The sequence below is a fragment of the Physella acuta genome, unplaced genomic scaffold, assembly GCF_028476545.2.
Source record: "Physella acuta isolate Inbredline_101_S28 unplaced genomic scaffold, ASM2847654v3 ptg000793l, whole genome shotgun sequence".
Classification (NCBI taxonomy): domain Eukaryota; kingdom Metazoa; phylum Mollusca; class Gastropoda; family Physidae; genus Physella; species Physella acuta.
This window is the reverse complement of record NW_026732311.1, coordinates 130,987-255,808: the sequence shown is the minus strand read 5'-3', so window position 1 is coordinate 255,808 and position 124,822 is coordinate 130,987. Positions and strand designations below refer to the sequence as shown.

The 124,822-nt window shown below is 34.3% G+C and overlaps 15 protein-coding genes and 1 pseudogene across 15 annotated transcripts; 7 read left to right on the top strand and 9 right to left on the bottom strand.

Moving 5' to 3' along the window:
- Positions 1–5,765: 5,765 nt before the first annotated feature.
- On the bottom strand, positions 5,766–8,768 carry LOC131950987 (ficolin-1-like). Its single transcript, XM_059313217.1, has 2 exons — positions 8,711–8,768; positions 5,766–6,518 (listed from the first exon to the last, which is right to left on the bottom strand). Exons 1-2 carry the CDS (start codon positions 8,766–8,768, stop codon positions 5,854–5,856), a joined length of 723 nt encoding a protein of 240 aa, XP_059169200.1. The 3' UTR covers positions 5,766–5,853.
- A 6,832-nt stretch (positions 8,769–15,600) lies between these two features.
- Positions 15,601–16,727, bottom strand: LOC131951003 (ficolin-2-like). Its single transcript, XM_059313239.1, has 2 exons — positions 16,635–16,727; positions 15,601–16,289 (listed from the first exon to the last, which is right to left on the bottom strand). The coding sequence occupies exons 1-2, from the start codon at positions 16,699–16,701 to the stop codon at positions 15,625–15,627; spliced, it is 732 nt and encodes a 243-aa protein (XP_059169222.1). The 5' UTR covers positions 16,702–16,727; the 3' UTR covers positions 15,601–15,624.
- A 9,248-nt stretch (positions 16,728–25,975) lies between these two features.
- Positions 25,976–27,186, bottom strand: LOC131950985 (ficolin-2-like). Its single transcript, XM_059313216.1, has 2 exons — positions 27,081–27,186; positions 25,976–26,640 (listed from the first exon to the last, which is right to left on the bottom strand). Exons 1-2 carry the CDS (start codon positions 27,184–27,186, stop codon positions 25,976–25,978), a joined length of 771 nt encoding a protein of 256 aa, XP_059169199.1.
- Positions 27,187–35,166: 7,980 nt separating this feature from the next.
- On the bottom strand, positions 35,167–37,543 carry LOC131950984 (ficolin-2-like). The gene is made up of 4 exons (XM_059313215.1): positions 37,507–37,543; positions 36,809–36,991; positions 36,227–36,346; positions 35,167–35,840 (listed from the first exon to the last, which is right to left on the bottom strand). The coding sequence occupies exons 1-4, from the start codon at positions 37,541–37,543 to the stop codon at positions 35,167–35,169; spliced, it is 1,014 nt and encodes a 337-aa protein (XP_059169198.1).
- Positions 37,544–45,414: 7,871 nt separating this feature from the next.
- LOC131950983 (ficolin-2-like) lies at positions 45,415–47,691 on the bottom strand. The gene is made up of 4 exons (XM_059313214.1): positions 47,634–47,691; positions 47,320–47,505; positions 47,049–47,135; positions 45,415–46,079 (listed from the first exon to the last, which is right to left on the bottom strand). The coding sequence occupies exons 1-4, from the start codon at positions 47,689–47,691 to the stop codon at positions 45,415–45,417; spliced, it is 996 nt and encodes a 331-aa protein (XP_059169197.1).
- Positions 47,692–51,564: 3,873 nt separating this feature from the next.
- Positions 51,565–53,525, bottom strand: LOC131950982 (ficolin-2-like). The gene is made up of 4 exons (XM_059313213.1): positions 53,483–53,525; positions 53,266–53,385; positions 52,695–52,781; positions 51,565–52,229 (listed from the first exon to the last, which is right to left on the bottom strand). The coding sequence occupies exons 1-4, from the start codon at positions 53,523–53,525 to the stop codon at positions 51,565–51,567; spliced, it is 915 nt and encodes a 304-aa protein (XP_059169196.1).
- Positions 53,526–56,383: 2,858 nt separating this feature from the next.
- On the bottom strand, positions 56,384–59,554 carry LOC131950981 (ficolin-2-like). Its single transcript, XM_059313212.1, has 4 exons — positions 59,509–59,554; positions 59,203–59,385; positions 58,632–58,751; positions 56,384–57,048 (listed from the first exon to the last, which is right to left on the bottom strand). The coding sequence occupies exons 1-4, from the start codon at positions 59,552–59,554 to the stop codon at positions 56,384–56,386; spliced, it is 1,014 nt and encodes a 337-aa protein (XP_059169195.1).
- Positions 59,555–65,761: 6,207 nt separating this feature from the next.
- Positions 65,762–68,186, top strand: LOC131950980 (ficolin-2-like). Its single transcript, XM_059313211.1, has 4 exons — positions 65,762–65,804; positions 65,901–66,089; positions 66,446–66,532; positions 67,522–68,186. The coding sequence occupies exons 1-4, from the start codon at positions 65,762–65,764 to the stop codon at positions 68,184–68,186; spliced, it is 984 nt and encodes a 327-aa protein (XP_059169194.1).
- A 3,552-nt stretch (positions 68,187–71,738) lies between these two features.
- On the top strand, positions 71,739–73,917 carry LOC131950979 (ficolin-2-like). Its single transcript, XM_059313210.1, has 4 exons — positions 71,739–71,796; positions 71,910–72,029; positions 72,562–72,696; positions 73,253–73,917. Exons 1-4 carry the CDS (start codon positions 71,739–71,741, stop codon positions 73,915–73,917), a joined length of 978 nt encoding a protein of 325 aa, XP_059169193.1.
- Positions 73,918–76,732: 2,815 nt separating this feature from the next.
- LOC131950977 (ficolin-2-like) lies at positions 76,733–78,868 on the top strand (annotated as a pseudogene).
- Positions 78,869–82,352: 3,484 nt separating this feature from the next.
- On the top strand, positions 82,353–84,985 carry LOC131950976 (ficolin-1-like). Its single transcript, XM_059313209.1, has 4 exons — positions 82,353–82,401; positions 82,616–82,804; positions 83,819–83,956; positions 84,318–84,985. The coding sequence occupies exons 1-4, from the start codon at positions 82,353–82,355 to the stop codon at positions 84,983–84,985; spliced, it is 1,044 nt and encodes a 347-aa protein (XP_059169192.1).
- Positions 84,986–85,791: 806 nt separating this feature from the next.
- Positions 85,792–93,134, top strand: LOC131950975 (ficolin-2). Its single transcript, XM_059313208.1, has 3 exons — positions 85,792–85,942; positions 91,037–91,171; positions 92,467–93,134. The coding sequence occupies exons 1-3, from the start codon at positions 85,792–85,794 to the stop codon at positions 93,132–93,134; spliced, it is 954 nt and encodes a 317-aa protein (XP_059169191.1).
- A 3,091-nt stretch (positions 93,135–96,225) lies between these two features.
- Positions 96,226–97,676, top strand: LOC131950973 (ficolin-2-like). Its single transcript, XM_059313207.1, has 2 exons — positions 96,226–96,331; positions 97,003–97,676. The coding sequence occupies exons 1-2, from the start codon at positions 96,226–96,228 to the stop codon at positions 97,674–97,676; spliced, it is 780 nt and encodes a 259-aa protein (XP_059169190.1).
- A 2,839-nt stretch (positions 97,677–100,515) lies between these two features.
- Positions 100,516–106,526, top strand: LOC131950972 (ficolin-2-like). Its single transcript, XM_059313206.1, has 3 exons — positions 100,516–100,570; positions 101,204–101,235; positions 105,909–106,526. Exons 1-3 carry the CDS (start codon positions 100,516–100,518, stop codon positions 106,524–106,526), a joined length of 705 nt encoding a protein of 234 aa, XP_059169189.1.
- A 1,117-nt stretch (positions 106,527–107,643) lies between these two features.
- Positions 107,644–109,106, bottom strand: LOC131950971 (uncharacterized). Its single transcript, XM_059313205.1, has 3 exons — positions 108,514–109,106; positions 108,109–108,399; positions 107,644–107,651 (listed from the first exon to the last, which is right to left on the bottom strand). Exons 1-3 carry the CDS (start codon positions 108,608–108,610, stop codon positions 107,644–107,646), a joined length of 396 nt encoding a protein of 131 aa, XP_059169188.1. The 5' UTR covers positions 108,611–109,106.
- A 3,015-nt stretch (positions 109,107–112,121) lies between these two features.
- On the bottom strand, positions 112,122–123,060 carry LOC131950970 (polypeptide N-acetylgalactosaminyltransferase 13-like). Its single transcript, XM_059313204.1, has 11 exons — positions 122,709–123,060; positions 121,594–121,747; positions 120,489–120,652; positions 119,046–119,210; positions 117,868–118,069; positions 116,588–116,702; positions 115,509–115,688; positions 114,944–115,078; positions 114,408–114,500; positions 113,055–113,225; positions 112,122–112,470 (listed from the first exon to the last, which is right to left on the bottom strand). The coding sequence occupies exons 1-11, from the start codon at positions 123,058–123,060 to the stop codon at positions 112,273–112,275; spliced, it is 1,929 nt and encodes a 642-aa protein (XP_059169187.1). The 3' UTR covers positions 112,122–112,272.
- Between the last annotated feature and the right edge of the window lie 1,762 nt (positions 123,061–124,822).

Genomic DNA, 124,822 nt, shown 5'->3' with positions numbered 1-124,822 from the left:
TAGGCATGCTGCCCAGCTTCGCTTAGGCTTTCGAAAACATTGAGAATTTGCATGCTTAATTAATTCGCCCGAGGGTCGGTCTACGACCTCAAGAGTTATGAAGAGGTTTAATCCGTGGACATTTTTTTTCGATTTATAGCTCATATAAGGTACCGGTCAGTCGAGGTCAGTTTTGACCCCCTCATCGTAGACTTTTCGGCCAACCGGCCCCCGTGTTCTGTCGCCCCAAGGCAAGATCCTGCCAAATTTGAAGCGCCTGCGGCGCCGGGAAGTGCCCTATCGGACACCCGACAATCTAGATCTAGATCTAGATTCCTAAAAGAATTTTTTTTTAAGTTTAGCCCGAGCATAATAAAAATAAATACATTAACCAAGTTGACTTGCTGTGTCTCGAACCCGCACCACCTGCGTGGTTTAATGTACACTAACATCTTCGCTATTTAGGCAGATGACGTCAATAGTTAATGTATAAGCAATAGTGACGTCACAGTTTTATGCGTTCTTTTTCACATATATTAATGCTTTTCCGGTTGCATAAATAATACTGTTTCTCTACATTCGAATACGCCTTAAATTTTTATTTTTCTTCTTTAAATAAAATTGTGGTTATACATTTAAAACATCTAACATATTATTTTCAACAAAAGTCCGTAAAAAATTCTCGATATATCGCTGCCGATTCTGACGTGATGTCCGGCGAAAATTTTTTGCGGACAGAGAAAGAGAGAGAGAGAGAGAGAGATGTGCGCACATTGGGCTTTTATAAATTAGGATTGGGCTGAAGGGTTTAAATAAAAGGTAAGTGATCTATGTTCCTGAGAAATGACAGGCAAACCCGCTATCAAGCTCAGTGGACCCTCGTGTATAAAAATGAATTTGTGAAATGTAGTCTATCTTCACCAGATTTCCTTACTTACACCTTTACCATTCGTTTATAGAGCATACCTTGCAGGGGGGGGGGGGGTAGACTGCGCACCTTTGGGGCATTGCCTCCTCCCGGAAAAAAAATATTCATGTAAGAAACTGCTTAATAAGAAGTTCGATTGAATGATATCGTGTCTACGCCGACTCATCCATGTCTTCAATAAATGGTTCAAGTTTAAGGTTCGATCGATGTTAAATTACGTATTGATGCGGTAGAATTGTCCGTTATACTCTTAAGGTACCAGAGCTGTAAAAATAACATTTGGTTCGTGTACACATGCCATTATGTGATGCTTGTAGCACACCCAAATCCTAGTCATGACACTGGGAGGGGTGGGGGCTCAGTAATGGAGAAATGGATGGAATGTCTAAAAATGTCAGCAAGTATGGAAGCATACTGTGGAAAAGGGGGGGGGGGGGGAAGGGGAGGAAAACCAGCAGAGGTACGTACGGAAAGAATGTGACGTAACTAACTTTTTGAATTTCTTAAAACTACTAAATGATACGATGAAAATTAATAATTTTCGTTTGATACCTTTTTGTTTAAAGCGAGGTGGAGAAGAAGAGATAGCCTGAAAGAAATTGTAAACGCTAGTCCTGACCCTATCCATACACCAAAGCCCTATCATAAGCTTAGCAATGATAGTGGATGAACAGAAACAAATCCGAAACAATATTGTATTGTTCTAAAAGAGTTGTAAAAAAAATCTAATACTGTATCTTTATGCCTTTACATTAGCGCTGGTGTTCAAATGATTTGAGATACATCAATAAAACAAAAACTTTCAAAACAGTTATCGATTGTCTAAAACATGCCGTCTCATAATCAGAGTTTCTTCCAGGCATCTCTTCGAATTTTTTACCGCCCCCCACCCCCCGAACGAAATGAAATTTATATAATTTATATAGAAAATAAATACTTTTAACAGTGTCCCCCCCCCCCAAGAAAGTTTACCGCCCCCCGAAGATTTCAAGTGCCCCCCCCCCCGGAGAAAAAAATCTGGAAGAAACACTGCTCATAATGGTGGCACAAAGACCACTGGTGTCAATAGAATAGGTGCTCTTTGTTAAAATATAAAGTGCCCCCTATCACAAACTGTTTTTTGAATATTCAACACTACCAAGCAAAAACCGTTTTGTTTTTGTACACAAATAATAAAACGTGATGTAGATCTATAGTTTTCTTTACTTTTTACGAAAATCGAATGGAGATTATATGTACACGATCTCACTACAAGGAGCACCACATATAACTTTTTATGTGAATGATCTTGCAGAACTGTTGTTGATCTTAAATACTTTAAGCAAGATCAAAGATAATCTTTATTTTGTTCATACATGTTATTTAAATATTTTAAAACGTTCTAAAATTATTTAAACCAAACACAGATATTTAAGTATTCTTATTTTAAAAGTGCTAAAACTTCTATAAGACGATGCTTCAAAACAAAATAAACATTGGTTGCCGTTATTGAAAATTAAGAAAAAATATGTTTAATTAGAACAAATCAATCGGTTTCCCTTCGATACTCTATTGTATCCTCACAACAGAAGAACGCATTGAGCGAATGTGTCCTAATGTTGTATCATGCACTTTAAATACGGTACTACCGAATGAGAAAAAAACAACAACGACAATAGCGAATACTGGAATTCATTAGATTTATTGGTACATGAGTGTGTACTAAATAAAAATACAAGGAAATCGATGTCTGAAACTATCACGTATAATGATTCGTCTATCAATAACTCTTATAGGGGAACAACCAAAGAAACACCGAACACAAAACAAGGCTCCCACAAAAATGCGCAATCGGAAAACTGCGCATCAGAAAAATGCGCACATACAAAATTAATTTTTTTCATATTTCGTGGAAATATATTTTATTATGCTACAATGTACACGTAGTCAATCTTTGATTTTAAATGCTGGTTAAAAATAAAATAAAATGCCATTGTGCACTTTTTTTTTCTGCGCGGTGTTCCGCTGCTCAGTTCTCCTTCGCGCATCTTTTCGGTCCATAGTATACCAGACATAAAGTCGTGAGAAAATTGGCACGCATCTATGTTTAACAGGCTGAGGTGTAAGGGTCGAGAAGGATTGTTACAGTTGTTAACATTTATATAAACATTTTTGCACACTTTTTTGCCGGTATAGTTTGGTTATTTCAGTTATCGTCAGAATCAGCCCCCCCCCCCCCTCCCCCTTTTTTCTTTTCCTTCTTCCCTATTTTCTCCCTTTACCTAGGTGTCTAATTTACGGGAACTGTATTCTATAAACAAGGCAGTTGATAAATTTAACCAAGCACATAAGAGTGTGTTGGAGACAGAGGCGTATCCAGGTTTTCGTTGTAGGGGGAGCGAAAAGAGCAAAAAAGGCGTCGAATTTTTAACACGTTCTATATAAGTGTATTTTATATATATATATATATATATATAATTACTAGCTGTATGTCATTACTTCGCTATGATGTAAAATAAATTGAAAGTAGCACTCTGAAGAATTAAGAAAAAACACACAGTGTAGGCCGACAAAACAAAAATTGTATCAATCTAAACAAAAACAAAATGTACACACACTACAACCAAAAACAATGAACGTAACATAATCTGTTTTGTAATTCTTGTAAAAAAAAATTCTACACATTTAATTATAAATGTCAAAACAGATAAATAATTACTTTAGAATATAATGAAATTGTTTAACACTGTTCGTGTTTACATAATGTTTTTGTCTGTAATCAGAATTAAATATATCGTCATCATAAATGCTTAAGTACAGTGGCGTAGCGACCCTTCCCGGCGCCCGGAAACAAACTTTTCGATTTGCACCCCCCTCGAGATTTCGATTTGCAGCCCCCCCTCAAACTTTTGATTTGCACCCCCTCGAGATTTTGATTTGCACCCCCCTCAAACTTTCGATTTGCACCCCCCCTCGAGATTTTGATTAGCACCCCCCCCTCAAACTTTCAATTTGCACCCCCCTCAACCTTTCAATTTATTTTTCCAACCCATTTTGGCGCCCCCTAAGCTCGGCGCCCGGAGACATATGCCCCCCCGCCCCCCCCTCGCTACGCTACTGCTTAAGTATTACAGCATAATGAAAGTTTTTGAAATCAGAGTTGGTATAAAACCACGCTTTTCTATTTAATAGAAAGCAGTCGGAATAACAGCCTACATTTAACTAAATATCTGTCTTTTAGTTCAGATCATATGTTTTTAATTAACTACTGCTTCTTTGTGTTCTTTAAAGATCATTTTTTAACATAGTGATAGGTAAGGGTTAGATCACTGTATTGATCACACACCCTTTTACTGGTAATTGCAAAAACAATAGTCACATATTTTTACGTTTAAAAAGCTAATTTTCTGGCGGCATGGTACTTTGGTACATCATTACGCGTTTTCCCAAAAGTACTTTACAGATCAGTTCGGGGTGGGTTGGGGGTGGGGGGGGGGGGTAACTTCATTCACTACTGTGCGGTCACTTTAGGTCAATTATCCAAACCAGTGTATACCTAGGTGTGACATTAATGTCGCTCTACACAATTGTGGTGGTGAGGTGGGGGGGGGGGGGGGGGGGGGGGGAGATAACCAACTCAGAGTGAACATAGCGTCAGTTTTTTAGATGACTGTTCTAAACATACATATAAATTACACATGTATACTGATTCAGAAATAGATTTAAATAAGTAGCAGTGGTATTATGACAATATTTTTTTACAGAGGGGTCCATGGGGGAGGGGGGTTGTAACAGATTCATATAATTTGTAATCGTAATCACTATCGCCCAAACTGTCATAATACTACTACTTCATCGTGATGACGTTTTTGACCTGTCAAAATTTCCCCACCGCTACGCAGTTCGCCCATAAGTAAATTTAAATAGAGGTGCCACATCAGTTGTATTTGTTTCTGTATTGTAATTTAAAAAAATTAATAACACGGTTTAAACTGTATATATAAAGTAATTATGTGTGAAGTTTTATGTATAACATTTTCTAATTCAATTATTCGTAAGCAAATACATTATACAGTTGCCTTAAACTTAACACCCCTCTTGCCAAGTGGTACTACCCGTAGACGTTTTAAACATTGCAATGCATCGTAATGGTTATTTTTAGAATGGAAAACTGATGCAGCTGTTAATACGTGTTGTAAACGTTGACACTACTAGACTTGTACAATAATGCTTATTGCCTCATGAAAAGAAATCTTGTGATTTACATGTGCCGACCAAAACTATTTTTTAACAAATATCATTGTTAAAACTTTGAGTTTAAAAAGTTTCCAAAAAGGCGCCACTTTGCTGAAAATGGCCAGAGGGGGAGCGGCCGCTCCCCCTGCTCCCCCCCTGCGTACGCTACTGGTTGGAGAGTTTGAAAAAAGTACCTTTTTAAAAATTTCGACCGAAGAGGTCTATGTTTCATGAGAAAAAAAATGAAATTCTAGTTAAGGGTTCATCCATAAATGACGTCACACTTTTTTGGCCGATTTTTACCTTCCCCATCCCCTCCGTCACATATCTTCACAAAAAGCCAGACCCCCCCCCTAAAATGACGTCACACACCTCAGCCTACAACCCCCCCCCCCTCAAAATAGCAGTTTAATTTTTCTGAACTATGTCAACATAGAGTATTTTAATCAATTCGTATTAAAAGTTATAATTTTTTTTTCTAAAACGCGAAATAACGGCTAGAATTCGTTTTCTAATATTGCTTTTTTTAATAATGCAAAAGTGTGACGTCACACCATCTGCCCCCCCCCCTCCTTCTCATCACACACCGTCACAAAATTTCGGACCCCCTCCCCCAACGAGTGTAACGTCATTTATGGTCGACTTCTTAGATCTATAACAACAACACTATTGAAGAATGTACAAAGATACCAGCTACCCAAAACGGTTGAGGTCGAAAGTAAACCGCGACGTCAGACGGCTCTCATCTTCATCTCGGAGAAGATCACGTTCTCGTAGTAGCCCGTGAGAGTGAGCCAGTTGAGGCCCTCCCCGTAGGTGACGTCACGCCACTTGCCGTTCAGATTGGACTGGTGGCAGGCCTTGTACCACCAGGCGCCCAGGTACGTCTCAGCGCAGTTAACGGTACCCTGGGCGTCGTTGTCTCGGTCGTAGGTCGTAAACATTTGGGCGTTATGTTCCGTCAGTGAGTCTCCGGCGTTTCCGGAATAACCCGAGACATTTAATCTGTAGCCTTGGAACTCGTTGAGCAGTTGGAAATTGGAGTACTTGACGTAGTAGGTGGCGTTGTAGACTAGATCAACACGAAGTTCGTGGGCGGATTTAGAAGTCAGACAGAAAATATTTTCATTGCCCAGGTAAAATTCCCCAATGCCGTAATCCCCAAACCCGTGTTTGTACTCCTCCCAGCCGCGGTAGAAATCTACGGTCCCAGACACACGTCTTTGGAAGATGGTCCATCCTCCACCGTCTGTCACTGTGTCACACATGACGACTAGCCCGGATGTAAGGGTCACGACCTTTCTTGGTTCATTGCTGATGACATCACGACATGATTTGTAAACATTTAGTTTGAGAAGTTCAAAGGTCGGGTTATTTCCAATATTCACGTGATTTTCTGATGAAGAACGATAGAGTACGTTTTTAAATGAAAATATTGTTGTTTTAGTCGTAGATTACTTAGTGTCTTTAGTTATATCTATGCAGTTTAGGATTTTAAATGTTTCTATTTTTAATTATAAAGTTATTTTTGTGATAAAGATTTCTAGGTTAAATAGGCAATCTGTCTATTGTATGAACTGTTTTCTCATAATAAAAATCAACAGTGAAGTCAATACACAATGTATGTCTCCACCCCCCCCCCCCCCACCAACCTATCGCAGCCTATCGCCCCACCACCCAACTAAACGAGACTCAACCACCCCACCAGCCTAGATGCTGCCATCTTTGACTTAATCCACCCCTCCCTCCCTATAAAACTCTACATCTGACCAATATGTTAGCCATTAGATAGTATTCTACTCAAAAAACTTTTAAATGTGTTCAATACAACAAACATACACAGAAAAATAAGAAAACAGCTTTTTGTTTATCTGCATCTAAACTTGGATCAACCTGAAGAGTTTTCCCATCTTATCAGTGTTCACATTACATTTCATGCATGTGCGTCTGACAATTTCTTTTTAAAACATAAAAACCGTTTTTTTTATAACTAGCAGCGGATACACACTATCTAAGTTGTTTTGATGCAAAATATTCTATTTACAGTCACAATTCCTAATTCTCCTTCTTTTTGTATGATATTAGTTGTAATAATGAAAGGGATATCCCATCAAAACAATTATTAATTTATTACGGGTCAACATGCGCCTCATAAACCGTTGACTCAGACTTCAGCCTGCTTTTCTTTCTGGATTCGCTTTCACAACGTTTGTCTGTCCAAGAACAAACCCTAATCATTCAATAAATCGACCCACACGATTTCATTGAAGATAAAATTGAAATAACACGTCGCTTCTTTTAAACGCTGTAGAAAACTTCACGGTAACCTTTCTGATCTGACGATGTATAGAACATAGGTAAAAACTATGAGCACATACAAATAAAGTTTGCCATCAAATTTAGGCGGTACACGGAAGGTCGATTTCGTCTATATATATTTGATTATGGTCTATACATAGCCAATGGAGTATTGATTCCTTTACAGTCAAATAGAGTCACTGATATAATTCAGTTTGATTTTGTTTTTCCCTTCAGCTCGACATACTGTAGATTTAATGCGTTATTATGAACGAGCGGTTCTCATGTTTTTACTCAGTGATAGGGTTATATTAATACTTTTCATAGATTTAAATTTACTTGAGCATCTACGTGATCTTAACCTAAAGTAAAATTTGTGGCGCATTACAGTTTGTATGGCTTATAAGAAGATAAGGTAAATGAAAACGCGGACAGTATTTTGATTTTGTAAATGTCTGTGGATCTTGTTTTCTTGAAGACATCTCTTTTGGGTGAGGGAGGGCACTATTCCCTCCCTCAAGCACATCTACCCCCTAACCCCCGAAAGAAATATAATTTATATAAAAACTTATACTGTTAGCAGTGTTCTCTCTCCCCCTGCCGGAAAATTTATTCCCCCCCCCCCTCTGAAAAAATAAAAAATTTAAAGAGCTTTATTTTTTGAATTTATTCCGCAGTACATTGGGAGGTAAAAACAACCCCAAACATTTAGACTATACGTGTATTCTACTTTAAACAAGTACAGTCGGTGGTGAATTAACAGAAACAGTACATAGGTTCCATGTATTTCAGGGACTCCGTCTAAAACTATTAAAATATTAGCATTAAAATATATAATTTCTTGTTATATAATTATGTAAATGAAAGGTTGTTTGATATTGAAAATGAAACGCACAATACGATAATTTGGACCAATCAGGGATCAAACGCTGCAAACTCTTATAATAACGGTTTAAAATTTTATGAATTAAACTAATCCAGTGCTTTTCTGGTTTTACTTCGTTGAAGAAGAAACATCTAAAATATAAAAGGCTTTTGCTGTCAGTAGCGTAGCGAGGGGGCGGGGGGATGGGGGGACATATGTCCCCGGGCGCCGACCTTAGGGGGCGCCAAAATGGGTTGGAAAAATAAATTGAAAGGTTGAGGGGGGTGCAAATCGAAAGTTTCAGGGGGGGGGGGGTGCAAATGGAAATCTCGAGGGGGGGGGGGTGCAAATCGAAAAGTTTGTCCCCGGGCGCCGGGAAGGGTCGCTACGCCTCTGTTTGCTGTTGGGGTGACCTAAAGGCCTACCTGGACAACTGGAGTCTAGACAGGTGGTTCGGCTGGCACTAGTGGTGCTGTTGCACATCTTTCCTGTTGAGTAGAGTTTTGTGCTGTCTGACGTCACCGTGTTGTTGTAGGGTACAAGCCAGGATCCTTTGTAATTGGTACAGGCAATTAGCTAATGAGAGTGCTAATTATTTGATTATAATACTTGCACGGTTACATTATATCTAGGAATACGAGATCATGGGAGTGGGTTGTGAGGAATCGACGAAGGTTTGTTTGTGGTGTGTGTGTGTGTGTGTGTGTGTGTTTCTGGGGGGGGGGGGGTCGAGGTGGGGGAAGGGGGGATGAGATATTTTTGACTGCGCTATACGCAGGAGGTAAGAGGGAGGTCATGAAATTTGGCCTAAGCAATAGATCTAATAGTGATGTAAATCATCGCAATTTTTACAAGCTTTTACTTAACTCACTTCCTCGACAGTCTGTCTGTCTGTCTAGACGGAAACGCAGGAGTGAAAATTCGGACAGTTCTACTTGACCGATACGATTCAAAGTTAGCACGTGGGTCAAGACATGAAGACAATGCAATCTGAAACTAAATTTGACTTAATTGGATGCCTAATTGATTTTTAATGAATTAATTAAAATTTGGACCGAATTAGTAGGCATGTCTAGCCAACCACACCACACGCGTCATCACCTTCAATAGCTGCGCCATCACGTAATGGCTGCGTTCAAAAACCATTGCGCGCCTACTGAACGTGATGTTCAGTAGGCGCGCAATGGTTTTTAGTCATGTAACTCTATTGTAAATAAAACATGTAAAGTACTGAAAAAAAATTCATAAAAAACGTTTTAATAACAAGCTTTTATGTAATGATGCACTAAAAAGTAGAAAATAAATTATAGACTACTATTTAAATAACTATAAAGAAAAGCGTGGGTGTCTTCCTTAACATTCGTAAAGGTATTCAATAGATACTAAAGTGACCCACGCTTTTCTTTATAGTTATTTAAATAGTAGTCTATAATTTATTTTCTACTTTTTAGTGCATCATTACATAAAAGCTTGTTATTAAAACGTTTTTTTATGAATTTTTTTTGTCAGAATAACGTTTAGAGTGTAGTGAAGCAAATTTAGGCAAAATGAGAAATGTGGAATAAAAAAGAACAGTTGTAGGTTAGATAGCCACTTGTTGAGGTAGGATTTTTATACAATAGAATAGCCAGACCAATTAGAGGGTGAGATGGAAAGTCACGTGTCATGGTTAGTCAAGCGTAGGAAGCAGTTGGACAAAAAAAGCTTTCGGAGGGAGTCGAGCGTGGAGAAGCCAATAGATCAAGAGATCGTGGAGATGTTAGGAGGTTACAGTCGAGGAGTTCAAGTTGAAGTATTTAGTGAAGATATAGTAGAATAGAGTTTATAAGTAATGTGTTTGATTAGATGATGGTAGAGTTAGAATTATGATTACATTTATTTATTCATATTTATTCATATAGGACGTCAATTTAAGGAGTAGGAATTTTGCTTTTTTTTTTATTGAGAGCTGCTAAACTTTTTACGACGAGTGCAGGCAACGGGGATGGTGTAGTAAAAATTTAAAAATAATAAAATTCAACGTGAAATAAAATAATTTTTTTTTTACAAATTTAGATATAATGATATTAGTTAAAGTTACAATTATCTAAATCAATACACACATAGAAATAAAAATAAATGTGTTACCTAGAGAGCATGTTCTGGTCAAGGTATTGTACATGAAACTGTAGCACGTGGAATTTGCGCCCAAACATCGTATGGCACACGTCGTCCTTTTGACGTTAGAGAACTCCTGACCCAGTGGCAACATAAACACCTGACTTTGGTTGTAACTTGTAAAACTACTGGTTGTAGTGACTGTCGACGCTACAAGTACTGAAAGTTTTCGATGTTGGAAATGTAAAAAAAAAAAAAACAAAAAAAAAAAAAAAAAAACAACAAAAAACAAACCCATAATTTTATAAATAAAAAGGATAGATAGCTACAAATCTACGATTTACAAATGTTGGTTTTTCATATTTATTTGAAAAAATTCTAATCCAAATTAAATAATAATTATTACAAAATGATAAGAGAAATTTTATTCAAAATATATATTTAAAAGTTACCTTGCAGATAAAGAGTAAATACGTTTAGAAGGCAAAATAAAATCTTCATGATGACAATTTAAAAAGTCTTTAATTTCTTCACGAAGACTTGGCACTAATAAGTCATGGACCCCATCTGCAGACCACGGCATAGATTCTTTTTACACGTCTTGTGGATTAATAAATCAATTAACTGATTCATTGAGCTGTATGCATTTATAATCGAACGTTGAATGGAAAAGTGGAGTAATTGCACGAGCAGTTAAAGATCATTTCGATCTGGCTTGCCTGACATATAGCCTACATCGGTCTTAATTCTGAAGTAATAAATAAGTGGTAAGTTAAGTGCCACAAAAAAGTGGTAAATAGTGGCGTCAAAAGGGGACCCAGAAAGAGCCGTCAATGTAAAAAAATAATCTTATTTCGTAAAAGGTTTAAATGGGCATTCTACAGAATACTAAATAGAGGTCTCGGAATAGTGTATAATAAACTAGTATATTCCCCCTGCAATAAAAGATCCACAATGTCAAACGCTCTAACCAGGCAAGGGGAACAATTTAAGTGTACCATCCCTTTAAATATATCCCCCACCTACCCCCCTTTTAAAACAAAAGATGTGTTTTAATTTAAATAATTTGCAAGTACTATATGCCACTGGGGGGGGGGGGGGCAAAAAGGGGTGGAAACTTTTTTTAGAGCTGATTTTATGCTGCACTTTAAAATTATAAACAGTCTAAGTTAAGAAAGGTAATGGCTACACGCCTTTACATACTGGTTTAACTGTTTCTACCTTGATTATTAACAGTGACCGGCAAAACAGCTTTCCAGCTTTTCCTAGATTGGGAGGGGGGGGGGGGGGGGGAGGGGGCGCTTTTTCGAGACTAAAATCGGAAGAATTTACATTAGATTGGTGAGTCCATAAACGTTACCACTTATAAAAATAACCAATTGTATTAAAACGTATTTTACGATTGTTTAACAGTAAAATTACATTACATCTTGCCTGGATTACTGTATTAAAGAGAACTAAATATCACGGATTCTTGAATCGCTATCCGATCAGTAAAATAGCGGGTTGGAGCGGGTGGGCGGAAGACGATGCTCTTGCCAACATTTAAAGAACGAAAACCATAAGTATATTGTACTGAATAGGTCTTTTTTTTTTAAATAGCTTGTTTCATAGCAAGTCCTAAAGTCCTAATACTGCAATTTTCATATAGTTAAGGCCACAAGACCTACTAAACGATGTAAAAAATGGTACAACACGACAACAGCTGATGCTTTGTCACTTTGTTCAACGTAACTGATAATTTAAAGCTATAATACACAAGTATCGAAATTGTTCTAAAGACACAACCAAAAGTAGACCAGATAAGCTTGCACCTTATACAAACTACATTCTAAAGCAGTGGTTCTTAATATTTTTGGAGGTACCGAACACTACCAGTTTCATATGCGCCTTCACCGAATCCTTCTTAATAGTTTTAGCGTCAACATTGACAAAATCTGATCGCGAATCACATATCGGATGTGTGTCTTGACCTCCACCGAAGCTCTGATACTTACATAGGGCCTACAGAACACTTGGGTTCGATCGAACCCAAGTTAAGAACTACTGCTCGCAGCTCTTAGGATTTTCTTCTTTTTTGTTTGTTTCAGTTTTCTAAGGAGCATAGGCGTAGACAATACTCACTTGATTTTTATGAAGATAGAACCCTAATAATCCAAACTCCCCCTTTTCTAGTTCAAACTATTTTCTTCAGGAATTTGTTTGTCTCCTTCTCTTCCTCTTTCCCCGTGGACTTTACACCAGCACCTGCTTAGTGATGTTATTTACTGATATTGTACCACCACTTTTTCCATGCCCTTATTTCATTCTCTACTGTCTGTAATCTAGCTCTGATCCATACAGTAAAAGAGACTTCACATTTAGTTATAGATCCTGAATGAATTTTTTTGACAATGCACTAGAATTCCACATTGTTTTAAAGTGTTAAAACGCGTTTTATTGCTACTGATACTAAACAGAACGTCATGAGCGGTGCCACTATCATTAAACTGGTTATTACAGCTTCTTCAATCAGTACAATTAGTTCTGCATTTGTTGTTGACTGTGTGCGAGAAGGCAGCGCAAATTTCTGTTGTTTTGGTTGGTTCCATTGTGTACCCTCTAGCTTGTTACGTTATACGAACAACCAATACAAACAATATATGTTTCTGATAAGTTGTTCTTGTATGTCACTTATATGACCTTATTCTATCAAACTTATAATCCAACTATGTACCATATCACAACAGAAATAGTTCAAAAAAATAGAACATAAAAGGCTGGTCTTAATAAATTAGCGCTTGCTACAAAGTAGGCCTACCCTCGAACAAAGAACAGGCATATTTTTTTCTGACATTGCTAATCTTTTGTAAAAGGAAAACGCATCCAAATGGGAATTTATTTGGCGTAGAGTAAAGTTTTAAGGAACGAAAATCATACATTGTAATTATTAAACCTTTTCCGGACTGTCGAACACACGCGTACACACACTCACGCTTATACGCACCCACGCTTACACATACACGATTATACACATACACACACACAAAGAGATTTTGAATTTTAAAAATGGAATGTCGAGCAAGCGTTCATACTATACATGATCACAAAGTAGTGAAGAGGTGTGATCAAAACAATGTACCTGCCAGCAAAGAAAAAGAAACGTTTTTTTTTGTTTTGATAATGCAATAAAAACAATAGTTGTATGCTACGAACCTGAAGACCCATTCACATTTTTGAAAAATATTTCGCGTGTTTTGAGCATTAATGTTGTTTAGCTACCGTTACTTTGTTTGTTTTATACATTATCATTTATTAGTAAGTTTGTTTTAAATTATACAGTCAATAAAAAAAAGTTTAAATCAACTAAAATCATCGTATATACTATTAAAATTTGCTGTGAGATATTTTGTCTGAGATATTTTGTCTGAGATTATTTGTCCAAGGTATCATTTGTCCTGAGATCATTTGTCCTGAGATCATTTGTCCTGAGATATTGTATCTGAGATATTTTGTCATTCATGTAGAATAGTAACAAATATCAGAAATATCCGTTCATGAATTAATAATAGTTTGTACTCAATCAAATGCACACGAAACGGTTTAACCATGGCAGCCCTTTGAAATCGATAAATATAAATAAGAAAGCTTACACTGTCATGGAGATCCTTCGAGTCAGAGATATAAGAGGCTAGATCGACATGGCACTAGGTAACACTATAACCACAAATCGAGTTCTTACCAATGACCCTAGAGACCAATGATGTTTTTATTACACATTACACATCTTTACGACTTACACACGTTTACAAATCGAGAGAGTGAGAGACTAACGGTGACAGAGATAGAAACGAGACAAAGAAAGGGTTATTATTAAAATTATTTTATAACAAAAATGTGTGTTCGTAACTCAGGAGTCGGCAACCTTTTGAAGCAGAAGCGCCAAAAGTTACAATTTTCAAAATTTCCCTGGTTTTAAAGAGCCACTAACATTTTTTTTATTTCAAATATTTTTTTTTATCAAGATTATTAGTTTTTGTGCAAGGAGCTGGAGAGCCGCATCTTGATATCAAAAGAGCCGCATGCGGCTCGCGAGCCGCAGGTTGCCGACCCCTGTCGTAACTTATGTGCAGCTTGTTTTTTAAAAAAAAAGTTGAAATTGCAGCAGATGTTGGTGTATTATTTAAGTATCGAAACAGAATTGGTACTCAAAGAAATAAGACGGAAGCATGAACACGTAAGAACAACAAGTTTTAGCTTTTATTAAATTAGAAATATCAAATGTGCGATCAATAATCAATCAACAAATTTGTGTTTGTATGTTTATTATTGCAACATTGAATAGCTACAAGAAAACCTTGTTTTAAACACACGTTTATTTCAAATCAGTAGGAATTATATTTCCATACTAGAAGTATTAAAACAGTAATGCTTTAATATATATATATATATATATATATATATATAAAAAAAAAAAAATATATATATATATATATATATATATATATATATATATATATATATATATATATATATATATATATATATATGTATGGATATATATATATATGTATGGATATATATATATATATATTTATATATATATATATATATATATATATATATATATATATATATATATATATATATATATATATATATATATATATGTTTCTATGGATAATATAGCTTTATTAAACAATCGTATCTTTTTCTTCTTTGTTCATAATTGTAGGATTTCCCCCAACACAATTAAGTATTACGTGTTAACATGTTATTCATGGTATGAATCGTTGAATCTGATTTAAGCCTTCTTTTCTTTCTGGGTTTGTTTCCACAAACTTTGTCCAGACAAAAACAAGCTATAAGGCGGCTGTTGTTTTATTTTGGTGCTTTCTCTTCTGGATAGGTAGCTGTTCCCATATAACCTCATCTACCCGGGGTTCGATCCTACTAACATTTGTAAGCTTAGCTAAATTAACATTTCATTCATTAGTTATTCTAGAGCTGAGCATCGTGAGTAGGTTAGAAGAAGCTAAAAATTTATTGTATTTACAAGAAAAACTACTAAAAAAGTAAACACTTTTAACTAAAGTTATATTTTAAAACGTATGGGGATTTAATTTTCTTAAATTGAACAAAAAAATAAAATAAATCAACAACAAACAAAATAAAAGAACAAATATCTCTGTAGGATACTAAAAATAAGAATTCAAAATTAATATTACTGAAATTTTTACGGTGCAATTGCTATAGGCCTACATTAAACTATTGACCTCATCTTCATTTCTGAAACCAACACATTATCGTAGTACGTAGTTAGGGTCCTCCAATTTAAGCCCTTACCATAGTTCATGTTTCCCCATTGTCCATTTAAGTTGGAGCTATGACAAGAACTGTACCACCAGGCTCCAATGAATTCAACTGCGCAGTTATTAACATATGTATCGTTATCTCTATCTAATGTCGTAAACAAGCAGTTGTTATGTACAGACAAAGAGTCTTCAGCGTTGCCAGTGTAATTCAAAATAGAAAGCTTGTAGCCTACAGACTCGTTGGACAGTTTAAAGCTGGAGTATTTGGCGTAGTAGGTCCCGTTGTAGACTAGATCAACCCGGAGTTCGTGGGCAACTTTAGAAGTCAGACAGAAAATATTTTCATTGCCCAGGTAAAATTCCCCAATGCCGTAATCCCCAAACCCGTGTTTGTACTCCTCCCAGCCGCGGTAGAAATCTACGGTCCCAGACACACGTCTTTGGAAGATGGTCCATCCTCCACCGTCTGTCACTGTGTCACACATGACGACAAGCCCGGATGTAAGGGTCACGACCTTTCTTGTTTCATTGCTGATGACATCACGGCATGATTTGTAGACATTTGAGTTGAACGGGTCAAAGGTTGGGTTGTTCCCTGAAGTCACGTGATTTTCTGGAAAAATATTTAAATCAATGGAATATATTCGTCAAGTAAACAAAATTATTCATTACAATGCTCGTGTTTCTTGAGTTTAATTATTTGTGTAAATAAAATAAATATTTTAGTTTATGAACTAACTTTACGACTGATCAGTTTTTGTATATCGTTTAATTTTGTAATTTATTATTATTTAGAAATGGGGTAATGATTCGACAAGTTTTCATCTATTCGTCTTGATTGTCGAGATACATAGACGTTCTAATTTTACTACCGTTTTTATTCGAAACTTTAAAATTATTTTCAAATACACACGAATCCGATACTTGTAATAACCGCTAGATGTGTAAAATATTTTACCTGGGCAACTAGAACCTTGGCAGGTGCTAGTCATCTTTAGATTTACACCTGTGGAACTGTTGCACATTTGTCCAACGGAGTAGATCTTAGTGTTGCCTGATCTCAGTGTTGTATGGTATAAGCCAGGATCCTAGGGGAATAGAAGATGCTTGTATTATATATTACACGGAATTCGTGAACGAGTATATGTGTGAATATATATAATATTAAAAATTAAAACCTCTCACATCTGGAGGTACATTGGGCATGATTTAGAGTTCACCTGTTGCCGCGACCACGGCTTATGGAGGGATAGTGTGGTCAGCACTATGCCCAGCTTCCATTATTTTACCCAGGAACGATGGTTTTCTATTTTAACGGGGGTGGCATAGTCGGGTCGTTAATCCGAGAAGTCCAGAGCTGGAAACCCGGGCAGGTATTATGGGGACAGCAATTTATCTACGAGAGAAAACTCCAAATCAAACCACTGCTGTTCTTGGATGGACAAACGCTATTGAAGCAAAAAAGAAAAGCAGGCTAAAATGTAAGTGATCGATATGTATATATATATATATATATATATATATATATATATATATATATATATATATATATATATATATATATATATATATATATATATATGGAATATATATATATATATATATATATATATATATATATATATATATATATATATATATATATATATAGCGCATAACAAGTTGACACGTAATACATAACAATGTTGTTGTAAGTTGCGTCCAAACTTACAATTGAGAACGAAATAGAAGTAAAAGAAATGTGTTTTAATTTTTTTTTGGAAGCATTTCTTACCCAATGAGCAGGTTCTGGTACCCTTGTTGTAGGCGAAACTAAAACATGTTGTGTTTGTAGCCAAACATTGACTGGCACAATATGCCAGGTTTCTGTTTGTGAACTGTTTACCAAGAGGCAACATGAGAACTTCACTTTGGTTGTAGACATGGTACACGCTGGTCGAGATGTCTAGTGACCAAACTACAGTTTGATAAAAATTAAAAATGCATGTTATATAATACACTTTTATGGCAGGTTAGACATTGATACTTTCTTTTTGTTTACAAAAATAAGAGAGTTCTGTAATTAAAAACAATTAGCTTTTAAATATTTTGATCCGAATGGGGGAGGGAGATGGTTGACAATGGTTGAGGTCTATAGTTTATATCTAGAGTTAATATGTAGAAATGGGGGGGGGGGGGTGGGGGTGGGGGCTGCCTTCTTAGAAAGATGCACGTGAGAACCACTGTTAAGAAACAATCGACCAGCACGTCGTACATGACATTATTTTGGAAGTCCCGAGTTCAAATCCCTGGGGCCCGATGAGGTTCTATATCTGAAGACAGCAACCCATCTCGGAGAGAGCACTCCAAAATCAAACAACCTCTACCTTGTTGTTTGATCATGAGTGGACAATCGCTATGAAAGCAAATCCAGAAAGAAAAACAGGCTGAAATTGGAGTGAACAGCCCATATGGCTCATAACATGTTGACACGTAATACTTATATGTTTTAGGAAATCACGTACAACATTAGCATTAAGAATAAAGAAGATTATTTCGGAAATAACTTTATATTTCCTTTGTTAAACGACTATATGTAAATACAAATTTAAAGCTAGTATTAAAAGCTATAGCGCTTTAAATACAAAAATATGAATTTATCGTCTAGAAATAAGAAATGTAATGTTTTACCTTGAAAAATGAAAAGAAGTGACACCACAGCACAAATCATGGCAAGCAAAACTTGCAGCTTGACGACGCGTTTTGCTTTCACTGAGCAGCATAGGAATGCACGATTGTATACACTAGACCAGTGGTTCCCAATATATTGTCTAACAGGTAACCTTTGATCTGTTCCAGCTTTATTGATTTAATTTACAAGCTTTTGCAATAGGCAATTAAAAGAGAAAAGTAATTTAAAATCAAAACAATATCAACACTAGACATTTTGCATAGCGTATTAAAAACACGCTTATCAGTGTACTCATTTAAATAAGATTCAATAAAAAATACATTGGGAACTATATTCTATACGAGGGTAAATGTTTTATCTTTAAAAAAAATCAGCCAGTGTTTTATTGAGTTGTTCGTCTACAGACCTAAAATCAACAATCACAAATCTATAAATCGAATTGTCTGGTTGAACGGAGATCAATTTTTTTTTCAAAACTAGACAGTGCAAATACTTTAAAATAGATGACGTAATTTACTGAATAAAAAACAATTCCATATTAAACTATTTAAAGTTGGTATTTTAAGTTTATATATGTGGATTAAAGAAAAAAGTTCAAATCCTAGAGACATTTGAGCTCAAAACAGCACTGGATTTAATAGCTGCTGGTGTGAACGTAAAAAAACAAACACACTGTTTCTTTTCATTTTAAATCACACTAGACCTTCTACCTGGGCGCCTACGACAACTGCACACATTTTATTGTTGGAAAAAATGGTTCAAATTAAATATAAACGGTTCTTAATGGGCCTAACCTAAACCTGCTAAGTAGGTGAAGGCCAACGTAGTATGTTAAATTATGCAAATATATGTAGTCTTTTCATTATTTTGTATTTTTTATTGTCTCCGAAATAAAGCGGGAGTAATCTCTTCTGAACTTTCTCGTATAGACTCATAGAAGAGTAAGGGAAGTTATCGTGTTTACAGATTTGCAAAAATATCGATTTAGATTTTTTATCGATTACAGTACACCATTTATATTCCGTATACAATAAAGTAGGGAGGAGTAAAACAGTGAAAACTATAAAAAGAATTAATTACATTTTTTTTGTGCACGATTACAATACTTCCTCTATAATCTGAATACAAGAAAGCAAAAACAAAATCTTGCGCTTAATTTTGCTACCCGTTCAAAATAATAAAAATTTAATACATTTTCGCTATTTTAGTATCTAAAAATACTAAACAACTGATAAATTATATTACTTTTCGTATCACTCGCTGACATAGCTCATCGACATAAAATTTGGAAACTCAATATCCCATCGCTTCTGTATTTATTGTCCTTTATTGACGACTCGAATTTAGGAATGTTTAAAATTTTGCGTGGCCAATCCATTTAAATATGAATCTAGGTTACTTCCCATGCATGCAATTCAATTACTCAAGGGAATTAACTCATTACTATAGTAAAACATATATATTAAAAGTTCAGAGGTAATTTAAAAAAAATGCAGTTCACTGGATATTATTTTACAAAACATAAAAATAAAAAGTAGTACATAAAAATTTGTCGATCTTTTAAAATTTATTTTTTAATGTATTATCATTTGACTTAAGTTGTGGTACTAACCTAGAAGTAAAATGAAATAATAGTTTATTTAATACTGAAAGTTGCTGATAAGTATTGTTCGAATGAGACAACCGTTTTCATGCGTCCATAATTTCAGAAATCCCAAAAAAAAAAAAAAAAAAAAAAAAAAAAAAAAAAAAAAAACTTGGCCGAAGCCAGACAGACATGACTTTCCGAATACCTTAGCTCAGGGGTCGGCAACCGGCGGCTCGCGAGCCGCATGCGGCTCTTTTGATGACCAGATGCGGCTCTTCAGCTCCATGCACATATTAATAATTAATTTTCGAAACTCTTAAAATATTGTTCTGCAACATTCTGTGATGAATGATATAATAATAAATATAAATAATAATCACTCGCTATTCTATTAGAACAGGGGTCTCCAAACTTTTCAGTCCGAGGGCCGCATTAACTATCAAATTTCAGTTCGGGGGCCAGTTTCTTCCTGGCATGTCTTTGATTTTTCTGCGCAAAGTTCCTCATCATCACCAACAAACGATTTTTTCTTGGACAAAAAGGTCTCCGCGGGCCGGATGAGAGGACTTCGCGGGCCGTATCCGGCCCGCGGGCCGTAGTTTGGAGACCCCTGTATTAGAATATTAACTACTCTCTATTTCAATGTACTTTCCATTTGATTGTCCATCCCGAATCGAAACATTCAACTTCATGGTGGATATCACAAAGAAACTTAAAGAGCTAAATGTAAAACTGCAAGGAAAGGAAAACCCAACCTATGCCTTGATTGAAAAAGTTGATTGTTTCGAAAAAAAACCTTCTTTTTTGTTGAAGACACAAAGAGCTATAAATTACTTAATTACGATAAATTAAAAAAAAAATATCATAATGAAACAAATGCAACTTTTAACATGAATTACTTTAGCATTGCAATAAACAAAATGAAGGATGGATTCCTGAGTGATATGAGCAATTCAAAACAAATGCAAGTACACTTTGACGTCTATAGTAGATCCTCTTAATACAAAAACAAATGAGATAAAAATTGAGCTATTTGGAATTGATGCTGGTTCGCTTATAATGAAATGGCTGGATTTGAAAACCAAACATTTGTGGAGTGGTAAGTTCACGGAGCTCAAGAGAAAGGAGATTTTGAGGCCCAGAAAAACCTGCATGTTTCGCTGTACAACTGGACAGCTCTAAAATAAGTGTATCAAATTGAGGCACTATTATGTGACGCATGGAATATTCTCCCAGGATACTAAAATGAGATAAAGAAGTTAGCATTTGGAGGGCTGACGATCTTTGGGTCACTATATTCATGCGAGCAAGGTTTTTCTTGCATGACTAAAATAAAAAGTAAAGAAGCCAACCATTGTTTCTTCCGGGCATTTCTTGGGAGAGGGAGTCTACCCCCCCCCCCACCCCTCGGACGAAATGGAATTTATATAGAAAATATATTCTTTTTACAGTGTTCGCCCCCTCGGAAATTTTAGTCATAGCCCCGCGAAAATTTGAAGTGCCCCCCACCCCCCCATTTCGTAGAAAAACGTCTGGAAGAAACACTGAATCCAACTAACAAATAAAAAAATCTATACGGGTGCTTGAAACTGAAAACAAGTTGTGAGCCAGGTTTAAATAAAATTTCAAAAGGCTTGCAAGGTCAAACTATTGTAAATATTATTCAATAATTATTGTTAAAGAATTTGATTACTGATTTTATTATTCTAGCAAAGCTGGTTAAAATACCAAAACATGTTCTGTGCTAATCATGTGTATATTTTTATATGGATAAATATTATTTCATTTTAAAAGCTATTTATTTTAAATTATATATAGGCATATATATATATATATAATTAAATAAATAAATAAATATATATATATATATATATATATATATAATTATATATAAAATATCGTAATATTGAAATAAAAATATGTGTGGTTCTTTAAAAACTGGGAAATTTTGTAAATTGCAACTTTTGGCTCTTTCGGCTCAAAAGGTTGCCGACCCCTGCCTTAGCTGGCCTTCGCTCAGTCTTGAGGATAATACGAACACTTGGCAAGCCACAAGCTGGCCTGGGTCAATACACGTAACGGATAAAAACTCAGACGAGTATGTAAACTCTTTGAAATAATCACCATTGCGAGAACTGCACTTGTGTGGCACCCCAAAAACAAGTTACGGTCATGATTAAAGGGAAAAAAGTACGTCGTTTTGATGAGTTTATTTGAGAAGATCTCTTTATTTAGAATTATTACAAAACTTCCTCTAAGCTCTGTATACGAGATAGTAAAAATATGTTACAACAATACTAAACACCACAGCACTTTCCTCCACGCAAGCACGCACGCACGCACGCACACATGCACGCACGCACGCACGCACACATACACATACACATACACATACACATACACTTACACATACACATACACATACACATACACATACACATACACATACACATACACATACACATACACATACACATACACATACACATACACATACACATACACATACACATACACATACACATACACATACACATACACATACACATACACATACACATACACATACACATACACATACACATACACATACACATACACATACACATACACATACACATACACATACACATACACATACACATACACATTCACATACACATACACATACACATACACATACACATACACATACACGTACACATACACGTACACGTACACGTACACGTACACGTACACGTACACGTACACGTACACGTACACGTTCACGTACACGTACACGTACACGTACACGTACACGTACACGTACACGTACACGTACACGTACACGTACACGTACACGTACACGTACACGTACACGTACACGTACACGTACACGTACACGTACACGTACACGTACACGTACACGTACACGTACACGTACACGTACACGTACACGTACACGTACACGTACACGTACACGTACACGTACACGTACACGTACACGTACACGTACACGTACACGTACACATACACATACACATACACATACACATACACATACACATACACATACACATACACATACACATACACATACACATGCACATGCACATACATATACACATACACATACACATACACATACACATACACATACATACACACAAACACTCACTCAAATACTCACTGACACAGACACACACTCACTCACACACAAAATTGAAACGATAGTAAAATTTTCTTTTATTTATCAGTTGTGTAAAATGCTTACTAAGTGAAAATTTACTAAGTTTAAATTTTTTTCGGAACAACCTGTACATGATCGCACTTTAAATTATTAATGTATCTCATAAATTACTATTTTTTTGTCATCAGCTATGCAAGTTCCGACAATTTCTGCTATAAACAAACCCCGCCCCACGATCAAAACACGATCTTACCCATGACCCTCTTTTCGCTTGTTTTCATATTTTCACTGGCATTTTATTATCATTAGTTTATTTATTTATAATGATTGCACATCTTGTTAAAACAAACATCACATTGATATATAATGCACAAATATAAAATCTTTTGGTTCCCTATTTTTCAATATATATTAAACTAATAAGATTTTATTTTAAAAAAATATTCTATTTTGGTTATTAATTGTGTTGATATTAGAATTTCTTCAAGTTGAGAATACCAAGGATTTGAACTTTATAGGAGAGAACGGTCAGAAGATTGTGCTTACCAAATTAATCATTACCTTACATATTTGGACTCAGTAGCGTAGCGAGGGGGGGGGTACATATGTCCCCGGGCGCCAACCTATTGGGCGCCAAAATAGGTTGGAAAAATAAATTGAAAGGTTGAGGGGGGTGCAAATTGTAGGTTTTAGAGGGGGGGGGGGGGTGCAAATCGAAATCTTAAGGGGGGGGGGGGTGCAAATCGAAAAGTTTGTCCCCGGGCGCCGGGAAGGGTCGCTACGCCTCTGTTTGGACTCGGGCTTGAAGTTATCGTTAACGTTAGTATTTGTAAATTAGGCAATGTATAACATGCATATTATAAAATACGACTGAACTTTGTCTAAGTAGTCTCATTTCAGTCTTCTCACTATGCAGGTAACACAGGTATTCGCGAAAGGGTGTAATTTGGCAGTTGCTCTTAATTAATTAAAAGAGATTGATATACTCTGTACAACAACATCAAGACTGAGAATGGAATATTAATTTGTTTAAATTTATATGCTTATTCCTTTTGGTTCCCTGAGTAACTAGGCGACACGTTCTTAGCAATCTCGATTCCAGACAAGAAAATCTGCAGCCCCCCCCCCCCTCTTCCACATCTCAGAAGTTAAAAAAAAACGAGAAACAAGAGCACTTAGAATACTTTTTAAATTGTGTAATTGAAACTATAGAATAATGCACCAGCTTTATAACTATAGTTTAAATATAGCAAAACGATAATAATAGAGTAATTTTTTTTTTACACAGCAAATCGTAATAGAGTTAAGAGCGGTAACTGTAAAATCTCTTCCTGATTTAGTAAAGCAAGAGTAATAAAATTCAGCCCCTGATGCTTTGTTTTAGTTTGCTAAATCTTCTTCTTCTTCGTTCTTAATTTTTAGTGTTGGGAGGGATCGAGCCTTTCTGCCAGAGGGTTTGAACTCGAGACTATTTCGAACTTATCAACCCTGAGCTTTTGCCGACTCGACCACGCCTCCATTACAATTAAGGATACGTGTCAACTGGTTATGCGCCGTTGAGGCCATTGACTCCGATTTCAGCCTGCTTTTCTTTTTGGATTTGCTTCCATAGCCTTTGTCCAACCAAGAACAAACTACAAGGCAGCAGTTGTATTATTATGGAGTTGTCTCTCCTAGAAGAGTGGCTGTCCCCAGGTAACGAGCCTCTTCTGCCCGAGGGTTCGAACTCGAAACTTTTCGGTTTAGCAACCATGAGCTTTACCGACTCGACCACGCTGAATAAATGTACCTGAATTCAAGAGTCGTAACTTCTTTTTTCAGAACTTTCTTTTGCTTTTGTTTACACAAAACCTACTGCGATTAACTTTGGCGTAAGTAAATTGTAATCGAGCTAAATAATTAACATATATTTTGTCAGTTTTCGCCTTTTTACACCTCTGTTATGTCACACACGGAATATAAAGGATGCATTGTTATTATGCGAAATGTCTTAATCGAGATTTTGACAAATGTGCCTATTAAGTTCCGATGAAAGAATTTCATATATAAGTATTATCAGTGGCGTAGCGAGGTCGTGTGTAACCCGGTGCGGCACTTAATGGTTTCATCTCCCCCAGAGGCGTAGCGACAAACTTTTGAATTTTCGATTTGCACCTTCTCAGACTTTCGATTTTCCCCCCTCTCAAACTTTTGATTTGCACCCCCCCTTCAAATTTTCGATTTGCACCCCCCCCCCTCAAACTTTTGATTTGCACCCCCTCCTCAATATTTTCTCTATATATTTTGCTATTTTTTGCCTTGGTGTCACCCCCCTAAAAGGTGTCACCCAATGCGGTCCGCACCCCCGACTCCCCCCTCGCTACGCCTCTGAGTATTATATCAAATTTGCAGTTTTCTATCAAGTTTTGAGCGATTTCTAGTAAACGTTGGCTGTACTTAATTTACTTCCGGTTTCTCAAAAGACTAACTTGAATACAATTTATGCTAGTGGGACAAAGTTTCACAAGTAAGTATTACATTGTATGCGCAGGTTACTATTGACATTTGAACGATTTCTTGTAACTAAAAGTAATACTTTATTTCCACTAGATTCTACACTATTTCAAACGTAAGTATTACAAACAATTAAAACATTTCTATTGCACGATTGGTCTGGAAGTACCACCCCACTTACTGTTTAAAGTTTAGGGGAAATCACTCTCGCTTGATTTCGTTGTGTAATCTATGCAGATGCTATAAAAAGTTAAAAAGAAAAGAAAAAAACTAGGTCTAGAAAAAGTTTTAAATATAATCACAGAGTATGTTGATTTTAAGTTTGGAAAAACGGTAGGAATAGGAGATTGATAAAGTTATTACCAATAAAAAAACTCTCTAAATTATTTGTCTAAATTTCATTTCCGAGACCAACACGTTATCGTAGTAGCCAGTTATAGTCTGCCAACTCAGGCCTTTTCCATAGTTGATGTTTCCCCATTGGCCATTCAGGTTAGAGGTGTGACAAGCCGAGTACCACCACGCCCCTATGTACTTCACCGCGCAGTTGATAGTCACCCCGTCGTTATCCCTGTCGAAAGTTGTAAACATATGATTGTTGTGTTCTACTAGAGAGTCTCCAGCGTTGCCAGTGTAATTCAAAATAGAAAGCTTGTAACCCACAGACTCGTTGGACAGTTTAAAGCTGGAGTATTTGGCGTAGTAGGTCCCGTTGTAGACTAGATCAACCCGAAGTTCATGTGCAGCTTTAGAAGTCAGACAGAAAATGTTTTCATTGCCGAGGTAAAATTCCCCCATGCCGTAATCCCCAAACCCGTGTTTATACTCCTCCCAGCCGCGGTAGAAATCTACGGTCCCAGACACAAGTCTTTGGAAGATGGTCCATCCTCCACCGTCTGTCACTGTGTCACACATGACGATTAGCCCGGATGTAAGGGTCACGACCTTTCTTGTTTCCCCGCTGATGACATCACGGCACGATTTGTAGACATTAGGGCTGAAAGGGTCAAAGGTCGGGTTGTTTCCCACATTCACGTGATTATCTATTGGAAATAGAATTGTAATGGAGCATTTAGCATGAAAATATTAGCTACGTTAAGTATGGAAATAATAATTATGAAAAGTACGGAAATAATAACTATGAAAATTATGGAAATAATAACGTTGTACAATATGCCTGCTGTAAAGAAATGCATCTACTTTTATTTATTTTATAAAGGTTAGTTGAAGTTATTAGATATTTACTTTAAATCAGTTTTGAACTAAAGGTAAAAGAAGCTCAAGGGAAATATTGTCTTTCAACTTTAATATGTTACGGTAAAATGGATACTAGACTATGTTGCGATAGGTGACGTTATGTTTATTTTTAAGATTACGTTCTGGTATTGCTTGTATTTTAACATTTACGAATTTCACACCGATGATAACTTATCGTAGTAGCATAAAGTATTAAATGAAATGAACATGTGAGCGGGTGTTGTACCTGGGCATTTGGAACCTGGACAGGTGCTTGTCATCGTTAGATTCACACCTGTTGAACTGTTGCACATCAGCCCGATGGAGTGTATCTTTGTGGGGTCTGACGTCATTGTGTTGTTGTAAGGTACAAGCCATGAACCTGGGATGGGTTAAATGTTATATGTAGGTGTGACGGCATAAGAAAATATGAAACAGCACATAATACTTATCATCATATATTACTATTCGTGCCCAAGACACATGGGACAGATACAGTCGATTTTACGTGTTACAATGACCTAGATTTACATCGGAACAGCGTGGTCATTACTGTGCCCTTTATCTTTATCCCTAAACTTTGTCAGGTACCCGTCAGAGCTGAGCGGACTCCAGGACACCCAACCTACTCGAGTCCAGGATTTGAACTCGAGACTTTTTGATTAGCAATCCTGAGCTGTATTATTTAGCCACATCATCCCCTTACATAGTTTAGTTATCGGCCTTGCAAAAAGGAAATATAAATGATTTTTAAGATGTAAAAGGCCTGCAATAATTTTTTACATAAGTTGCTAAGTTTCTTGAATGCCTACAACACATCCTAAAGAGAAGAAAGCCAGAAAAATCACCAACAACCACCAGTGGCAAATCACGAAACAACAGTTTTCCTTTGCGTAGTTTTCCCTTAGCGAATTTTTTCTGGGCAATGTTTCTAAAATTAAAGGGAATACTAAACGTAAGGTAGTGACAGACGTATGCCAAGACTGGTGTAAATTGGCTGCTGCTTATAACAAAAACATTTCACATAATACTGTTGGGATTGCACACATCCTGTCATACAACATTTACAGTCTCATGTTTTAAACTAAGAGGGAGAAGTATAAAGGCGTATAGATATAACTCACGATTTAGAAATTAGATGTAGGGCTACATCTAGACAAGACATTTCAGAGAAGAAAAATCCCACAACGATTTTTTAGTAATTATCAAGAATAAATTATTTCTTACCTAATGAGCAAGTTTTTGTAACCTTGTTGTAGGCGAAACTAAAACATGTTGTGTTTGTGGCCAAACATTGACTGGCACAGTATGCCAGGTTTCTGTTTGTGAACTGTTTACCAAGAGGCAACATGAGAACTTCACTTTGGTTGTAGACATGATAAACGCTGGTCGTGATTTTTAGAGAAGCCACTAAACAATATATTTATCGTATTACAAGTTAATATTTTTTAATTTTTAAAATCTAAATTTAATTTAGATTTCACGTATATAGAATATCTAGAATAGTAATCTGTAGCAATTAAATAATTTTTAGCACGAAAACAAGATACAAATATGTTTTTAGTCTTTTTTTTAATTCTGACCATTTCAAGTTTAAGTTGATAATGTATTATCAGAAATGTAGGATTCGTTTTCTCTTTTGATTTTACGCACATGAAACTATTGTTTGTGAAGATTTTATGTCTTTTACAAAGACAATTTCCTTTTAATTTATTTTTAAAACAAAGTTTTTTTAAGAGCAAACAATGAAAAAAACATTTAAAAATATTTACCTTGAAAAGTGCAAAAAAGTAATATTATTGTCCTCATAGTATAAAGAACTATTCGACCACCGAGAATTTTTAAAACTAAAATGTCCCGGCACAACGGGGTATGTAAAGTTATACGTGAAATCAACGGTTCCCAACATTTGTTGTTTACGCACCCGTCGATAAATCTTGTAGTTTTTACTTTCCTTCCTCCCATCCTCCAACCCGGATGGAAAACATTTATGACAACCGATATTGGTTGTAAACATTCATTGTTTTAGAAGCGTACACAATAAACAAATGAATGACAGTTTCAAGCATAAAAATCTCTTCGGTAAACTACACAGGCCTGAAGGAACATACACCAGCAGTACAAAAAATACACCAAAATTACTTGAAAATATTTAACAACAAAAACAAATTTGTTAATCTAACTTGCATTACTACACACTATTGTCCATGTTTCAGAAGGTATGAAACAAAATAACAGTTTTTTGTTGAATAGACAAAGGCTGTAGAGCTTATCCTAAAAGATTTGCTCGGGACAGCGATGCATCTAGGAGAGAAACTCCAAAACAACGGTTGTTCTTGCATGGACAAAGGCGATGGAAGCAAATAAAAAATAATAGCATGCTGGGATAGACGTCGAAAGTCAATATGGCGCATAACAAGTTGACACGTAAAACTCAATAGTGTTGGAAGAAATCCATCACAACATTAAAATGAAAAAAAGAAGAAGAAGAAACAAAATAGCTTACAATTAAACGTTGAAAAAACCCAACTTCATTCAAGGCCAGCGCGAACTATTTTCATGTTAAATTTCCGTAACAATTTTATCTCCAGTGCTCCAGAGGGGTAAAGTAACACAGTCTGGGGACCGTCCCTCTTGAAATGAGAACGAGAGTCCTATAGTTTAAACAAAGCCCAAGTGATATCGAGTAAGTTCGTCTTCTGATGTAAAATCTACCGTTAAGAATCAATCAATCGAATATTGAATTTAACGGCCAGTAAATGTTTTTATTACTTTGAAACTACTCCGATATTACAGAATTGTTGATATCGATATCAAGTTATTGAATGATTGAAGTTATTGAATGTTTATGTTTTATGGTAAACCGTAAACTTAACAGATGGCATTTTGTTTTCGTTTATTGTTTTAACTCGTGAGATCTTTTTGTGTTTTTTTCAAAAGTTTAATTTTTAGTTTTTTGGTTTTTAATTTAGGTTTGTCGCTGAGTCTAGTTTAATAGATACATTTGAAAAAGACAAATAATATAAAAATAACAATACATAAATTAAATATAATTCATAAATCAATAATTAGAGTAAAACACAAAATATTAGAAGACAAAAATATCCGGCATAATTATAAAAAGCACACCAGATATCATCGATGAGGAAAAGTAAAAAAAAAAAAAATTAATAAAAAAACTGCAAAGAAAAACCATAAAACCACTGATAGTAAAATATAACCAACTCAGACTGTGACTTACATTTAGATTATTTTTAACACTTTACCTAAGACTAGAGTGCCAATAACAGCCGATCAATGAAATTTGGAAGTTTGGTCCATCTTGGTCTGTATGTATAACTGTTTTAAGCTTTTAAAACGAAACATAAGATCAGGCAAGAGTAACATACCGAGTGTATAAGGGCTGGGTGTCTACAAAGAATTTGCGAGATCTATATTTCAATTGACCTTCTAGGTAGATCCTCATTTATCAAAATCAGATTGAACTTTTATGTTAATCCTAATTTATCAACATCATAATCTCTTGTTTAACACTAAAGAAGTTGAAATGATTACAAGTTATTTTGTTTATTCTGTATTCGCATTTAATATTTGAGTTGGTGATGTAGGAATTATTTATTTCGTACACACAATTTTTCTTATATTCTTTACAATACAAACTTCCCGTAAATAGAAAAATACGTCGATATACTTCAATAGGGAAAGCTTTAGTTAGCAACCAATAAGAACAATATAATCAATATTGACCCTAGCAGGATTTATTTGCGCTTACTTCACCCTACATCAAGAGGTATCTGATCTATAGTTTAAGTGGTAGGACAAATGATTTCAATACAAATGATTTCAAGACAAATGATCTCAAGACATATTTTCTTGAGAGAAATTATCTCGAGACAAATTATCTCAAGACAAATGATCACAAGACAACTGATCTCAAGACACATGATCTTGAGAAAAATTATCTCAAGACAAATGATCAGCTACCCCCCTCCTCCACGAAGTACATCTACTGTCCCCCCCCCCCCCCCCGCCCCCCCCCCGATAGAAAATAATTATTTTAATCGTGCCCGCCCCAACTGAAAATTTAGTCCGCTCCCCCCCCCCCCCCAAAAAAAAACAAAAAACAAAAAAGTCTGAAAGAAACACTGTAAGTGATCCTGGACAAATGATCCCAGAAAAAGTATCCCAGATAACATATCTCAAAAGATCTGAGAGACTAAAAATACCTCACGATAAAATATAGTAGGACAAAAGATCCCATAGAATATCTAACTTTAATTTAAAAAAAAAGATCTAAAATATATAAATTGATGAGAGTTAATTTTACCACATTAGTTACCAAAAAACGTGAATTTTAAAAAAAGTAATTGGGTTATCTGCATCACTGTTATAGGTGGGTAAAAGTAAACTTCTCCGGGATTTGAATTCGAGACTTTCGGGTTAGTAGTCGTGCGCTCTAACATTCGACCTAACGGTAGTTGGGTACTCACCATTGACTGCTTTTCTCGCATGCACACACAGAATCACTACTTTGCTAGAGCCGCCGAAATTTCAAACAACACTTTGCCACCTGATCGCTTGGGTGTGATCAAGATATCATCATAGTTGTTTGATATTGTACTGTTACGGGTAGTGATTGTTTTCTCCCTTACGGCCTATACCCGCCATTACAAGGTGTTATTAAATACTTGTTATTGTAGCGAAAAACACTAAAATCTAACTAAATACTGTACATATTTTGTCTTGAGATATTTTGTTTATGGAATCTTTTGTGCAGTTATATTTTTTTTTAAAAATATATTATCTCTGAAAAGTTTTCTGCTAGAAATAATTTGTTCTCAGATAGTTTGTTATGTAATTACAGCCTTCACAAGTTTGTCATACACATATGATATGGAACCGTTATACCTTTTTTCCTCTAACGACTTTTAAAGATTAATCAAACAAAAGAAAAAAAAAACAGAAATTGCTACCGTTTATTCGTAACACAACATAATCTTTACAATAATTCAATAAAATTCATCAATATATAAAATCCTCGATTTTATTGTACAATATTTACTTGGGCTAAAACTAAACGATTCCACAACATAGGTCGATTTTGAATGAATTTTTATGAAACGTAATTACTCTATCGTATTTTTGTAAATTTATGTGGTAATACATCTAGGAAGAAAACTACATTTCAGTCAGCATTGTGTGGTATGAACGACAACCGTGGAAATTAAGTATCCCCATTGGGAAAACAAGAGTTATTACACATAGTACTATGAATAATTTTATTCATAAAATCTTTCGTTCTACTAACTTTTTATGCCAATATTAAAATGAAGAAACTATTACATGAAATCAGTTGGTCAAAGCCCCGCTGTGGTCAAACCACCTATGATCAAACCCCCTATGGTCAAAGCACCTGTGGTCAAAGGTCCGCGCACCCCTTTAGGTAACAGGGGAGTATGATAAATGAGTTTAGTCAAATGACTTAGACTTGTGTTTAACTAAACTACCTTAATATTGTTGTTTCGTTCAGTTGTTTAAACTCTATTACTTACTTGTAATGTTCGAAAACATTTGATACGATTTTTTACAAAGCACATATCATTACTTCCCAGGTCGAGTAGATGTCATACTACCAAGTTTGAAGTTGTATATTAAATACATGGTATTGATTCGTTATCAATGTTCTGTGTTTTTATGATTACTTTTATACTACTAAAACTTAAAAACACTTAAAAATACTTCGAGTCGTGATACTTAACAAGGGCATGATTGTTGTAAATATATAATACTGACCACAACTAATCAATTAGCTTCGAGTTATTGATTTCAATATTTTGAAGCAAGTAATGTTTTCATTTCTTTGACTAAGTCTATGCATTCTGTCTCTTTTAGTAATGCTCGAATAGTTTTAGATTGAGCGATTGGCTCACAATTCAGTCATGCGAAACGCAATCGATTTTGCTATTTGATCAGCCAAGCTGATTAATAATTGACGCGTTTAATCTTTTAACTATTCGGAAGAATTAGTTCATGAAAAAATGTCAAAATATCGCCGATTACAGTTCAGTTTTATTAACACGTTTTGGGAGTTAAAAGTTTAGGTTTAAGTCAATTGCGTCACTAGGTTGGTATCACCAAGTCCTGGGATTAGGGTGTCATCAAATTCCCTTTTAACAATTTCGCATTTTAAGTTTCAAGTCACCCAATCCTTTACTATTTAATTCCTTAAACTGATGAACACATTGATGTGACAGTAAATTCTACAAATTTTAGATTTGGTTTCATTCACGCTAATGACGTCAACCAGTGCAGACCGCAACCCCATCAACAGTCCTGTGACTCTACTGGTACAATTACATAATACGGTATTACTAATATAACACAGACAGTTCAATATTAATTTGCAATTAAATGTTGCAATTTTTTAAACTGAAAAATGACTGTAATGCAATATTAAAAATATCTTCGGTTTTTCTAGATTTGAAGTGTACCAGTTGGTTATTTTTGGGGAAATATTTATGTCATATGCGGTGTAGAAGGATACTAGAAAGGAGAGGGGGGGGGGTGTTGTATGAACTTCAGTTGAGGTTAGTGTAAATATGGTTTAAATTTTAAAAATTGTCTTCGGGTATTGCATGCATCTGGATCACAAAGTAACGCCTTAAATTAGAATCACATTTGAAAAGGTGCTATAAAACCTTTCATAAAGACCCGTGTAAACAAACAGTGTAGCTAGGATGTAATAACAATAGGATGTTAAAAATAGTTTTGACACCCTTAGCCAATCTTTATACATCTTCACGCATATAAATAATGCCAACAGGCGTGAAAAGAAACCCACTTATGAAAACACTTCACACGTACAAATCAACCAATCAGAATTACGAGACATTCCATTGTTAGGCTCACATCAATAACAGATCGTTTGGTACTAGTAGCGACACTGTGTGCTACAAAACAAATAGAACCTACATTATTAACCCGGTGAGGGTGGTTTAAAAAAATCATATTAAAAAGGTAAACAAACAAAGAAACACCGTACCTAGTTTGCGATCATTTATATTTTTATTCTTCAATGATTTTGATCATTCCATTTCACACCGATTTAAAAACTGAACCTTTTATTCTACCAGAAATATCTCCCCATTACCTCATTCAAAGTGGGAGGTCAGGTCAGAAATGTTTCTACTTCCTCAATCCAGGTCGGCCCTATCAGATGTGCCAAGGCGCCCTTAGGTAGGTTACACCACATTCATGCTAGTAGGTCATTTGCACCAAATTAAGGCTGTTGGGTCAAGGTTTCCTGAGTGTACCTCCTCCTTGGATATTTCGCTTTATAAGACATCCTGACAACTCAATAATAAATATAACATTCAGAAATGATGTTTTTTAGTTGAAAATTAATAATTAATTAATTAATTTATACCTGTTTGCGTGTATTTTTTGTTTAGCAATGGCTTGTTTTTTTCGGATAGTACAGGCTTCAACAAATGTATGCAAACAATTTTATTAATCAAGAACAAAGCAAAATTAATCTTTTGAAATGTTTACTCACTATGAAACGGAATTCTGTAAAACATGCATGACTAATTATTTAAAAATGAATTTAAATAAAAAAAGAGTTTTAATTTAAAATACGTTATAATTTGACAATATCCAACAATATAACTACTATTAAGAAGAACCGCTTTCAAAAATATTTAATTTAGTTTATTTTATTGCTTAGAAAAAAAACTTAGATTTTAAAAAGAAAAACAAACTAAGCATCATGGAGCATGCAATAGAAAAGCACATTAAAATAAAAGAATAATCAATTGGATAATCTTCTTTATGGCCCACTACTTTTAAGTTCTCTTTACTATTCAGTCTGTTGATGTTTTTTTGTGTACGTTTAGCAAAAAGTTAGTTTAAATTTGGCTTTAAAGTAGTGAGCTTTCGGGGTTGAATCGTCATAAAATTTTCTGCATCATTAACTTTCTGTTTATGCTTTGTTTTAGTCGAGATTTATAAATTGTAAGAAAATAATTCTCTGTGTGAATGTTTCAAAGTTTACTAGACGACCCGCATTAACCATTGGAAAGCACGAGAATAACTTAAAAGTCGTTAAATAGTATTTGCCTGTGTTAAATCGAATAGATACTAACTAAACTTAAAAAAAAAAGCTGCAAGAGAAATACATTTTAAAACAGGATTTTTAAATGTTCAAAAATAGATGAAATTCCGAAAGGTTTTACCTTTATATAAATCTGAACTAACAATGTATTGTCCTTTAAAAAAAAATTGTTCGAATTTTTTAAAAAAATCTAACATATATGGAGAGAAAACATAAATTACTATGGTGCTAAAACAATTGGTCTCATCTTCATTTCAGTGAACTGTACGCTATTATAAAGTCCAGTTAACAAGTACCAATTTAAACCTATGGCATAGCTGCTGCTTCCAAACTGAGCATTCAGGTTAGATTCGTGACAAGCCACGTACCACCATGCGCCTAAAAATACTTCAGCGCAGTTACCGGGCCCATCATCATTATCTCTGTCATATGTGGTAAACATATGGTTGTTATGTAACCCCAGAGAATCCCCAGCTGTGCCAGTGTAATTAAAAATAGAAAGCTTGTAGCCTTCAGACTCGTTTGACAATTTAAACCTGGAGTATTTGGCGTAGTAGTTTCCGTTGTAGACTAGATCAACCCGAAGTTCGTGGGCAACTTTAGAGGTCAGGCGAAAAAGATTTTCATTTCCCAGGTAAAATTCCCCAATGCCGTAATCCCCAAACCCGTGTTTGTACTCCTCCCAGCCGCGGTAGAAATCTACGGTCCCAGACACACGTCTTTGGAAGATGGTCCATCCTCCACCGTCTGTCACTGTGTCACACATGCCGACTAGCCCGGATGTAAGGGTCACGACCTTCCGTGGTTCGTTGCTGATGACATCACGACATGATTTGTAGACATTCAGGTTGAAAGGGTCAAAGGTCGGGTTGTTTCCTATATTCACGTGATTATCTATAAGAAAAAAATAATTTTTAACGAGATTGGTTAAAAAAATGTGTAGGAGTAATCGATATCTACAATTTATGTAGATAAGGATAAGTATCATTCAATTATTTTAAAGCTGCAGTTTACAGAAATATTTAAATACTAATAGATATTAGATTATTGCTTTGTGTTTTATCATTGGACATATTGAAATAAACTTTGAGTAAAACTTTGTTTTTAACTTAAAGTTTAAAGGGTGAGGTAAAAAATTACTTATTTTTAATTGTATAGCAAGTTTATTGCAAAGGATCAGACGGTGTTTTAATATCACTTATTACATTTTCACACCAGTAATACACAGCAACAGTAGAATCAAGGGTTTCATGTCATGTTTGGAAGGACTGGTGATTTACCTGGACAGGGGCTTGTCATCGTTAGATTCACACCTGACGAACTGTTGCACAGTATCCCGTTAGAGTATATCTTTGTGGTGTCTGAGGTCATTGTGTTGTTGTATGGTACAAGCCATGAACCTGGGATGAGTTAAATGTTATATGTAACAGGTAAAGTTGTACAAGCAACGTAAAAATATTTTCTAATGCATATCTTTGCTTTCGTGTGGTATAAGCTACAATTCGTATTTACATTCATATTGTTTAGGACATTCAAGTTGTAAAATGATTTCTTTTCAAGTTTAGCCGAACTTGTATCTAAGACTTATGTGAGTTCTAAATATAAAATCGTTGAAGTTCCTACAGAAATCGACATAGCATTACCAGTTTCTCAAAAACAATAACTGTTTTAGTTATATTGTGAATATCTCGGTATATAAACTATTAGAGGTAAAAATGTTTTAGGTTTGGAAATTCAAAAGATAAAAACTTTCCAAGCAAAACAATTATTGGTAATGTGTTGTCTATATTAAAGTGCAAAATGTTTCAGAAAACAAAACCTACACAGCTTTTTGTCATTGTTCAAAATAAATATGTTCTTACCCAATGAGCAGGTTCTGTTAATTTTGTTGTAGGCGAAACTAAAACATGTTGTGTTTGTGGCCAAACATTGACTGGCACAATTTGCCAGGTTTTTGCATGTGAACTTTTTACCAAGAGGCAACATGAGAAATTCACTCTGGTTGTAGGAATGGTATACACTGGTCATGATGTTCAGGGAAGCCACTATAATTTGAAAAAAAAAATTTAAAAAAATTATTGTAATATAAATTTAAAGTTTATTAGAGAGTATATGTTATTTTTAATTAGGATCCACTTATAATTGAATAAAGATTCCTTGGAAGAGCGCCGAAAAGTCGTGAGTTACAACCTCGGGCATACAAATTTTAGCAGAGGACAGGATCTCTTCTAGGAGAGAAAACTCAAAAATTAAAATGGAGTGGAACTCCGTAGGCGATATGATTACCAACTGTGATTCACTGCTGATACCAAGTTATATTGGTGCTGCTGGAGGGATGGGGTCTAATGCATTTACAACATCTGGCTCTTCTCTACTTGTTGCGGTCCAGGCTTTACGCCAAGATTTCCAAGATAGTTGTCATTTATTCATTCATGTAAACGCTAGTACTGTTTGTTAAGCATTCACATTTTTCTTAAAAACAGTTGAAATATAATTTTAAAAAAGTTATTACATTTCATACTTGATTTAAAAAAAAATGAAAATATATTAAAATATTTACCTTGGAAAGTGAAAAAGAGTATTATTGCTGTTCTCATTGTATACAAAAACTGTTCAACCACTGAGAGAATTAACTTTAAAAATCCCAACAACTACGGAGGGTATGAATTTATACTGGACATCAACGGTTCTCAACTTTGAATTTTACGTACCGTCGATAAATCTAGTCATTTGTAGTTTCTGTTTTCATTCCTTTTATTCCCCCGCTCCCTTACTTGTAAATAAAAGGCTTATGGCTACCGTTGTTGGTTGTAAATATTTTTATTTCTTTTTTAGTCATGTGCATAATCAGAATTTATTAATTTAACTTAATGACATTAAGGGACATTTATACATTTGTAACACACCAACAACTCAATAAATGCTTAACATTTATTAGGAGGTATTTAACAGTAGCGTACGCAGGGGTGGAGCAGGGGGAGCGGCCGCTCCCCCTCTGGCCATTTTTAGCAAAGTGGCGCCTTTTTGGAAACTTTTTTAACTCAAAGTTTTAAACATTGATATTTGTTAAAAACTTATCTTTGGTCGGCACATCTATGCAAATCACAAGATTTATTTCATGCAGCAATTAATTATAACAGTAATAGACTAGTAGAGTCAACGTTTACAACACGTATTAGCAGCTGTATCTGTTTGGCATTCTAAAAATAACCATTACGATGCATTGCACTGTTTAAAAAACCTCTACAGGCAGTACCACTTGGCAAGAGGGGTGTTAAGTTTAAGGCAACTAATGTATTTGCTTACGAATAATTGAATTAGAATATGTTACATGTAAAACTTCAATCATAATTACTTTATATATACAGTTTAAATCGTGTAATTTATTTTTTAAAATTACAATACAGACACAAATACAACTGATGCGGCACCTCTATTTAAATTTACTTATGGTCGAACTGCGTAGCGGTGGGGAAATTTTGACAAGTTCATCGACATCATCACGATGAAGTGGTAGTATTATGACAGTTTGATTATGATTACAAATTAAATGAAACAGTATAAACTTTCTATTAATAATTATTTTAGTTTACTAGATCTAGATCTATATTATATTTGAACAATGCTATATTTTATATATATATATATATATATATATATATATATATATATATATATATATATATATATATATATATATATATATATATATATATATATATATATATATATATATATATATATATATAAACAACAACTCAATTTAAACTTACACTGAACGCACAGTTAATTATCCGCTACTTATTTAAATCTACTTTTGAATCAGTATACATGCGTATTGAATATGTATGGGGTCGTCCATAAATGACGTCACACTCGTAGGGGGTCCGAAATTTTATGACGGTCTGTGATGAGGGGGAGGGGGGGGGGGGTTCAGATGGTGCGACGTCACACTTTTGCATTATAAAAAAGCAATGTTAGAAAACGAAGTTTAGACGTTATTTTGCGTTTTAGAAAACTGTTTTAATAAATTGTAATAACAATTGATTAAAATACTATATTTTGACAGAGTTCAGACAAGATTTTGGGAAAATATAGCTGTTTAAAAAAATTAACTGCAATTTTGAGGGGTTTGTAGGCTGAGGTGTGATGTCATTTTAGGGGGGGGGGGGGGAGAGGTCTGGCTTTTTGGGACGACGTGTGACGGATGGGAGGGGGAGGTAAAAATCGTCAAAAAAGCGTGACGTCATTTATGGATGACCCCTATGTTTAGAACAGTCATCTAAAAAATGACGCTATGTTCACTCTGAGTTGGTTATCCACCCCCACCTCACCACCACAATTGTGTAGAGCGACATTAATGTCACATCTTGGTATACGCTGGATTGGATAATTGACCTAAAGTGACCGGACAGTGGTGAATGAAGTTGAACCCCTCCTCCCAACCAGCAACGAACTGATCTGTTAAGTACATTTGGAACGCGTAATGATGTACCAAAGTACCATGCCGCCAGAATCATAGCTATTGAAACGTAAATCTCTGTAAATATTGTTTTTGCAATTACCAGTAAAAGGTGTGTGAGCAGTGATCTAACCCATACCTTCTCATAATGTTAAAAAATTATCTTTAAAGAACACATAAAGTCAGTAGCTAATTAAAAAGTGAATGATATGTAATGGAAGACCAATATTTTAGTTGTATGTAGACTATTATTCCGATTGTTTTACATTTACTTTGTAAAGCTAGTTTTTATACCAACTCTGATTTAAAAAGCTTTCATTATGCTGTAATATTTTAGCATTTATGATGACAATATATTTAGATCTGATTGTAGACAAAACACTTTTGTAAAAAAAAATAATGTTAAGCTACTTTATTAGATTCATAAGTAATTATTGATTTGTTTTGATATTTATAATAAAATGTGTAGAATATACATATTTATATTAAGATATTGATTATTTCCCCTTTTCGCTTGTCCCAGGAATTATAATGTAGTTTTTTTTACAAGGGTTACGAAACAGATTATGCTGCGTTCATTGTTTTTGGTTGTAGTGTGATATATATATATATATATATATATATATATATATATATATATATATATATATATATATATATATATATATATATATATATACTTATATAGAAGATATTACAAATTCGGCGCCTTTTTTTGCTATTTTCGCTCCCCCTACACCGAAAACCTGGGTACGCCTCTGGTATTTAACCACAGCAAACAACAACGGCACTTGAAATTTAAAATCTATCTTACTTTCCAATGCATTAGTAATTATCTTTATAGTTTTGATATTTACTAGTCGTATTTTATGTAACTATAATTTTGTTAGCTTTATCACAAAGCCAGTATTAAATATTTTCAAGTTAAATTTTCTTCTCATCCTTGTTTCGAGCGGCCGCAGGGTACGTGTAACAGAGTCTGTGGACCGTCACTCGAAGGTTAGGTAGCCTACAAGAGTTATGTCGTTAAAACAGACCCAAGTCTTTTGAGTAAAATCTACCATTACAAATCAATAAATCGATGATTGAATTTAATGAACTGAACATTTTTGGTCTAAAACACCGGTGTCATAGAATTGATTGAATCAATTTGTGATAAAAACAATAGATTGAAGTTTTTATAATAGTCAAACGTGAACCTAGTAGCTGGCATTTTTCACCCCGGTTATAATTTTATCTGACATGATTAAATAAGAAAATGAAAGAAGAATCTGTTTAAGTTTGTCCATTCGAGGCTGGGCTATACTTAATAACTGGAGGTAACTAGAATCTGCTGAAGCGACACCTTTCCTTTCCCTGACGTGTCGGACACCCATCAAAGCTGGATGGACTCAGGTAGTTCTGATAGACAAGCCCGGGGTCCAAATTCGGGTTAGTGCCCATATGCTCAGCCATTACGAGTTCAGCCCCCACCCCAGAGGAGCCGGAAGTAGCCGAAGGTACCTTTATGTTTTTGTAACACATTACATTAGGTTGGCGTGTCGTTAGCAGCCAATGAATAATCAGGCCGTTGCAACTACTACAAAGAGTTAAGTTTCGATCATGCACGCCTTAATGCATTGTTATATCAAACTATTGAAACGAAACAAAGGCAGGTAAATATAACGCTGCAAGAGCCACTAGGCTATGTATCTCGAGTATTTAAAGATCTGAACGAAAGGAACTTAAGTTAGGCTTTTACGGACAGGATTCTAATTCATCGACATGTCCATTAATATCTTAATCTCTGGTTGATAAGTAAACAGGTAAAAAGTAATTACAAAATTATTAGGCTCATACAATATGTAAGTTATTAATGTAGGAATTGTATCTTACAATACAAAAATTTAAAAAAAATTGTAAGGCAAATAAAACATTAAATACAATTTTTGTTTCTATTTCTTAAACATTGTAGGTAGCAACACTCCTGTCGCGTACACAGATGTAAAATGGGGCAATTTATTAACAGCCTACAAGAACAATATAATCTATATTGACCCAATAGGACTTAGCTGCACTCTTTTCACCATAGATAAAGTGGTATCAGATCAATAATCTTCACAATTCTATTCTATAAATAGTATCAGTAACAATTGTAAGTTTTCCCCTTTAACTACTTTTAAAGATTAATTGATTAAAAAACAAACATCAGCGAATGCTACTACGATAAAGTTCGTAACACAATATACGTTGTACAATAATTCCTTTCATTTTATTTGTATATAGGCTATAGATTTTATTGTACAATATATCCTTGTGCAAAAAAGAGAAGCTGTAATACCATTATTGGTAATTGAAAGGCTGTTTGAAAACACTTTAAAACTCCATCGAATGTTTTATCGATATATAAAAACCAGTTTGAAAACAGCAGAAAATTACATTGTTGGAAATGTCGTGATCATCTCAGCCGACAAAGAGCGATAATAAATAATCCTAGAAACATTTTATCTCAACTTGGAAAAATAATTAATTGGAGCAATTAATAGTTGGCTTTGGATATTATTTGGGAGTAGGGATAATTTTATTGAAAGATTACATTTTTTTGTTTTGAATTAAAAAAATAATATTTATGTAATAATTTAAAAAAAGAGGTAAAAATGTAAGAACTACCTGAGTAGTATCAACCTTCTCCGAAGCAAGATCTTCCATGTAGAAAATCAAATAGAAATTGCAGAACTGAGTATAATTCTTTAATGACGTTTGTACGTTATTTGAACATCATGAATTGGGGAGCCGGACGTTTTCCCGAAAGACACTTGCCCGAATGCCGTTTGCCCGAAGGCCGATTTCCCGAATGGACACTTGCCCGAATGCCGTTTGCCCGAAGGCCGATTTCCCGAATGGACACTTGCCCGAATGCGACAAATGCCCGAATGGACACTTGCCCGAATGCGACAAATGCCCGAATGGACACTTGCCCGAATGCGACAAATGCCCGAATGGACACTTGCCCGAATTCGACAAGGGCCCGTCTTTCGTCTTTCGGGCGTTTGTCGTAGACCCCATGAATTGATGTATAATGTAGCAAGAAACATAAGTCATTCTTTACAGCGCACAGCGAAAATAAAATAATAACGAACTAGTCTTTGTTAACTATTTCTTTAAAAACAGGCAGTCGTTACCCAGTTATAAGATCTATGTACTCAAATATTCTTTTGTTAAACATTTTGCGCCAACGTAGCTGAACAACACAAAATTTACTTGTCAAAAGACACATTTTTATAGCATGCAATTATTTTAAGTATACAATAGGGATCAGAAGAAATCGATTTATCGTTAACTATTGCTTTGGTATTTTTATAACAACAATACTGATGTTTAATTTTTAGCAAGGAATTTTTCATTCTTTTATATGCTTGATTAAGTTTCGTTCCAGGCGTTGGTTAGCTATCCAGTCACCCAACACATAAATTGATTCTGAAATTCATTCAGCTATGAAATTTGACCGCAAGCGAGTGATGTATTAACACGTTAGAATATTACAATTAATGAGTTGAATGAAATGACTTGGACGTTTTTTTCACTAAACATCGTTAAAACAATGTGAAATCTAATCAATTAGAGATAACTAAAATGCTAGCTTACACAATAGAGCTGATTCGCAAGGCTGTTGTTAAAGGCTCTATGCTAGAACAAAAGAAATTGATATTTTTTTAAAAAAACAAAGCTTTACTCACTAGATCTAGAAAGTTACATATTATCAATTGTCACTCTTGTTGATAAAAATGTAGTATCGATTCGTAATCGATGTTTTAAGATTTTAGATTAATCTATTTATACTGAACAATTTACTTGCAGAAAAACCTTTCAATTATTTATGAATTGTCAGTTTCTAAATAATTTACCTTTTGATTAATCAAATTTACTGACTTGCCACACAATTTGCAGAGTTTATCTAAAATAAATAAATTTTCCAGCTATAGTAAATTTGCTTAGTATAAAAAGATATCGAAAAATCCAGGATATATTGAAGGCATGGCTTTATAGTACGAACTGTGCATAAATAGTAAACCTGCGTCACTGGAATGGGTCTGTTCTAAGGGATGTGGGGCGGAGGTACCACAAGGTTAACAGAAAATGTAATTACATTATAACACATGCCATCGAGGCGCCGTGACTGGCACCTCAAGCGTTGGAGATTTATTGTTTTTGGTCTTTAACCAGCAGTGGATACATGAGTTCAAAAGTGGACTGACTTTGATCACATTTCCCCCCAGCGCTGATAAGACGAAGAAGTATATATAAAATATTTATTTGTTGACGTATAAGCTTGTACAGATTGACACGTGACTTAAACTGGTTATGCACAGCAGCTAAAACTTCATTAAAATCATTCTAAAAAAAAGAGATTCAGTCCTTAAAAATATCACTAGGGAGCGGTCGCCCCCTGCTGCCCACTGGCTACGCCTTTGGCTGAATGTGATGGTAGAGGTTAGAATTTTACCATATGTTAGATTAACTTCGATAATAAACGATTGAAGCTACTGAATGAAAATATTGCTATGTTTAAAAAAAAAACTAGCGCTTGTATCCTAGATGTATGACGTCATCAACCTGAAGTGTCGATGTACGTCAAAAAAGTGAATAATGGAAATTATTCGAGCGATAAATCAGCAACAACAAAAGAAATTCGCTTGAATAGATAATAGGGATTTCAACTAATTGAGTTAATGGCTACTGCGTTTGGAAATTCAGCAACGAATCGTTATTGCATTGTTTTCAATGTCCCAATATTTCCAAGCAGTCATTCAGCGCGTTGCAACATTGTTAGCTGAAATTCTTTGAGTATAGCTTGGCCTGAACTAAATCGCCCACAATGCAATAACTGCAGGACATTTTTGCTTTTGTCTAAAATTTATTCAACCAAAAAAATTAACAAAAAATATATTTCCAAGAAATGAAATAAAACCCCCAGCTTTTATAGAAATTATTTACGCAGAAGCCATTAACTACATTGATCACTGCTCAGCGTATACAGTTTTTGATTCTTAAATAATGAGTATTAAAAAACACATCAAATTAAACCGGAAGTAGAGGGTAACAAAGCATAAAAAAACCCACTCTTGCATATCTTTGTTCGTTACATTTCATCTACTTATTTGTTTCTGCTCTTTACCGATACAGAGATATTGGCAGTATTCAAAGCTCTCAAATGTACTTTGTCCTATTGTATGGCTTCTAACTAGTTTCATGTCAAAATTTGATAATCAGCTACGAATAAGCGCTGCCATAACGTTTGTTTTCATTGACAATTCTGTTGTTTAAATGACATAGGTGCATTCCAATGCTATCTTCTCTTTAGGTTTTCTACAATGTTCGGTAACAGGTTCTAAATCAAAACCTTCTGACGTTAATTGTTATCATTTGTAAACGCACGAAAGTTACAGTGCACAGCTTAGTTCTAGGTATATTGGCTGTAAAAATATAAAAATATTAAGTACTCTTTCCCCTCTCAATGTGCGCTAGTTTAAGGTTTTGTAATAATATGGAGTACTACAGATTGGGTGTGATATAAACTTGGTGACCTAGGTTTCTGGTGACCTAGGTCTCTGGTGACCTAGTTTCTGGTGACCTATGTTTCTGGTGACCTAGGTTTCTGGTGACATAGGTTTCTGATGACCAAAGTTTCTGGTGACCTAAGTTTCTTGTGACCTAGGACATAGGGAGTTAGATCAGCACTATAAGAGCTGACTACACTTTCCTAACAAGTCCGTTCCCCATCGGAACGGTGTGGACTCCAAACCCGAGTCTTTTGTGTTAGTCGTCGACAGATCAACCGTTTGACCACATAATTAATATTGCTAAAAATTATTATAAGTATTTATTTGTAACTAGAAGACCGTTAGAATAAATAAACGTTCTCAAAACTTAAAAAAATGAACATACTTAGATAACTTGATATTCAACCAGTGTTTCCAAAAATTTTATTACAAAAGATCAATACTTTTATTAGATTAAATTTTTTTTTTAAACAATTGTTCTCATCTTCATTTCTGATAGTTGCACGTTACTGTAGTGGCCTGTTAGTGTAAACCAGTTTAGACCCGGGCCGTAGTTGGTGTTTCCCCATTGGCCGTTCAGGTTGGAATCATGACAGCTTCTGTACCACCACGCTCCAATATCCACCACAGCGCAGTGTCCGCCCCATGCATCGTTGTCCCTGTCCAGGGTGGAGAAGGACCGATTGTTGTGTACACGCAGTGAGTCTCCAGCGTTGCCGGTGTACCCAGAGATGGAAAGCGTGTAGAGCTCCGTCTCGCTGGACAGTTTGAATCTGGAGTATTTGGCGTAGTAGGTCCCGTTGTAGACTAGATCAATCCGTAGCTCGTGAGTAGCTTTAGAGGTGATGGAGAAAATGTTTTCGTTGCCCAGGTAAAATTCCCCAATGCCGTAATCCCCAAACCCGCGTTTGTACTCCTCCCAGCCGCGGTAGAAAATAACAGTCCCAGACACACGTCTTTGGAAGATGGTCCATCCTCCACCGTCTGTCACTGTGTCACACATGACGACTAGCCCGGATGTAAGGGTCACAACCTTCCTCGGTTCATTGCTGATGACATCACGACATGATTTGTAGACATTCGGATTGAAAGGGTCAAAGGTCGGGTTTTTGCCTAAAGTCACGTAGTTTACTGGTGACAATAAAATAAAATAATGATGGTGAATGAGATCGAACTTCGTTATTGTTTTGTTAGTTATGTATTTTAGAAAAATATTGACTTCGAGTTTACTTGCTATTTTCAATCAATTAAGAATACAATTTATTCAAGTATTTCATTCAGCAACGTTTATCCATTTAATGAAACATCAAAAGTAAAACGAAGAATCAAATTTATAATACAATGTAAATTGTCAATGTTTCTTCATTTAATAATAAAAATAATTAATTTCTATTAACCTATTTCTATTTATCTTGATAATTTATGGAATATTTATTGGACATGATATTACCTGCTGCGGATGTATAAATTGCTTGCAAAAAATCATATTGTTTAATGCACTTTCAATTAACATTTCTTTAATATATATTTAAAATACGTAAGAAACATCGTAATTAAGGCATTCGGTTTTATCTTGTGTAGAATAAGCCGTAGCGTATAACTTGAAAAAAACCCAGATATAATTTGACAAGTTATTAGGATTTAAAAAATACACGTATTTATCTTAGTCTCCATCAATCTCTGTGCAACTTGAATTTAATTACTCCAAAATTAAGTCTTCTCTATAAAATTTATGGATTAAATATAACAATGTTGACATCATTTACATTTGTATTTTGTTTTGATTATGTATAAATTTTTAGTTCGTACTTAATGTACTGGCATTTTCGAAAAATTAAGTAAATACATTTAAAAAATGGGTCCTATATTTATTCAGTAAGCAATTGGATTATACTCATTCAAAAAATGTTACGAAAATATTTACTTTAGTTTGCAAATTTAGAATGTGTGTTAAGTAATTCGAAAAGAATGAATGAAAATACATATTTAATTTTTTTATTGTAGCTAAAAAAAAAGCAACAGCAACAACCAAGGTTTGTATTTAGTTATTCTCTACACTCGGTATCAATATAATTATAATTACTTTTGACTTAAACTTACATGCTGAGCTGTTTCGTATTAATCCAACAGAGTACACCTTGGTATTTAATGACTCCACAGTGTTGTTGTATGGTATTAGCCCGGAGCCTGAAGAAAAACCAAGGCGTTTTGTTATACAGAAGAAAGCAAAAAATAATTGCTTATAGTTGAATAGTAACTAACTTCTCATGTAAGTCATCTATTGTATGTGAAATGTGAAGAGGAAGGAAAGAAAATATAGTAAATTTAGAATCTGAAGGTGTAAAATCGGGTTAGTTTTAGAATTTCTCACCTAAGAAACATGATCTGGTAACCTTGTTGTAAGCGAAACTAAAACATGTGTTTGTAACCAAACATTGACCACCACAAGAAACCAGGTCGACGTTTGTCAACTGTTTACCAAGAGGCAACATGAGAACTTCACTTTGGTTGTAGACATAGTAGTTACAGGTCGAGACGTCTAAAGCAAACACTATAGCTAAAAAATAATTAAAATAAAATAATAATAAATCTCATTAAATCAACTGTGTTTTTCTATAACAATTTTGTTTTATTAAAGGTATTTTAATTTTTTTTTTAATTTGTGTTTTTGTATAATACACTTACCACAACAAATTAACTCAATGAATATCGTTGTGTGGGTGCTCAATAGAAATAAAGCCATTTAACCGACAAGTCTTGTTACTTAAAACACTAATTTGAGTCCATTTCTCTAGAAAATCCGTTTCCTGTAAATAATTAACATATTCTTTTAGAATTATGCATGTTATATTGTACTGATATAAATTAACTAAATTAATTTCAGAGGCGAGAAAGTGGTGTGAAAGTTTAATTTAACAGAACAGGCAAAGATTTTGGTAAAAAACTGGTTTGTAAAATCTTTGAAATATGTTAAACATGTGTGTCAAACACAAAATTTCAGTTCAGTCTATTATATCCAGATACGCACAGAATGGGCACGCACAAAACTGAAAATTCGAAGAGATGTATAAAGTTGATAAAATTACAAATAAAACTATATCAAAATAAAATAAATCTTAATAATGTGTTACTTCTACCTGAAGCAGTAATTTAAAATGCTTTTCAAAATAATTTACCTTAACATATTAATCACTAGCTGATACAGTAGCTAAAATATAGACTGAAATACTACTGCATGTTAGCTTGACTCCGTGAAGAAATTCACGTAGCTACATTCAAGACCACCGCATGCATGGAAAACACGGTTCGACAATTTACTTTGTTTTTAAAGCTAGCTCAATGTTTTTTCAAATGTCAATTCATTTGAGCACTTAATATCGCCTCGAGTCAGACTTCCTTCACCAAGAAAAACAAGTTGAAATATGTTATACACATCACGAATAATCGATTCGCTACTAGTTATTGATTTTGATATCTTTGAAATGAGTAACAATCGTGTGTTATTTTATTTAAGCTTTGTTTTCTGTTTTTGTTCGTAATCCTCTTGTAATTGTTACATGAACTATTGGCATTGGCTGACTATGCAGTCAGATGAAACATTAATCGATAATGTGACTAATTTGTCAACCATGATTAAATCTGCCACGTTAACTCCTCGAATTACTCAGATACATGAGTTCATTCGTTTTGAAATAGAATTTTGTTTTCTAACCAAGAAGTAAAAAAAAAGTAATTTTATGAATAATTTAAGCTTTCAACTCATTTGGATCGATAATCGTTTAAAGCTGTAAGTTAAGGCTTAATGTAAAAATGTTTTATTGCAGCATAGCATTGTGGTTGAAAAAAATATATCTTTAGAAATGTTGCTCAGTTAAGTTTTAGTACAGTTTTAATAACTTCTATGGTTTATCGAAGCGTAAATAGGAGCAGTTGATATCTAGCAATTTTAAAAATTTAAACACGATACACGTTTGGAAAGAGCGAAACGTCGCACTGCTACCTACCGTTTGTCGGTTGTGTGGACAGGTAAAATTGAACATTTTACCTTTTATTTATGCTCGACAACAAAGACATATTTAAATCCGAAGTAAACTAAAAATCAAATCGGGCGTACAATTATACATCGCAAATAGCCAAGATAAAGAAGCACATTCGGGTGGATTTTTATCGTAGTTATCAAAATAAGATACTTTATTGCTACTAAGCTGCTGCAAATGTATGTTTTGAACATCCACATAGTTTTAATTATTTCTGCCAAACTTTATTTATCTTAATGCACATACATTTTGCCAGCATGCTTAAAAAAGACGAATTCCGTAAACATTGAACTGCCAGAAAAATCTGGCAATACATAACCTGACAACATAAAGGCTCAGATATCTAATTGTTGATTTGGTAGTCGTACAGAACACGTAAATAAAGATTCTTTACATGTTATTCTGTCGGGTGGAGTGGCATAACGGTAGGGTCTTGAGTTCGTATCCGGATTTAAGTAATAAAACGTGTCTGGGTCAAGCCAGCTCTGATAGATACGTAACTTACTTTAGGTAAAGTAAAAGCGCTGGGCATAGTGCTGATCACATGTCAAGGTCACAGAAAATGATGAATTCTGCTTCACTTGCCCTTTAGATACTCAGATTCGAAAAAGAAACTTTACTCTGCTTTGATATTATTTTGTATTAATAGAGTTGTGATAGTAGTTTAAAAGCATTTAAAATTAACTAACACTTTAGATAGTTGAGATACCTTTTTAGCCAGAACATTTAATTTTAACAGCAATTATCAATAATAAAAAAGTACACCAACTAGTATTTTGTGTTTTATCGTTTATGCTTTTATTTCTTGTGAGATTGTTCCAAGTTTAAATTATGTTTTATTGTAGAACTTTCTTAAAAAATATGAGTAATAGTTTTGTTTTAGTTTTCAGAAAAATAAATTAGAAGATAATTTAAAAAAAATATAGAATTTGATTACTTAAAGCTAGCGATTAAAATTCATGTCCATTAATAATCATTGTCAAAATGAATTCATCATGTTAGAAATCTTCTCCAAGCCGGTTTATAGTGTAGACATTACAATAGGCTGCTTGATGTTATCTTTTTTTCGTCATCGATTTACAAGGTCTGGTTTAACTTTAAGAACGTTCTGTTGTTTATTTGAATTTTAAGTACACGAGGCTAGATGCTATATATTGGGGTATTAAAACATTGACCATCGATGTGTTCGATAAAATAAATAAGCATGATTGTTTATACGATCATAATATCGTCATCGATAAACGGGTACACTTTTAAATTATGCAAGCGTGCATTCAGTGGAAGTTTGGTTTTTTTTGTGGTCAACGTCTTGCACAACAAGACTCTGCCTCTCTCCGTTATAAACCTATTTATGTCCAATCGAATTTTCTGTAATATTACGGAATTCTAAACTTAATTAACCCAATGTAGCAGCAGTATTTTTTTTTTGTCTCTTACCGTAATTTCCGTATGACATTTTCTATTGTCTTTAAAGTAACCATGGTGACAAATAATACCCAAATAATACCGTAATACACACAAGAACAAGACGAACAGGAGATTGTTTTCAATATTTTCTGACTGTTCTCCATATACACAACTAGTCTGGTTTTAGCTACAGGACATCTAGTCCGTACCAAACTAATTGATGTGGTACATGCATGTATAATATATATGCATATATGTCATACAAATTATCGTTTTAGAAGCAGACATACACATACTAAAGAAGACACACATATGAAGGGCATAAAATAATAATCACCAAGTAGGAGGGAGAGAAAGGACAATCTGCTTGTAACTGCTATTTAAAGAAACTATTTTCTCAATGTGAATGGATTGTTATTTAAGTAGCAGAGGATACGGTCATCTCCAACCAAACATTGTACTAGTGTAAGAGCATAGGAGAACTGATTATTCAAAAACAAAGACAAATGAATTTCAAATTAGTTATACACACTTTGAAACGGATAAAATGTAAAACATACATGGCTAATCATTTAACGTTGAAATGGCAATGAAAAAAACTGAAATTTAATTGTACATTCTTCAGCCATTTCAGTAATGTTAACAAGTATAGTTCTTTACAGACATTTTATTGTGCAGATAAAAGTAGTTTTGCAAAAGAAAAGAAATCTAAAAAATATTTACATTGGGTATTTATTGATGAATCGCGACAGAATGTTTTTCTTTGATTATTAACTTGTGTTTACTTTTGCTCTTATTAACCGGACGTTAGATATAAAACTAGACGACCCGTGTTATTCAATCAATCGTCAGAGAAATACTTAGTGAACATCGTAATGTAATTTTTCTTCTTTCAAGTTGTAAATTAAGGTTTCAACAAATTTTTAATTGAGTTAGGAATGATGTAACATCGACACAATTTAATGTTAACAATCAAAATTGTAAAATGTAATAGAGAATACAAAGGCTTTACTCTACTACAAAAAATGTATTAGAAACCGTTAGATTTTTAAAAATCTAACTATTTTTAAAGAAGAAACCAAAATTAATAGGATAAGTAGAAATTAAGAAATTAATTATGTTAATTAATTAAACATTTATCACAAATTATGATTAATATGTGTTTATGGCGTCTAAATGATCAGTCTAATCTTCATTTCAGAAACCTGCACGTTGGCGTTATATCCTGTCAAGGTGCCCCAGTTTAATCCTTTACCATAGTTGACATTTCCCCATTTACTATTCAAGTTTGAATTGTGACAAGAGACATACCACCATGCGCCTAAAAATGTCACAGCACAATTGTCAGTTCCATCATCGTTATCTCTGTCAAATGTGGTAAACAAATGATTGTTGTGCCATGCCAGAGAGTCTCCAGCGTTGCCAGTGTAACCAGAAATAGAAAGCTTGTAGCCTAAAGACTCGTTGGACAGTTTAAAGCTGGAGTATTTGGCGTAGTAGTTTCCGTTGTAGACTAGATCAACCCGAAGCTCGTGGGCAGTTTTAGAAGTCAGACAGAAAATGTTTTCATTGCCCAGGTAAAATTCCCCAATGCCGTAATCCCCAAACCCGTGTTTGTACTCCTCCCAGCCGCGGTAGAAATCTACGGTCCCAGACACACGTCTTTGGAAGATGGTCCATCCTCCACCGTCTGTCACTGTGTCACACATGACGACTAGCCCGGATGTAAGGATAACGACCTTCCTCGGTTCATTGCTGATGACATCGCGGCAGGATTTGTAGACATTTAGGTTGAAAGGGTCAAAGGTCGGGTTGTTTCCTATATTCACATAGTTTACTGGGAGAAATAATGTGGATGTTAAATTAGTTAAACTTTCAATATAGGCGCTTTTTAACTTTATTGTATTCTTAAATTTGATTGCAAACTTAGCTTTAAAAATAAACGAGGAAAGATGATGATCGATTATTCAAATATTAAGGGACGTTTTGTCCAAACTGACACACGAACGCGCATATATTAGGTCGCACCTAAGGCTGCAGTTGGATCAATTAAAGTTTCTTTTACGGTAGCTGTTCAGACGCTGAGTGGTTGGATTGATACAATTTTAAAGAATGCTATTTAACCGTAAAAATATTATGTCAGCTTTTACCATTTAGAAAAAGATTGCATTAAGTAAAATTAAACAGAATAAAACTCTAATGGAATTTATTAAAAAATATAATTATAATACAAGCTCTATGATATTAAACTTTTCTGTATATTGAGGAGAAATGTAGTAAATTTATTCCTGTATATTCATACATGGAAAGCTGCTCCTCCTTAGTCCAATAGAGAACATCTTGGTGTTTACTGATGCTAATGTGTTGTTGAATGGTATAAGCTCAGTGCCTGAACGAAAATGAAAAGGATTTTTTTGCTTCAAAAATGAGTATCAGTATTTGTGGAGATAGAACACAAATACATAATTATAGAGAAAACTGTTGGATTCGAAAATACGTAAATAAATATTTCGTCTAAAACGTTTTGACTTTGGTCTATCGACGTTTGGTCAATCACGATATTTGTTTGTGATACTGTTGGATGCAAACGAATAGGCAGGAGAAAGTTGGTTTAACGTAGAAACAATGGAATCTCTAATGCACCACTGAAAATAAGAATGAATGAAAGTGTGCCTGGTATCATTTACTTTAAAAATTTTAACTTATATGGCTTTACTATTTTCAATATTTATTATTTATTTAAAGATGATCAATTTTATTTCAATCATGTTTCAATTATAATGCAAATCATTTTCTCTTACCCAGTGAGCATGTCCTGTTGATTTTATTGTAGGCGAAACTAAAACATGCCGTGTTTGCGGCCATACACTGACTGGCACAGTATGCCAGGTTTCTGTTTGTGAACTGTTTACCAAGAGGCAACATGAGGACTTCACTTTGGTTGTAGACATGGTACACGCTGGTTCTGATGTCAAGACAGAACACTAAAGCTGCTAAATTAAATATTTACAAAACAATTTAAAATGTTATTTCATATCAAGTAATTTAAAATAATTTTTTAAACGTCGGAAGTTTACATCTGTAAGTTACCTGAAAAACTCAATACAACTAATGATATTGAGTAAGTCCTCATTGTAAATGTAAACCACTTCATCACCAAGTCTCGGTTCTTACAAGATTAGGTTGTGTTTACAGCTGCTGTTACCTATAATATTAGCAACCACAATTGTTTTATTGTATGTTTCTTTTTACCACTCTTATTATCGTGCTTAACTAATATGCATTTTCAACATAAGACATTGCAAGGGCTTGCATAAGACGCGAAATCTTAAAAACATAATTGACCACATACACTACTAGTCCATTAATTTCACATTTTATGCTACTTCCCATAAACTTAACACGATTCCTAAAATTGTTAAACGTTTGTAGCATTACCTATGCTATTTACTAAAACTTACTCAAGTAAGTATACTTTGTTGTAGACCAAAATATTTGCATGCATGCCTAAAGAAAATAATTATTTAAAGGTAGTTACGTAATTTAAACGAATTTCTTATCTCTTTAAAAATAAATCATAAAGCATATCTTGAATGCGCACCGACAAAACAACAAAACAAAAATTGAAAAAAAATTTGAAAAGAAAAAAATACAACTCAACGACTCCAGAGCTAAAATCGGATAAAAAGTACAACATATTTTTAGCTAAATATATTTTTAAAATTTAAATGAAAAACAAAAGTTGTTTATAACAAAAAAAAAGCTGCGAAATAAAAATAAGGTGGTTGAACATAAATCATGCTTAATACTTTTATTTAAGATGCGTGTTTAGAAATTCTAGCTGCAAATATGAGTTTTGAGTACGAGTATATGTTAGCATTACCTTGTAAACAAATGGCTGTAGTCACACACAACATAAATGCATATGCTGAGAATCGGGTGAGACACAAATGAATGTTAACTCGCCGTTTTTTGACAGCGACAAAGTTAATTAAATTATGTTTTCACTAAAATGTCATTTTGATTAAATAACTTTAAATATATGTGAACAATTAACTTTATAGCAAGTTACTGTTATAGCAATAATCAATACTTCTCAGCAAAAAAAAAAAATAGCTACTGTTCTTGATTTTTTTCAAAGAAAGAGAAATTAATACTTAAACATGTTATAGGAATTCGTTTAGACATTGTATTTCAACCACGTCGTTATGCTCGAATGATTTTAGATTGACCCAAATTGCTAACTGTGCAGTCACGCGACATGTTAATTAATATTGCAGCTTGTTCTGCCAAACATGTTAAACGTTGGTGCATACGCGATTCAGTATATTCAGATGAATGAGCCGAAACAACTGGCTTACTCTCTCTTTTCTCCAACGCAGAGTGAAAATATAATCAATTAGATTTAATTTAAAATCTCTGGGGGTCGGCGTGCTCGAGTCGGTAAAGCTCATGGTTGCTAAACCGAAAAAGTCTCGAGTTCAAACCCTCGGGCAGATGAAGCCCGTTAGCTGGGGACAGCCACTCTTCTAGGAGAGACAACTCCAAAATCAAACAACTGCTGCCTTGTAGTTTGTTCTTGGTTGGATAAAGGCTATGGAAGCAAATCAAAAAGAAAAGCAGGCTGAAATCGGAGTCAATGGCCTCAATGGCGCAAAACCAGTTGACACGTAATCCTTAATTGTGATGGAAGCATGGTCGAGTCGACAAAAGCTCATGGTTGATAAATTCGAAAAAAGTCTCGAGTTCAAACCCTCTGGCAGATAAGGCTCGATCCCTCCCAACACTAAAAATTAACAACGAAGAAGAAGAAATTAAAAATCTAATTTACCTAACAGAAATTCCTAATGTTATTTCAATTTATTGCAATGAGTTACTTGTGCTGAATTATAACATGTAGTTAAATTTAATTATACTGAATCACAAAACAATTTGCATTGCATCGATCTCTATCATGGCTTGAAATATAACACTTGGTTTCTGTTAATGTTAATTAATTAAGGGCAGACACCACACATGTTTTCGACAGTCAGAATTTTTTTCTGCTATTATGGCTTAACACTAATGCTGATAGTAACATCGTTTATCTATCTAATCTGAACGTTTCAATCCTCAACACCCAACGGTTATTCTTTTATTGCGATGTGAAACATGGTACCCCGGTCAAATTTTCACACTAGTTTGCGGACAGCAGCAATCTTTGAGCGTGTGTTACGTGTTTTAATTCCCACGACACACCACACACTGTATACATTCTTAGTAGAGAGGATATTTAGTGTATGTTTTTTAAAGCGACACTAGTTATCTGTGGCAAATTAACAGTTTGATCTTTATCAATCAAGCGATAATCAAATAATCTTAGATGGGGAGGGGAATACTGGGGTATGAGAGTTGAATTTTTAAATAATTTGTTGCCATCGTTCTAGATACTCTACCTTAAGTAATAGGCTTGAAAAGCTGGTTCCAAATAGTTCAAAATGTTTACAGCCAGAAAGCATATTTTTCAAACAAAATTGACTATTTTACAACATTTGTGAAATAAGTAAACAAACTAACAAGCTTTCCAGATATAAGAAATGCCTACTATTTAATAATTTATTTTTAGTTATTAAGAATTAGTTAAAACTAGTTTTTGAAAAATGTCGCATACACATTTCTTCATCCCCAAATATGCCAAGTGAAATTTTACTGCAGTAGAATGATGTTATGAAAAAAAAAACAACATTGTGTTGCAATTCCAAAATGTACATCTCTTTTGAAGAGAAATTGTATTACATTATTGTATTAAAATTTAAGTTAAAAATATTAAAATAACATTAAAAATTAAAATAACATTAGTTAACTTATCTAAATTCGAGCAACAAAAACATTATTATGCCGAATCTTTAAACAGAGGAAAATTTACTATTCTTAAACAAAATTGTGACATTACAGATTTACTTCTCTTGGTAAGAGAAACATACAATGCCATAAAAAAAAAATCAAGTTTTGCTAAGCTTGTGTCCTGATCTTCATTTCCGAAACCAATACATTGTCGTTGTAGTCAGTAATAGTCAGCCAGTTCATGCCTTGACCAAATATTTTGTTCCCCCATTGTCCATTGAGGTTTGATTTATGACAATCATTGTACCACCAAGCTCCCGTGAACTCAACCGCACAGTTATAATATACTGCATCGTTATCTTTATCAAATGTGGTAAACAAAAAGTTATTTTGATATGACATAGAATCCCCAGCGTTGCCAGAGTAACCAGAAATTGAAAGCTTGTAGCCTTCAGACTCGTTGGACAATTTAAAGCTAGAGTATTTGGCGTAGAAGTTTCCTTTGTAGACTAGATCAACCCGTAGCTCGTGGGCAGCTTTAGAAGTCAGACAGAAAATATTTTCGTTGCCCAGGTAAAATTCCCCAATGTCGTAATCCCCAAACCCGTGTTTGTACTCCTCCCAGCCGCGGTAGAAATCTACGGTCCCAGAGACACGTCTTTGGAAGATGGTCCATCCTCCACCGTCTGTCACTGTGTCACACATGACGACTAACCCGGATGTAAGGGTCACGACCTTTCTTGGTTCGTTGCTGATGACATCACGACATGAGTTGTAAGTTTTCGTGTTGAAAGGATCGAATACCGGGTTCTGTTCAATTTTTACATTATACTCTGGTGGACGGAAGAAAGGTATTTATGATTAAGTTTCAGAAAGTATTATTTTTGGTGTATAAAACATACATTCTACTTCGTTGTCAACTCATATACATTTGTCTCACGGACATATGATCTCAGGACAAATGATCTCAGGACAAATGATCTCAAGGACAAATGATCTCACGGACAAAAGATACCAAGACAAAATATATCAGGACAAATGATATCATGGACAAATGATCTCAGACAAAATATCTCAGACAAAATATCTCACAACAAAATTTTAATAGTATCTACGATGATTTTACTTGACTTAAACTTTATTTTAATTGACTGTCAATATGGTTTTGTTTACTCTTTTTGCTCATAATAATTGATTTTTATAAAATGAATTTATTAAACTTAACAAACAAATGTGAATGGGTCTTCAGGTTTGTAACTTAAAACTGTTGTTTTACTGCATCATCAACAAAAAAAAAAGTTTACGTTACTTTGCGGGCAGGTACATCGTTATGATCACACATTTCGAATACTATGTGATCATATATTGAGTGAACTTTCGTTGTAACCTACATGTTCTTACTTGACATTTTCAAATATCTTTTCCTGTTGCTCTACTTATGGCTTTTATAAACAGAAATTCATTAGAAACTAATAACCTATACCCTATCTGCGAGGTAACGAAAGAGGCCTTAGCAGAGTAACCACCACTAATACTGCTTTGTTTTCTCGTACGCTACGACAAACTTAGCTCCGCGATGTCCGCTGTCGTTTAAATAAGCGTTTGTTACCTGATCATTAAGGTGTGACCGACGCATAACAATTGACTTAGGATGCTAGTTGTATTGTCCATGGAGGGCCGATGTCTTTCCAATAAGGCATGTCTCTGCCATCAAAGCGGGCGGCCACCTTGATTCCAAGGTGTGTCTTTATTGTTATTTCATTCCCTTTGATCTAGTTTCATCAACCTAACATGGTAGGATTGTCTCATGTTTGTCAAGCCCAACTACGGTGTCTATCGTAACAAATTCTTTAATTTTCACATACTATATTAATAATCTTAATTTTAAATCCTTAGTAAAATATGTCAAATTTATACGGCAATTATTTCTTACAATTATTATATAGGCCTATAAACAATATAAAACATAGTATACAAAACCATATGACAGTCAATTAAAAAATGTTCAGATCAACTAAAATTATCCAATACACTTTTAAAATTTTGATGTGAGATATTTTGTCTGAGATATTTTGTCTAAGATCATTTGTCCATGATATGTTTGTCCTGATATATTTTGTCCTGGTATCTTTTGTCCGTGAGATCATTTGTCCTTGAGATCTTTTGTCCTGAGATTATTTGTCTTGAGATCGTTTGTCCGTGAGATATTTTGTCTGAGATATTTTGTCTGAGATAATTTGTCCTGAGATAATTTGTCATGGAACCGTCTCAGTTCATGCAAAATAATAAACTATCTATTCAGTTTCATTGCAATCGCATGTATTTTTAAACAATAGTATCTCTGTTATGGTAAATGGGTTTCACTTTGTGTTTATTAAACTAAAATACTGACGAGTAAAATACTAATTTAATTTACCTGGACATTTTGAATCACAGCATCTGTTTGTTACTGTTTGACTCTTGCACATTACTCCAACAGAATAAATTTGCGTGTTTTTCAACTTTTCTGTGTTGTTGTGTGGTATAAGTCTTGAGCCTATGGACATATCAAGGCTTTTCGTTTAAAATTATAAACTAATTCGTTGAACCTTACACACGGTTACTGGATGTCTATAATTTTCTTTTCTTTGTAAACCAAATGGTGGTTAATATCACAAATAGGAGGAAGGTTAAAATAGAGGACTGGCGGGCCACTTAAAGCAACGTATGCTCCTTTAGGAGTAAAGATCACAGTATTTCCGCTAAAACCAAATAATGTCTAGCAATATTTGGGTTAAAATGTGATCAGAATGATAAACGTTAAAAGAAGAAAAATAATATGGTAACAAACACAAAAGTGAAATTGTTTTGTAGACTGCGACTTTGCAATTCTGATACATATGTAATACCTAAAAAAAGATGTAAATTAATCAATGTACGTGTATCAAATTCCATTGCTTCTTAAAACACAATTACATTATTATGTACGTTTTTTCTTTTTATTTTACCTAATGAGCATGTTCTTGTAACTTTGTTGTAGGCGAAACTAGAACATGTTGTGTTTGTGGCCAAACACTGACTGGCACAGTATGCCAGGTTTCTGTTTGTGAACTGTTTACCAAGAGGCAACATGAGGACTTCACTTTGGTTGTAGACATGGTACACGCTGGTTGAGATGTCCAGTGACCACACTAAATGAATAGAAAACTGTATTAAAGTTATTGTTTTTCCAATAATTTTGTATCAACCTAGATTTCAACAATTGATTGTATTTTAATGTTACGCAACAACTGAGTAACAAAAGAGTAACTTACCTTTAACTTTGGAGTCTAGAATAATTGCAATGCAAACAAACCACATTTTGAGTAACTCTCTCAGATCAACCTTTCAAAGCAGTAACTGAATAAAAAGATCTATTCCTGAAACTATTTAACAAATTTACAACGTTTAAAAGTGACCAAAATATTATTGAGTTATTGCCTAAACGTTTTGTATTGCAGGTTAAATAAAAACGGACGTTATTTAATTTTATTCAAATAACACAACGTAAATTAGTTAATTCCTTCTTTCTTTCTATCTCTATCACACGCACAAGCAGTCAGACAAACAGCAACTAATGATACAAACGTTTATAAAAATATAGCTGCAAATGTTGAACGCAGTATTTTAGAAGAAATTCCAAACGTTCATTTACAACCTAAAATATTATACCCAAAATATATTAATAAACATATACTTCTATTCGAAACACCAAATTGTAAAACAGGAATGTTAGCTTACTTTCGGTGTGTTAACAAAATACACTACATTGATAGAATTATTGTGACGTGCTTAATGGCTATCCCTTTATTAATAATAAACATTATATTTTGAGCTATTAAATCGTTGCAAAGTTTGACTATACAATATGGGTCTCGCCTATTTGATTCTCTAAAGCTCTTGCTTTTGATATCTTCAAAAAATTTACAACTTTGAAGTTTTATTTATTTCTCATTGATCGTAATTCTCAAATACTTTGAGCAGCGATTCTTAACATTAATCAACTTAGTTACATTGTTAACCAACATTTCAATACAGCTGAGCTAAACCGTATGTTGGAATAAGTCGATCGAAATACTTTTAAATTTTTATTTGCTTTAATTTTATTTTTGATAATTTTGATAATTATTCTAAAGTCACCTTGATATAATCCACCCAGAGGCTTGGTTATACAGTGAAAACTATAATGCAAATATTTAAATCTCCCTTTGTGGCTTTGTTTTATGATTTAGCATTACATACACTTTATTATTTATATTTAACTTGAAATATTTTTACTTTCTACTGCATAATTGTTTCACAATTTCTAATGGGGTTTGGGGTATTAAAAGGGATTAATTTACACATCATCGCGTTAATCAAAGCTTTCAAGTGGCAGTGCAATTATACACACAGTACAACAAACGAATGCTAAAACTGCAATATGTTGAATCTGATATCATTTAACAAACTTTAGATATTAGACAACCATTTAATAGTAATCTGTTGACTAAAACTTCCAATGAACTAATGAAATGACATGTGCTGTGTAGGATATGTGTAGATTGCAATGCTAAATAATACCTTCTCATTGATTTTCTTCGTCTTGTATTTTATTTAGTACGAGCTGACCCGCGACGTAGATAACGCCGCCATCTAGTTGTTTTATTTTCTGCTTATCAGCAATTCATAATTTGTGAATTCAACACTACTCCCGCCCAGTGAAAGCAGCCGTTTACAGACAATGAAAAGATCAATCAGAAATTGTTACCGCCCCTTCGTTTCAAATCGTTTAAATTAAATTAAATGCCCCTTATAGCCGTCACTAACCCGGCTCTACGATTGTAAACATTCGGGGTGAACCACAGCTCACCTGCCAGGAGGGGATGAGGGTTGTGGCTAAGCTGCGTGTTGTTTTCTATGGTCCCATGAAGAGAATTATATAGATAGATTAAAAGCAGAATATGTAATGCTTGTTCAGATTATGGACTCGAATCTGTAGGGTGGTTTTAGGGCTGCTGTGTATAGTGCTGATCCTTTCGTATACCGCGATGAAGAAACAAGTAAACTCTACATCACCTGCCATATCCATCGTCAGGTCAGACGTAATAGCTTTACTTGTTTTATGTAAGCGATCTTTCCCAACTGAAATTTTTAGCGCAATTTCCATACTGACAATTGCGATTATTAATTCGTTATTTCTGGATGGATGGATGGATGGATGGATGAATGGATGTGTGTCCGCAGCTTTAAGTCGTATCTCCTCCTCAACGAAGCAATATCGAGGACTAGTTCCAAAAGCAAATATGTTAAGCAAGTTCCAAGGATGATATTGGGCCAAAAAAATTCCCGGAATTCCTTCCTGGATTTCCCGGAAAAGCCAAAAAACCTCGAAAAAATGCAGTTTTTGGCCCATATCTCGGCAACCAGACCACTTAGCGACTTGAAATATTTACCAATCGATTCCTGCCATAATTTAGAACAATATTGCCGAAGAAAGTTTTCAAAAATATCCTTTCGTTCGGTCACAAAATTTTTTTAAAATGGATAACATAAGGAAATTGAGCTTCAATTGTCACTAGACTTTTTATTAACTTGTTTTTTTCATATGGATGTTCTGTTTCCCTTGTAGCTGTAGAGCTTATTTAAATGGAGAAAATAAGAAAAAAATAAAATTTGAAAACAGGGGAACTACTAGTGTTTTGTTGGTGTGAGAGGTAGTGTCATAGTAGCAGCCCTTGACCAGAAGCAAAATAATTGTGATAAAACAGCAATTTTACGTGGTTTTATGATCGATGAGATATATTTAGAAACTTTTAACAAACGTTCAAATCAAGTCATAAAATACATACAAATTCCGATTGCTTTAAAAGAATTTTTTTGATCGTAGCGCACTAAATAGAATCTTAATAGCTTTGAGAGCTACATTTTCCTCTTTTGTATTTATCACCTGTCTTTCAAGTAGTAGAGCACCAAGAAAGATAACTTCGGAAATAATTTCTCGTCATTAATAAAATGGTAGTAAGTTATCTCCCATTATTTTTCATTACAAAATAAATATTTTTGCCTGCACTATACCTGTGCAGTTGGAATCGGAACATGCGTAAGTCACTCCTTCATGTGCCAGTTGAATTACTCGAATAGAATAGATATTTGTGTTGTCTAACGATGCTGTGTTTTTTGTAAGTAAAACGATTTGAGCGTGTCGGATACTGAACGACTTATTTAAATATAATTTTTTATTGTATATCAGTACACACTGCGATCCAATGTATCTTTTAGTTTGTTAAAGTTAGTTACTTAATCAAATCAACTGTACTTGTACTATAATTAGTTAAACTTCAGATATGTTATATTAAAGGGTTGTTTTCTGAAGTTGATGATGCGGTGTTTTGGAGCAGGAAATGTTTTACAATGCACCTGGAGACAAATTAGTGAGAAAATGACCACTTATGGTGACGTATTCTAAAAGGAGCAACTAAGCTTGAGTTTGTCTTCGCTCCGTCATCTAGATGTTACGTTATGATCCAGATGCAGAGGTTCGAAGCCTTTTTGGAGGTACCAAACCACACCAGTTTTAATTGCGAATTCATCGAGCACTTCTTAAAAGTTCTATCGTTTGCACGGATACAATCCGAACGTGAATCATACGGCTCAGGTGTGTATCTTGACCTCCTTCTAACCACGGAGACTGACTTTAATCAAACTCAGGCTGAGAACCACTGATCTCGTCTCGTCTGAATAATCTCAATGTAAACGTGTCAGTACCGAGTCCATTACTTTTTGTAGGGTGGGGGGTTATATTCGTCAAAAACATTGTTTTTGTCATTTGCTTTAATGCAAGGGTTTTAAAATTCTATCAAGGCCATCTTTAAACCGGCTTTTTAGCGCAATTTCGATACTGGAATTGCGATTATTAATTCGTCATTTCTGGATGTGTGTCCGCAGCTTTATCGCAGCTTTAAGTCGTATCTCCTCCTCAACGAAGCAATATCGAGGACTAGTTCCAAAAGCAATCATGTTAAGCAAGTTCCGAGGATGATTGTGGGCCGAAAACATTCCCGGAATTCCTTCCTGGATTTCCCGGAAAAGCAAAAAAACCTCGAAAAAATGCAGTTTTTGGCCCATATCTCGGCAACCAGACCACTTAGCGACTTGAAACATTTACCAATCGATTCCTGCCATAATTTAGAACAATATTGCGAAGAGAGTTTTCAAAAATATTCTATCGTTCGGTCACAATTTGTTTTTAAAAAATTACATTATACATTATACACTACAGTACTATATAGCAATATAGAGAGCGCGACAACTAAATACCCCCTACACGTCCGCAAATTTTTTAAAATCTCGTTAATAAATATTTTTTCTATTTTGTTTTGAATTATTAAAACTACTTGTGTTGCATTATTTATTTGCTGAATATATGATTTATCTCGATTTAAAATGGTTATGGATAACATAAGGAAATTGCGCTTAAATTGTCACTAGACTTTTTATTAACTTGTTTTCTTAAAGGGAGGTGATCGGGGTATAGGTAGTGTAAATAAAGGTAGTGCCAAGTAATTACTTAGTGGTTTATAATCTTTTATCGCCGGCGGGCTCATAATGAACAAATCCCAGCGCTGTAACTGGCGTGGGGCGTAATCGGAGAAAACACAATGGTTAATACTTAGCACCTGAAGTACCGAGTTCATGTAAATTAAATACATTTCTGCGTTATATTCATTGTGCAAGCAAGCTTTTCTAGTATAAATAATACTGTAGTTGTGTACTTTACTGCCTATATGAGGAGATATAAATACAAAAGAAAAATCTCACCCAGCGAATATCTTGGTTATTTTGTTGAACGCGAACCTGAAACATTCAGAGTTTATTAATAAACGTTGAGTGGCGCAGGACGTTATGTTCGTATTTGTGTACAAATTCACTTTTGTTGTCTACATTGTAAACACAATTTCAGACTAAAATCTCGGTAGCTGCGCAAAAATTTGAAAACTTCAATTTTATTCCGTGTCATAATTTGTACGTCTTCTTTGATAGTAAATTTCCTGGTCAAACTTGACGGTCTATAGGGCCAGTAAAGTGGAGTCAGTGTGTGGTCAGCACTATGCCCCCTTTACTTTCCCTAACGTGAGTTAGGTACCCATCATAGTTGGGTGGACTCGACTGTCTACTGACTTGAAACCGGATTTGAACTCGAGACTTACGGGTTAGAGGTCCAGCTCTCTACCGCTGGTGCACGGAGCTTTGACCACAGTTACTTTGACCATAGGATTTTTAACCATAGGGGGTTTGGCCAAAGCCTATGGTCAAACCACCTATGGTCAAAGCACCTGTGGTTAAAGCCCCTAAGACCCTACCGCTAGACCACTCCGTCCACGCTTATTTGATAACAATTAATAAAATTAAGGTTTCAATGTTTGAAGTCATCGAGGTATTTGAAGAGTGAAAAAAAACATATTTATATTAAAAAATAATAATATAATTAAAATACAGCACTGATAAGGTACAAAAATGAAACTGAGTTAATTTCAAATGTTGCAGCCCAGCTGAGCACTATTTACCCCGAAGTAAAGAATGTGTATTTGCTTATGCGGCTGAAAAGTTGGATAAGTTTCTCACAAAAACTAATTGAGCATTGCGAAACAAATACGTTAACATTGTTCAATAAACATAAAAAAGCGATCACTATTGACAATATATAATCAAAATCAACCGACAGGCTTTTGCAGTGAATCGTTTGGTTAATTAAACGTGATTCCACTTACATATTTCCACAATTAGCCACTTTAGTACGCGATTTAATGAAAAAAAGTTGAACGTATTTTAACAATAAAAGTCTTCTATCAGACCTAACGGTCCATTCCGCAGAAGTATTTTAATAGATTTTTTTTCATGCCACCAGGAACAGTGGCGTAGCTAGGGTGGTTGTCACCCGGTGCGGTACCTTAGGGTAAGAAAACTAGCAATGGATTGATTTGGCTCTGTTAAATTAAAATGAAAGCTTAAGAGCATTGTCTGTCGTGGGAGTAGATCAGAAATAGGAAGACTTTATTGTTTCTGTATAAGTCTATGTTCTAATTTTTGTATGTTTACTATACGTTAATAATATTTAGTGTATTAAAGAACTTTAATTAAACGACACCGGAAAATGTTTAACGAAAGGTTATGGAAAATATTATTTAATAATATATAAGTGATGTTTGTTGAACATGTATATCAATACTTAATGTAGACAAACAAAATGTATCACACTAGCACTAATGTTTTGATAACTATCGGTAATGAAATATCAGTAACAAGTGCCAATATATTATGAGTAAATGTTCAGCATAAAATGCAATTTCAATTAATGCTTAAAATGAAGAGCACAGCAAATCAATCAATATATTGTTTCGTTATTATCTAGTACGATATGTCGATTTGAAAACTAAATTATAAACTAAATTATGAGGGTTTTTATTTTCAAAATAAAACAGAATTGTCTTATGTCTACTTGAAGTTTAGACTCTTGAACTCTATTGAAATCCTACAGCTTGATCTACAATGTGGCATTTAATATCACTATGTCATTTGCTGAGTTGTCAAGGTAAATGCCATATTATATTTATGATTTTACATTCGATATAACAACAAAACGTGCAGCGAAAAGCTACACATTATTTGTAAATTTCCACTCTTGTAGTTATTGTGTGGTCTTTGGATATCTCAACCCGTACCTACCATGTCTACAACCAAAGTGAAGTTCTCATGTTGCCTCTTGGTAAACAGTTCACAAACGTCGACCTGGTTTCTTGTGGTGGTCAATGTTTGGCCACAAACACAACATGTTTTAGTTTCGCCTACAACAAGGTTACCAGAACCTGCTCATTGGGTAAGTAATAAAAACATGATAAGTAAAATGCATAAAAATATAATTAGAACATCCTAGTTAAAGTACCTTTATATTTATTTTTTTCTTTTAAATTACTTGTATATTTTATATTGCTAATTATATATTATACTATTATGTTTTATGTATAAAGTCTAGTCTAACACTATTTTATAGTTCGTTATACACTCATCCTAATATAAACAGCAAGTAACCTTAAATCTTTCTCCTAATAGGCAAAACAATTCCTCTGCTTAACCTCTTTCTACTTCTATTTTCAGCGCAAATATGAGAACCTTCTCATGAAAGCAGATGCTGTTGTGTTTTAATTGTAATAACGTATCATTATATTCTCATAGGTTGTGGACTTATCGCATACAATAACACAGTGACGGTAGAAAACACAAAGATTTACTCTGTAAGGTTGATGTGCGACAGTTCATCAGGTACATGTTACTCAAAAATATATCTCGGGCCTTTATTACAATCCAGCCTTTTAAAATTTACTGGGCAGAAGAAGAAGCGTTCATATGTTTTTCGACCTCTGTGTAGGAAGGGATGTTGTGTTCAATATTACGCCCAGCCGCCTTTACTTTTCCAAACGTAAGTTAGGTATCCATTAGAGCTGGGTGGACTTAGGGACGTCCTACACTCACAAGTCCGAACCGAGATCCTGACTCGAGATCTACGGGCTAGCAGCCCAACTCTACAGTTCGACCTCGCTATTAGCTTAAAATACACTTTAGATTATAATAAACTTTTCTATTCTGTTGATCTTATAAAATAACACAAAATAAAATCACACTTGCTATTTGATAACGATAAAGCAATGTTTAAAAAAAAAACCATATTTGTAAACATAACGGCTCAATTACCACGATTCTGACAACAAGTTACAACTGATTATCGTGTCATTGGTAACCGAGCTAAAGATGTTAGTTACCTTTGGTTACAAGATATACATTTAATTGCCTTCGATTTGATCTTGTGTTCGGCATTGTAACCAATTCGGTACCAAGCTCAAGACCGAAACAAACGTCAAACAGCGCTTAGACTTTTGTTGTGATGTAGTTGCGGACAAAGATATATATATATATATATATATATATATATATATATATATATATATATATATATATATATATATATATATATATACATATTTATTTATTTATTTATTTATTTATTTATTTATAGCATAACAAAAAGCTATTTAGAACTCATACTATTTGTTAACACGATTTCCATTTCTTCGTTTCTCAATTCGAGTGCTTTTATCTAGCAGACTGTTGCCGAAAAAAAAACGTTAGCTAATTTAAGAGAACAAAAAGCATTGATTTTGAATTTTTTTATATCGCTATGTTTAGCCAGATAAAAATACAAATTACTAATTAACATTTTAAGAATACATTTTACTTTGATTTTTTTCTACAAGTAAAGTACTTGAGTGCTGGACTAAACACACCCATTTATTCTTTCGACCAAAATATCTACCAATCATGTCGTGACGTCATCAGCAATGAACCGAGAAAGGTCGTGACCCTTACATCCGGGCTAGTCGTCATGTGTGACACAGTGACAGACGGTGGAGGATGGACCATCTTCCAAAGACGTGTGTCTGGGACCGTAGATTTCTACCGCGGCTGGGAGGAGTACAAACACGGGTTTGGGGATTACGGCATTGGGGAATTTTACCTGGGCAATGAAAATATTTTCTGTCTGACTTCTAAAGCTGCCCACGAACTTCGGGTTGATCTAGTCTACAACGGGACCTACTACGCCAAATACTCCAGTTTTAAACTGCTAAGCGAGTGTGAAGGTTTTAAGCTTTTAATTTCAGGTTACAATGGCACCGCTGGGGATTCTCTGTTAGGTCATAGCAACCATAGCTTTACGACTTTCGATAGAGACAATGATGATTACACAGGAAACTGTGCCCTGTTGTATCGCGGGGCTTGGTGGTACAATGCTTGTCATTGGTCAAACCTCAATGGTGTCTGGGGAGATATCCTTTTTGGGAGAGGATTAAACTGGTATACTCTTACGAGTCACACTAATAGTGTGATTTTGTCTGAAATGAAAATTAGATCAATCATGTAACGTAAAACATTTATAGATATTATTCCATTTTAAAATGATTATAATTGTATGTTTGTTAAATAGTACAATAACGATATTCAAAGTTCATAAATCGTATACTTTTGTAATGCATTTTGATGCTTATTTGTGTGTGTTTGTTTGAAAATATAATAATACATAAGTATTTTATGTTGTTACAAAATATCGCGAAATTGTAGCTACTGAAACACATCTCTACTCATTGACAAATATTAATAATTTAATTTTGTTGACATTTATCATTAGAAAATATTGTACGAAACTAAGGAACAGCTGTAATTAGAGTTGTAGGTGATCATAATCGATTATAAAATATCAAAATGTAAATCAAGCAACCAGTTGAATGTTGTCAAAATATAAATATTAAGTATGAATACTTCATCAATTAGCAGAACGTAGTTGATTGCAAACTGTCAGAAAAACCGGCCATATTTGTCTTAATTTTCGTAACATGTATTTAAATCCATTTCTGCGTAAAATGCATAAACACATTGTTTTATTTTCATTGTAAAATACCTTAGTTATTTCACACTTAGATATTTGATAACTGTTAATATACTGTTAATTTATCCTGATGACCTAACCACACAAAACGGTCCATAAACAAACTTTACAAAACGAATTGCACTTATATAATTTTATATATATATATATATATATATATATATATATATATATATATATATATATATATATATATATATATATATATATATATATATATATATATAAAACTGAAATATCAGATCTTTAGGCTTTTATTATTTAATATTCATCATGATTTTTTAATTAGACAGTTATATGTAAAGGGAAATAATTTAATATATGTATTTTACTTGTATATAAAGGCTTACGTATATGTATTAAAATCTTATCTCACCTGATTTATATTTATATGCTAAGTAAAAAAAAGTAATTTTTAAATTCTATTTAATGCAATCTTTTTAGTGACAAATGTTTTTTATACATTGTCGTGTTCATTTATTTAATTGATTTTTATGTTATGCAGTAATAAACAGGTCTAACAAACCAATCAACGTTGACGCCTACTTTAACTATTGTTAATTTTAAAACACCTGCCATTAGAAACAAGATCGATGAACAGCTTCTTTGACAAAGCAAATTCAACCGCATTGCTAGCAATTAAAAAATTGCACGACACCAAAAAAGATTGCGCCTTATTTACTGCGTATTCACAGCGTATTATGCTAAATAGGGTGGAGATTTTTCGTTAGTGGAGAATTTGTAGATATATTAGCTTATAAAATTATTAACAATATCATGGATACATTTCAACTACAATATTTCAGTTTCTTTAATAAATTAGTACATTATGTATTCAGCTAAAACTTTTAATTAAAGGCCGAGCTGTAAACTTTAATTAATGCAAGCACGTGATTGGAAAATTGATAAATATTTATAGATGAGGTAAAAGAGATTAAATGTGGCAGGATTGAGTTAAATATTAAATTTCGGCACCAAATTAAACATATAGCAAAAAAAAAAAAAAAAAACCAAACACATTTTTATTACAGAAGAACGACATGGTGTATCAACAGATGGTCCACACACTAATTTGGAAGTAACGAGTTCACTACTACTGTATTGTTAAATATGACGTATAGAAATTGAATGCCATACAGCATCTGCCTACATTGATCTTAATATGTACAGTGTAGGGGTAAAGTAGGTAAAATGACGGCGGTTGTGAATTGTTCTGTTGCCTGCTACGGAAGTTGGAGAAATGATCGATACTAAGTTTTATGGTCTTCTAGTCATGCTAGTGTAATGAAGTGGAAATAAATGAACTAATAAAAATTAAATTGGGCGTTGCAGAAAAAGGCAGAAAAAATGATCAGTTTATGCGAAGTGAACATAAAGACAGTACGTAATCTGATCCTAGATATAGCTTTGACGATATTAAATATATAACAATAAGTACAGAACACATATCAGTACTTTCTTTAATTAAATGTATTTGTTTGAGTGAAGTTCCAAGTTTGCTTGTTTAATCACCTAATTCTGCAAATGCTTCACAGCCGACCAAAATTCAACGCATTAATACACCAGCTTTTTAAATAATTTAACTTGTCATATAACTTTACTAACAAGTAAAAGCATCTGATATATAATTATACAGACAAACAGAGTAAAAAAAATATTTAAAAATCATATTTGCTTTCAATCTGTATCGATTATTTTACTATTAATTTAGTCAAATTGTTGCATAAAATCTCAGCCTACAAATAAAAAAAAATTGAATAAGTTTGATTGAAAAAAATCATCAATACTACACAATTACATTTTCAACACAAACAAAAAATACACCGATAATCTTTAATCGACCATTTAAGCAGTTATTGTTCTATTACACATTTCCACAATTAGCTGTCAATGTCAAGACCGCCTTAATGAGTCAGCAATATAATTCTTATGTTCCATTTCATTCAGTTTATTCTATCAATTAATTTTATTGATGACTTTTTAAAACTAGGAAACAAAGCATATGTCGCAGAAACAAAACGTGGGGCAAAAGTTAATGTTCCGGACATTTCAGTCACATGAAAATGTCAGTTCATATAATGGCTTTTTAATAAGGTTCACAAAGTTACATCAAGATGAGGTAGTATTTACACAACTACAAGCTTTTGATCCTGGGTGCTTTCGAACTATCGCATGGGTTCGTTTTTACACTGATGTACTGAAATACTGTCACAAACATTAAAACTAATGCAGCGTCTGATGTGTAGAAAGTGAATCAGGGAGAGGTAGATATACTGCTTATTCTTTTATAAATTATACTAAATTAATTATTAAAAGACTTTGCATAACTGTTGTCATTTCGCGTTTTCGTTGCGAAAGTATAAAAGATATTTGTATTTTTATCATTGAAAAGTAAGAGTAAAATAAAGCATTGCTCTTGTCAAACTTGAATAGCAAATTTACATTTCGGTTTGTTTTATAAAATGAGCCCCCCCCCCCATAAATTGGAAATTATCAAAAATTAATTTAATTTATTAGTATAAAAATAATTAGATATTTAAAAAGTCCCACTACATCATTTTCGATTTAATCAGTAAATATTGAATATATTTTTTTAATCAATAAATATTGAATATATTTTTTTAACACATTAACCTACCAAAGAAGTAAAAAATTCTGAATATAACTAAAGCGTGATAACGGGTTATTCTAAAAAAAGACATAGTAAAAAGTAATCTGCATTTTACTTTACGAAATGAATTCAATTATTAGTATAGAGACAGTTTTAATAATATCAAAATGTATCTAAGTATGTTAATCCTAGATGATATAATACTTAAGGAGACCCATACAAATGTTATCCCACATTTAATTGAATGTATTGTTGAAAACACATGTTTCAATCTATTGTTATTGATCAAAGAGCTAGTTAAGATATAAGTAAGTAAAGGAAATAAATAACTAAAATCTTGTTCATTTTTTAATGAAAAGTTGAAGCTGTTGTAAGTAACTGACCGAAGCATTGTGTAATATTTTGGACTTGGTGGTAAAATGGCGTTATTTACAATGGAAAATTACGCAACAATCTCGGTTCTGATGATTCTTAAAGGTAAGATTAATTTAAATGTTCTCATTTTACAAGTTATATACAAAATAAACAGTTTTCTTTTATAAAATGCCCTTAAATCATATTGTAAAATCTGTATACCATTATTTATATAGTAGCTGCAGTGTATTCTCTGGACATCATGACCAGCGTGTACCATGTCTACAACCAAAGTGAAGTCCTCATGTTGCCTCTTGGTAAACAGTTCACAAACAGAAACCTGGCATATTGTGCCAGTCAGTGTTTAGCCACAAACACAACTTGTAATAGTTTCGCCTACAACAAGGTTACCAGAACGTGCTTATTGGGTACGTTATGCAAAGTCTGAAGAACATCATAAATCCTAAAAAACAAATAACCCGAGATTTGGTAGAGCAAATGAGGATATTTTTACACTGTGTAGTTAGTAACGCCTTCGTAATAGTTTACTCATTCTGCATATTAACAGTCTAGTTGTTTGTAATACTTTACAATGCTCATTGTTTTTTGGGACCAAATAAAGACCACAGGGGATACACCACAGATGTCCAATTTATGAAAATATAAACGCTGTACTTGTGTAAACCACCTCAATCCCCCCCAATAGTTAAGCTTTTATAATCATGCCACAACGGAACAGCAAGGGCTCTCAAACACAAAAATCTCCCTTTTCCAAAAGTAGAAAACTATGACAGCTGTGGTTTATTCCTTGTGGTCTTCATATATTCCATGCCATAGGGTAAAAATAGACGATAGTTTACACAAACTGCTCTCTTCTTTTTACCACAGGCTCTGGGCTTATACCATACAGCAACACAGTGACGTCCAACAACACAAAGATCTATTCCATTGGATTAACCTGCAACGGCTCATTAGGTGTTAATCAACAAATGTCAAACACTTTCAACGACCCCAAGTGTCCGGGTGCATTTCTAGTTTTTTTTTTGTTTTAAGATTTAAAAGAAATAAAAAATATAGTAAAAATTTAAAGTTAATAACAATAAATATCTCAATTATAAGTCAACGGTATAGTCGGAATGTATACGCGACTGTTAAAAAAAAGTTCGTTTCAGATCCCTGGCTCGAGACTGTATGACATTTCTGATTTCTCCCGCTCTGATGGGTACCCGACTAACGTTAGGGAAACAAATTCGACTGGACGTAGTGCTGACGACATTATTTACATGTAAGCCTAAATCGTTGAAATGGATAAACATTACTTCAAATGCCCCATGTGTCATGGGCACGCACGGGGAAAGATGTTGATAGATTTGGTTTGTTGTAAAAAAAAAAAACAACAACCCACATCTCAGGGTAAAAGGTTTAAGGAGAAAAATAAATTCGTAACAGAATTTTTTTTAGCCATACAAACAACAATAAGCGGTTTGTTAACTGACTATTAAGCAAATTCGCTAAAAATAAATTATGTTTAACATACTCACATTCGTAATGAATAATCGATTTATTTTACTTCTACCAGTTAACTACGTTAAAGTTGGTAGTAACCCAACCTTTGACCCGTTGAACTCAAATGTCTACAAATCATGTCGCGATGTCTTCAGCGATGAATCTAGAAAGGTCGTGACCCTTACATCCGGGCTAGTCGTCATGTGTGACACAGTGACAGACGGTGGAGGATGGACCATCTTCCAAAGACGTGTGTCTGGGACCGTAGATTTCTACCGCGGCTGGGAGGAGTACAAACACGGGTTTGGGGATTACGGCATTGGGGAATTTTACCTCGGCAATGAAAATATATTTCGTATTTCATCTAAAGTTGCCCACGAATTTCGTGTTGATCTAATCTACAACGGAAACTTCTTCGCCAAATACTCCAGCTTTAAATTGTCCAATGAGTCTTTAGGCTACAAGCTTTCTATTTCTGTTTACACTGGCAACGCTGGAGATTCTTTGGCAGGAGAGAACAATAATTTATTCACAACGTTTGACAGAGATAACGATGATTATCATACTAACTGTGCTGTTTTGTACATCGGGGCATGGTGGTACTATGATTGTCATGATTCGAACCTAAATGGCCAATGGGGAAACACCAACTATGGTCAAGGATTGAACTGGTATTCACTAACAGGAACTAATCATAATGTGTTGGTCTCTGAAATGAAAATCAGACAAAGTTCTTAACTTTTTAGGATTGAATCGAAATATTGTTCCACAGTTTAATTAATTCATTTTTATAATAGGTACACAAGAAATGTTTTCTTTCTCTCTCTCTCTCTCTCTCTCTCTCTCTGTATATGTATAAACACATACAAGTTAGCTGACACGTGTAATGTTTTGTTTCACTTGCTTGTTGCAGTCTGCGATTCACTGCTGAAGTAATGTTTTATTGTTGCTTATCAATTTGCATTTCCGGAATATTTTTGAATTTTTTGTAATGCACATTTTGGATAATAAATTATGATCTTCGGTTTTTATGTAGTCTTTCTTGCTGATTAGCATTGACTACATTAACATTTTTTTGAACATGAACAAGGAACACGAATGTTGAAACAGACTCTAAAGTGTCATTTCTTTCTGATTTACTCAGACAAATAATATTTAAAAATTAAAAAAAAAAACAACTCTAACGCAGTTCTATTATACGGATTCAAATGATGAAGAACCATAAAGAAAGAAAAACACAACGAAATGTCATAAGCAGAGAGAAATGTATTGAACATACAGTGAACATACAGTGGTGTAATAAAATAGAAAACACGTATGTTCGAGATGTATGGATGACAACAGTAAAAAAATTCCGAAAAAAATGGCGATTTAATTGGCTTTCACTTGATACTTTGAAACACTTTTTAGCTTAATTTTAATTAAATAACCAAAGTTACCTAGGAGTGTAGCTAACGATAAGCAAGGTACACATGAACATTAAATGTTCTTGATAAATATACTGGTATTTTGTTTTGAGAGGTCTATTAAAATATTGTGGACGACCATATCGAAGGGAGTAGAAGGGCGGAATGTAGAATAATTAAGACAATTTTCAGCTATGTCCATTTGATAAATTTTCCCGAAAACGTATTCAGATTAGCTTGAATCAGAAATCAAATTAAAAGGCATATGCTAAAGAGTGATGAACATATTTCAACACTTTCGTATTGGAAAAAGGGATCAGGATCATGACATTTAATGTTGCTTATGAGAGGAGTTGATAGGACGCAATCATCAAAGCCTGTTAAAACTATTATAATTAATTAAAATACCATTGCAAATATAAAAACATTGTTGTATAATTTTATATTTATAAAGAGAAAAAATATAGTTTTTGTAGATATCGTATGGTAATTTTTCTATTAAAATTCTAAACAGCATGCTCAATTTAATGTTTTGAAAATGAAGCACTTTCGGAAATTAAAATGTTTGAGTACGTTAACTTTAAAAAGCGCTGATTAATTGATTTTATTGTTTAATTATTGTGAGCAATCAACAGACCCATTTATCATGAAGAGTTTTACGACTTGCTTACAACAAAAGTCAATTGCAAATAAATAGTTAACCGTGGAAATCGATTTCTCCAGCAGCAGTATTCTTTTAATGCTGAAAAGGTTTATTTGTTTAGAGCATATTTGATGTTGCATTTAAATTTACGTTAAATGTTATATAATTGCTTAATATTTCGCTACAATCTGTATTTTTTAAAACAAAAGCATGGATCGAATGGGATCAAATGCAAAGAGGTATACACTAGGCTATCAAGAGGCATAAATTAAAAAGAATGATTAAGTAAATGATTCCCACGAAAGTAAATGAAGCATCATGAATGCATGTTTCGAAAATGTGTGAGATCAAAATGGCCAATGAACCCAAAAAAGTAATTGTTTTAGTAAAGTAATTTAACAAACGAACGATTACTTAGTATAGCCAGCATATATGAGCATAGTTGAGCCAAGAGACGGCGTGGTTGAATGGAAGAGAATTTGGCTGCTAGCTCTAAGATCTCAAGTTCGGATCTTGTTTCGGATTTGTGACTGTAGGACGGCCCAAATTCCACTCACCTACATCATATTGTGAGGTCCAGAAATACATGAACTCTATTTTATCTGCCAATGCATCGCTAGGTCTAAAGAGGAATCTTTATCATAGTATGGTCAATACATGTGAGCTTATTCTTCATCGAGATCGTAACGCGTCTATCAATTAAGTATGCCGTTATCTGAATACCACTAGTTGGTCAGTAAATAATCATCATTGGTATCTAATTATTCTAGAAGTGAGTTTTAAAGTTTATAATGACTATATGTACGGGCACCGTTTGATAGCCGAAGAAAATATGCATGAAGCAGCAAGCGATTCAGTTCTTCATCCGAGATACATAAACGTATAGTAGGAAATATTTTTAAACGCTCATAATTTGAATTGTTATGGTATGTGAACAAACATAGTAAAGTTCGGATTGAATTTTATTAGTACTTGGTACTAAAGATCGTTAGTAATTCCAATTTCAAGCGTAGTAAAGACCGTTAGTTATTCCAATTTCAAGCTTAGTTTGAAACTGTGTTGATTAACATAAATACATACTGAATAAGTCTAAAAACTAAAATGAGTAAAACATTTTATCACTCCTCTTGCATATTGCTGAGAACATTATTTTTATTATAGTCGCAATGATACTTCACCGACTTCATTTCAAGGTAAACAGTCAGGCAGAAAAATAATGTAAAATAGTAATTTGTAGACAGGTAGTGGGTCTTGGATACAATACTTCAAAAGATATCGATTCTCATGATCATTGCATTAAAAAATAATAAAATAATGTAAATACATCAATCGATACATTGATTAATCTATAACTTTAAAATTGGTTAAAGCAGTAATGGATATAAAAAGAATGGATACACATAAACCAAGACTGAGGTTTTAAGGGAAACATTCAAGCTTTTTAATATATAGTTCTATCAATACGGATCAAAACGATTGGTATCAACTTTAAATTATACGTCAAATGGCTCTATTCACACCTGTAGCTTACTCAGCATATCTTGTGATTAGTTTTCAAGGTACGTGTCACATTAAGAGACTCTTCTTACAAGTAATTTAGACATGAATACTTATTATAAAAATGATTTATACAATGTTTTGCTGCATTTCATTTTAGTTGCTTTAGTGTTGTCGATGGACATCACGACCAGTGTGTACCATGTTTACAACAAAAGTGAAGTTCTCATGTTGCCTCTTGGTAAACAGTTCACAACCAGAAACCTGGTCACATGTGGGGGTCAGTGTATGGCTGCAAACGAAACTTGTTTTAGTTTTGCCTATAACAATGTGACGAAAATATGTTCATTAGGTAAGACAATTAATTTAATCAATCAATGCCTCATATATTTTGATGTAAAACAGAAAAAGTATAACAAGAGGGTAAGTTAAATTTGTTTGGACTTTTGTGAAGTTGTGTGACGAAGAGGTGGAGGAGTTAAATATGTTGTGTCACAATTTTTATTTACTATACATTTCATTGGAGATTATGAGTTATATGTTTCGTTTTTTATTAGAAGAGGCTTTGTTTTAATATTTTGAATAAAATGTAACAGTGTTGCTAATCCCAAGCGGACTTCGGCATAGTTCTCAGTAATAAAAACAAAATAGCAATGCTATTTTTTTTATTTTTGCATAATACGTTTGGCGTTTAGTTAGCAAAGCTTTAACAGTGTTTTTCATTTTCAGTTTTTTGGTTGTGGTTCATTTTCTAAAAAAATAAAAAATAAAAAAACAAACAAAGAAGTCTCGATCAGTATTTAATAATACATTTTAAAAGAAAGAAATTTTTGTGGAACGAGGGACTGGATCAATGTTGAATATGTGCTGGGTAAAAGATTTGTAAAAAAAAATATGTTTGACGGCATTAATTGACAATTTCTAAAAGAAAAGTATCACCAGAAAATAGCGAGAAGTTTTTCATTTTATTAAATCGGTCGGATGTTATCTTACTTTCTCTCCCTTTATCTCGCTCTCTCTCTCTCTCTCTCTCTCTCTCTCTCTCTCTAGGCACACGTAGTGTTAAACTATATATATGTATTCTTTTTTTATTGCCGCACAGGCTCTGGGCTTATACCATATAAAAACATACAAACATTAAAGAATATCCGGGTTTATGCAATTGGAGTAAAGTGCAACAGTTCAACAAGTAACAATCAGTCAACAGGTGTTCCTAATTCGTGCTCCAACGACAGTTGTCCAGGTAAAGTTAGACTAAGCAAACTTAAAGTAACACAAAATACGTCCTATACTAATGCCTATACAAACATTTCGAAATGTTTTTGGATAAAACATGCAGAAGAGTGAATAACTTGAAATATTATCTAAAATACATAAAACATTTAAATGTATGAAAAATAATTTTGTTTAAAAGAATTAAAAGACATTATTATAATTTATAAGGAATAAAAACCATTGTAATTTATGTTGAACAGCAAATTACGTGGCATTAGGAAACAACCCGACCTTTCACCCTTTCAACCCGAATGTCTATAAATCATGTCGTGACGTCATTCCCGATGAACCAAGGAAGGTCGTGACCCTTACATCCGGGCTAGTCGTCATGTGTGACACAGTGACAGAAGGTGGAGGATGGACCATCTTCCAAAGACGTGTGTCTGGGACCGTAGATTTCTACCGCGGCTGGGAGGAGTACAAACACGGGTTTGGGGATTACGGCATTGGGGATTTTTACCTGGGCAATGAAAATATTTTCTGTCTGACTTCTAAAGCTGCCCACGAGCTTCGGGTTGATCTAGTCTACAACGGGACCTACTACGCCAAATACTCCAGCTTTAAACTGTCCGACGAGTCTCTGGGTTACAAGCTTTCTATTTCTGGTTACACTGGGAACGCTGGGGATTCTCTGGCATGGCACAACAATCATATGTTTACCACATTTGACAGAGATAACGATGTGCACTCTGGGAACTGTGCCATTTTGTACATCGGCGCCTGGTGGTAACATGATTGCCATTATTCAAACCTGAATGGGCAATGGGAAAATACACAATTCGGTAAAGGCTTAAATTGGCTCGCATTGACAGGCTTTCAAAGTAATGTGCAAGTTTCTGAAATGAAAATTAGAGAGATAATTTATTAATTTATTAATCTTTAAGTATTGTGAAGTAAAACAGTCTTTTCAATTTTTTAAAATTATTTTTATCTTTGTAAATCTCTATGTTCTGCTAGTTTTTTTGGTGTAAGTTAATGTTTGTGTGTTGCAACTCATTTACTTGTCATGATGCGTATTTCGGAACACAAATTTCGGCAAACATATTTATTTCATCATTAATGCAGAACATATCTTAGTATATATGTTTATTTGTTACTGCAAAATATAAAAATTTAATTTTTGTTCTATATTGAAATTAAATATTGTTCAATTAAAAATAAATAAATCAATAAATGCATTTCAATTATACATGAATGCATTAATTTTAATGTACATAATATTATTTACTCAGTTGTTTGCTAAGATTTTTAATTTTGCACAAAAAATGCAATAATACGTGTATTAATTATTAAATCATTCTTGTTGATGCTAATAATAATTTGTTTCCTTTTTTCCTCTAGCCCTACAAAAACACACATACATATCACTTATTTTGTCCTTCCTTATTGTCTTAAAATTAAAGCCATTAATGAATTTCACCAAGGGTGATATAAACAAATTGAAATAAGATTGATATCTTATAAAAAATAGCGATATATTATTGATGCAAAATATTTAAATGTAAATTTGTGTTTGCGTTTGTGTTTGCTTTTGTGTTTATCTAAACAAGCCAGTGTAAATAAAAAAAAAATAGATGTGAAAAATACTCTGGCTAACGATGTTGCAGTATTAATGTACTGGCTGAATGACACCATAGCACTAAATGATTTACACATAATCAAATGGACCATCACGAAAGCAAAAATCACACTTGAAATAAAAACGTAACATACAACTCTAAACATTTAATTTATTGGAACAAATGAGCCGTGTTTTTGTTGACTACATACTTCGGAAATAACCTGTATCGATGTTTTAATTGAAAACATTAACACAAGGCTATTTAATGAAACAATGACGCCAGACTGCAGATTTTCTCACGAGAATAATAGAACATTGAACTCAATTCTATAAGGTAAATTTTATTGACTTCTAAAGTAATTTCCTGTGCTTTTTATTAGGTTGCATTTGCATTAATGGTGCTATTAAGTGAGCATCTAGACAGTTTTGAGTAGGTTGATTTTTAAAGTGTTTGACACATTTTTGTTTTAATTTTTGTTTTGGAATTAACGGCATTTAAAGGAAGAGAATCAGGTGTTGGTAGGTTTTACTCTCTATCTCTGTATTCAGTTATGTATTACTTTTCCTTCACATAAATATGTTATTTAATTATAAATCATGTTGTGTAGATCTTCGTTAAAGTAATTCTCAACACTGCATTGATTCAGGTGGTCTTTCTACCGCAGTTATTATTTCAAAATAAAAATGTGTAAAATATACAAAAAAAAATGCGTAAGAATCGATTCAGTGATTCGTTGATTTTAATATGTGCATTTATTTTAAGATGGTTTGAAAATGTTATTAACTGTAAAGTAAAGATTTGGTTTATACAATGAATATATTGTACGAGATGCTGATGTGGATAATAAAAGATAATATTTATACACACCCGTATTTAGTTTTTCAATTCATTACTAATATGTTAAAGTTGTATAGCAGTGATGAAAAAAAATTAAGGTCGTCGTAATCCAGCTGAAAAAAGTAAACTGAACAACCTATCTCTACAGATAAAACGAGAAACAAGAGAAACAGAAGAATGTGGGGCTAACACTAAATGGTGATAAATAATGACGTGACTATAAACTGATGTCTCATCAGGATAACATATAGCAAATAAAATCTGACCAACGTATCAAAATAAACAGTTTCAATGACTGAACATGTTAGATTATGACAATTTTATTTTAGTGTAGCGTACATATCTTGTACGTTTTGTATGCTCTTCTTTTCAAAGGGTATATAATGATTCTGTATAAGTCCTCTACTTCACAATCTTCACTATGTGGACGAACAACTGCTAACTCGAAATTCTCATACAAAAGGAATAATACTTGAACAATTTATCGATTATTTCTTCTTGCAGATAATTTTGCATCCTTTTATTTATTAAAAGGCTTTTACGCATTTGCATTTGTTTGGAATCAGAATAAAAATGAATTGATTATACACAATCATTACAATATGACATTGGTAAACAGGATAGATTATAGTGATCGAAAAGGTTTAAAAGAAAGAAAAATATCGTTACATAAGCAACATGACAAGCGTACTTTTATTATTCGACTAAATAGAATATTGAATGAGAAAGGATTGTAGCTGGCAAGAAAAGAAAATTCGATCTTATTTGATTAAACTTCGTTTAACCCGTTTTTTTCCTTTTTAATTGTTAGGGCGCGGTCAATCAATATAGTCAATTGTTTTTTATTGATTTTATCATTCACGAACCAATAGTCCACATCGTCATAATAGACTAGCCGATATTGAGGCGTTTACACATTTCTTTCAACTCTATCTCTTAGTAATATGCTAATTAGATTTAACATGTTCATCTTAATTTGACGGTGTGCAAAAAACACATTACACGTTCGTTATGTATAATCCTTAAAACGTCACTAACTTAAGAGATCTCAATCTCCTTCGAAAAGTGACGTCATTTACAATCGATCAGTAAGATAAGTTTTTTTTTAAATCTTTACATGCCACATTGCTCATGTATTAAAAATGTGAAAAGGAAGGCTCTGTTTTTAAGTACATACACTTGTCTGGAAATTCTGACACTGTACGCCGATTGCTTTAAATAAACAATTTTTGAATTGATATAAAGTCAGTAGATAACAAAACAAGTTTTGTCTTTGCACAATTATATTCATAGGTTGGTAAAACATATATGTTAACAAACAGATTGTTTTTTTATTAACAATAACACAGCTGTTGTCTTTTTGAACGCTATTATATTTATACAGTACGATAAACTTAATGTAAGTATATAGAGAGACATTTTTGTAAGTTTACTAGAACGATAAAAATGTATTAAGGAAACTCTGAACTCTTATTAAATTTTAGAAAAAAACGTTTCAGCACGTATATGTTTCATACCCATAAAATTATTAATATACTGATGTTTTTTTAAAAAATTAAATTATGCTGATAAGTAATTTGAAAATAAAAAATAAAAACATCATATATAACTCGATGGGAAAAATAGGGTTTTAAAGCTCTGAAATTGAGCGATAAAGAGCCCACTGAGTACATAGTGTCTGATATATAGTTCAATGCTTCGAGCACACACTGTGTAAATATTCCCAGTGTAAACGAAATGTTTTTCTGGCTATTGATTTGCTTTTGTTTCAAAACAAAAAGGTTTTTCAAGGACCGAATGATTTACAATAATGCAATATTGTCTAATATTTGCCATCATTGTTTATAGACTGAGCTACATATTAGAAGAGGCGTCTTTTGTATTAACAGTAGGATTACGAAGGGTTACTGTGATGATGTATTGAAAACCTAGTGTCTTGAAACGTTGGTCAAAATGAATGCTTTCATACATACATCTGTCACTCTTCTTTTCAGTTTACAAGGTAAATAGAATGTCATTTAAATCTATTAATTAATTCATAATTCTTTCGTTTCTTTTTTTCACTTTATAAGGTATGTTGTATAAATCTTTTATCGTATTTATAATTATTTCGTTTCCAACATGTAAATAAATACTTTAGTCTTTTATTATCAATGTTTAAAATGTATAATAACATTTTTAAATGACTTAAACTGTAATGTATTTTGTTGTCGCAGTCTTAGTGAGTTCGCTGGAAGTCAGAAGTATTCTCTACAATGTCTATAACCAAAGTCAAGCTCTAATGTTGCCAATGGGCCAACAGTTTTCCGGCGTGAAACTTGCGACGTGCGCCCTCAAGTGTTTGGTCATAAACGACACATGTTTTAGTTTCGCTTACAACGACAGGACTGAAATCTGTTCATTGGGTAAGCTGTTTTAGTTCTCAAATTTTAATATAGTTTGTTATTGAAACAGTCTTTTTTCTAATCATTGGGATCATGTAATCTTCACAGACTTGTTTGTACATTTAAATAATTCTATAATAATTAATTTTGGAAATTAATTTTGGATCAAGCTGTTCTATTAAAAGACATGGGTACATACATACAGGTCCAAAACCGACTCTGTTTCAACTTATATAGATGACTTCAGATAACGGAAGTCACCACTCGTTCGAATTTAAATACAGCGAGACTGTATAATTTTCAGTCATCACAGGATTCCCCCACCAGCCCTAAAGTCAGGATATCTTGTGCATACATTAACTCTTTGTAGTGATTAAATTCCAGACCAATTGACTCTATATCTTTTATTTACTGTCGCATTAACTTATATGTGAGACAAATGATTATCTTGTTAAGTAGGCTACGTGCCCAAAGAGTGAAAACAATGTTTTCTATTTTATCAAACGACGTCATTTGTTAGAGGTATTATTAGACTAGTTATTAGTTATTGGAGAGTGAGAGACAATCAATGTACAATTATGTAATGATGTTGTTTAAGTTATTCCTTTTGAAAACCAGTATTTCAGTTCTAAAGTGTTCTTTAATTCATTTGTTTTACTTTCGAATGGAATGAAAACGTGTAAACTGTTTCTGTCATAGCGGAAAGAAATTGCATTTCTCGAGTTAAAAAGAAAAATTATGTTGGTGTGATATGTATAAACGTAATCAATATTAGTATTTTAAAAACCTGTGTTTGACTTCAAATGGACATTTTTACCACTCAATGACATTTTTTTACAAAAAAAATAATTAAAAAAAAAAAACAACAAACAAACAAACAAACCACGCAATAATTTATTAAAGTATCAACATGAAAACTTTTTACAAATACACAGTCATTTTATTTTTTTACGAATAATTAAGTATTGATGTGCGTACTGTCGTCACAAGTGAGTTACACATAAATAGAAGTTTCATTATTTAATCTGTTCAAAGGCACCTGGCTAATCCCATTCAACAACACAGAGACGTTAGGAAACATGATGATCTACTCCATTGGATTTATGTGCAACAGTTCAACAGGTGTGAATAATCTCACGATGATAAGCACCTGTCCTGGTTCCAACTGCCCAGGTAGGCTGTCAGTTATAGTATAGTTTATCTAGGATTAAGTTTGCTGAAAAAAATATGTAAAATTTCACTTTTTAAACATAAGTTAAAAAAAAACAACAACTAAATAAGATACATTCAAAACGATTTTGTTTTTTACATGATGAATTTTAAAACGACTTATCCTGACAATATATATAATAAAACTTTAATCAAAATACTGACCCATTTTTCCCTGTTTTTCTCTTAAAAATCTCTTTAATTTATATACATCATTAGTGTCCTTTGATATTATTAATCGAATAAAATGAAAAAAAAAACGATGCTAAAGACAGATCATGAATTGAAATATTATATAATTTACTTATTTTGTTAATTCTTACAGACAACAGTGTAACTATTGGAAAAAATTCAACTTTTGACCCTTTCGAGCCTATGGTTTACACATCTTGTCTTGACGTCATCAGCGATGAACCACGAAAGGTCGTGACCCTTACATCCGGGCTAGTCGTCATGTGTGACACATTGACAGACGGTGGAGGATGGACCATCTTCCAAAGACGTGTGTCTGGGACCGTAGATTTCTACCGCGGCTGGGAGGAATACAAACATGGGTTTGGGGATTACGGCATTGGGGAATTTTACCTGGGCAATGAAAACATTTTCTGCCTGACTTCTAAATCCGCCCACGAACTCCGGGTTCATCTAGTCAACAACACTAACTTCTATGCCAAATACTCCAGCTTTAAACTGTCCAACGAGTCTTTAGGCTACAAGCTTTCTATTTTGAATTACACTGGCAACGCTGGAGATTCTTTGTCATTTCACAACAATCATATGTTTTCTACATTTGATAGAGATAACGACGATAGAAGCTTTAGCTGCTCTGAAAGGTACTTTGGAGCATGGTGGTATGCTGCGTGTCATCGCTCAAACCTGAATGGTCAATGGGGAAACATCAACTTCGGTCAAGGGTTGACTTGGTCCACCGTAACAGGCTTTTATAGTGGTGTGCAAGCCTCCGAGATGAAAATAAGACCAATTAATTCCTGAAGAAAATATGTTGTGAATTACGATACATGCATTACTTTTCCAATTCAGTACGAGTTTTCTTTTTTTAAACCGTTTTTTAAAACTTTAATTATTATATTTAACGTACTATTTTAGTATTTTAGGTTTGCTTGCGTGAAATTATTGTAAATACTTGTATCTGTATTTCAATAAAAATAATATTGTTAACCTTTTTATTAAACATATGTGTATGTCTATAATGCCTAGTCCTCCGTGACATGTAGAGGCACATGGATGAAAGATTACTTTCGGTTTTTCGGTTTTATTATCATTGGTGTTTATGTCAGTGAAGAATAGAATAGAACGCCAACGAAACCGTAGCTGTTATGTCGTCCTAGGATGGCTGTAAAGACAAAACAGAAAAACATTGTTCAAGACAGATTTGCTAATGAGTAGTATGATTATACATTTCCGTTTTTATTTATGCTAACGAACGGGCGTGCAGGAATACGAACAATAGGTCGGCCAGACGGTCAGACGGATGGATTGACAATGATGTTTTAAAATCAAAGCTAGAAAGTTGTCAAAAATATACATTGGAAATTTACTTAAGAATCGAGAAGCATTTGAAAATGGAATAGCTGGCTGCTTCCATTATCAAAACTGTATTAAATTGCAATATAGAAATTAGCCTAAAAATGTATTGTCCAAAAAGCTCACTTGGATACTAAAAATAATATTCATTTACAGTCATATTTAGTTTCTCACTTTATACACTTTTAGCGGATCACTTTTAGGAATAAACTTGTCATGATTTTCTAAGCTTACTTCTGGTCTAAGGATAAAACATGAAAGGTTTTTTGGTACGGAACACAGTGATTCCTTATAATTCCTGCTTCATATATCTAGAACGTGTGGTTGCAAGATTGCTAACTCGATATTCTAAAGTTCGTAAACCAGGCTCCAGTTCTAAAGAAGGTCTTGAATTCACCCAGCCCAGTAAATGCTGCTGGATAGTCAATACGACTTGAGAACGTCGTCATCTAAAACATGTTTAGTTCAAAACCATTCTGTAATGATAACACAAATAAAGAAGAACATATTTATTATAGTGGCCTATATTGTTTCTGGTTGTCAATAATGCTAAAAAGTATTTTGTGTATAACATAAAAACATGGATTTTGAAACTGGAGAATGATTCAACTTTTTGAATATGAATTAAATAAACTGAAGTATGTGATTTTGCTTAGTCGTAGGTACAAATAGGTTTATATAAAACCATTATTAGTGTAGTATTACGGTAATCATTATCCGAAATTACTCACCTAAAAATATAACAAACTTTTATATAGTGTATTGCTAATCATGGCAGGCATTGAAATATATATATATATATATATATATATATATATATATATATATATATATATATATATATATATATATATATATATATATATATATATATATATATATATATATATATATATATATATATATATATATATATATATATATATATATATATATATTCATTGCTTAAATAATGGGCAAATGGTTCACAATAAATCTAAAGTGGCAATTTTTTTAATGTCATCAAATCAAACATACTACTGCTAAAAAAAATAATAACTGAACGGTGTTTTATAAGGTATTTAGAATTTATTTCAATTAGGTATCTGTTGAATTAGTTTGTTTTAAAGTAAAGAAAATTCTGAAGGAGAAATTAATCGGTCGTTTTCAAAAGAGTACAGAACGCAAAATACTTTTTCTTACATTCTCGGCTAAATAAAATGGCATTTATTTGATTACTAATATATCTTTCAAACATGATTTGTCAATAGGGAGAGATCAGCTAGGAAAATGGTTTAAACGGGAATACAGGTATTTATAGTAATATGCTTGTACCTGAAATTAAAGGTTTCTAATAATCTATTAAAGTAGAGAAAAAGTTTACTCTATAGAATATGTTGCACTTTGCATCACAATGCAGCGGCGTAGCTAGAGGCGAGTAGATTGGGCGGCCTTCTTGGGCGCGATCTTAGGGGGGAGGGGGGGAGGGCGCCAAACATGGTAGATATAAATATTAAAAGCTAATTCTGAACTGCATTATTTAATTATACACAAGCCCCTACTTAGCTTTTTAGACTGCTTTCTAAATTAAATTTGTGACACTAAAACAACAACTGTTAAAGCACATTGACTGGTTACAAGCACCTTCAATCTTGAATAAACAGTTCACCCCCGGCCCGAAAGGTGTGGCTACGCCCCCGTCACGAAGCACAAATATTTGGAGTGTTTATCGATTATTACTTCTTGATAGTTATTCATCACGTTTCACAAGGCTTTATCGCTCCGTGTTTTGTTGGAGTTTGAATAGAAATAAATACTTGATAAACATTACAATGAGCTGGAGATAGCACACTGGTGTATAGCGACCAAATAAAGATTCAAAGAATAAACACTAAACAAGCGGAGTAAATATACACTATTTATTTTCTTTTTATTAATGGATGATATAGAATTTTAAATGAGAGTATTGTTGCTGGCAAAAAAAAAAAAATTGAAAAATTTGATCCTATTTACTTAAAATTTCTTTCGATCCTAGTTCTTATTTTCTTAATTGTTAAGTTGTCGTCCATTAATTTTCGTCATCTTGTTTTTGTTCCTTTTGTAATCCATAAACAGATTGATACGTTTATCACAAAAGATTAGAAGTTGATATGGTATAATTGAACAAGCTTTTACAATGGTACGGAGCTCGCTGAGATGAAAATAAGATCAATGAAAAAATTAAAGTAAAAAATGTTGTAATTTGAGATACGTGAATTCTATCGCTGCTGGGAGGAGTATAAACACGGGTTTGGGGTCAACGGCATTGGGGAATTTTACCTGGGGAATGAAAATATTTTCTGTCTGACTTCTAAAGCTGTCCACGAACTCCGGTTTGATCTAGTCTACAACGCTACCTACTACGCCAAATACTCCATATTTAAACTGTCGAATGAGACTGTAGGCTACTAGCTTTTTATTTCTGGTTACACTGGCGACGCTGGGGGTTCTCTGGCATGGCACAACGACCAAATGTTTACCACATTTGATAGTGACAATGATGCAGGAGACGATAACTGACCGTGGTCTATACCGGGGCCTCTCGGTACAATTTTTGCCATGACTCTAGCTTGAAAGGACCGTGGGAAGTTTTGAACTAAAACTTTCTAACGCCATTATTTAATTGTTTTAATTTCTACTTTTCAGTAATTCATAATTTGTGAATTCAACACTACCATTGCTAAGACTGAAAACATTTTACTTTAAAACACTATCAGTAGCTCGATTATCCTCCCCTCCCCCCCCCCCCTTTCCCCGGGAAAGTAAAAGCAGCAGTCAGTGCCGACAGTTTACAGACAACAATGAAAAGATCAAGCAGAACTTGCTTCCCCCCCCCCCCCTTTCAGTTTCAAATCGTTTAAAAAACTAAATTATCTGCCCCTAATAGCCGTCACTAATTCGACCAGGCTCTAAGATTCGGCGTGAACCACAGCTCGCCAGACTAATAGCTAACTTATCGTCCTTAACTGATAGTGTTTTAAAGCAAATATATTCAGTCACAGCATTGGTAGTGTCGAATTCACAAATTATGAATTACTGAAAAGTAGAAAATAAAACAACTAAATAGCGGCGTATGATACGCCGCGTTTCGGCTCATAGCAATTATTATTATTGTTAGCAAATAGCACCCAATTCATCCACTCTAATACCTTGACGTGTGGTCCGACTATTGCTAACTCAAAATTCTCATTCAAAAGCACTAACACATTAACAATGTATTGATTTTTTCTTCTTGCAGATAATATTAAATCATTTTACTATTTCATAAAACTTTTACGTCTTTGTATTTGTTTGGTCAATGCAATTTAATTCTTGTCAGTCATGCCGAATAGATATTCCTGAACAGAAACATCTAATCAAAAAGGTTAAGAATATAAAAAAAATAGTCGAAACATAAGCACCGCAGCAACCATGCTAAACAGCGATATAGAATATTGAATGAGAGAGTATTGTAGCTGGTAAGAAATGAAAATTCGCTTCTTATTTGTTTAAACTTCATTTAACTCACGTTCTAGTTATAGTTGATTGTTAAGGTGCGAACCGATTGTCCACATTGTTACAACAGACTAACCGGCCTTAAGACATTTACAAATAATTCAATTCTATCCCTTTGTAATATTCAAATTACATTTAGCATGTTGATCTTCCTTTTATGGTGTGCAAACTATGTACAAACACATTACTCATTTTTTTATCCCTAATTCATCAAACGTCACAAATTCAGGGGCTCTCAAGTTATCTAGACGAGTCATCCAACGATGATCATGTATTCACAAAGTGCGAGGCTAAATAGGTTTTACTTACATACACTTGTCTATTTGGAAATTCTGATAGTGTACTCTGATTGCATTAAAATTAATTTACTTTTAAAATATTTACAATCAGTAGATATCAAAACATGTTTTGTCTTTGCACACTTATATTTACATCTTAGATAATAATATATAATAATTGAACAATCACAATAATATTAACATTGATATGGTCATTTGGAAATTACCAACCTATATATACGTACTAGTTTTTCTAGAACTGAGTAATTTATGTCTTCATTCAGCTGGTTATTTTAGTGATTGAAAAATAATTTTAAAAAATTTAAACATTGAATGTTAATACAGAAGGATTAATATAATAACGATATAGCAAGCCATTGAATATTTTATTATGAATAAACGAATGTGTTTTGAAGCCGATTTAAAAAAAAATCTGCGCAAACATATTACATACGCTATGGATAATATATAGCAAACTGCTTTTAATACAAAATTGATGCTAAAATAATTTAAGAAAATAACATCAGATCTGTCTTGACCGGAAGAAATTTTTAATGGTCTGAACTGACCGAAAGGTAACCCATTGAACTCACGGTGAATGATACATAATTCCATGCTCCGAGCATACCGTACATGTAAATACTACCAGTAAACACAACGTTCGTCTGGCAATCGATGGATTTTTGTTTAGATATCAACAGTTTTCAAGGACCTATTCGACACCATTGTTTATAGATTGAGCTATATATTTTAAAAAGCTTTCGTTTTATAAACAGTCTGATTACGAAGGATTACTATGATGATGTACTGAAAGCCTAGTGTTTTAAAGAATTAGTAAAAAATGAGGGTCGACATGCTTCTGTCTGTCGTTCTTCTTTTCGGTTTACAAAGTAAAGAACATTTATTATAAATCTATTATTATAAATTATATTTATAAACCTTTAGGTTTTTTCATTAAAATAAATTACTTAAAATCTATTAAGAAAATTCTAGTTTTGCAAAATGGTTTGTAAGCAATCATGATTAGGTTTGAAAGAGAATAACTTTTATAATTTTTCTTCTTAGATTTTGTGAGCTCGATAGAAGTCAAAAGTAGTCTCTACCACGTGTACAACCAAAGCCAAGTTCTCATGTTGCCGCTTGGCCAAAAGTTTTCTAATGTCAAACTTACGACTTGTGGCTTAAAGTGTTTGGACACAAACGGCACTTGTTTTAGTTTTGCGTACAACGACAGAACTGAAATATGTACATTAGGTAAGTAGTTTTAGTTCTTACGTCAATATGGTAAATATGAGAATTAATATTTTCTAGCCCGTTGAATAACAATATCATCAGATACATGTTTATTAATCTGGATACATTGAGATTTTTTTTTATCGTGATTATTTTTGGTCTAGAAAGCCACTCTAAGGACATGTACCGTTGTTATAGATTTAAGACACTACTAATGGAGCCGAAAGTTTCCCGAAAGACTTTTGCCCAAATGCGAAAAATGGACAGTTACCCGAATGCGACAAATGCCGGAACAGACACTTGTGTTTCCACAAATCTCGATTTCATTTTTTCGCACGTTACAATACTTCCTCTTTACTTCGTATACGAGAAAGTAAAAACGCTGGGATTTTAGTTTACTAAAATAAAACCTGTTTTATGATTGTCATTCATGCATTAAATTAATTAGAGGTTTTATTCTTTAATCTATTTTAAGGTACATGGCTGATCCCGTTCAACAACACAGTGACAGTAGAAAACACTAAAATCTACTCAGTTGGATTTATTTGCAACAGTTCAGCAGTTGTAAATCTCCCGATGACACACTCTTTCAATAATTTGAACTGCCCAGGTAGGTGGTCACTTATAGGGCTGGTAAGTAGGTCACCAACCAGTTCTATGGCTCATGCAGGTTTTATTAAGCCGTAGAACTGGTTGGTGACCTACTTACCAGCCATATACTAGCGTTTATTTTTAGTAAACTTTTATTTAGTTAACATTTTCTGTTTTTGTTTTCTCGTTTATTTTGGATGGGGCAAATCCATTTACTAAATTCTGGCCCACTTTTAAAGCAGTGATTTAATTCAAACTGTAAAGACAGATTCGTCCCTGGTGATAACACAAGAATATTTATTTTTTAAAACTCAATTAAAATTGTCATTAAAATCTAATTAAAAAGTTTAAAAAAAAATAACAGAAATAACTAGCTAGACGCGATCACCTGATCAGCATTATGAGCTGTTGTTAAGGTTAAAAGTTTGCTCATGGTTGGCTTTCTTGCTTGAGAGTCGACTACGATCTAAGAAGGGCAGATCACTGTATTTTCAACATTACAAGACACTGGTCGGGGTTTATTGCAAGTTATCTAAATCGTAGACTATGTAGTGTCAACATAATTAAACAAATGACTAAAAACTCGAACATAAAATAAATGCTAACAAATTTATTATAATAAGCTTTAACATGCACTGAAAAAAAACGTGCCTTCTTTAATAACAGCTTTTGGTCGTTAAAATATATTAGACATTTCATACAAGACCAAAGCTTTTTTATTCAAGAAAGCAAGTTTGTTTTATTTTCATATTTTCGGTGCATTTAAAGGTTATTATACTAAAGGTTTTTATATTTGGTTAACAGTAAACTACAACGTGTAAGAGATTTCAAATTAAAATATGTGTAAATAAAGAAATATGTTAAATATAGAGTATTTAAATACTATTTTCAATGACCACCCACCAAAACCAACATAAACTACATAATACAAATATGCATTTTAAATAGATTAGCATATTTTAGTTTCATGAACTAAATAAAGATTCTTATCGCATTCTCGCAACTAGCACGTCGTTAAAAACCTCTAAGCAGCCTCATTGTTGCAAAATGAGACGTTTAGACGATAGGCCTTAACAAAAGGGTTTATGAAAGACACGGGTATTCGCAATAAAAATATATAACTTAAATTACAGTACAGATCCATCCTTTACTATGTTTTCTCCTTAAACTGTTTAATTGTTCCCTATATCTATTTTCTGAACGGATATTGAGAATTGTAGCAAGGCTCCAAAAAGAACGTAAATGTTTCATTCCACATAATTGTTTCCCTTTTTAATTATATTTTACGATCCTTATTTTTATTAATTCTTACAGACAACGGAGTTACTGTTGGAAATAACTCTACCTTTGACCCTCTCGACCCTAAAGTTTACAAATCTTGTCTTGACGTCATCAGCGATGAACCAAGAAAGGTTGTGACCCTTACATCCGGGCTAGTCGTCATGTGTGACACAGTGACAGACGGTGGAGGATGGACCATCTTCCAAAGACGTGTGTCTGGGACCGTAGATTTCTACCGCGGCTGGGAGGAGTACAAACACGGGTTTGGGGATTACAGCATTGGGGAATTTTACCTGGGCAATGAAAATATTTTCTGTCTGACTTCTAAAGCTGCCCACGAACTTCGGATTGATCTAGTCTACAACGGTACCTACTACGCCAAATACTCTAGCTTTAAACTGTCCAACGAGTCTTTAGGCTACAAGCTTTCTATTTCTGGTTACAATGGCGACGCTGGAGATTCTTTGATATTTCACAACAATCATATGTTTTCTACCTTTGATAGAGATAACGACGAAAGAGACTTTAGTTGCGCGGTACGGTATATTGGGGCATGGTGGTATGCTGCTTGTCATACCTCAAACCTAAATGGTCAATGGGGAAACAACAACTTTGGTCAAGGGTTGACCTGGTATAATGTAACGGGCTTTTACAATGGTACGGAGCTCGCTGAGATGAAAATAAGATCAATGAAAAATTAAAGTAAAACATGTTGTAATTTGAGATACGTGAATTACTCATTTAGTCAACTCTATATGAGATTTAGTTGATCAATAAATTGATGTTATTCTAAATTTTATAATTATTTTATTCAAACAAAACATTTCTGTGTATTTCAATAAAGAGCACTTTTCTTTTATATGTATTCAAATTATGAGTCTGAGTTATTAATAGCGTTGCGTTTATTTGCGTTAATTTTCACTTTGTTAGTAATATACTGAATTGAATAATCGAAAAAGGGTTGCATATTAGTGCTAAGGGAAAGTGGTCGGATGCTGTTTGGGACACTTGCCGGCGTCACGGGCACTTCAAATTTGGCAGGCACTTATCCGCAAAACAACACAGGGAAAAATATCGATCAAACTCTAGACCGTTACCTAGGGCTACAAAGTGATCTCAACTGACAGGTGCTTCACATGCGGTATACATCAAGCAAATATTTAGCCCGACGAACCCACCCCCTGTGTGAGGTTGTAGACAAATGCCCATGGATGCCAGAGGTAGAATCGTATCTTCTTCTTCTTCTTCGTTCTTAATTTTTGGTGTTGGGAGGGATCGAGACTTATCTGCCAGAGGGTTTGAACTCGAGACTTTTTTTTCGAATTTATCAACCATGAGCTTTTGCCGACTCGACCATGCTTCCATCACAATTAAGGATTACGTGTCAACTGGTTGTGCGCCATTGAGGCCATTGATTCCGATTTCAGCCTGCTTTTCTTTTTGGATTTGCTTCCATAGCCTTTGTCCAACCAAGAACAAACTACAAGGCAGGAGTTGTTTTGATTTTGGAGTTGTCTCTCCTAGAAGAGTAGCTGTCCCCAGCTAACGAGCCTCATTTGCCCGAGGGTTCGAACTCGAGACTTTTCGGTTTAGCAACCATGAGCTTTACCGACTCGACCACGCCGACCCCATAAGAAACGTATAATATCTTGGAAAAATTGTTAAAGCGGTTGTCGCTAACCAGTCATATTTCTCAATACGAAACCGAATAAACACAAGGATCCTCATCAATCTTGTCATTCTGATTTTTTAATGGCCAGGGCAGCGCCTGGCCGGGACGGCTAGTCGGTTTTTGCATGGTTGACACGAACGCTGTTGTTGCATTTAGAATGTAATATGAAACCAAACTGAATTTTTTTTAAAATTTAAGTGATTTATATTATTATCATAAAATTAAAACCAACTTATAAAAAGTCAACCGGTTTTGTTTAACTATTTAATCATTACAATAAATGTAAAATAATCTTTTGTCATGAAAAGTCATGAATGTAATTTTATACTATCTACCTCTAACTTTTACATCTTTACCCTAGCGCTACCTATCACTTCAGTGGTTAACTGACCGTCCCGCGTGACCGGTCAGCTCCTGTATTTCCATTGGTCTGTTTAACTAACTAAGCTATAGACTGTTTCTACCATCTGCTTGACTTCTAGCCTAAACTAGCGTCATCATAATTGTCTTAGAGTGAGGTCGTGTATGTAGTCGCGTCTCTCGCTTGTTAAAGTCGTCGTATGTATCCTTATAGTGCAACAAACAGTGTAGTGAACTAACGTCATCTTGTCGAGTCATTTGTCTGCGATGATGTTGTCGAACTTTAAGTCGGAACTCTAACATAAACTCCAGAATGATTAAAGGAACGTGTTGGTTGTGTAAATCCACCCACTGCATAAATGCGGGATACATTGTCCCCAGTTACAATATTACATACGAATGCTTTTATTTTTGTACAATATAATTAACTAAAAGACAGAATATGTCATATGTCAGATACAATCGGATCAGAAAGCCAGACAATACGGAGGTGCTTAGAGCCGCTGAAATGTTACCACAATATTTTAAAAATGTTATTCTACATGTACATGTTTTATACGTTTATAATGAAATAGCAAATTTAATACAAAATGCTGATTTAAAAATTTAGAACTTAAAAAACCATGAGAACTCTGTTACTAGTTAGAAAATGTGCATTTTATTATCTGAAATCGACCAAGAAGTAACTCATTAACTACACCGCTAGATAATTCCATGGCCAACACACAGAACGTAAATATTACTAGTAAACGCGATATATTTTTGTTTAAAGGGAAAACGTGCTTAAGCAACTAATTACCGGAGTTATAATATGATCATCCTCGGTCCAATATTTACTATCATTGTTTATAGATTGCGCTATATATTAAGAGGTAGTCTTTTTCTATTAACAGTCTGATTATGAAAGGCTAGTGTTATGATGTGTTTAAGTCCAGTGTTTTAAAGAGTTGTAGAAATGAGGGCTGCTACGTATACAGCTGTCGTTCTTCTTTTCCATTTAGAAGGTAAAAACAATGTCCTGTAAAAATATATGATTGTTTTAGCAATAATTTCTTTCACTACATAACTTTTTAAATAAGAGTAAATCATTGATATGTAATCATTTATGATCAGAATAGAAGAGCGAAACTTTAAACTATTTTTTGTCTTAGCTTTAGTGAGTTCGCTGGAAGTCAGAAGCAGCCATTACCATGCGTACAACGAACGTCAAGTTCTCATATTACCCCTGGGTCAACAGTTTTCTGGAGTGAATCTTGCGACATGTGCCCAGCAGTGTTTGTTTACAAATGGTAGCTGCTTTAGTTTCATTTACAACGACGAAACTGAAATATGTTCATTAGGTAAGTGGTTTTCTCTGTAAGCAATTCCAATTCACTATTTCCGGTCAATTATTTAAAAAAATATATTTTATTGGAAATTTAAAAATATTTAGGTCTACTGAAATTTTTTTAATGATGACCCGATCAGTATACAGGTAGAAACTATTAGTTTTGTTAAAACCTTTTTCTTTTGATTAACATAGACATATTTGAAAACCGAATGGAAATGTATTAAAATGTATTAGAAATGTATTTAAAAAGAATCATACAAGAAGGTACCAGAATGTTGATCAAATAATATAATCCACACGAACACCCAAAAACAATTCGTGATTACAGCTTTCTAAAAACAATTATCTTTTTAAAATTGTGTTTAAATTAAGTATAAATTTTATTCCCAATCTGTTAAAAGGCACCATGCTAATCCCAATCAACAACGAAATGACGTTAGAAAACACGAAGATCTACTCCGTTGGATTAATTTGCAACAGCTCAACAGGGGCAAATCTGACGATGACAAACACCTGTCATGGTCCTAACTGTCCAGGTAGAGTGTAACCTATCATTTATCATAGATTCAGGTCCTTGTTAATTGAAAATACAGTCATATTAAAACGTGTACAATTAAATCTGAAATATTAGTTAACGATTTGAAATCTAAGGTAGACTGAAAATGTTTTTTTTTTTAAAATAAGTAACATAACACCATTCAAATGAAAATGAATTTTTCTACCAGCTCTTTAATTGTAACTATTCGATACAACTTTAAGACAGTCTGAATGCGAGATAGAACATCTCCTTCCAAACACAACCTAAACCGACTAGAATTGTAAAAAACGTATTTTATCAATTCTGTTCATTATTTACCCAACCGTTTACTACACTCACCTAGTACATGTTCAAAAAGAAAAAAACAAAAAAAAAACTAACTCTTTCAAGCAGAATTTGACATTAAAAAAAACAACCAAACTCCACAGCCCAAAGTATATAATGGGTTGACAAAAGACGTAGGACGAAAAAAAAGATGAAATTCAATCATAACGCTAACTCATTTTCCCCATACTTTTTATAACCTTTTAAAATATCTTCTGTCTAATATGTTGTTTCAAATGAAAACTACGAAACTAAAAGTATCTAAATACTTAAATACTAATTTAAAAATATTAATTTCACAATTTAACCAGAAAAGTAACAAATATAATTCCAAAATTCTTACAGACAATAAAGTGGTTGTGGGAAATAATTCAACCTTTGACCCTTTCAACCCAAACGTCTATAAATCTTGTCGCGATGTCATCAGTGATGAACCAAGAAAGGTCGTTACCCTTACATCCGGGCTAGTCGTCATGTGTGACACAGTGACAGACGGTGGAGGATGGACCATCTTCCAAAGACGTGTGTCTGGGACCGTAGATTTCTACCGCGGCTGGGAGGAGTACAAACACGGGTTTGGGGATTACGGCATTGGGGAATTTTACCTGGGCAATGAAAACATTTTCTGTCTGACTTCTAAAGTTGCCCACGAACTTCGAGTTGATCTAGTCTACAACGGCACCTACTACGCCAAATACTCCACTTTTAAACTGTCCAACGAGTCTTTAGGCTACAAGCTTTCTATTTCTGGTTACACTGGCAACGCTGGAGATTCTTTGTCAGTTCACAATAATCATATGTTTTCTACATTTGATAGAGATAACGACGAAAAAGACTTTAGTTGCGCGGTACAGTACATTGGTGCATGGTGGTATGCTGCTTGTCACAGCTCAAACCTGAATGGTAGATGGGGAAACTTCAGCTATGGTCAAGGATTGAACTGGCATTCACTAACAGGCTACAACATCAGTGTGCAGGCCTCTGAAATTAAATTAAGACCAATACAGATTTTAAGTTGAAATAGACTTGAATAATATAAATAGTGATGAAACATTTCCTGTCCATGCGTTTTCTTTTCACCTCTTTAAATAGTTTCATCCGATGCTGTCCACCAATTTCTTTAAAATTTGGTTTGTGAGTCAAAACTTGATGGCAATGCATTGTGACATCAAATTTGACTAAATTTGATTTTTAATTTTATTAGAATAAATTTTAGATTTTTTAAATATAAAGTACAATTTTATGTGCTATTATTATACATTGTTGTGTTAATTTGGTGCTTAATCGTTTTTAGCCAAGCAATTATACTGTACTAAAACGTTTTAAGTATTGAAACAAAAAATGTAATGAAAAAAAAACCGTTTTAAGAAATAGCTTTTATATGCACGAAAATGTAGAAAATGGATCGTTGAATCTATAATAACGCAACACTATTTAAATAACTATAAACAAAAGCGTGGGTTATAAAACACTTCATGTGGATAACAGTTTTTTTTACTATAATTCAATCTTTATTTTAGATCTATATAACAAAAAAATCCTGTTTTTTTATGTGTAACAATTATAGAGATTCTAGCTTGAATTGTTAAGTCCTAGCAATCAATTTAAGTTCAGTGTACGGCTAATTCAATGTTGGGTTTCTAAATTTTATGAAACTGAAAGAGATGACCAATCTTTTCCAACTTTATTTAATTATTATTTTTGACTTGTGGCAATTTTTTTTTATACGAGTTAAAGTTACCTCTTATCATTTATTCATTATAACAACAACAACAAAAAGCAACCAAAGCATACCCTTTCAAACTTGGAAGTACACTAGGCAGATGTAGTACACTTAAGCTATTTCTATAACTTCAGCAATAGAAGTGATAGTGTGGTTAGCACTATGTCTAGCCGCATGTACTTTCCGTAACCTGAGTTAGGTAACCTTCACAGCTAAGTAGACCCAGGGATATTTTTCTATTTAACCCCGGGATCAGAACTTGGTAATTATTATAGGAGGTCTCTTACACAAATATTTTGTTGTTCACGTTGAAATTAATTTGAATAAAGCAAGAATCTATTCTATTTAAATCTAATTAAAATAGGCACATCTTATTTATGCACATTGATTATTATTTCGAAGTTGAATATAAAGTATTGCTTTAAACTAATCTCTACGTTTATAAATTTGCTGTCTAAAGTTAATTATTTTGATTTAATGTAGACGTGTTGTCAATAAAAATTCTCAATTCATATAGATTTAATTATTATTCAATTGTTTGTTATATGTAATTTGTGAAAAGTAAACAAGTTACGCTGACAGTAAAAATAAGGACACACACTGCGTAAGGCTCACTCTAATGAACACGCCAGGCGCGTGAGTGGAACCCCTAAGGAAAGAGGAAAACAGTTCGCCCAAGACAGAGTTGGAGGCGGAGTCTTCTGAAAGAATTGAAGTAAAAAAGGATGTCTTCAGAGACTGCAAAATGAATAGCCCGAGTTCGGACGAAATGCAAAGAAATAGTTGAGGCCCTATGTTCCATAAGGAGCAAAAAGGACCAAGTCAAGTGAAACAAGTTACGCGACTCGGTTATGTTAATTTGTCAAAGTAGTATTGTAAAAATACCATAGGCCTATTTATCAAGGCAGCATTAGGACAAAATACACACTGACGTTGAAAAAAAAAAGTAGTGTAGAAGAAAACACTATCTAAATAAATTGGCAAGATCTTCTTAAAAAGGCTTATAAAATAATTAGCTGATTGTCAATGTCAAGTCATGTAGATACATATCCGTTACGGATATGAGAGACACTGGTAATATATTGAAGAAAACAAGATTATTTTTTTTTCGTACGTTTAGTTGATCAAAGCTTGTTATTATAAAGATTTTAAAATATTTTAATTTTGATTCTAATTAATCACTTACTTAAGTGGAATTATAATTTTTCTGTTTATATTGAGCTATTTTTTGCCTTGGTGTCAACCCCCTAAATGGTGTCACCCCCACCCCCCCCCCCTTCACTACATTTCTGGATCGATGCTAACGATATGAAAACAATAAACTTCATATTAAACCAAGGTTCATACGAAAGCTGATGAAGCAGGACACATTTAAATAATACAAGTTCTCATATCAGCAATGATAATGGGCCCATCAGACGATCGATTGTGTAAACTATTTTCGAAATTTCGTATCGTTGTTGATTTTTGAAGCCAAAAATAATGCTTTTATTTTAAAAGCAAGTCATTCAATTAAAAAGGAGATTGCAGATTTCTCAAGAGTATTGGATATGTGAAATGGCTGTTTACGATATCGACAATTTATTTACTTACCCTTGAAAGTATTTTTACATGTTTGTTTAATTTCTGACTCAAAAAGTATATTTGTTATTATTATTTAAATAGTAGCACATATAAGCAAGAGAAAATACGAAAAAAAAAAACAACAACAACAGCTAATATTTTACAGATTAGAAATAGAGAATCATTTAAAAGTTAAGCTGTTAGAATTTACGTTAACTGCCTTGCCAATTTTACATGCTCATATTGGAAAATTAGTCAGAGAATGTAAAGGCAAATTACAATCTGCTGAACACAAAATTGATTACTATTCAAACTTAAACAAAACAACAAACAAACAAACCAACAAAACTACAGTAACCTCATTCTTAACTGGACAAAGTGATTTATGTCACTTCAGACCGATCAATGCATTGATTTCTAATTTATTAGGAAGACATAAAAATCGGGTGCGAAAACCCAGTAAAACATACATTGATGTTAGTAAGTTAAAAGATTGAACTCATTTTGTAAAATAGAAAAACAATTATATATCACGCAGCATTTTTCGGTAAGAACTTGGATTTCAAGATTAAATGGACTTTATTACGCTGAAAACATACATACCATTGTTTATTGTAAAATTTCAAGGTATGTGGCAATTAAACATTCTTCCTCAATGATCAATAGAGAAATAATTTAATAGTTTTTATAATTATTCAAATATCTAAAATGTATTTTTAAAAAAATATTTGAGGATACATTCGGGAAAATATTTTAGTTCGCAGATAACCGATTTTAAAAATAAACTGAACTTTAACAATTATTATTAGTAGTAAGAAAGAGCACCAATTTATCTACCCTATTGACTTAACGTGTGGTCGTACGACTTCTTACGCAATTCAAAAACACTCATACTTGAGCAATTTATCGATTCCTTCTTGCAGATAATATTAAATCATTTTGCTTTTTCATAACTCTTTTACTCCTTTGTATTTCTTTGGATAATACAATGTAATTCTTGTCAGACATGACAAACATATATTAGTGAACACAATTATCTGATCGGAAAAGATTATAATAAAAAATAATCGATAAATAAACAACGCATCGATCATACTAAACGGCGTTATAGAATATTGAATTAGAAAATATTGTAACAGGTAAGAAATACAAATTCGTTCTTATTTGTTTAAACTTTATTCAACCCACGTTCTAGGTATTGTTTATTGTTAAGGTGCGAACCATTTATCCACATCGTCACAACAGACTAGCCGGCCGTAGGAAGTTTAGACTTACTTCAATTCTTTCTCTTAGTAATTATGTATATTACATTTAGCATGTTGTTCTTAATTTTACCGAGTTCAATTTATGTACACACATATTATATATTTGTTATCCCTAATCCATCAAACGTCACAAATTCAAAAGCTCACAAGCTCCCTGAACAAATCATCCAACATTGATCATGTATTCTTGATGCTTGAAACGAAAGACTAGGTTTTATAACAAGCTCTTATTTAACTAGCTAGCATCCTTTTTCTGTCGTGCTTTTGTCTGACGTCATAGATCGAAACGGGCGAGCGAAATTTCGGGCACTTCTTACTGACCAGTTTTTCTGAAATTCGACACGTGGGTCAAAACTTGCGGACAATGCAATATGACATTAAAATGTACTTAATTGAATGCCTAGTTCGTTTTGTAAGAATTCATTAAAGTTTTTATTTGAAGGCTGCCCTACTACTCTTTGTGCGCTATTATACGCGCATTATTATTTCCATTTGGTGCGCAATAGTTTTCGGTCATGCAACTCTAATGTAAAACTAGTTATTTAAATAGAAGTGTATTATTATATTTTTAAATTTTTAAAATTTATTTTCTCCTTTTTAGTGCATTATTACATAAATACTTGTTATTAAAACGTTTTTATGCAATTTTGTGTACATCTACATGTCTATTTGGATATTATGATACTATACTCTGATTGCATTAAAATTAACTTGATTTTGTATATTATTTAAGATCAGTAGATATCAAAACACGTTTTATCCTAGCACACTTATATTTACATGTTAGATTATAATATCAAGTTGCATAATGTATAATCGTGGAACAATCACATAAATATTGATACATATATTACTACAGATGTTGTCGTTTTGAACGTACCCACATACACGATATTGCAGATTGACATTATTTTATTTCATATATGAAAGCCTACTGGTGTTATTATCATTCAGCAGGTTATTGTAGTGATTAAAAACAAATTCCAAATTATTACTATTGTTATTTATCTAATGACGATAAGTAGCATGTGTTAGATTCCAATGGATTAGAAATCTATTGCATATTTTACTATAAATAAACGAATGTGCTTTGAAGCCGCTAACTCAAATATTTAAAAAAAAATTCTATACAAACATACGCTAACAATAATAATCAGAACTTTCTTTTTTAAATAAAAACATTATAGCTAATTTTTATACAAATCAAAACAAAATATCAGATATGTCTCGACCGGAAGAAAGTGGCTTTTAAAAGGTCCGAACTGACCAAAACATGATGAACTCACGGCGAACGATACATAAGTGCATGCCCCGAGCATACCGTATATGTAAATACTACCAGTGAAAACAATGTTCGCCTGGCAATCGATGGATTTTTGTTTAGACAGGAACAGTTGTTAGGACCTAATGATTTACAATAATATTTTTCTGTCTAATATTCGACACCAATGTTTATAGATTGAGCTATACATTAAAATAGGCGTCCGTTTTATAAACAGTCTGATTAATGTGATGATGTATTGAAATACTTGAGTCTTAAAGATTTAGTCGAAATGAGGGCTCTCGTGGATCCAGCAGTCGTTCTTCTTTTCAGTTTACAAAGTAAAATGCATTTATTATAAATTTATTATTATATTTATAACCCTTTCGTTTTTTCAATTTAATTACTTAATTTGTTAAGAAAATTCTAGTTTTGCAAAATGGGTTGTAAGCAATCATGAGTAAGGTTTGAAAGAGAATAACTTTGATACTTTTTCGTCTTAGCTTTAGTGAGCTCGATAGAAGTCAAAAGTAGTCTCTATCATGTGTACGACCAAAGCAAAGTTCTTATGTTGCCTCTTGGCCAAAAGTTTTCTAATGTCAAACTTACGACTTGTGGCTTGAAGTGTTTGGACACAAACGGCACTTGCTTTAGTTTTGCGTACAACGACAGAACTGAAATATGTACATTAGGTAAGTAGTTTTAGTTCTCACATCAATATAGTAAATATGAGAATAAATCTTTTCCAGCCAGTTGAATGACAAAATCTTCAGATACATGTTTGTTCATCTGTATACATTGAGATTAATTTTTTATCGTGATTATTTTAGGACGCGAAGCCTACTCTAAGATCTTGTACCGCTGTTATAGAATTAAGACACTTGCAAATGGAGCCGGACGTTTCCCGAAAGACTTTTGCCCGAATGCTTGAACGGACACTTGCACGAATTTCGAGAAATTGTCGAAGACCCCATTGCAAGCACTCTGTTGCAGCTTGATAGGTATAAATGTTTCTGATAACTGGAGCCGTCACAAACTCGTATTTCAACAAAGCGCGATTGGGTATTTTTCGGGTCATAATAGGCCGTTTCTTCAATATTGTAATCACAACAACGTGTACATGGCTTGTAGGTTCTGCGAGGTTTCTACAAAACATTCATTAGGCTGGCTCGGGAAAGTTTACAGTTTTTATATTTTTTTCTATACCTAGCATGTGTTGATTCAGATAAAATGAGAACGATTTACTAGACTGGTGAAAGATTACATGCGACTTGTCTTGTACGCTCAGTGAAAGTTGCGGACATGAATTAACGTGCAGGAACTTGCACGAGCACAAGGAATAAAAAAATGTTTTCTCGCTTACTAAATGATGCTTGTCAAGTATATTGTATGAGGATTCATTGAATGAGAGGGACCATATGTACAATTATGTTTGGATAGTTGAAAAATCGTTAATTCGAAATGCAGTAGTTTAATTTCTTCTGATCTCCCGTTTTATCAAAATGGAAATTTCTTTTAATTGGTATGCTCATTACAAAATCACCAAAATCCCTAATTTTTTTCATAATATGTGTCTAGCACTTTTGGATAATTTTCCCATTTTTGTATTTAAAAAAATAACTTAAATGAGAAAAAAACTGTTTGTGTTTAAATGACCTTATTAATTAAAAAAAATCATTTTTTTCCACAATCTTACAAGCTCTCTATGAAAAGTATAATATCCGTCATCATATTGTATATGGCATCATTGGAAAGCTTGATTCATCTTGTATTTGATAATAGTATTTTCAATAATCTCGGAAACACTCAAAGCTTACAATTGGCTTTACAAGTTACACATATATGTTATTATTTAGATATTTAGTTGTAAAAATAGAAATAATCTGAGCATATCCCTTTAATTTCTTTGTTTTCCTTTCAAATGTGTAGCTGCAACACACAATGGTACCACCGTGTCTGCTGTTTAGGTCAGAATTGAAAAATTACTGTTATTGAAAATTCAGGCATATTTTAAGACTGAATGATAATGTATTACAACATAACAAAAAATAGTTACGCGATACTTTAACAAAAGTATTTACCTAAAAAAAACACACACTGGGATTTTAGTTTTCTAAAAATAAAATAAAAACTATATTTATTTTAAGAACGTCATACGGTGCATTAAAATTAAATAGATGCTCTATTCCTTAATCTATTTAAAGGCACATGGCTTATCCCATTCAACAACACAGTGACCGTAGAAAACACTCAAATCTACTCAGTTGGATTTATTTGCAACAGTTCAGCAGTTGTAAATCTCACGATGTCAAACTCTGTCCGTAGTTTGAACTGTCCGGGTAGGTTGTCACTGATTGTAATGTTCATTTTTAATACGCTTTTAGTTTTGTACAATTTCGTTGTATTTATTTGTTGGTTTTGGGGAAGAGGCAAATCTATTAATTAGATTCCAACCCACTTCTAATGCAGCGATTTAGTTCAAACTTTCTAGATACATTCGGCGACTCTTCAGGAATATCAATTTTTAAAAATCAAGTTAAATCTAATTAACAGATTTTTAAATTCAGTAATAATAGGGGATGTAACTAGGTAGACTTGATCACCTGATCTGTCTTTTGTACTGTGTTTCCGGTTGAAAGATTGGTCATGTTTGGCTGATTTCATGCATAAGCGTCCATCACGAACTAACGAATGACTAAAAACTCGAAAACAAAATAAATACAAAAATACTTTATAATAATATGCTTTTACGTGCAATGAAAAACAAACTAGCCTTCTTTAAAAGCTTTGGTCGCTAAAATATATTACAGATCTCATTTACGACCAAAAGTATTTGTATTCAAGAAAGCAAGCTTGTTTTATTTTCATACATTCAGTGCATTTAAAAAGTTATTATCCTAAATGTATTTATATTTATTTTATTGTGGGATTTTAAATTAAAATACGTGTAAATAAAGAAAAATGTTATATATAGATCTAGACCAATTTAAATTTTTCTTTCAATGAGCTTATTTCAGTTTGATGAACTAATTAAAGCTGCTTACATTTCTTAACCAATTATGTTATTCTCGTAACTAGCACTTGGTAAAAAGAAACTTCTTGGCAGGTTCATTCAAGCTAAATGTTAAGTATAGACGATAGGTCTTAACTCTTAACATAAGAGTTTACAAAAAAAGGGGCGTCGCAATACAAAATATAACTTTAATTACAACAATACTGATTCGTCCTTTTATATATTTTATGGTAAAACTATTTTTTGTTCCCTACATCTATTGTCTCATTTGATATTAAGAATTTTAACAATGTGAAAAACATAACAAAATATATCAATTCCACATAATTGTTTTATATTTAAATATATTTTAAGATACTTATTTTACTAATTCTTACAGACAACGGAGTTACTGTAGGAAATAACTCAACCTTTGACCCTTTCGAGCCTAAAGTTTACACATCTTGTCGTGACGTCAACAGCGACAAACCACGAAAGGTCGTGACCCTTACATCCGGGCTAGTCGTCATGTGTGACACAGTGACAGACGGTGGGGGATGGACCATCTTCCAAAGACGTGTGTCTGGGACCGTAGATTTCTACCGCGGCTGGGAGGAGTACAAACACGGGTTTGGGGATTACGGCATTGGGGAATTTTACCTGGGTAATGAAAACATTTTCTGCCTGACTTCTAAAGCTGCCCACGAACTTCGTGTTGATCTAGTCTACAACGGGACCTACTACGCAAGATACTCCAGCTTTAAACTTTCCAACGAGTCTTTAGGCTACAAGCTTTCTATTTTGAATTACACTGGCAACGCTGGGAATTCTCTAACAGCTGAGAACGGCCGTACATTCTCAACATTTGACAGAGATACTGATACAGCCAGTTACAACTGCGCTGTTAGTTACAAGGGTGCGTGGTGGTACAGTGCTTGTCATACCTCCAACCTCAACGGCAAATGGGGAAGTGTCAACTACGGCGAAGGGCTGAACTGGAAGACCTTGACGGAATACAGCAACAACATTATCGTCTCTGAGATGAAAATGAGACCTAAAGTATGATTAAAGGCCGTAGCCTACTTTATTTGAAGAGCGATACACTTACATACATTGTGTAACATTTAAACAATTTTTACTCTCTAAATTAACCTAATGTTTTTTGCTCTAGAGAAGGATTTAGTACAAAAGAATCACAATGTTTTGTTTTTATTTTTCTGCAAATCCTTTGTTTTTCAGTATTGTCTGTGTAGTTTGTTGTCTTTAATTAGACGTTTGTGTTGTGTTGATTTGCAGGGCTACAAATGTGATAATAATTTTTTACTGGATGCTTTTTCGGCTTTGCAACTTCAAATTTTGATTTTTTATTGTACACCAATTTGTGATAAACAGTCTTCTTTTCTTTACACATTAGATGCTTGGATCAGGTAGGCCGTGTTTGTTAAGTGTTATATGTGCGAGGTACTGAAAAATGACTTGATTTCAAGAAAGAGTAATATATATATGTTATGGTCAGTGGGCTATTTAATGTTGGGAACTAGCCATAACACAATTAAAAACAAAGTCCACGTTCATTGATCACAATAAAATATAATCTTTTTAGTACAACCGAGAAACATAGATAACCTTCAACTACAAAACACTCCTCCTTCTTAAGACCAACTCAGGTTACGCTCTGCTGACGATATCACACCCTGCTTACACACGTCTTTCTCTCGCTGGCACACCACTTACGAGGGGAGACCACTCTCACACACCCTCTTATGTGAACATGTATAAACATGTACATCACACCTCCCCCCTTAAAAAAAATAGATTTCTTCTTTTCATTTGGTGAAATCTGTTTACAGTAGTTACCCTTTCCGGGGTTATATAAATGAGAAATGTTGAAGAAATCTATTACCTGATGATAACTGAAAGCTAGAAGCTATACCTATACTACAAATTCGTACATCATTCTAATTTTGGAATAGTAGGCCATCCAACTCTCTTAGGTATTGTTTTAGCCTGCGTTTCCTTTTTGGCTTCTCTCCGTCAAACCAAGAACTAACTACAAGACAGCATTTCTAAGGTCTATCCTGCACAACTACTTAACATGTACAGTAAAAATTATCATACAATATTTATCTGACATTTTACATACTTTAAATCTCCCTATAAATAAATGATGGCGGGTAAAAAATTATATCTCTACAATAAAATGTTGGACGTAAGCATGAATTAACTACTTATAACGTCTAGTCTATAAGTCAACAAGGTTTTTTAAAAACATTTGTCATCAATAAAGCATTTGAATTGAATCACAAGACATGAGAACAATGTTACTTTCCTTTCGTTTTATGAAGTGAGATATGACAATGAAACTAGAAGCTATTCATATAATACAAGTTCGTACACCACTCTAATTTTGGTACAGTATTCTGGCTCTGGATGTCGATCTGGATCTCACTCTGGCTTTGGCTCTGGCTCTCGCTCTGGCTCTGGTTTTGGCTCTGGCTTTGGCTCTGGCTCTGGTTTTGGCTCCGGCTCTGGCTTTGGCTCTGGCTCTGGTTTTGGCTCTGGCTCTGGTTTTGGCTCTGGCTCTGGTTTTGGCTCTGGCACTGGCTCTGGCACGGGCTCTGGCTCTGGCACGGGCTCTGGCTCTTGCTTTGGCTCTGGAACTGGCTCTGGCTCTGGCACTGGCTCTGGCACTGGCTCTGGCACTGATGTTGGCTCTGGCTCTTCTGCTCAGCTCTGGCTCTGGAGTCCAAACATTTTTGTTTCGATCCTGCTATCTTGACATCACAGTCTTTAACTATAATTAAAGTCTCATTAGTATCTTTAAAAAGACTATGAACTTGATACTGGATTAAAGTTACCTTCTGCTCAGCTGCCCTTGACCTAGTTCTCCACTCTGTTGACTTGTTGCCTAGATTGCGTGTCTGGTTGACTAGGTCTTCTGCAAGTGGGACAGTAGCTAGAGCTTTCATGTTGGTGGCGACGCAATGATTTGCTTCTGATGTGCTCAAGGACTGAGATGCTAATATTGTAGCTCTAAAATTTGATAACTTACTTGCTATGCTAATGTAGTCCACTTTGTAGCTAGCAAGTTCTCTCAACTTCTCTCCTAGCTTTATCACTGTATTTTTAATGTCATTATTTATGGCCATGATGTCTGCAGCACTGTTCACAAGTTTTGTGGCTGTTGATACGAAGTCTTTTCACGTCGGCGATGACTGCTGCCGTTAATACTAGATGTTTTCTAGTCGGCTGTAACGATGCCGTTGATACGAGATAGTTTCTAGTCGGCTGTAACGCTGCCGTTAATACTAGATAGTTTCTAGTCGGCTGTAACGATGCCGTTAATACTAGAAATTTTCCCGTCTGTTGTGACACTGCCGTTGATACTAGAAATTTTCCAGTCGGTTGTGACGCTGCCGTTGATACTAGACACTTCCCAGTCGGCTGTAACGATGCCGTTAATACTAGATGTTTTCTAGTCGGCTGTAACGATGCCGTTAATACTAGCAAGTTTCTAGTCGGTTGTGACGCTGCTGTTGATACTAGACATTTTCAAGTCGGTTGTGACGCTGCTGTTGACATTCGATATTTTCATGTCGGCTCTAACGCTGCTGTTGATACTGGATATTTTCCTTTTTGTCTAGGGGTAAAACTTCTCAAAAATCGTGTTGTGTTCAAATCCCGGACGGGCCCCCACTTGTTATGGTCAGTGGGCTATTTAATGTTGGGAACTAGCCATAACACAATTAAAAACAAAGTCCACGTTCATTGATCACAATAAAATATAATCTTTTTAGTACAACCGAGAAACATAGATAACCTTCAACTACAAAACACTCCTCCTTCTTAAGACCAACTCAGGTTACGCTCTGCTGACGATATCACACCCTGCTTACACACGTCTTTCTCTCGCTGGCACACCACTTACGAGGGGAGACCACTCTCACACACCCTCTTATGTGAACATGTATAAACATGTACATCACAATATATATATATATATATATATATATATATATATATATATATATATATATATATATATATATATATTTACATATAGTCGTCTGTATTAAATTACTCAACTCAACGGTAAAGTGAACAGGTATTTTAGTATATATCTCTGCTTGTGTATTTAATATACAAGTGCAGGAAGGAATGTATTGTCCAATAATGTCCTCACCCTCCTGAAAAAAGGGGTCTGACCCACGGATATTAGGAAATTAGGTTGGAGGTTAAGAAAGTGTGACGTCACATACATGGGTTAAAAGAAAATTTAATCATGATCTTTTTACAAGTTTTTTAAACTTATGTTTTAGCCATAAATACATTTTTATTAGACATCTATATTTAATTTTTGTTTCTTCAAATAAGACTTAAACTGCAATTGTGAAGTAAAAATTGATTAAAAGAACTTGTTTTTGTATTAGTAAAATGTTATAAATTGATAAATGCATCTAAAAAACCCCATTAAAATCAAACTAGAATTGCAAATGGACGATATCCAATAAACACAGTGCTACATCTACACCGGCTCAAAGTTTCTAATTACTTATCAATAGTTATTTAATTTCTTTAATCATTTGCTGTTTTAGCTAACCAAGCCTTAGATTTGTTTAACGTTTTTGTTAGTTCTTTATCTACATAAGAAAAAGGGCGGGGGGGGGGGGGGGGGGGGGGAATTAAAACTTTCTAGAGAGGGGACGCACCTAAAATTACAGGGGGAACGGGGGTGGGGTGGCAGGAAGGTGTTTATAGAATACATTTTCTATTCAAATGATTTATTTTTTAAATTTCGTCCGAGCACTGCCCCCCACCCCCTTACCCATAATCCGTGGGCCTGAAGGAATTCTGTACATCAATCAGATGTCACTTCAATGATATTTGGTAACTTCCATTGTGAAAATATTTATAACACAGCTGGATAACACACTAACTCTCTTTAATGTTTTATTAACAAATACATCGTTTCTTCTTTTAAATCGAAGACAACATAGGAACTAGGGGGCTTTTCTACGTCGTGTGTTATTTGACATCATTCAGCAGTTAATCAATATCGCTTGATTGCAAAATTGATTTCTGATCGGGTAATATTTTATTACTCTCCAGTTGAGTATATTAAACATTTACATTACGTGTTCCACTGCTTGAAAGCCCCGATGAGTTTACCGTCACACCATGGAAAAACTAACAATTAACATATAGAAAAAACCTTTTGAGCTGCTTCACATGTTACCCGATTGTCGCATAACCCCGCTACGTTAAGACAAATGTTGAATGACCTAGTCTTGAAGAAAGATGTTTGTTATAATTATGCACCGTAAATAAAAGAACAAGCCAATAGATTGATCTAAGGTAAAAAGTGTTCACACGGTAAGCATTGGATTCATGTGGCCGTTAGCTGACAAGTTTGCCAGCACGAAGCGTAGCCTACGTCGTGTTCGGCCTCAACTCTATGTGACATGATCATTTTTCCCCGTTCGTGCCCAAGACACATGGGGCAGATGAAGTAGAGTTCACCTATTTTCAGTGACTTCGACTTACGATGGATAGTTTAATCAGCACTGTGTTCTTGCTTCGGTTGTAACAAAGTCACTCAGCCAAATTAATGATATAAACCTTGCTTTATCTAAATTACCGTTTGAAGTCAGAGTTTGTTTTCGATGTTCTAGTGAACTAGAAATACGTTTCTAGTAATTTTAAATTCTAGACATCACCAACATCACTTAAACATTGATAAGCTCAGCGTTCAGCTCCGAGTAAAGCTAATGGTCCTGTTTGTTGTGCTTATCACTGTATCAACAATAATCATTTTACACATTTATAAATTATTCTAATTTTTAGTTTCTTAGTCCGCCCATTAATTTTGTAAAATTGCAAAAGTAAATTGATTGGATACACCAGCTAGCAACATCACCAGACATGGAATAGATTGGAATCCCCAAGAATACAGATAGGTCAGTCATAGGTTATAATAAACTTGGAAAAGATCAGTTGTTAGTGAAGCAGAAGATGCCGGAATGAAATGGACCCAGCTTGGATGAATCGCACAAAAACGTGTGTGATAGAGAGGTGTGGTTGCGTTCTTATGCTCCACAAGTGGTCCAAGGGAATGATGGTGATTATGATGATTAATCTTGTCAACCAACAAATTAATGATCTCGGTATGTTTCAAATATATAATGTTACATACAAGCAAAAATGCATTTTTGTTTTGTTGTTTTATTTTAGAAATGACAGACCTTTGAGTCCAGCATACGTCAACAATCATCACTTTACCACTCATCATTTGTACAGTGCAATCTAATACAGGTTTATCTAATACATTAGTCCTGAACACACAGAGATCGCAGTATTTATCGTTCTTTTTGTATTATATGCACTCGCATACATACTAATTGTATCCAATACAGCTTCTTTACAGAAACACACATACACATACTCGATCGCAGTCTAGTAAATTTTAACAGTCGCAATTCTTTTCTACCTCAACTTTTCTGCTGTACCTGACACATATTCATACTCTCCGTTAAAATAAAATAATCTAAAATGTTTAATTTTATTTAGCACAAATTTCTTACACTGTACACATTTTCAGAGTTTCTTTCAGGCATCTCTAAAGAAAAGTGAGGGGGGGGGTTGTAATCGTACTCTGGGGCAGCCCCCCCCCCCACTCCCCCAACTACAAAATGGAAAACTATAAAGTATATGAAAAATATATTCTGTGTCGGCCGCTCCCTCTCATGGACATTTTCAGTGCACCCCCAACCCTCACTGAGAAAAATTATTTGAAAGAAACCCTGGAAATTTCCTATCTCAGTTGTTCACTTTTATCCAGTAAATGTTTGTGGTGTTTGATGTAAGATTCGCGCATTTCCTTCCTCGTTTGAAAACTCCACTTTTTTGACGTGGTGGTGTCCAGGCAGTTGGCGAGTCGCAAGACCGTCTTGCTGACCACTTGCTCGGATACCAAACACAGACCACTGCCCTGGTGCACGATGCGATTTTTCTGGGGAAAGAAATCGTTGGATTTACGTGTAGGCTGATGTTAAAATAAGAAATATTTTGATTTATATGTAGGCTGATGTTAAAATAAGAAATAGTCTGATTTGTATGTATGCTGATGTTAAAATAAGAAAAAGTTTTATTTACACGCAGGCTCCTGTTAAAATAAGAAATAGTTTGATACTAATGTAGGGTGATGTTAAAATAAGAAATAGTTTGATTTATATGTAGGCAGATGTGGAAAAAAAAAGTTTGATTTATATGTAGGCTAATTTTAAAATAGTTTTTATATAAAAAACAACTACTCAATTTATATAAGGATGAAGTAAGAACACTAGATATTAATACAAATAGAACTAGATCAGTGGTCCCTAGCCCGGGTTTGATTGAACTCCAGTGGTTCGGTAAGCCTCAAGGGTTGGGTGGATGCCAAGACACACTACCGACTCATATGATTAACGATACGATTTTGAAAGATCTATTTAGAAAAGTTTTTTAAAACTTTTATTCTCATTTATTTAGGTGTTTTTTTGTACCGCCATTCTGTCGAACCCTAACGACTCCACTATCCACAGTTTGAGAACTTACCATAGGATCATAACGCCACAGGTAGTTCGGGTTTTTGTTCACCGCCCATTGATCCCTGTTGATCTTAAGCTTGAGCTTAAACGTCTGTGACGAGTCGTCCTGGGTGTACACGCTGACAGCCAGGTAGAAACCTGAGTGGGTCAGTCGTCCATCTGTCCTCAGCATCCACACCTGGGGAGAGGTCAGGGAAGGTTAGGGGGGGGGGTCATTAGTTTGGTGTGTGGGGGAGGTGGAGTCAGCTTAGAAGTCATTCGTGTATTGTATAGTGGGGTGGGGTAAGGGGTAATTCATGTGCTGTATAGCGGAGTTGATGTTAGGGGTTATTCTTGTACTGTGTATGGAGAATTGGGGTTAGGGGTCATTTGTTTACTTTGAAGGGGAGATGAGGTAGGGTAAGTGTTCATTGTTGTGATGTATTGGGGTTATGAGGCAGAGTTAGGGGTCAAAACTATGCAGATTTAGCCGAATTTTACTGTTTACCCTATGACTAAAAAATGAACAACTAATGTCAATTACACAATTATGTTGATATTAAAATATATTAATTTTTTTAAAATGTAAAATAAAATGATACAATAATTGTTAATCTTCAGTTTAATACCCTTTGAAGCTAAACAGTCTTAGGCGACACCCGCCCCTCCCCAGTATTTCTTTCAGACATTTTTCTGAGGGGGGGGGGGGGTTACTTGAAACTTTTTGGTGGGGGAGGGGGGGGGACGGCCTAAATTTCAAATTTCCAGTGAGGGGGTCTAGCAACTAATGGAGGCGGTAGACATGCTTGGGGAGGGGGTGGGGGCGTAGAGATGCCTGGAAGCAACACTTCTCCTCCCCCCACCCGTTGTCATCCGTTGACACATCATCACCAATACGTGAAGTTCCCACTCCCAAAGAAGAATGACACAATTTATGTTCAGCGCCAAAGTTCAGTGCAGTACATTTATAAAATAATTATCATTAAATTTAAAAAACATAACCCACGTTTTCTTATTTGTCATAAGCAGTAAGCCAGAAGAGGGAAAGTACCGAACCTTGTTTTTATCAAATTACAATTACTAGGTTATGTCCCTTTTTTGTACAAATCAATAGGAGTCTAAAATGATCAATACAATTTTTCCATGGATCAATTTAGTAATAATAATAATTGAATATTGTATTGTCATCGGAAACAAAGTTTCCCTGAAAATTTCAGCGCGCTAGCTAACTGGGAAGTGCCCCGAAATTTCGATCGCAAGATTTGATGGAAAGACAAAGAGACGTGAAAGCAAGTTAAAGAAAACGTGGGAAAAAAATACTATGACAAAATACGAATGATGTCTAATATGAGTTATGTGTTTATAGTATATGTCAACATACCTGTGTGTATGTGTACAGTTCACACGTAGAAAGTGTTAAAGATCTTGAACTGTAAACAACATCCAAACATTTGTCGGCTTCTGTGTTAGTTATCTTTCAGATACAATTTGTAAGTTTTATATATATATATATATATATATATATATATATATATATATATATATATATATATATATATATATATATATATATATATATATATATATATATATATATATATATTACATTTTAAAAATAACGATGAGGAAGGAAGGGTAAGACCCCATATTCTTTTACCTTTAGCTGGACCAGAGTGTATATGAACAATGTATCGACCTACCTGACTTCATGTGTTCAATGTAAAGACCTACCTGACTTAATGTGTACAAGTTGTCGACCTACCTGACTTCATGTGTACCAAGTACCTACCTACCTGACTTCATGTGTACCAAGTACCGACCTACCTGACTTAATGTGTTCAATGTAACGACCTACCTGACTTAATGTGTTCAATGTAACGACCTACCTGACTTAATGTGTTCAATGTAACGACCTACCTGACCAAAGTAGACGCTGCTGACGTCCATTGCCCTCAACATTTCCGTGTTGACATTTTTCAGGTACCAGTCGAAGCTGCGACACTTGAGAGTCTCTCGCAGTTTCACGCGAGAAGTGACGTCACCGAAGTAGCCCTGTTGGAAGGAAGTAACTCAAGGTTTTGTATTGTCACACTTTTACAAAATCCTTCAAACAAGCTCTAATCTTAATCTTGAATCTTAACCTGAACGTATCCCTGACTCAAATCGTAGCCATCATTATAAAATGGATTTTGGCAAAAAAATTATATTGTCCAGACATGGTTTTCGATGGACTCGAAGTTAGATAAAGGGAAATAGCATAATGAGCAAGTGTTTTTTTCAAATACTCTTTATTTCTTTGTGTAAAACATAAACGAAAACAATTGACATGAATCTCTCTAATACTGCCTCTGTCTTTCCTACCTCTCTCTTTATATTTATATATATAAAGTACATAAACAAAGTATATATATATATATATATATATATATATATATATATATATATATATATATATATATATATATATATATATAATACTTACGATGCTGAAAGCAAATTTCTCATACACATACAGCTTGTACTGGTCCATCCAGACCTCTGCGACCCTGACCCCATTTTTGATGTCCAGATTTTCATCAGTGACAGCCGGGCTCCGGCTCCTGAAGAGATGAGCCACATGCGAGCATGATGTAATCAAGATGGCTCCGCCACACATCCACACCTGAAAAAAAAAATAACCCTTTATTTAACATGTTCGTGAAGTGAACTCAAACAAGTGCATTTAATAAACACTGCCTAATATTTGGTCTATTGTCGTGGTACGTATTCGAACTGGAATTCACAGACGTTCAACCATACGTTCTACCCACTCGACCATGACGTCCTACGCAAATTAATTGTATAATAGAGATATAATTAAATATATATAGAAATAAATGAATAATATATACATCCCCATTTCGTTTTGTGTTTAGCAGGTTTTGGCTGTATTCTGCATTTTCTTTCCTTTATAAATTTTCGGGAACATTGTGAAGTAGATATCAAATATTAAAAATAAACCATAAACAGTACTGGTGATATGAAGTGAACAAGAGGTGTATATGTGAGACGGGGTACTGTGTGTGTGTGAGTGTGTGTGTGTGTGAACATCTTACTATTGTGTTGCGAGGCAGTGTCGTGTCCGGGTGTGTTGACGTGTGTGTTGTTGTACGGATTGAAAGAGGGTAACAAGGGAAGCGACTGGTCGAGTAACATCGTGTGTGTTGTTAGCGGGAGTAAGGTGTGTGTACAGTGTTTCTTCCAGACTTTTTTCTCCGGGGTGCACTTGAAATTTTCGGGGGGGGGGGGGGGGGGGGGGGCGGACAATATTTTTTTTTGGGGGGGGGGGGGCGGACACTGTCAAAAGTATATATTTTCTATATAGCGGAGTGTAGTCAGAGGTTGCGGGTAGAACGAAGGGGAAGAATTTTTGTGACTGAGACTAGAGAGACAGATGAGATTAAACTAATTTTATGCACCTTAACGTTCCCGGCTTGTGTTGGTTTCTACCTACTTGTGTCGTTACTAAGCAACCTTCCCCCCCCCCCCTAATACTTAGGTTGCTGTTACACCTGAACATACCTTAAAGGACATCTCGATGTTCTCCCCGCCCCATGTATGCAGGTAAGGATCGTACAAGCCGAGGTGAAAGAACCAGGCTTTGGAGATGGCGAATATACCTGGTGTAGCCGGCGACCTGTTAGAAGAAAACGTTACTTGAAATCAAATAGACATCCCCGTAAAAGCCATTAAGAAGACAATGATAAAAAAAAAAACGATTCAAGACGGAAATGGTATTTTACTACACATGTGACGAACTTTCTCATAATGGAAAAAAAATCACACGGTGACAATGTAAAACCGAAGTTCTTATAGGTCAAGTAAACAGTCAACACACATGAGAAAGAAGTATACAATCACAAATATTTTTTTCCAGCGAACAAAGAAACCATTCGAGGTACAAATTGTCCTATTCAACTCTAAAATGACAGTGATTTGTATTACCAAATTGGCTACCGAATTGTTTTATAATTTAAGAATTTAACATATTTATTCATGAATAGATTTCTCTTCTTCTTTGTTTCTAAATGTAATGTTGACGGTATTTCCTCCAACAGATATTAAGTATTACGTGGCCATTAGTTGTGCGCGATATAGGCCTTTGACTTATAGTTCAGCCTGTTTTTTTCTTTTTGGATTTGCTTTCTTAGCCCTTTGTCCATCCAACAATAAACTACAAGGCAGCAGTTGTTTGATTGTTTTGGAATTGTCTCTCCTAGATGTGTTGCTTTCTACAGCTTCCCGGGGGGGTTCGAACAGATATGTCTTAGATGGTATTTTTTACAGACCAATACTCCTACAGCTGCGGTACAATCTGCCTAATTAACCTCAGTGCCAACAACTTACTGCCAATTAGCGATGCCACCTGTAATTAGTTAACCTCAGTGCCAACAATTAACAATCAATTAGCGACGCCATCTGATGAATTAATTTACCTCAGTGCCTACAAATGTCAATTAGCGACGCCATATGTTTAATTAATTAACCTCAGTGCCACCACTAACCATAAATTAACGAGGCCTCTGTTAATTAATAAACCTCACTGCCAACAACATGCTTTCGATTAGCTGTGCCCTCTGTTAACTAATTAACCTCAGTGCCAACAACTTACTGTCAATTAATTAAAAATTAATTTACCACAGTGCCAACAACTTACTGTCAATTAATTAAAAATCAATTAACCCCAGTGCCAAAAATTAACCATAAATTAGCGACGCCCAACGTTTAATTAATTAACCTCAGTACCAAAAACTTAGTGTCAATTAATTAAAAATTAATTAACCCCAGTGCCAGCAACTTACTCTCTGTTGAGCGTACTGTTCCTCTGGTCAACCTCCCTGGCTACCCAGACGAAAGCCATTCTGTGAACGTTGACCGACCCCACCAGGTTCAAATCCCGCTGCTCCAGTACTTCAAAGGTGTCCGGGTCTATGACATCAATGGTGGGGACTGTGAGGATTTTATCGTTGTCGTGTATGGGGGCAACTAGTGGTTCGTACCAGCCTAATGGGGGTAACATTGTTAGTACACAGTGGCGTCACTAGGGCGGGTGTCACACGGCGCGGTACTTAAGCGTGCCACCCCCACCCGTCTAAAATATTTGTATTTTCCTTTATTTAAAAAAAAATAATTTAACTAAAAAAAAAAGGCTTGAGTATTTAAGTGATACAGAAATTTATAGCTTTCAAGATAAGTTATAATTTTTTTTTTGGAAACATTCGAGGCGATATATTTGTTTATTTCTAATTCAAATCGATCAATTCATAGTGTTTTATAAATGTTTTTGAATTATGAATATTCAGTGAAAACAGAGAGTGTAAGCCAAACACGTGATAAGTTATTCCCTAAAACGAGTTTTAAATTTAGTACTACGTCAGGAAATAGCGTAAATACTGAGCATCACTATAGTAATTATAATATTTTGTTTTTAGTAAAATGAATCAAGATTTACGTCTGACACCCACTGTATGTACAAAAATTTTAAATTTAAAACAAAATATACTGATAGTTAAACACTAATCTTTTTAGATGTACTTTTATTAATTGGTTATTTCAGTGGCGTAGCGAGGTCGGGTGTCACCCGGTGCCGCACTTAATGGTGTCACCCCCCCCCCCCCCCCAAGAGGCGTAGCGACAACCACAAACTTTCAAATTTCAAACCCCCTCAAATTTTCGATTTGCACTCCCCCCCCCCCTCAAATTTTTTATTTGCACCCCCCCTCTCAAACTTTCGATTTGCACCTTCTCGAACTTTCGATTTGCACACCCCCTCAAGTTTTTCTCTATATATTTTACTATTTTTTGCCTTGGTGTCACCCCCTAAATGGTGTCACCTGGTGCGGTCCGCACCCCCCCCCCCCTCGCTACGCCTCTGGGTTATTTGCTTTCATTCAATAAACGACAAAGCACTACACTATTAGCACGTACTAAAACGAAACTGAAACGAAAATACTCTCTTTAAATAAAGTTAAATATTTACCCGGGAAACATTCGACGTGAGAGTCCAAGAATATCAGAACATCCCCTGTGGCGTACAGGGCACCGAGATTTTTAGCCTGTGCCACACCCAGTCGACCGGACGTTCTGATCAGACGGACCGTGTCCAGTTTCTGGACATACTTCTCCAATGGAACCTTTAGGTCAACTGGCACAAGACAGAGATCGAGAGTATACATTTAATTCTTAATATGGAATATCTTTAAAATAAATTTACTCTGTTAAATTCGTGGCTAAAATAGTGTAAGCAAAAGTAGACACTGGTAATTTTAGTAATTTGGTTACATCTAACTCGGTAAATATGTCTCGTAATTTCTCATTTGTTCACTTCGAATTATTTCTAAATGTGGCGCTAAGATGAAATTGTTAATAGAGGAGTAGGTGTTGGTACAAATGTATTTGAAAACATTAAGTGATGATTACACGATGCACCGAAAATTCTACTACATGTGTTATAGTTAATTAAAGTCATTCTGAACCTGTTATATTTTTTTAAACCTACCTATGATGGACTTATTAGACTGAACAGTGGCGTAGCTAGGATTTTTGGGCCCCTATTCAAAAAGTGTTAGTGGGCCTCTCAGAGGCGTAGCGACCCTTCCCGGCGACCGGGGACAAACTTTCGATTTACATCCCCCTCAGACTTTCGATTTGCACCCCCCTCAGACTTTCGAATTGCACCCCCACCCCCTCAAACTTTCGAAAAAGGGCCCCTATTTGCCTTAGGCCCCTATGCTTTGCTTACGCTAGTTTTACGGTAGCTACGCCACTGATACTGAACCAAGATGGACATATAATGACCCATATTGACATGCTGACTCATGGTGAAAATATACTGACCGATGGTGGATATATACTGACCTATGGGGAACATATACTGACCCATGGGGGCCATATACTGACCCATGGTGGATATATACTGACGCATAATGTAAGAATACTGACCCATGTTGACATAATAACCATGGCATATGCTGACCCATCATTTATATATACAGACCCTTGTTGACATACTCACCCATAATGACATAAAAACTAACTCAGGGTGGACATATACTGACCCATGCTGGCCATATACTGACTCATAGTGCACATATTATACTGACCTATGCTGTACATATACTGACATATGCTGTACATATACTGACCTATGCTGTACATATACTGACCTATGCTGTACATATACTGACCTATGCTGTACATATACTGACCTATGCTGTACATATACTGACCTATGCTGTACATATACTGACCTATGCTGTACATATACTGACCTATGCTGTACATATACTGACCTATGCTGGACATATACTGACTCATACTGCTCATTTATACTGAACCATGCTTGACATATACTGACTCATACTCCACATATTATACTGACCCATGCTGGACATATACTGACTCATACTGCTCATATACTGACCCATAGTGGACATATCATCGACCAGTATAATCTCCACCAACAAGTCCTCTGGTGTCCTGTCTATGACGCTATAGATGGTCCTCAACAGGACCGTCCAAGCCTCGTTATGAAAGACGATGATGACAGAGGCTGACGGCAGGTGCTTGTACGTCACATCCTGGCACCTGTCAAATGTAAACAATCGTCACTTATATTGTTCTCATCGACGTGGTACGGTATTATCGGATATACGTATGTTAATTCATATCTTTATACTATTGTAATGAGTGCAGTGTTTCTTCCAGACATTTTTCTCTGGGAGTGGGGAGTGTGTGTGGGTGTGTGTGTGTGGGGGGAGGCACTTGAAATTTTCCGGGGTGGTGGGGGGGACACTGTTTAAAGTGTATAACAGTATATATTTGCTATATAAATTCTATTTCGTTCGGGGGGGGGGGGGGGCGGTAGACTTTCTTTCCGCCTGAAAAAACTATGAGAGAGTGTATTCGAATCATGCCTATTTAAATTTATTCAGTAGCTTGTTAGATTGCAAAAAAAAAATTAAAATTTTAATTTATCTCAGTTTATGTAAAGACAGATTGCACGGCGTGGTAGAATGGGAGAGCATATAACTGCTAACATGAAAGCTTCGAGTTTGAATCCGGGTTCAAGTCCGTAAGACGTCCCTAGGTAAACTCAACGCTGATGGGTACCTGACTGACGTTATGGGCATAGTGCTGACGTGAGTATCACTGAAACAGGTTCACTCAACTTCTCTTGCCCCGTGATCCTTACGGTTAAATAGGGAACAACTTTTTACTTACTAGGTATGGACAGATGAGAGATGTAAGCTACTCTCTTATCTAAATTGACGTTTGTTTTAAATTATCACGTCTAATAATTTCTGGTGGTGTACCACACATGAGCTTTTATTAATTTATATTTATGACGTCACTTTGCCTCACTTTGCGTCAGATATTTCTTCTCGGGAAGTATATTAAAGTTATCAATACGATATGACGTCACACTGTTTCTGATGTCACATCATTTTTCAATTATTACGTCACGTTCTCTCCGCCCTGACGTCACGTCAACACAGAGCTGATGCCGCACGATGATGACGGCTTACCTCTCAGACCGGATGTCCTTCAGGGTCCTGTGCACGGCTATCTCGTTACTGACCCACACGTCGTAGTTAAAGCTGGTGAAATCTGTCCGACGCATTTGTTTCTGGTAGCCCTTGAGGGCGCCGCCTCTGAAGGCAAACGGCCTGCCGCGTTCGCCTGTATGAGATAAAAGTAAAAGTAGTCGTGAGTAAAATAAATTTTGTTAGTACATAGGCTATACCAGAGGCGTAGCGAGGGGGGGGGAAATATGTCCCCGGGCGCCGACCCTAGGGGGCGCCAAAATGGGTAGAAAAAAAAAATAAAAGCCCATTTTAGCTGCAGTTTTGCATTAGAAATAAAAAAAAAATATATGGAGAGAGAGGGGGGGGGGTGCCACATTGAAAGTTTGTCCCCGGGCGCCGGGAAGGGTCGCTAAGCCTCAGGGCAATACACTTACCTGTTGAAAAAAAATTCCGATTGGTATATTAGTCGTGTTTATATATATCTGAGCTCACTTTGTATAGTAGGAATTTTCTTAAATATTTTAATTTATTTTCTTTTAAGTAATACAAAAATATTAAATTTTTGTAGCATAATTATAGCGCATTAAGGAATAATAAGAAAATTATCTTAGTCCTCAATTTGCGATGATTTACATGTCTTATGGGACGGCGTGGTCGAATGGTAGCGCGTCTGACTATTAACCAGAAAATTTCTAGTTTGGATCCTAGTCCTCATTTTAACGAATAATAAGTTATTTCCCTTGCAGCTGTAGCACGGCTCTGAGCCCACCCAGCTCTAATGGGTACCTGACTTACGTTAGTAAATGTAAAGTCAGCAGGGTATAGTACTGACCACACTATCTCTTCATACGCCGAGGTCACAGAAACAGGTGAACTCTACTTACCTACCTCAGGGAACCGTCAGCTTCGAAAGGGAATTTTACTAATGAATGTGAATCTGACTGTTTAATTAAACATTCAGCCTACTAATATGTTTAATAAGAAATACATTACATATAGTTTTAAACATCTCTAAATTAAATACTTTACACTACACCCAAGTTGATGTAAAATACAATTATCTAACCTTATTATGTTTAAATTATTACGTTTTAAATTAATATCAATCAACTTACCCGGGCTCCATTTCAAGCCATATTCGAAAAACTTCGGAAATTTCCCACCGGAGTAGCTTCCCTTCGCTACCTCCCTGCCGTGTATTTCTTTAATCGGATAGCCTCCCCTGGCTAAAGCGCTATCAGCGACGTAAGGGTTGAGCAGCAGGCTGGTGTTGGGATTGATCTGCCCGTCCCCAGGTTGCTGGTCCCCACCCCCACGTTGCTGGTCCCCTCTCCTCTTGTTGCTCAGGTATTCAGCTTTCTCCCCCACCGCCCCGTCCTCTGACCAGCCCGAGTGGCGGATAAAGAAATAAAAACACACACAGCCTAGCGCCATGTAAGCCAGTGGTTTGATTTTCTTTCTTCGCATGGTGGGTAAATTTTATCGGATCAGTTTAGAGAAGTTGGTACACGAAGAATGAGTTATTTCCCTTACACATTTTTAAAAACAAGTTTGAAAATGAGTATTTATTTGTTTGAAGTTATCGATGATAATGGAAATGTAGAGAACAATTAGACTGACTGTTAACTTGTATAATATTGTCAGTTAATTCAGTGCGATAAACTCTTCTTATATAATTATATAGATGGAAAACAAATATTTTTTAATGTCTTTATATAAATGTTTTGATTACATCAATCAATTAATTGAAATTCAAAGCTTAAATGATAGAAACAAGAACTTCATTTGAAATTATTCTAATTAATTTTTTCCAAAAATTCTTGAGTATTTTGAGTTCTCCATTAATAAAAATTGAAAAATACACAATTGAAATTATCAACACACTACTACATTTGTATAATTGTATACAATACCAGTATTACGAAATAGTTATAAAAAATATTTTCATGAGCCTCTATCCAGTGAACTGACTAAACACAGATTTTAAAACAGTTAAGATCTAATATAAAATAACACATCTATTGTTCATAAGTGTTGAAGTGAACACACGTTATCACACGACAACAACACAGCCCAATCCTCATACACGAGCACATCTACATCTCTAATCTGGAAATCGATGTGGACGTTTAGACTTTTTGAAACAGATTTTCCATGAGCGAATATAATACACAAGAGAGGTGTGTGACATGTGTTGAAGAAAGCGACTTTAGAAACACCTGGTGTAGCTTCGACTGTGGTCGATATGTCTTATGTTGAGTCTGTTGTCGCGCGTTCAAATCCCCAGAAGAAAGATTAACTCAATTCCATTTAAAATTAAGCACTTGATTATTTTTTTAGATTGTTCACGTTACTTTTTTACATGAAATTTTAACATTTGAATTTCTGAGTCAAACAGATGTCGTAAATGTCACATTTTTAAAAGTTACTTTTTTAAAAATAAACCGGGAGTGATCTCCCCTAAACTTTCTCGAATATTCTTATATAACTTGAAATATAGACATGATTTTTAATTACTTAAACTTTTAAAAATAGAATAGAATCTCATAGAAAAAATAATTGCGCACCAAGCGAACCCCAAAACAAAATGTGCATAATAGTGTGCAATATTATTAGTACTTTATAAATTTACATGCATTTTTTGAGAAATCGGAAATAGCGTAAATTAGTACTTCCGGTCAACGGAAATTACTCAAAATTTTACAGAAGGTAAAGAATTAGATCGTTTACTTACATGTGAAATTTCATTTATCAATCTGAAATAGTACTCAACTTATAGGCTTTTGAAAAATTCAAAGTTGAAAAAGTGTCACTTCCGGTTATCGGAAATCGCTCAAAAGGTGATCAGGATCTACGATTTTGATAAAATACTTATATATAAATTTCATCAACCTAGCTGTAACGGTACTCAAGTTATCGTGTTTACACACAGACAGACAGACATACGGACAAGATTGCAAAATTATTATTTTCCGTATCAGTGAGTTGTTAAACGTCGAGATTTGTAAAAATCTCGATTTTTTTTTTGCACGATTACAAGACTTTCTCTATACGAGAAAGTAAAAAACTGTTTAAACATAACATTTCAAAACGCTGTTTTTTTTTTTAATCTTCGTATTTCAAAACGGTGTATTTGAACATGCATTAAAATAGTATGTAGTTGTTTTTTTACTTTGCTTTATTAATAGGGCTGGTAAGTAGGTCACCAACCAGTTCTACGGCTCATGCA

Excerpts from the sequence above, each read along its gene's own strand:
- LOC131950987 (XM_059313217.1), bottom strand. The coding sequence starts at position 8,768 with ATGTGCAACAGCACCACTAGTGCCAGCCGAACCACCTGTCTAGACTCC. Across the intron at positions 6,519-8,710 it reads TCTAGACTCCAGTTGTCCAG|AAAATCACGTGAATATTGGA; the intron begins GTAGGCCTTTAG and ends GTTCTTCATCAG.
- LOC131951003 (XM_059313239.1), bottom strand. The coding sequence starts at position 16,701 with ATGTGCAACAGTTCCACAGGTGTAAATCTAAAGATGACTAGCACCTGC. Across the intron at positions 16,290-16,634 it reads CCAAGGTTCTAGTTGCCCAG|AAAATCACGTGACTTCAGGG; the intron begins GTAAAATATTTT and ends ATATTTTTCCAG.
- LOC131950985 (XM_059313216.1), bottom strand. The coding sequence starts at position 27,186 with ATGACGTCAGACCCCACAAAGATACACTCCATCGGGCTGATGTGCAAC. Across the intron at positions 26,641-27,080 it reads TCCAGGTTCCAAATGCCCAG|ATAATCACGTGAATGTGGGA; the intron begins GTACAACACCCG and ends TATTTCCAATAG.
- LOC131950984 (XM_059313215.1), bottom strand. The coding sequence starts at position 37,543 with ATGAGAACAGCAATAATACTCTTTTTCACTTTCCAAG. Across the intron at positions 36,992-37,506 it reads ACTCTTTTTCACTTTCCAAG|TGGCTTCCCTGAACATCATG; the intron begins GTAAATATTTTA and ends TTCAAATTATAG. Across the intron at positions 35,841-36,226 it reads GATGACAAGCCCCTGTCCAG|ATAATCACGTGAATATAGGA; the intron begins GTAAATCACCAG and ends TTTTTCTTATAG.
- LOC131950983 (XM_059313214.1), bottom strand. The coding sequence starts at position 47,691 with ATGGCTTTATTTCTATTGAGCACCCACACAACGATATTCATTGAGTTA. Across the intron at positions 47,136-47,319 it reads TACCAGATCATGTTTCTTAG|GCTCCGGGCTAATACCATAC; the intron begins GTGAGAAATTCT and ends GTTTTTCTTCAG. Across the intron at positions 46,080-47,048 it reads AATACGAAACAGCTCAGCAT|TAAACTACGTGACTTTAGGC; the intron begins GTAAGTTTAAGT and ends TATTGTCACCAG.
- LOC131950982 (XM_059313213.1), bottom strand. The coding sequence starts at position 53,525 with ATGAGGACTTACTCAATATCATTAGTTGTATTGAGTTTTTCAG. Across the intron at positions 53,386-53,482 it reads AGTTGTATTGAGTTTTTCAG|CAGCTTTAGTGTTCTGTCTT; the intron begins GTAACTTACAGA and ends TATTTAATTTAG. Across the intron at positions 52,782-53,265 it reads AAACCTGGCATACTGTGCCA|GCACTGAGCTTATACCATTC; the intron begins GTCAGTGTATGG and ends ATTTTCGTTCAG.
- LOC131950981 (XM_059313212.1), bottom strand. The coding sequence starts at position 59,554 with ATGTGGTTTGTTTGCATTGCAATTATTCTAGACTCCAAAGTTAAAG. Across the intron at positions 59,386-59,508 it reads TCTAGACTCCAAAGTTAAAG|TGTGGTCACTGGACATCTCA; the intron begins GTAAGTTACTCT and ends CTATTCATTTAG. Across the intron at positions 57,049-58,631 it reads CTGTGATTCAAAATGTCCAG|AGTATAATGTAAAAATTGAA; the intron begins GTAAATTAAATT and ends TCCGTCCACCAG.
- LOC131950980 (XM_059313211.1), top strand. The coding sequence starts at position 65,762 with ATGTGGCATTTAATATCACTATGTCATTTGCTGAGTTGTCAAG. Across the intron at positions 66,090-66,445 it reads TACCAGAACCTGCTCATTGG|GTTGTGGACTTATCGCATAC; the intron begins GTAAGTAATAAA and ends ATATTCTCATAG. Across the intron at positions 66,533-67,521 it reads GATGTGCGACAGTTCATCAG|TAAAGTACTTGAGTGCTGGA; the intron begins GTACATGTTACT and ends TTTTTCTACAAG.
- LOC131950979 (XM_059313210.1), top strand. The coding sequence starts at position 71,739 with ATGGCGTTATTTACAATGGAAAATTACGCAACAATCTCGGTTCTGATG. Across the intron at positions 71,797-71,909 it reads GGTTCTGATGATTCTTAAAG|TAGCTGCAGTGTATTCTCTG; the intron begins GTAAGATTAATT and ends TTATTTATATAG. Across the intron at positions 72,030-72,561 it reads AAACCTGGCATATTGTGCCA|GCTCTGGGCTTATACCATAC; the intron begins GTCAGTGTTTAG and ends TTTTTACCACAG.
- LOC131950976 (XM_059313209.1), top strand. The coding sequence starts at position 82,353 with ATGAATGCTTTCATACATACATCTGTCACTCTTCTTTTCAGTTTACAA. Across the intron at positions 82,402-82,615 it reads TCTTCTTTTCAGTTTACAAG|TCTTAGTGAGTTCGCTGGAA; the intron begins GTAAATAGAATG and ends TTGTTGTCGCAG. Across the intron at positions 83,957-84,317 it reads TCCTGGTTCCAACTGCCCAG|ACAACAGTGTAACTATTGGA; the intron begins GTAGGCTGTCAG and ends TAATTCTTACAG.
- LOC131950975 (XM_059313208.1), top strand. The coding sequence starts at position 85,792 with ATGAAAGGTTTTTTGGTACGGAACACAGTGATTCCTTATAATTCCTGC. Across the intron at positions 85,943-91,036 it reads TCTTGAATTCACCCAGCCCA|GTACATGGCTGATCCCGTTC; the intron begins GTAAATGCTGCT and ends ATCTATTTTAAG. Across the intron at positions 91,172-92,466 it reads CAATAATTTGAACTGCCCAG|ACAACGGAGTTACTGTTGGA; the intron begins GTAGGTGGTCAC and ends TAATTCTTACAG.
- LOC131950973 (XM_059313207.1), top strand. The coding sequence starts at position 96,226 with ATGACGTTAGAAAACACGAAGATCTACTCCGTTGGATTAATTTGCAAC. Across the intron at positions 96,332-97,002 it reads TCATGGTCCTAACTGTCCAG|ACAATAAAGTGGTTGTGGGA; the intron begins GTAGAGTGTAAC and ends AAATTCTTACAG.
- LOC131950972 (XM_059313206.1), top strand. The coding sequence starts at position 100,516 with ATGGACTTTATTACGCTGAAAACATACATACCATTGTTTATTGTAAAA. Across the intron at positions 100,571-101,203 it reads GTTTATTGTAAAATTTCAAG|GAAGTTTAGACTTACTTCAA; the intron begins GTATGTGGCAAT and ends AGCCGGCCGTAG. Across the intron at positions 101,236-105,908 it reads TACTTCAATTCTTTCTCTTA|CCTAAAGTTTACACATCTTG; the intron begins GTAATTATGTAT and ends GACCCTTTCGAG.
- LOC131950971 (XM_059313205.1), bottom strand. The coding sequence starts at position 108,610 with ATGGCCATAAATAATGACATTAAAAATACAGTGATAAAGCTAGGAGAG. Across the intron at positions 108,400-108,513 it reads GGACTACATTAGCATAGCAA|AAGACCTAGTCAACCAGACA; the intron begins GTAAGTTATCAA and ends TCCCACTTGCAG.
- LOC131950970 (XM_059313204.1), bottom strand. The coding sequence starts at position 123,060 with ATGCGAAGAAAGAAAATCAAACCACTGGCTTACATGGCGCTAGGCTGT. Across the intron at positions 121,748-122,708 it reads TGGCTTGAAATGGAGCCCGG|GCGAACGCGGCAGGCCGTTT; the intron begins GTAAGTTGATTG and ends TATCTCATACAG. Across the intron at positions 119,211-120,488 it reads CGATGATATGTCCACTATGG|TTGACCTAAAGGTTCCATTG; the intron begins GTCAGTATATGA and ends GTCTTGTGCCAG.